The 144,179-nt window shown below is 47.6% G+C and overlaps 2 long non-coding RNA genes and 1 pseudogene across 4 annotated transcripts; 1 reads left to right on the forward strand and 2 right to left on the reverse strand.

Moving 5' to 3' along the window:
* Window positions 1-9,541: 9,541 nt before the first annotated feature.
* LOC141992808 (uncharacterized) lies at window positions 9,542-77,532 on the reverse strand. 3 transcript variants are annotated; one of them, XR_012640655.1, is made up of 6 exons: window positions 77,413-77,532; window positions 70,203-70,371; window positions 27,150-27,422; window positions 16,958-17,033; window positions 14,656-14,769; window positions 9,542-10,130 (listed from the first exon to the last, which is right to left on the reverse strand). It is a non-coding gene; the product is annotated as an uncharacterized LOC141992808 (long non-coding RNA). The 3 variants fall into 3 exon arrangements; XR_012640657.1 differs by lacking the exons at window positions 70,203-70,371; window positions 77,413-77,532 and adding an exon at window positions 27,916-28,053; XR_012640656.1 differs by lacking the exons at window positions 27,150-27,422; window positions 70,203-70,371; window positions 77,413-77,532 and adding an exon at window positions 17,962-18,236.
* A 7,270-nt stretch (window positions 77,533-84,802) lies between these two features.
* Window positions 84,803-114,323, forward strand: LOC141992809 (uncharacterized). Its single transcript, XR_012640658.1, has 3 exons — window positions 84,803-85,159; window positions 112,175-112,210; window positions 113,454-114,323. It is a non-coding gene; the product is annotated as an uncharacterized LOC141992809 (long non-coding RNA).
* LOC141992636 (uncharacterized) lies at window positions 98,392-103,604 on the reverse strand (annotated as a pseudogene).
* Window positions 114,324-144,179: the final 29,856 nt, after the last annotated feature.

Consider the following 144,179-nt stretch of genomic DNA (forward strand, 5'->3'; position numbering starts at 1 on the left):
CCACAACTTGACACACCTCACCACCAGATGTCAGGGTGGAGCTCATCCTGACTCTGCTTACATCAGTATGAGGCAGGAGTCCTGCCCTCTCGCGCGTTCCTGCTTCCTCCTGGTGTCCCACTTCCCCACTTACCTGACGGCTTTGGTCTCCTTCTCCCGGTGAACCTAGTTTAAAGCCCTCCTCACTAGGTTAGCCAGCCTGCTTGCGAAGATGCTCTTCCCTCTCTTTGTTAGGTGGAGCCCGTCTCTGCCTAGCACTCCTCCTTCTTGGAACACAATCCCATGGTCAAAGAATCCAAAGCCTTCTCTCTGACACCACCTGCGTAGCCATTCGTTGACTTCCACGATTCGACGGTCTCTACCCAGGCCTTTTCCTTCCACGGGGAGGATGGACGAGAAGACCACTTGCGCCTCAAACTCCTTTATCCTTCTTCCCAGAGCCACGTAGTCCGCAGTGATCCGCTCAAGGTCATTCTTGGCAGTATCATTGGTGCCCACGTGGAGAAGCAGGAAGGGGTAAAGATCCGAGGGCTTGATGAGTCTCGGCAGTTTCTCCGTCACATTGTGAATCCGAGCTCCTGGCAAGCAGCAGACTTCTCGGTTTTCCCGGTCAGGGCGGAAGATAGATGACTCAGTCCCCCTGAGGAGAGAGTCCCCGACCACCACCACCCGCCTCCTTCTCTTGGGAGCGGTGGTCATGGAACCCCCAACCCTAGGACAGTGCATGTCATGCCTTCCAATCGGCGGAGTCTCCTTCTGTTCCCTTCCCTCAGATGTAGCATCTAGTCCACTCTCCGCATTAGTACCTTTGGAGAGAACATGAAAATGGTTACTTACCTGTATCTGCGTTGCTGGTACATGGATGCTCCCCTTTCTTCTTCTGGAGGTCACATGTTGCCAAATTTCTTCACCGTCCTCCTGTCCCCGCTGCGCAGCCTGTTCTGAATTTTCAGAACATTGTGCCCGTAGAAGCATATCCTGAGGTCTGTCCAGGAAATCTTCAGTTTCTCTTATGCAGTGCAGGGTCGATACCTGTTGCTCCAGACCTTGAACCTTCTCTTCCAATATGGAGACCAGCTTGCACTTTGTACAGACAAAGAGGCTTCTGTCCTCTGGAAGAAAGACAAACATGGCACATCCAGTGCAGGTCACAACAGCTGAACACCCCCCCATCCATATTACCTTCCTTCTACGAGCTCACTCAGGAGTTGTAGTAACTACTCAGAGAAGCCAGCCAGATGTAAGCCTCAGCAGGCTCTCCCCAGGCGAACTCCCAGGCAAACTCCCTCTGTTAGCTGCTCTGCTGTTCGTCACTCAGCTGGTTCGCAGCTGACTGGCTGACTGGCTTTTATACAGTCAGGCACACTCAAGGCTCACCTGGAACAAAGCACTCCCTATTCACACTTTTCAAACCACCATTCAAGCACACTGTCAAACTGTCCCCACAACAGGCACTCAGATACTCACCAACACAGCCTCCTTAATGCAGCCCTTAGCATACCTCCTCTCAGACAGATGTGGAGGGGAGCTGGGCCCTGCCTGGCTGAGTGTGTGGAAAGCTGTGCCCTACCTGGCTGTGGGTGGGGGGAGCTGGGCCTTGTATGGCTGTGTAAGGGGGAGCTATGAACCATCCCACAAGCCACTCCGCTCCACCAGCCATCCCACAAACTGCTCTGCTCCACTCACCATCCCATGAACTGCTCTGCTCCACCAGCCACTCTGCAATATATCTTCAGCCCGTCCCCCACTACTTAACACAGCACTCAGCAATCTTAACTCTTTAGTGATGTCAGCTTGTAGTAGAGGAGCCTCAGTGTTGGTACACAATTGGCTCAAAGTGAATTCAGCTCAGCAGTCTGTAGGTATTCTAATGGGATCAGAATTAGCTGATAGCCACTGAGGCAATTCATACCCCCACCACCTAGTACAAATACCTATCCCCCAGCCTCTCTCAATTCACTGGGTTTTGGAACCCATGTCCCTTGTCTAGTGAGTGCTACTTAGTTGATGGTGAGTCCCTCCATCATAAAACAGTTCCACTGTCCTTGGTTCACATAATCAGGGTAACAACACTTTCTTCTTCCTGCCCCAATAATAGAGAAACTGGGGATCCCACAGCAGCCAAAGTGACCATTTGGGCTGCTGTGGGCTCATGCTAGGTGGGGTGGGTGTGCCTATGCAAACAAGATCAGTCTTTGAAGTTCTTTTCCACAACTTGCCACAATTCACCACCAGGTGTCAGGGTAGAGCTCATCCTGACTCTGTTTCCACTCCCATACCTCAGAGGCCTCTTTTTTGCAGCATGCAGCAGAGAGAAATGCTGGTCTAGTGGTCAGCTAGCCCTGAGAGACCTGCGTTCTACTCCGCCCCTCCCCATGGACTTCCTGTATGACCTCAGGCTGGTGCCTTAGGAACAGAGTTTCAAAAGTTTTTAGGCATCCAAAAATGCAGCTAAGCATCTAGTGGGGTTTACAAAGTACCTAACCTTCTAGGAGCTTTTGAAAATCCCACTAGGTGCCTAAATACCTTTGAAAATATGGCTATTAGTCTTTCTGTGCCTCAGTGTCCCATCTGTATAATGGGGATAACAGCACTGCTCTACCTCACCGAGGAGCTGTGATGTGAGGTGCTCAGATACTACTACAGTGATAGGGCCACATAAGTACCACAGGTAGAGTGGGAACTTCTCTATACCACTGCTATCCCTTCCCTGGGTTTTGGCCTCTTCTTTTCACTTATGCCCCTCATATCTTCCTCTTTTCTGAATGTAACCTTGGCTCAGAGGGCTTGGCTGTATTTCTTCTGAGTCCCCTATGTTCTCTCTTCAAAGCCCCCCGAACCCCCCCGCAGAGGCATTCCTGTTTTACAGGTTCATCTAACGACTTCCAGATCCTTAATTTAATTACCAGCCTTTTCTACTGACTCCCTGCCCCAGGGACACAAGCTGGGAGAAGCACAATCTCTGGAGAACTCACATTCCACACTAATGCGGTGCAGTTAACAGCTCTGCCTGGGAGCACACCTCCCGTATGAAACTGTATGTACCTAACTGACACCCTTGGTATGGGATGAAGCTGGGCCCTGCCTGGCTGAATATGGGGGTGCTGGTCCCAGTCTGGCTGTGTGAGGGGAAACGGCCCTGCCACCCTGTGCTAGTTTCTCTATTTTCATGTTGGTGTGTGTGAGAATGAGCAAGTGCCAAGGACCAGATGGTTGCAGCCTCAGCATTACCACAGTAGAATAGAGCAGTTATCTCCCATCTTGGCATCTCCTGAGTCCCAGTCCACTGAGCATGAGGTGTTAACGGGACCATTACTATGGACTCTGTTAGGAAGTGGCTGGACAGATGAGTTATTGCAAGGGTTGGCCTGTGGCAGGGGCTGGCAATGCAGAATAGTAAAGAGGTCACAGAGAATCAATGAAGTAGGGTTGGCCTATCCTCTGTGTGTGAAGTGTGTAAGTAAGGGGCATGCTGCACTTCGTGTCATAAATTGACTTTGAGACATTAACGCCCAGAAGGGATCATTTTGATCATCCTGGTTGACTGACCACAGAACCAAGGCCAGGGAATGTCTTCCAGGGGTTCCTAACTCCAACTTGAAATACCTCTGGTTATATCAGGTAGGAGCAGGGGTCAGCAATGTGTCTGTAAACGGAAAGGGAAAATTTTGAGGTCTGTGGAATTTTTCAAAAAAATTGAATGGCTGAATGACATAACTGCCTCCCCCAAATGTCTGTCACTAATTACGGCAATTTTGTCGAGTGTGCATCGCGCAACATAGTGGTGCCGACCACTGGGTACGAGGAGGGAGGTTATGTTACTTCTGTATAGTTTACTGACATAGCTTAATTGCTCAAAGAAGGTGCCTGGGACAACGTTAGGGTTCCAGCTGTCCAGGTTTTCCCCAGATAGTGCTTTTTTGAGGTAGATGTCCTAAGAAATCTGTCAGTATGCTCAGTACTCACTGCCAGGTGGCCAGTTTAATGGCCTCAAGATCATTCCAAATGTTCCAGTTTTTTGTATCTCAGACTTGGCAACCTTAGATGGAGTAGCAAAGATACACTGGTGCCCAAAAAATGAGTCATTAATGGTTGCACTAGTACCTATATGTCACACAACTCACCAGTCCCTCTTTTCAGCCCATGATCATTTTTGTGTCTCCATCTTCAAGTCTCTCTTTTCCCAGTATTTCTGAGTATCAAGGTGCCCAGACCTGAACATAATGTACAATCTGGAGCCTCATCATTACTACAAGTCCATTATTCCTGGTTCCTTAATGTGTAGTGTTAATTAAACTCCAGTTTATTGCTGTACTGAAGGTAAAAGTCCCCTAGCGCATGGGCAGTTGGATCCCCTGACCTGGCAAACTGGAACGCACAGCATCTAGGCCTGTGGCACCAGGAATATCCATTCAGCATGCTATTCAAAACACAGATGCACATTCACTTTGCTCAGGTCTCATTTTTAATGTGGTAAACTGATGGTTTCAACTTCATGATTCCTGGGTGTTTTATGAGGCTCTCTGAGATGTCTGGGATATAATATAAGCTCGTGTACACAATACAGTCACACTTCAGTGTGTCAGGAAAATAAATCTAAAGCAGACACAGAATCAAAGAGCCTCTGGCTACCCTACAATGTCCATGGCTACACAAGAGATCAATCAAGGTTATGAAACACCAAATATTTCAAATCAATGAGCTCAGCTAAAAGGTTCCTATTCATTATTTGAACTCAAGTTTAGCCTCATTGCACTGGTGGAACAAAAAGTTGTCAGATAATGAGAAGCACTGGACAGTAGCAGGAGAAGAGAATTATCCACACAGCACAAAGTATTATCTTGAACTCATTGGGAGTGCATCAGGGAATGGGAGTTTGGGAATGACAGAACACAAAAACCTTCTTGAAATAAGGAAAGAGAGCAACAACATAAAGGAAGAAAAAAGGCTATTTACAAGGAAGACTAGGAATATAGGCCACACTTACAGAATGAGGGACTCTATCCTGGGAAGCAGTGACTCTGAAAAAGATTTGGCAGTTGTGGTGGATAATCAGCTGAATACGAGTTCCCAGTGTGACGCTGTGGCCAAAGGAGTTAATGTGATCACAGGATGCGTAAAGAGGTAGCTTGAGTAGGAGTAGAAAGGTTATTTTACTTCTATATTTGGCACTGGTGCAACCACTGCTAGACTTCTGTGTCTAGTTCTGGTGTCCACAGTTCAAGAAGGATGGTGATAAATTGGAGAGGGTTCAAAGAAAAGCAACGAGCATGATTAAAGGATTAGAAAATATGCCTTATAGTGACAGACTCAAAGAGCTCAATCTCCTACACGGAAGGCACACAGCTATGCTCCAGACAGTGGAATGTTGCAGCTACCACTCTCCTTGGTCTTAGGAAGGATATTCTGGGTTGGGAGCCTGGAACATAGGAATTGCCAGACTGGATCAGATCCTGTGTCCATTTAGTCAAGGAGGCTGATCCGTGAGTTATCTGACAGCAGAACTGAAAGGCTACAAAAGAGCATGAGCTGATCTGCTGTACGGATCGGCAGCCATTTTCAGCAGTTTAAGCAGAGGGAAGCTGCTACAGGAGCCTGGGGGTGGGGGAGACCCTGCCTACCTGAACGGACAGCACCCGAGGACTGGGGAGTCCAATAAGGCATTTGATACAGTTCCACATGGGAAATTATTAGTGGAATTGAAGAAGGTGGAGATTAATCCAAGAATTGAAAGATGGGTAAGGAACTGGTTAATGGGGAGACTACAATGGGTCATGCTGAAAGGTGAACTGTCAGGCTAGAGAGAGGTTCTTAGTGGAGTTCCTCAGGAATTGATCTTTGGACCAATCTTATTTAACATTTTCATTAATGTTAATGAAACAAAAAGTGGGAGTGCTAATAAAAATTTGCAGATGAAACAAAGTTGGGAGGTATTGCCAATACAGAGGAGGACCAGAATATTATCTAAGAAGGTTTGGATGACCTTAAAAACTGGAACAATAGAAATGGGATGAAAATTAATAGTGCAAAGTGCAAGGTCATGCATTTAGAGACAAACAATAATAATTTTTGCTATATGCTCAGGATGTATCAGTAAGAAGCAACAGAAGAGGAGAAAGACCTGGATGTATTGATCGATCATAGGATGACTATAAGCCACCAATGTGATGTGGCCGTGAAAAAGGCTAATGCAATCCTAGGATGCATCAGGCAAGGTATTTCCAATAGAGAAAGGGAAATGTTAATACCATTATACAAGGCACTGGTGAGACCTCATCTGGAATATTGTATGCAGTTCTGGTCTCCCATGTTTAAGAAAGATGAGTTCAAACTGGGACAGGTGCAGAGAAGGGCTACTAGAATGATCAGAGGAATGGAAAATCTACCTTATGAGAGGAGACACAAAGAGCTTGGCTTGTTTAGCCTATCCAAACGAAGGCTGAGGGGAGATATGACTGTCCTCTATAAATACATCAGAGGGATAAACACCAGGATGGGAGAGGAGTTATTTAAGTTAAGTGCCGATGTTGGCACAAGAACAAATGGATATAAACTGGCCTCCAACAAGTTTAGGCTTGAAATTAGACAAAGATTTCAAACCATCAGAGGAGTGAAGTTCTGGAACAGCCTTCCAAGGGGAGCAGCGGGGGCAAAATCCTAACTGGTTTCCAGACTGACCTCACTAAGTTTATGGAGGGGTTGGTATGATGAGGTTGCCTACAATGGCATGTGGCCCACCCACCACTGCCATTAGCAAATATCTCCCATGGACAGAGACAGGACACTAGATGGAGAGGGCTCTGAGTTACTACAGACAATTCTTTCCCTGGTGTCTGGCTGGTGGGTCTCGCCCATATGCTCAGGGTCTTACTTATAACCATATTTGGGATCAGGAAGGAATTTTCCCCCAGGTCAGATTGGCAGAGACCCTGTTTTTTGGGGGGGAGGGGGTTGCCTTCCTCTTTATCATGGGGCACTGGTCACTTGCTAGTTTAAGCTAGTGTAAATGGTGGATTCTCTGTAACTTGAAATCTTTAAAACATGATTTGAGTACTCAGCAACTAAGCCAGACATTAGGGGTCTATTACAGGAGTGGGTGGGTGAGGTTTGTGGTCTGTGATGTGCAGGAGGTCAGATTAGCTGATCAAGATGCTCCTTTATGGCCTTAAAGTCCACGAGCCTATGACTCCCCAGGGAAGGATGAGCTAGAGTGAAGGGCATTGCGTTCAGGGCATTTTTTGTTTTCTATATGTTCTGTACTCTCTATATTTCTCATTGCTATTAAGTAAAGAGTAATGGCATTAGAATTCTGTGCAAAGTGTTTGTGCGTTTCATGTGTTACACCTACTGAATCCCAGCAGGTTTACACCTTAAGTGGGATTCTGGGAGGGGTTTTTTAATCTACAGGTGAGTCTGAGGGGTCATACTTATTGCAGGCCTTGGGCACTGTGCATGTGTTGCTACTTTCAGGAAGGGGTGCTAAACAGAGGGTCTACACCTGAGATTGTGCCGAGGGACCCTAAGACATGGGCAGTGTCTGGGCTCTATTCAGACTCTGGAGGCTGAAAGCACCCAGGGATTGAGCAGCTGGATTCTCTCAGAGCAGTGTGGTGTGTGGCCCTGAGGGGATGCTAGGCTGGATTTCCTCGCCTAACACCTCCTACTGCAGCCCAGCCAGCTGGCCGGGTGAGACAGCGAGCATATGCATAGCTTAGTAAGCATATGGATGGGCAAATCATTGAGCCAGCATCCTGAAGAGGTCAACAGGCACATGCATGGGTGAGTATGCACAAATTGCGACACACACAAAGGCCATGTCTACACTACAAAGTTAAGTCGACTTTATGTAAATCAACATCGAGCCTCTGATTTAAGCAAGTTGATCTTCCGTGTCCATGCTATGCTCATTGTGTCAGTGGAGTGCATCCTCACTAGCAGGGCTTGCATCAACACACAGAGCACTGCACTGTGGGTAGCTATCCCACAGTGCATGTAGCCGAGTGGAATTTTGGGTTGGGCTTGCAATGCCTTATAGGACCAAAACATTTGCGTGGGTGATTATGGGAACATGGCATTAGCCTCCCATGATGCACTTACCTCCCTCCCTAAGTCAACAGCAAAAGAAACCTTGTGCCTTTTTGCGCCTTTTTTTGTAAGCCTGGGTTACCCACGCACACACTATAGCACGATAAGCATGAACCCCTCTCAGCTGTACACTGTTGTTATGAGTATTACAAACACCTCATGCCTTATCCTGCAGTATTTATACAGCCGATACAGGAGCTGCTGTGTGGAACAATGTGATGCCACACAAACAGCCCTACAGGAAGTCATAGAGCGGAGCAATTTGCAGTTGCTGGCAACAGTCATGCACCACCTTGACACAGTTGAGTGCCACTTCTGGGCCCGGTAAACAAGCACTGACTGATGGGACCGCATCATTATGCAGCTATGGGATGATGAGCAGTGGCTGCAGAACTTTCAAATGCATAAGGCCACTTTCCAGGAACTGTGTGAAGAGCTTTCCCTCGCCCTGAAGTGCAGCAATATTAAAATGAGAGCTGGTCTGACAGTGGAGAAGCGAGTGGCGATAGCTCTGTGGAAGCTTGCAATGCTAGACTGCTTCCGGTCAGTGGAGAATCAATTCAGAGTGAGTAAATCTACAGTGGATGTGATCTGTTGTGATCCAAGTTTGCTGGGCCATCAACAGACTTTTGCTAAGAAGGGTAGTGACTGTGCAACATGCAGGACATAGTGGATGGTTTTGCCATGATGGGGTTTCCTGACTGCTGCAGGGCTATAGATGGAATGCATACCCCTATCTTGGCACCTGACCACCTTGCCAAAGAGTAACATAAACCAAAAGGAGTACTTCTCAATGATGTTGCAAACACTGGTGGATCACCGGGGCCATTTCACCAATATCAACATGGGAAGGTCAGGAAAGGTCCAGGACGCGCACATCTTTAGGAACTCCAAGCAGGGACTTTCTTTCCAGACTGCAAAATAACCACTGGTGATGCTGAAATGCCAATCATAATCCTGGGAGACCCAGCCTACCTCTAGCTCCCATGGCTCATGAAGCAGTACACAGGCAGCCTGGTCAGCAGAAAAGAGCAGTTCAACCATAGACTGAGCAAGTGCAGAATGGTGGTAGAATGTGCCTTTGGATGTTTAAAAAGTCGCTGGCATTGTTTGCTTACTAGGTTGGACCTCAGTGAAAGCAATATCCCCATTGTTATTGCTGCCTGCTGTGTGCTCCATAATATCTATGAAACAAAGGGAGAAAAGTTTACGGTGGGGTGTGGGGTGATCACCTGGCAGCCAATTTTGAGAAGCCAGACACCAGGGCAATGAGAAGAGCATCTCTGTGAGGCTTTGAAAACCAGTTTCAGCAATGAGCCCAAGTAATGTGACACTTATCCGTGTTGTTCCTTAACAAGCTGTCCCCTTCATTGCATTTTCTCCCCTGCAAACTCCATCCCCCCACACCTGCTGTGTGTCAAATGAATAAAGAGCCTTTTCTTCTCAATCCATTCAGTTTTATTATGCACACAATCACACAGAGACAGCAAAGAATAGTAACATAACTGGGGGCAAAAGGGCTGATAACATTGTGTGGGGAGAAACAAGGACAGCTTGCTTACAGATGCACTGCAATAACAATCAAAGGTGGGCACCTTCTGGTCCTTGTACCCTCCCCTGGTGTTGAGTGCAAGGGATACCAAACTTTCCCCACCCCTGCCCCGCTTCATGGGATGTTTGGGGGAGGAGGATGTGGAACTAGGCAATGATGGCAGAAAGTTCAGCATAGGCTACAGAGGAATTCTAGCATCCAACTGCCTTTCTTGAACCTCAACCAGATGCCTCAACATGTCTGATTGCTCTTTCATAATCGGCAGCATTTCTTCCTGCCTGGCACGCTCTTGTTCCCTGCATGCTCTCCTGTCTTCCCTGTCCATGTCCTGGTTCTCAGACAGTGTATCCTCCATGCTCTGAGCTCTGTCTTGTCACTCTTGGAGGCATGCATTAACTCATTGAACATGTCCTCCCGAGTCTTCTTTTTCTGCCTTCTAATCTGGGAAAGTCTCTGTCCCAATGTGGAGGATGCCCGATGGACAAGGTTTCAGCTGCAAGGAATACAAAGCAGAAGGGTAGCACTGACAGTGCATACATTGTTTCTGGTGCAAGATTAATTCTTTTTATAAAAAAACCCCCATCCCTCAATGCACTTCCCTACAAGCCACAATGTAATCACAGCCGCTGGCTACTGCAAGAGTCAGTTTGCCACTCCAGCCATGATGAGTAAGGCCACGAGGCATGGGCGAGAGGTCTTGTCCTGCAGCTTTTGTGAAGACATCCTTGGGATCACTGGTTGGAACTTCAGAAAAGCCCCCTTTACCATAGAAACCTGGATGGTGCTTGAGGACAGACACCAGTGTAAAGCTTCCCAGATAGCTTGCTTTTTATAAAAGCAGACCTGGTCCTTATGCTGCAGTGCTGTGTGCTGCAATGATGCCAGCACAGTTAATACTGGAGTGGCACGGAAAAGTGTCCTACTGTGGTGGATGAAATAAGGCAGCCCTTCCCAGAAATCTTCTGCAAAGGATTTCAGAGTACCTCCATGAAAGCTTCCTAGAGCTCTTTAGGGAGGATTCCCGGGCCATCCCCATGCATATAAACAGTCTTTTTTGGAGAGCACCCTCTGCATAGCTGGAGTGGCCTCTGATACACACTACACCTACTTTTTTGTTCAGATTAAACATAAAAAATAATAGCACATAACCCTACAGTCTGATTGGAAATATGTATTCACCAGAGATGCCTTCCCCGGCATCATGCTGCACCACTAACTGGTCCTGTAAAGGGATAGGCTCCAGGATTAAAAACAGTTCTTGGCTGTCAGGGAGAATGGATCCTACACTTGCCTGCCTCACATTCTTCTCCTCCTCTTCCTTGCCAACAATGTCCTCCTCGTTGTTGCTGGAGGTCTCCCAGGGCTCCTGGGAGGTATCCATGGAGCATTTTGGGGTAGTGGTGGGATCACCACACAGAATCACATGCAGCTCCTCATAAAAGTGACATGTCTGTGGGGCAGAACCAGAATGATTGTTTGCCTCCCTTGTCTTCTGGTACACTTGCCGAAGCTCCTATTTTCATATGGCACTGCTGTGTGTCCCTGGTGTAGCCCTTCTTCCCCATGCCCCAACAATCTTGGCATAGATGTCAGTGTTTCTTCTTCTCGATCAGAGCTCTGCCTGCACAGACTCTTCTCCCCACACAGCAATAAGATCCACCATCTCCTGTGTACTCCATGCTGGAGCACGTTTGCAGCCTTGAGCTGTGCTGGTGAGCTCTCCATGCTGATCAAACAGGAAATGAAAATTCAAAAGTTCCCAGGGCTTTAACAGGGGAGCAGCTGTTTCCTGTATACCTGACTGACATGCAGTGGAGTTGAAAGTGCTCTCCAGAATGGTTACAGCGGAGCACTGTGGGAAACCTCTTGGAGCCCAATTCATTCAAATTAAACAATGCAGCATCTACACTATCCCCATGTCGACCCGTGGATGTAGAATCAAGTGCTACACCTCTTGTGGAGGTGGAGTACGGAAGTCAACTTTACAGGCCACTTAGGTCAGCGGAAGGGACTCATTAGTGTAGACACATGCATTATTAAATAGACCTAACGTGGCTTATGTTGACCTAACTTTGTAGTGTAGACCAGGGGTAAGACAACTGGACACAGTGCTCAGGTCCACAGCCTGTGTGCAGGGGGTGGCATCTAGAAGTCTGATTGGGTGTTGACTTGCATCGTAAGTACAGCACCATGTGCTATGATTAATATGCCTTGCAGCCTAGACCACATTGGGAGTAATGTCCTGTTTTTGTCAATTTATTTGAAGAAAGATGTTTTTGCACTGGAGAGAGCACAGAGTCAGGCCATGCAGATGATAAAGGAATGAGAGGATTTCCATGTGAGGAGAGATTAACCAAACTGGGATTATTTTGTTCTGAGAGTGGGTGATTAAGAGGCAACATGACTGAAGTATTTAAACTAGCTCAGGGTTATTATCAAATTAAGCTCTGTTGGAGATTGCTGGGCAGCCATTACTTAAAGCAGAGCTGAGGGCTTCTCCCTGGGAGGGCTCTGCATCAGCTTCTCCCAGAGCACAGATCAGGATCCCGATGCTCTGACTGCTGCCAAGGGCACAGCATCATTGCTGGAGAAGGCAAATGTGCCTTGATACACCCGGATTTAGTAAGTAAGATTCTGGATGGGCTGGAGAGATGCAGGCAATGTGACCCTCTTCCATGCCCCTCATGGCTGCTGAAAGCCAGGGGGGAAGGACTGAGTCCATATATGACTGGGACTAGTGCCCCACTGGTGAATGGCATGGCACCAGCCACCCTTAAGTGAGGGGTGATAAGGTCCACGCTGAAGGAGACATCACTTCACATTGAGAACCTTGCCAGTGACTGTCTGCATTAGTCCTGGACTCCCTTGGCTTCCTGAATCCTGGATGTGGGTTCCAGCCTTGGACACAGTGTGTCATTGGTGGTGATCTTCTCTAGCGATAGGCCAGCAGGAGAGTTAAGAACAAGAGTCAGGTGGGCACGAGAGCTAGATAGGTATTCAAAATGCTCAGTTAATAATGTTAATGGATATTATGAGAGATGCTTGGTCAGAACAATGGCCTTCAGTATTAAATTGGGAGGCTAGCCCATATTTATCCACAATTGCAAAAACATGCCCATCTACCTGGAAAATAACATCCCCGATCTGTGGGGACAGTTTTTGCATAATTGTTACTATGATACCATGGGAAGGAAATGCAAATATGGTGGTCCCCTTCAACGCTATGGGATTAACTAGGGAAGGGGGGGAGCGCATTAGGAGCCACTAGGAAATAGGTGGAGGGCGGGGGGGTAGCATGAGGTAAATTGGACTGTCATCACATTAAGCAGTTGTATATCCAGAGGAGGAATATGGATGTGCCCCTCTCCTATGACTATGGAGGAGCAGGACCAATGGCCTATTGCAAAGGGGGGGGGCATTTAGGGGTAATATATATGGGGTATGGTGTATTCTGTGGGGAATGTATGCAATCCTGCAATATAACATTAGGAGGCAAAATCCTTCCAGTATATGACCAAATTATGAACTTCCATACACTGCCACCTGGACTATGGATCAGTGGACTTAATCGTTGTAAACAATCGAACCAGCACCTACTACCCCATGCCTTACCAAGTAGTTGAATTGGTTTGGACAATATCATATTTCACTGTGGATATTCAATGGACACACAATATGGACAAGAGTACACAAAGATTACAGGAGCAACTTGCTGCAAGCGCCAACAGTTGGACACACTTACAATACACACTACAGGATGGTGCTGACAAAATTTTAACCCTATCAAAGGAGGAGAAGCAATGTTTTTGGTGATGGCCAAGATGTTGGACCATACTGCAGTGGTCAGGACTCTCGGTGTTGCTGTTGATTATCATGGCAGCTGGTATATTGTTAAATGTATTTGTGTTATGTTGCATATGACAAGATCAAGGGGGGCACAACCCCCTAGAGAACAGCCACTAATTATAACCTATAAGTAATGTAGTAAGCCTTCCCCCCAATGTACTAGACAACCTGGACCCAACCTGCTTGGGCCCTCTATAATGGGAAGTCTGGAACACTAATTGGAATAGGTGTGGTATGCCTGTACGAGAGAAGGTGCAGGGCACGGTACTACGCAAGGGGCAGTGGGACAGATGGAATATTGACACCTTCCACGTTGGTGCCTGGCCCTTTCAGGAAGCGTGTCACCATATGTCCTATGCTTTTCCAGGGATACCTGGGCAGGAGGATCCCAAAACAAACAAAAAAAAGGGGGTAGAGTGTTAGGATATAGATATGCAGGCCTGCCTGCAAAGGCCTATACTTTAAGAACTTAGGTGTATTTTTATCACTTAGCTAGTTATAGAGGTATAAAACAAAGAATCAAAATCACTGTCTGCCTGTGTAAGGGCCTTCTCTCAGTGTGACAGTCTGAGGCCCTGTACTTAAGCTAAGGCCTTTGGCTAAGCAGTGGAAGCAGCCATAAGTCCTCAAACATTTCAAACCAGTCATATTGAAATAAGGCAATCTGGGTCTGTTAGGAAGGTGATCCGATCTATCACCTCCAGATAAAGGGAAGAGCCTAGAAGATGTAAAAGGAAATTTAGTTTGATAGTTTTCTGTTTGGTAAGAACTCACTTAACAATAGACACAGCTGGGAAACCCTTATGTCTTTAAAGGTGTAGTTGTGAAATCCTCACTTCTGTATTGTTTTGTCATTATAGTTCCCACTGTGCTATTGTTTATTTGCATGGTCTCTGTCTGGTTCTGTGATTGTTCCTGTCTGCTGTATAATTAATTTTGCTGTGTGTAAACTAATTAAGGTGATGGGATATAATTGGTTAGCTAATCATGTTACAATATGTTAGGATTGGTTAGGTAAATTTCAGTAAAATGATTGGTTAAGGTATAGTTAAGAATATTACTATATAAATTAGGGGCAAACAGGAAGTAAATTGGGATTCGAAAATAAGGGAAAAGAACTTGGATTTAAGCTTGCTAGAAGTTCACCCCAATAAACATTGAATTGTTTGCACCTTTGGACTTCGGGTATTGTTGCTCTCTGGAAGACATTGGGGGGAATGCTGTGCTGTCCAGAAAATGATGGGCCAATTTCCTCTGGATACAATTCTCCTGGAACTCCTGCAGTTCTGACAGAGATGACTTTGCTCCATTATTTGCACATAAAATCAAACTCATTTATTTGTTTCTGTTATAATAACATCTTAAACTGCATTAAACTGCATCAAATGGTCTTTGAAATCACCCACATCATGCTCCCCGCATTGTGCTCTCCTGCCCTCCTTCTTCTCCCTCCCCCTGCCACAATATCTCCTGCCCACTGCTCTCCCTCATGCTACAAGTTTGGAGAATATTTCCTCTCCATTTTTAGTGTTTGTTTCCTTTTGCTTTAGTTTCTCCTCCTCAAGCTTCCCCCAAAACTGCCTTCTCTCCCAGACTTCCCCCCACCACCTATTCCCCCCACTGTGCTGCTTTCTCCCCTCTCAATTCTACTATTCAGCTTCTGATTCCACCCTCATCACCATACTATATGAGCGCTTTCCAATGACTGTCACCTGCCCTGTGTCATTCATTCTCTCTCTCCTCCTGTCCCCCAGTGGAGAATTGGGTGGGCAATGACATGATTTATTTTGTTTTTAAAAGTCCATGGTGCTTTGTGTTTATATTGGAAAAGGCCAGTTGGAGAAGTGCACCTGGCACTGAGAGCGGAAGGTGCTGAGGTGTGGGATAGTCTTTAGCTCATGGGGAAGTTCATTCTAATGTCTAGGAATGGCCACCTGGAAAACTTTGTGTCCTGCACAGTTGAGCTTTTGCCTTACAGTGGCCAGCTCTTTGTGCCCAAGGGGCAGAGCTGTCGAGGGGTCCTCATCCTGGAGCTCGAGGCTCTTTTTGATATCCTGGGCACAGGCCATTGAGAGTCCTGAAGATAAGGACTGAGACTCTGACTGTAAGTCACTGTTCTACAGGAAGCCACAGAAGCCAGTGGCCAGGTCTGATGTGCTCGCAGAAATTGGTGTTACTGAGGAGATGGGTTGCAGTGTTCTGTACCAGCTAGAGTTTCCTAAGCACTTATGGTTTCATGTCCCGGTCTACCGCATTGCTGCAGACTAGTTGAGCAGTGATGGAGACAGGGATAACTGAGGCCACATCATTGTCCACCATGAGGCTCCTCACTGGCCAAAAGTGGTAGAGAGTGTTACTTGCAAAAGCTGCTGTGTGCGAGTTCAGCATCAGTGAGGAATCCAGGAGCCTCTGAAGCTACGGACTGAACTGACCAATTGTGGGTGTGAATCTTTGACCAAAGGAGACAGTGCCGATGATGCAAACTCCTCCAAGGGCTTTCCTTTGCCCACCAGCTTCACCTGCAGCCAGCCATTCTTCATCCAGGAGCTGATCGTGTCCAGGCACCAGGCCACCTTGGTGGTGGTGGGGTGTGGTTGTTTGTGGTGAAGGCAGAGCTGTGTGCAATGTTCTCTCTAATTTTTTATATCCATGTGCGGAATGAATGTTATTATGTGCACCAATATGGAGGTAGTGTGTGGCAGGGGTGGGGCTGAGGGGTTCGGAGTGTGGGAAGGGGCTCAGGGCTAGGGCAGATGGTTGGGGGGGGGGTGGTCAGCCAGGATGAGGTTTAGGGTGCAGGAGGAGGCTCAGGGTTGGGGCAGAGGGTTGGGAGTGCAGGGGTGAGGGCTCTGGGGTGGGGCTGGGGATGAGGAGTTTGGAGTGCTGGCAGGCTTCCCCAGGGCTAGGGCCAGATGACTCTCCCCAGCCCTCTCCTTGCTGGCAGCATAGAGTTCCAGGGGAGGGGCCCGCAGCAGCCCTGCACACCCCAATTTGCTCTCCTCCCCAGTCCACGCCCACCCTCTACCTCTCCAGGCCCCAGTGGCTGCGTGGCCCTTTATAGCTTGTTGTGCAACCATGCAGCTTAGAGGGTACTTAGGCTGTGTGTCATCTTCATATTGTTGGCAAGGTGTCCTCCTCTTGTGATGTGCTGGCCTCCTTCCTTCCCACACCCCTTTGTCCCCCCACCCATGCCATTTTCTTTCCCTCCCCTAGCACCATCCCACACTAACACACACCCATACACTCACTACAACACAGCCAGTGCCTCCCAAAAGACACATTCCTTCCCTGCAAAAAGCACCCATCCACCCAGAATGCGCACCCAGCCACACACCCGCTACAGCCTTGCACTGGCCTTTCTGGACTGCCCATACCCAGAGACCACCACATATTCACTGCCCCATTCCCAAACACAGACATCATGCACCCACCACGCCATGCCCACCAGCACACCTATAGCCCCACACATGATACCTCACATCCTCCTCATATACCGCTGGACAGGAAAATATTTCTTCATCCTCATGTGAGACGAGTATGTCATCTTCTCCTTTGAGGATACAGAACAGATACATTTATTGAACATTTCTGCCTTATCTCAGCATTAACAACACTTTTTTAATTGGGCCTATACCATTGCTAGAATTTCTTTTGTTCCTAATATACTTAGTGTCTTTAGCTCTTCGAACCATGGATTTTCCCCTGGTTTCCCTTATCAATTTTCTGCACTTCATGGTGGGGAATAGTATAAATTAGAAGTTATGTTTATATTTTACTGGTCAGGACTGCCCTCTGTTTGCCCAGATTGAATGTCCTGAGGCCATGGTCCTCAGGCAACCACCAGTGTCCAGGGCTGGGCTGGGCTCCTTTGCTGGGAGCTACAAGGACCAGTGGCTCCCTTTGTCTCCAGAGCAGGCCAGTGTTCCCTCTAATTTTTTACATCCAGTGGAATGAATTTGGTTATGTGCACTGTGGCGGGTTTTGTACCTTGTCAACCCCTTCAGTCAGGGAAGCGAGTGGTAACCACGCCTCTCTACGCCTATGTCTGTGTGTCCCCCTTCCCCCAGTAGTCACCACAGTGTGGCCCAATGGCCAGGGTCCGTATACTGCCTCTCCCTGAGTGGGGTAATGCGGCCTAGCGGCCGGAGTCCATGCAATCTGCCCCTAGGGCAGTGCGGCCCAATGGCCAGAGTCCATCTAATTTCTCTTCCCCTAGTGGGATAGCATGGCCTAGTGGCCAGAGTCCATGCTGCCCCCTTTGGAGGCAAAACAGGGGTCAGGTAACTGGGGTCATCACAAGGGGGCGGTGACCCCTGGTAGGGGGGCCTGGATTTACCTGACTCCACCAAGTCCCAACCCAGGGCCCTGCCAGTGGCGGAGCAGTCCACCACGGGGTCAGCGGGGAATCTTACCAAAATAGGCTGACCTCATAATGGTGGGAGGTACCACTCCCTTATTTTCCCTGGGTCACTTCCTACCAGTTCTCCAGCCGCAGTAGTTCATATGGCATCGGGGTCTCCAGGTTCCCCAGCACCAGACACTCCTTGGGGTTCTGATAGCATCAGGCCTCTGGTCCAAGTTTCTGGTTCTTCAGCTCTCATAGGTAAGAGCTGTAGCGGCTCCTGGGCTGGAGCCTCTGCCAAGTGTCCTTCTTCCTCGGCAGCCAGCCCTGACAGAGCAGCTCTGCAGGCTTTTATACCTGACTTCCAGTTGGAGCATGCCCAGCAGACCTCAGGGATAGTGCTTCCTCTGCTAGGATGGAAGGGTTAACCCTCTCGGTACCAGTGTGGGACTGATCCACCCCATCACACACCCTCCCCCTTAAAATGGTGGCCGGAGCTTCCACAGAAGTGCCCTCCTCCTGTCTTCCTCTTCCCCCACCTGGGAGAAAAAGTCTGCATTTCCGTGGGCCTTATCTGGCCTATGCAGCACTTGAAAGGAATTGGGCTGGAGACACATGTAGCATTGCACGATTCGGTCATTTGTCTCTTTCATGTTGTTTATCCAGCAAAGGGGGGCGTGATCAGTCACTAAGAAAATGTGGTTCCCCAATAAGTCGTACTGCAACATGTCGACTGCCCATTTAACTGTGAGGGCCCTCTCTTCTATGGTAGAGTAGTGCGTCTCGTGTGGGAACAGCTTCTGGCTGAGGTACAAAATGGGGTGTTCTCCCCCGCCCCCCATCTCTTGTGACAGTACGGCTCTTTCATAAATATAAAGGGAAGGGTAACCACCTTCCTGTATACAGTGCTATAAAATCCCTCCTGGCCAGAGGCAAAATCCTTTCACCTGTATAGGGTTAAGAAGCTATGGTAACCTTGCTGGCACCTGACCCAAAATGACCAGTGAGGGGACAAGATACTTTCAAATCTGGAGGGGGAAAAAAAGGCTTTGGTCTGTCTGTGTGATACCTTTGCCAGGAACAAATCAAGGATGCAAGCCCTCCAACTCCTGTAAAGTTAGTAAACAATCTAGCTAGAAAATGTGTTAGGTTTTCTTTGTTTAAATGGCTGGTAAATAAGCTGTGCTGGAGGGAATGTGTATCCCCGTTTTTGTGTCTTTTTGTAACTTAAGGTTTTGCCTAGAGGAATTTTCTATGTTTTGAAACTGATTACCCTGTAAAGTATTTACCATCCTGATTTTACAGAGGTGATTCTTTTACCTTTTCTTTAATTAAAATTCTTCTTTTAAGATCCTGATTGATTTTTCATTGTTCTTAAGATCCAAGGGTTTGGGTCCATGTTCACCTATGCAAATTGGTGAGGATTTTTATCAAGCCTTCCCCAGGAAAGAGGGTGTAGGTCTTGGGGGGATATTTTTTGGGGGGGGGGGGGAAGATGTCTCCAAGTGGGCTGTTTCCCTGTTCTTTGTTTAACATGCTTGGTGGTGGCAGCATAGGGTCCAAGGCCAAGGCAAAGTTTGTACCTTGGGGAAGTTTTTAACCTAAGCTGGTAAGAAAAAGCTTAGGGGGGTCTTTCATGCAGGTCCCCACATCTGTACCTTAGAGTTCAGAGTAGGGAAGGAACCTTGACAGCCTCTTGGCTACATTGTGCCTGCAACGGGTTCTCCCTGGCCAGAGTGCCCAGTTTCCAAACCCACTCCCTCAAAACGGAGGATATACTGGACTGAGCCTCTGACCCGGGTCTCCTGCTCCTCCCAGGTGTCTCTCAAGAGGTCTAAGATTCCCCGGGCTTGCCTCCAGTGGAGCAGCTTGAATGGGGAGAACCCGGTGGAAGCTCCTGTATGGCAAAGAGGAGAGCCGGAAGTAACTTTTCCCATTGGCGGGGGGTCGTCCTCCATGAATTTCTGTAACATCTCCTTCAGTGTCCCGTTAAAACGTTCCATCAGCCCATCCATCTGGGGATGGTAGACCAAGGTCTTGAGGGCATGAATGTTCAACAATCGGCAGAGCTCTGCCATCAACCTGGAGGTCACATTAGTCCCCTGATCCATTAATATCTTTTGTGGCAACCTCACATGGGAAAATATCTATAAGAGCTCATTGCGATGACTGGAGCCGTGGCTGTTCGTAATGCTACTGCTTCAGGGTACCGAGTCGCATAGTCGGCCACGACCAGGATATATCTGTGGCCCGAGCTGCTCTTTTCCAGGGGTCCCACCAGGTCGAGGCCAATCCACTTGAAAGGAGTGCCAATCACTGGTAAAGGTACCAGTGGGGCCCTTGGTATCCCCTTTGGACTGGACTTCTGGTATTCCGGACAAGAGGCACAGTAATCCCAGACCTCTTGATGCATGCCGGGCCAGAAGAACCTTTGGGCCACCCTTAGTAGGGTCTTTTCTCTCCCCAAATGTCTGGCCCAGGGGACTGCGTAGGCCAGGTGGAGTAGTCCTCTTTGGAACCTCCGTGGGACCAACAATTGGCATAACTCATCTCTCGTTTCCAGCTCCTGGGCCACTCGATAAAGCAAGTCCTTGTGTATCTCAAAATGGGGGCTTTGGGGCCAGTGTTGTAGAGAGTGGGCCTCTCCGGCCCAGCTTGCTGCTTGCTGCCAGGCTCGGCTAAGGCTGGGGTCCCCTCTGTTCATCCAGAAAATCTCCATCAATATCCAGCCATTCCGGCTCTTCCCCTGTCGGACTGTTGGCCGGGGCTTGACTTTTCTTGGCTACTTCAAAGCCTCTTGATGTCCCCTCCAAAGGGTTCTGGGGCCCAGTTTGTCCTAACAAACCCAGCCTCCTGTGGCGTACTCTCCCGTTCTTCTCGGGCTGTCCGCTCCACCCCCGTATAAGGTTGGCAAAACCCAGCCAGTCGTGCCCCAGAACCACGGGGCCACCCCAACTAAGCCACGCACTTCCTGTTGAGCAGCCTCCAGTCACACCCAGATGGTGGGGTAAAATTTCATGTCCCCACGTATACATTGTAACCGTATTGGTGCCCCGGTGGGGTGGGAGTGCTCTACCAGTCCCCTGCGGATCACAGTCTGGCTGCACCCCGAGTCCACCAATGCCACGGTTGGAGTTCCCTCCACTCGCACCGGGATCACGATCTTCGGTGGCCCATCCTTCCGGGCGTGTTGGTCCACTGCCAGGACCTGCCCATAATTACAGTCCATGTAGGCAAAGAGTCCTGTGGCACCTTATAGACTAACAGACGTATTGGAGCATAAGCTTTTGTGTGTGAATACCCACTTCGTTGGATGCAACACCTACAAAAGCTTATGCTCCAATACGTCTGTTAGTCTATAAGGTGCCACAGGACTCTGCCACTTTTACAGATCCAGAGTAACACGGCTACCCCTCTGATACTTGAGTCCATGTAGGGACACTCTCTCCCGAAGTGTCCCATTTGTCCACACTGGTAACATCGATCCCGGTTCCCTTCCGTGGGTGGGGTGCTTTGTGGTAGGCTCGGTTCCCCTGGTGATTCCTCCTGGCCCTGACACAGGCGTGCCCGAGGGGCCCTGTGTCCTGAGGGTTGTCGGGTACCACGTCCGCCTGGCATGCAACCGGGGGCTTCCCCCTCCTGTCTTAGGCATCGATCCCTCTGGGGGTTAGTCTCCCCCTCCTGAACTCCTTAAGACCTGCCCGCTCCTCCTGCTCAACTGCCATGTAGTCTTCGGCAAGGGACGTAGCCTCTGTAAGAGTCTTTGGCCAATGTCGCTGCACCCACTCCTTCCTCCTGGCAGGCAGGATCTGAAGGAACTGCTCCAACACCACAGCCTCAGCCACTTGGCAGCTGGTGCAGCGCTTCAGCTCTAGCCACCTCCAACAGAGGTCGCAGACCCTCTGGGCTTCTGCCTGTGGTCTGGCCCCCAGCAGATATTTCTTTCATCGGAGCCTCTGCAGGTACGTCTCCGGATTGATGCCTGTCATAAATATAAAGGAAAGGGTAGCCATCTTCCTGTATACAGTGCTATAAAATCCCTCCTGGCCAGAGGCAAAACCCTTTCGGCTGTAAAGGGTTAAGAAGCTAAGGTAACCTAGCTGGCACCTGACCCAAATGACCAATGAGAGGACAAGATACTTTCAAATCTGGAGGGGGTGGGGAACAAAGGGTTTTTCTGTCTGTGTGATGCTTTTGCTGGGAACAGATCAGGAAGGCAGCCTCAGAACTTCTGTTAAATTAGTAAGTAATCTAGCTAGAAATGCGTTAGATTTCCTTTTGTTTAATGGCTGGTAAAATAAGCTGTGCTGAATGGAATGGATATTCCTGGTTTTGTGTCTTTTTGTAACTTAAGGTTTTGCTGAGAGGGATTCTCTATGTTTTGAATTGGATTACCCTGTAAGGTATTTACCATCCTAATTTTACAGAGATGATCCTTTTACCTTTTCTTTAATTAAAATTCTTCTTTTAAGAATCTGATTGATTTTTCATTGTTCTTAAGATCCAAGGGTTTGGGTCTGTGTTCACTTGTACAAATTGGTGAGGATTCTTATCAAGCCTTCCCCAGGAAAGGGGGTGTAGGGCTTGGGGGAATATTTTGGGGGAAGATGTCTCCAAGTGGGCTCTTTCCCTGTTCTTTGTTTAAAACGCTTGGTGGTGGCAGCATACAGTTCAAGGACAAGGCAAAGTTTGTACCTTGGGAAAGTTTTAATCTAAGCTGCTAAGAATAAGCTTAGAGGGTCTTGCATGCAGGTCCCCACATCCGTACCCTACAGTTCAGAGTGGGGAAGGAACCTTGACAATGCCTTTCTGGTCTAGAATGGCAGACTTAACCTTCTCATATTGCAGTGCCTCTTGCGGGTCAAGATTGAGATAAGCGGCCTGAGCGGGCCCCGTTAAGTATGGGACTAGAATAGTGACCCAATGTTCAGGGGGCCACTGAGTAGCAGTAGCTACCTGATCAAAACTCACTAAGAAGGCCTTGGGGTTTGTCCCCAGGCCCCATCTTTGTAAGATGCACTGGTAGTCCCCCAAGGCCATCCTCGGGGTCCCCTCCAGCTGGGGTGTGAGAAGGACTTGATGCCGTCTTCAACAAGGCTGTTGGAAGAGCTGGTCTTGATTTACTTGCTGCTGGGTGGTCAACTCCCGAATCAGCTGTTGCTGTGATTCTTGTTGCTGGGCCAGCTGCAGTTGCTGTTGGGTAGCCAGTAGCTGTAGCAGCTGCAACTGCTGTTGCTGTTGTTGTGCAACTTGTTGCTGCTGGTTTTCCAGCAGCCATTTCAGGAGCTTCTCGGTCTCCATCCTGTAAGTGTGGGTCCTTCTATCAGGCCATGGTCAGTGCCCATATTCTCCACCATGTGTGGCTGTTTTTGTACCTCGTCAACCCCTTGAGTCGGGAGGGCAAGTGGTAACCCCGCCTCTCTATGACTACGTCTGTTTTTACCCTCCCCCCCGGTACTCAGCACAGTGTGGTGCAATGGCCAGGGTCCATATACTGCCTCTCCCCGAGTGGGGTAATGTGGCCTAGTGGCCAGAGTCCATGCAATGTGCCCCTAGGGCAGTGTGGCCCAATGGCCAGAGTCCGTCTACTTTCCCTTCCCCAAGTGGGATAGTGCAGCCTATCAGCTGGAGTCCATGCTATAAGCCCCTAGGGCAGTGCGGCCCAATGAATCATAGAATCGTAGAATATCTGGGGTTGGAAGGGACCTCAGGAGGTCATCTAGTCCAACCCCCTGCTCAAAGCAGGACCAATCCCCAACTAAATCACCCCAGCCAGGGCTTTGTCAAGCCTGACCTTAAAAACCTCTAAGGAAGGAGATTCCACCACCTCCCTAGGTAACGCATTCTAGTGCTTCACCACCCTCCTAGTGAAAAAGCTCTTCCTAATATCCAACCTAAACCTCCCCCACTGCAACTTGAGACCATTACTCCTTGTCCTGTCATCTGGTACCACTGAGAACAGTCTAGAACCATCCTCTTTGGAACCACCTCTGAGGTAGTTGAAAGCAGCTATCAAATCCCCCCTCATTCTTCTCTTCCACAGACTAAACAATCCCAGTTGCCTCAGCCTCTCCTCATAAGTCATGTGTTCCAGACCCCTAATCATTTTTGTTGCCCTTCGCTGGACTCTTTCCAATGTTTCCACATCCTTCTTGTAGTGTGGGGCCCAAAGCTGGACACAGTACTCCAGATGAGGCCTCACCAATGTCGAATAGAGGGGAACGATCACGTCCCTCAATCTGCTGGCAATTCCCCTACTTATACAGCCCAAAATGCCATTAGCCTTCTTGGCAACAAGGGCGCACTGCTGACTCATATCCAGCTTCTTGTCCACTGCAACCCCTAGGTCCTTTTCCGTAGAACTGCTGCCTAGTCACTTGGTCCCTAGTCTGTAGCAGTGCATGGGATTCTTCCTACCTAAGTGCAGGACCCTGCACTTGTCCTTGTTGAACCTCATCAGATTTCTTTTGGCCCAATCCTCTAATTTGTCTAGGGCCCTCTGTATCCTATCCCTACCCTCCAACGTATCTACCTCTCCTCCCCGTTTAGCGTCATCCGCAAACTTGCGGAGACGCTAAATCCACACCATCCTCCAGATCATTAATGAAGATATTGAACAAAACCAGACCCAGGACCGACCCTTGGGGCACTCCGGTTGATACTGGCTGCCAACTAGACATGGAGCCATTGATCACTACCCGTTGAGCCCGACGAACTAGCCAGCTTTCTATCCACCTTATAGTCCATTCATCCAGCCCACACTTCGTTAACTTGCTGACAAGAATACTGTGGGAGACCGTGTCAAAAGCTTTGCTAAAGTCAAGAAACAATACATCCACTGCTTTCCCTTCATCCACAGAATCAGTAATCTCATCATAGAAGGCGATTAGATTAGTCAGGCATGACCTTCCCTTGGTGAATCCATGCTGACTGTTCCTGATCACTTTCCTCTCGTGTAAGTGCTTCAGGATTGATTCCTTGAGGACCTGCTCCATGATTTTTCCGGGGACAGAGGTGAGGCTGACTGGCCTGTAGTTCCCAGGATCCTCCTTCTTCCCTTTTTTAAAGATTGGCACTACATTAGCCTTTTTCCAGTCATCTGGGACTTCCCCCGTTTGCCACGAGTTTTCAAAGATAATGGCCAATGGCTCTGCAATCACATCCGCCAATTCCTTTAGCACTCTCGGATGCAACTTGTCCGGCCCCATGGACTTGTGCACGTCCAGCTTTTCTAAATAGTCCCTAACCACCTCTTTCTCCAGAGGGCTGGCCATCTACTCCCCATGTTGTGATGCCCAGCGCAGCAGTCTGGGAGCTGTCCTTGTTAGTGAAGACAGAGGCAAAAAAAAGCATTGAGCACATTAGCTTTTTCCACATCCTCTGTCACTAGGTTGCCTCCCTCATTCAGTAAGGGGCCCACACTTTCCTTGGCTTTGTTCTTGTTGCCAACGTACCTGAAGAAACCCTTCTTGTTACTCTTGACATTTCTTGCTAGCTGCAGCTCCAGGTGCGATTTGGCCCTCCCGATTTCATTCCTACATGCCTGAGCAATATTTTTATACTCTTCCCTGGTCATATGTCCAACCTTCCACTTCTTGTAAGCTTCTTTTTTATGTTTAAGATCCGCTAGGATTTCACCATTAAGCCAAGCGGGTCGCCTGCCATATTTACTATTCTTTCGACTCATCGGGATGGTTTGTCCCTGTAACCTCAACAGGGATTCCTTGAAATACAGCCAGCTCTCCTGGACTCCTTTCCCCTTCATGTTAGTCCCCCAGGGGATCCTACCCATCCGCTCCCTGAGGGAGTCGAAGTCTGCTTTCCTGAAGTCCAGGGTCCATATCCTGCTGCTTACCTTTCTTCCCTGTGTCAGGATCCTGACCTCGACCATCTCATGGTCACTGCCTCCCAGATTCCCATCCACTTTTGCTTCCCCCACTAATTCTTCCCAGTTTGTGAGCAGCAGGTCAAGAAAAGCTCCCCCCCAGTTGGCTCATCTAGCACTTGCACCAGGAAATTGTCCCCTACGCTTTCCAAAAAACTTCCTGGATTGTCTATGCACTGCTGTATTGCTCTCCCAGCAGATATCAGGAAAATCAGTCACACCCATGAGAACCAGGGCGTGCGATCTAGTAGCTTCTGCGAGTTGCCGAAAGAAAGCCTCATCCACCTCATCCCCCTGGTCTGGTGGTCTATAGCAGACTCCCACCACTACATCACTCTTATTACTCACACTTCTAAACTTAATCCAGAGACACTCAGGTTTTTCTGCAGTTTCGTACCGGAGCTCTGAGCAGTCATACTGCTCCCTTACATACAGTGCTACTCCCCCACCTTTTCTGCCCTGCCTGTCCTTCCTGAACAGTTTATAACCATCCATGACAGTACTCTAGTCATGCGAGTTATCCCACCAAGTCTCTGTTATTCCAATCACGTCATAATTCCCTGACATCACCAGGACCTCCAGTTCTCCCTGCTTGTTGCCAAGGCTTTGTGCATTCGTATATAAGCACTTGAGAGAACCTGCTGATCGCCCCTCATTCTCAGTATGAGGCAGGAGCCCTCCCCTCACAGACGTTCCTGCCTGTGCTTCCTCCCGGTATCCCGTTTTCCCACTTACCTCAGGGCTTTGGTCTCCTTCCCCCGGTGAACCTAGTTTAAAGCCCTCCTTACTAGGTTAGCCAGCCTGCTCGCAAAGATGCTCTTCCCTCTCTTCGTAAGATGGAGCCCGTCTCTGCCCAGCACTCCTCCTTCATGGTACACCATCCCATGGTCAAAGAATCCAAAGCCTTCTCTCCGACACCACCTGCATAGCCATTCGTTGACTTCCACGATTCGACGGTCCCTGCCCTGGCCTTTTCCTTCCACGGGGAGGATGGACGAGAACACCACTTGCGCCTCAAACGCCTTTATCCTTCTTCCCAGAGCCATGTAGTCCGCAGTGATCTGCTCAAGGTCATTCTTGGCAGTATCATTGGTGCCCACGTGGAGAAGCAGGAAGGGGTAGCGATCCGAGGGCTTGATGAGTCTCGGCAGTCTCTCTGTCACATCGCGAATCTTAGCCCCTGGCAAGCAGCAGACTTCTCGGTTTTCCCGGTCAGGGCAGCAGATAGATGAGTCAATCCCCCGGAGGAGAGAGTCCCCGACCACCACCACCCGCCTCCTTCTCTTGGGAGTGGAAGTCGTGGAACCCCCAACCTCAGGACATCGCATCTCATGCCTTCCAACCAGCAGAGTCTCCTTCTGCTTTCTCCCCCCAGACGTATCGTCTGGTCCACTCTCCGCAATGGTACCTGTGGAGAGAACATGAAAGCGGTTAGTTACCTGTGTCTGTGTTGCTGGAACCCGGACATTCCCCCTTCTTCTTCTGGAGGTCACATGTTGCCAAGTTTCTTCACTGGCCTCTTGGCTCCGCTGTGCAACCTGCTCTAAATCTTTAGAGCTTTGAGCCCGTAGAAGCATATCCTGACTTTTGTCCAGAAAATCCTCAGATTCTCGTATGCAATGCAGGGTCGTTATCTGTTGCTCCAGACCTTCAATCTTCTCTTCCAATATGGAGACCAGCTTGCACTTTGTACAGACAAAGTCGCTTCTGTCCTGTGGAAGAAAGACAAACATGGCACATCCAGTGCAGGTCACAACAGCTGAACCCCCCGCTTCCATATCACTTTCCTACTATGAGCTTCCTCAGAGAAGTTGACAAGATGTAAGCCTCACTGGGCTCACTCCAGGCAAACTCCCAGGCAAACTCCTGCTGTGTGCTGCTCTGCTGTCCCCCGCTGCTCAGCTGGTTCTCTGCCGCTCAGCTGGTTCACGAAGCTCTGGCTATTTTTAAACAGCCAGGCTTCCCTGAAACAAACAGACAGCCCCAAGGCCCACCCCCTGCAGGCTACCAGCCAATCAGGCACTCGCTCAGGCTCTCACACTGCCCTCCCAGCAAACACACACACACTCGGATACTTACTCAGCAAACAAGCACTCGGATACTCACCAATCCCAGGCAAACTCCTGCTGTGTCCCCCACTGGGTCAGCAGGTAATCTTACCAAAACAGGCTGACCTCATAATGGTGGGAGGTACCACTCCCTTACCTTCCCTGGGTCACTTCCTACCAGTTCTCTGGCAGCAGCAGTCCATATTGCACCAGGGTCTTCAGGTTCCCCAGCACCAGACACTCCCTGGGGTTCCAATAGCTGTAAGCCTCTCATCCAAGTTTCTGGCTCTTCAGCTCTCATAGGTAAGGGCTGTAGTCGCTCCTGGGCTGGAGCCTTTGTCAAGCATCCTTCCTCCTCCACAGCTAGCCCTGCGTGAGCAGCTCTGCAGGCTTTTATACCTGACTTCCAGTTGGAGCATGCCCAGCAGAGCCTCAGGGGCGGGGCTTCCTCTGCTAGGATGGAAGGGTTAAGCCTCTCAGTACCAGTGCAGGGCTGATCTGCCCCGTCACATGCATCACTGTGGACGTGATGTGTGACACATCACCTTCATATTAGTGCACATAACAAAATACTTGTGGTAGGGGTTGGGCTGAGGGTTTTGGACTGTGGGAGAGGGCTCAGGGCTGGGACAGAGGGTTCAGGTGTTGGGGGATGAGGGCTCTGGCTGGAGGTGTGGGCTCTGGGGTGGGGATGCAGATGAGGGGTTCATGAGGGGGCTCAGGGCTGGGGTAGAGTATTGGGGTGTGGAGGATGAGGGCTCTGGCTGGGGGTGCGGGCTTTGGGGTGGGGCCAGGGATAAGGGGGTTGAGGTGCAGGAGGGGGCTCAGGGCTGGGACAGAGTGTTGGGGCACAGGGGTGTGTGGGCTGTAGGGTGGGGTTGGGGATGAGGGGTTTGGGGTGCAGGTTGCCCCAGGGCTGTGATGGGGAGAGAGGACTCCCCCCAGCCCTCTCTCGCCCCAGCAGCTTGGGGCTGGGGCAGAGGTGCCTCTTCCCGGCCGCAGCAGCTCCGGTGGGGCTGAGCTTCGCTGAGGGAGGGGCTCCTCTCTCCCAGTCATGGCAAGTCCAGGGTAGGTCTGGCTGGGGCTGGCAGGGAGGGCTGCCTCTCCCCGCCGCGGTAGGTCTGTGCTTTGGCTGGCGGGGGGGGGCGCCTCTCCCTGCTGCAGCCCTTAACCCCTGCACAGGGCTTAATAGGCATCTGCGCTGCTGCGTGGCCATGCAGCTTAGCAGGAACTTTGCTGCAGGCAGAGGGCTTGGCTGTGCTGCTGAATTTTCCCTGCAGTGCTTATTGCAGATCTCTACTGGCCCTGGAGGCTGTTGTGTGGCCTCAAGGCCACTCCCAGCAGGGTCAGGTTAGCTTGGCCTTCAGCAGTCTGGCCCCTTCTGTTCAGGGGTATTCACAGGGAAGGTTATCTCTGCTTAGACGGATAGCATGGGATTCCACCTTCCTGGTCAGTGTACATGGCGGCTCAGACACTGATATGTGTGGGGCCGCAGTGCTGTCACAGTGCTGTGGGGCTGGAGTTTGTGGGGCTGTCGCTGCTGGGGGGCTGTGGTGTGTGGGGCTGGTACTGTGCTGAGAACACTGCTCTCCTTGACTCCTTTCCATGTTGCCAAGCGCTCTCTGTCCTAGCAAACTTTCCCTAACTGTGAGGTCAGCTGTGAAAAGTGAGTGTTATCATAACCTAGAACAGGTGGTGATGAGAAAAGTTCTGAAAGTGAGACAGATAGAGAGACACGACAGACAGACTGAATTAGACCAAACAAAACGGCCTCCTGAAATAATGCAAGGACTGTGCTAGGATCATGCTGGGTGAACAAGCAAAGTGTGGAACCAGAAATCAGTGAACCAAAATTGGTGTGTTGGAAACTAGGCCTAATTCGTTAACAAAATAATGAGGGGACACAATGTGCCAGCCACCATTACCTTGGCAAGTCTCTCCCTTAGGTGAGAAAAGCTGGCTACTGGAGCAAGCTTCACTACCATATCAGTGTTTTCCCCAGGAATTGAAATTAGGAGGGTGTTCAAATTTACAGGGGGGAGGGGGAGGGCTGATGAGGGGTGAGACCATGAGGGCAAAGGTGGGCTGTATGGCACCACAGTAAAAACTGAAAAATGTTTTATGACCATTTTATTAGATTTAACTCATGTTTTAAAATCATCACACATTAAAGTTGACTACACAAGCCTTCTATGAAGCGCTACATCTATATCCCTCTTGGTTTCTTGTAATTTTGCACAACTCTGTTAATGAACTTCTCAAATACAGGGCATTTATCTTTGGTGGCTTCTCATGTGTCCTGTACATTCAGTCCTTCATAATATACTCATGATCAGGCAAAAGGCGACTTCTCAGAATACAAAATTCTATTCAATGAGGAAAAAGAATACTCAACTGTTGCTGCTGTGACTGGGAGTAGCAAGAGATGAATCTTTCATCCCAGGAAACATAGCACAAAAATTGTGTCGAACCACTAGTGATGATAAAGAAGACGTTGAAGTCAAATCTTCATTCGTTCACCGTATGACATTTCACTCTGTGTTCAAATTCTCTAGTCTGTCCTGATCACATGGCAGCCCCATTGCTGGTAGTGCCTCACTCCACTCAATGATCAATGTTTTATAAGACAGGCATCTGTAAAAGCTACGTAGAGGTTGAGTAGAATCCAGAAGTCACTACTGTAGATTTGTAAGAATCAAGTCTGTGTACTTTTTCAGATGGCTTAACATTTCTTCTCCTCTTCACTTAAGGATTCAGTGTAAGTGACTTCATTAGTCAACTTTTGGACCGGAGTCTTTGCTTCTTCCAGTATGTTTTCAGTGGATATCTCTCTAATTGATCCAAGTGTAGCTTCTATTGCTGGACAATTATCTACTACTGTTGTAGCAGATGCCAGGATGCATAGTTTAATGACCCAAGTGGTTTTATCAGTAGACTTACAAGAGGGAGAATGGCAACCGTCTTCTTTGAACAAAAAAACTTCAGAAACAGACTTCAAAGAGAAACAGCAGAACTAAAATTCATTTGCAAATTCAACACCATTAATTTGGGCTTGAATAGGGACTGGGAGTGGCTGGCTCATTACAAAAGCAGCTTTGCCTCTCCTGGAATTGACACCTCCTCATGTATTATTGGGAGTGGACTACATGCACCCTGGTCAAACTGGCCCTGTCAACACTGGTTCTCCACTTGTGAGGTAACTCCCTTCTCTTCACGTGTCAGTATATTTATGTCTGCATCTGTAATTTCCACTCCATGCATCTGAAGAAGTGGGGTTTTTACCCACGAAAGCTTATGCTCAAATAAATCTGTTAGTCTTTAAGGTGCCACCAGACTCCTTGTTGTTTTTGTGGGTACAGACTAACACGGCTACCTCCTGATAATAGTCTTCTTTGAACTTAGTAGCAAAAGTAGTTCACCAGCCTCACTAAGATCTGTCCCATCTTGGTAGATATTTTCCAAAGCCAGTAATAACAGTTGCAGTAATTTTAAGACAACAGCCAAGGATCGCTCATGAGAAAGCCAGCACGTTTTCCCAGGTTGGACTTCAGTCCCAGAGTATCTTCTGTTTTTCCCCAGACATTCAGTCCTTTTAGACTCTTGCTGAAAAAAAGAGTATAATGAAGACATTAAATTTAAGTTTTATTAATGCCTTGTGACGATTCTGCAGCTTACACTAGTGCTAGCTGGAGTAGATGGTCTCTGCAGTGTGTATAAGAGAGATTAGTATTACACTTTTCTCTGAGCAAAGCTTGTACTCCATTATGTCTTCCAGAGAATATTGCAGCTCCATCAATTGCACAAGCAGCCATCTATTCAATTTACAAGCATTTAACTCTTCTGAGATGTGGGTTATCACAGATGTCACCAATTTGTCTTCTATAACATGAACATCTAGAAATGCATCTACTGGCCTACCACTGACATGAAGATAACAGCAATGACCTAACACTTGATGCTCATTTGCATAAGTGCATTCATCAGCCATGTATGCACATTTTTGAATGTGGTGAGAAAGTTCTTCACTTTTTTAACTGCTGAGTCTTTCACTGTTGCACTGCATGCTTCTAGCCAGTCAGCTGAGTTCCTTTCAGAAAGATAGTGAGCTTTTGCTGGTCTTTTTCAGAGCCAATGTCCAGCTTCAGGATTAACAAATGAGAATGGACACTCTCTCTCCCTTTTTCCTTTTGTCTAATAAGAGCCAGAAGACTGCATATTTCGCAACACTGCTGTGAGCCTGTGACCAGAGAGACAGCTCAAAGCAATGCCCTAAATAGCCCCATGCTGGTCCAAGTTTGGAGGTATCGGAGGGGCTGTTTGCACAACTCCCCTGGGGCTGAGATTGGCATCTCCCACTAGAGACAACCCTTGTGCCAGTGACCATGTCACCTCCCCATTACACAGGGGGTCTTGGCCAGAACATGTGCAGCTGTCCACAGCCTGAGCGCCTCAGGAAGCCCATGACCTGAGGCAGGTCTGTGGGAGAGGGCAGCAGAACCTACCTGTCTCCTGCTTCCCCATGGATGGTGGCACAGGCAGTCGCTGAGCCCCCAGCACTCTCCCCCCTGCCCATCACACCTGCACTGGGCACAGGCAGAGCTTGACGAGCTGCCGTCCCGCACACTGCACATGCTCAGTGAAGCAGCTCAGCTCCCTGGCACCTGTGACATGAGGGCACTGGCTCGGAGGGGCACATTCTCAGCCAGGCAATGGCTGAATACATTAATGCCATTAGCTGTGCATAGCCCCCTCCCCCGCAGCCTACAATGACTCTAACAGGGCAGGCAGCAGCCAGGGTCAGGCTAGCAGCTCCTAATGGATGTGCTCGGGAACCCTCTTAATGAAGGCCACTGATAACTCGCCATTAGAGTCCCTCTGTGACTTACCACACTGTCACTGAAGTGCACGCAAGGAGCCAGCCAGACCTGAGTTTTGGCCTGTGTGTGCACTCTGGGGCACAAGCGAACAGGCTGCCGGGGTGGGCAGAGAAGCTGGCACAAGCCTGTCAGCTGAGCCATAGGAGCTGTGGGGAGCTCTGCTAACAGACATAATGCAAACTTGTCTGCACCTCAGCAGGCCTGAGCTGACAGATGGGGCGGGATGCTGACAGACAGACAGCATGAGGGTGGGCTCTGCTGACAGATGGACAGAGAGGATGAGTGTCCTGATGATGGACAGACAGCATAGGGACACGGTGCTGACAGACAGACAGAGATGGCAGGGTTTGCTTACAGACAGTGTGGGGATGGGGTGCTGACACATGGACAAAGGGGCCTGGGTGCTGACAGGAGATGGTGTGGGGGTGGGGTATGCTGACAGATGGGGCAGGGTATGCTGACAAACAGATGACGTGGGGGCAGGACGTGCTGACAGATAGACGGGGGGCGGGGTGTGCTGACGGACAGACAGAGAGGGTGGAGTGTGCTGATGTAACACTGACAGACCCCGGTTGTCGGCCGGGATTGAACCTGGGACCTCTGGAACTTAGTGCATGAGCCTCTACTGCATGAGCTAAAAGCCCTATTGCTCTTAGCTAAGGCTGTAGAGCAGACTCATTAATCTCTCTCTCTAAGTGGTCTCGGTGCCACTAGATGGGACAGAACACCACACCCAGGAGGTGTGTGGGTTACACTGACAGCCGGACAGAGGGGCGGGATGTACTGACAGATGTACAGTGGGGGCGGGGTGTGCTGATGGACGGACAGAGGGGGTGGGGTCTGAGAAACAGATGCATGGGGGGTGCTGACAGGCAGTGTGGGAGCAGGTGCTGATGACACTGCGGAGGGGACGCAGAGAAGCGTGGTTGGTCTAGGACCCTCCCGAGGGGTCTGCACCAGTGATGCAGAAGTAGCCCTAGTGGCTGTGAGACCTGAGCCAGGGCTGGGCTCCAGGTCAGCCTGCCATAGCCTGCTAGACCAGGCTCCTGGGCTGCAGGGCCCATGGCCTGCTCTTAGCCCTGTGCCTGCCGGAGCCGGTGGGTAAAGAAGCAGGCATGTGAGCAGGCAGGCAGACTGCGCCCCCCTGTGCATCTCAATCCTATCCACCGCACTTCGGCCCCACACCAGCCTGGGGCCAGCTCCCCAAGCACACGCTCAGCTGCAGCCTGCCATCGCCTGGGCAAGAAAATCCCTGGCTCCATCCTGGGGAGTGGAGAATCCCGCCCTTCGGGAGCTGCCATCTCTGGGTTCTGGGGGCCCCTCCTCACCAGTTTGCCCACTGTGCCTGCTGACAGGTGCCACAGTGGCCACCAAACTCCCTCCCCTAGATATTCGAGACTGAACCTTTTGGGAATTCATTGACTTCAAATGTCTCCAAGTGTGTTTCCCATACCACTGCAAAGAGCAAAGTAGCCCTGATGCCCTGAAACCCTGCCCACCTCCCTGTCCCCATGCCTGCCTCCCTGACCCTGCCCACTCCCTGCCTACCTGCCATCCTGGCCCCTGCTCCACTGGTATTTTATTTGCTAGTACTCTGCATTTGTGATCCTACAGAGTGAGCTGATCTTCCCCCATTGACCTCCACTGAGATTTTGCATTCTGCCCACGTCACACCTAGCCTGTGCTGAGGTCACTGCTGTCTGGCCCAGTTCCCCTATAGCTCAGTGTCATTTGGACCATTCTGTTCCTAGACAAATAAATAATCTTTCCCTCCATTCTCCTGGCAGGGTGTCCCAACAGGGTGAGGAGAAGGGTGTCTGGGAGGCCGGGGGGCCCATTCACACAGCACAGCCCGGCTGATGGCCAGTGCCATGGAGGGCAATTTTGTGCATCTCTTGAGATGGCGATGGTGAGCCACACTAAGAGCAGAGTGCACGTGTCTACTGCTGACGTCCATGCCACGGGGAGCCGTCCTCACAGACACAGGGCAGCAGGGATGACCTTGAAGACCCAGGAGATAAGGAATGGGGTGTGGAGCTGGCGTAGGCAGCCCTGAGCCCCAGCTATCCCAGGCTGCCACATAGCAGAGCAGCCTGGTCACTGGCACTGGGGGCTTCCAGCACAGAGCAGGCGCAGAGGTGTGGGGCTGAAAGCCAACTCTAAGGCAATGAAGTCCCCTCTCTTATAGTGAGAGTAACTGCGCAGCCAAAAGGGACAAAGCCTTTAATATAGGTGCTTCCCACCTCATCCACTGAGCCACACTGCCCGTCAGAAATAATGAGCCAGATCTATATGCTTGGCGATGCTGTCTGCCAAGTGGGGCTCCCCCACACTCCCACCTTTACAAAGTGCTGAGAACCACAGACCAATGAGTATTATATAAACACAAAGCCTCATTTAACAGACACATTGTACCCAGGAGGCCTGATTCGCAGTGTCCTGCCACAGTCTTTTCCCCCAGCCAGAAAGAGAGCCTAGGGGGACAGAAACAGAGCCCAGTGCTCACCGCTGTCCGGCAAACAGCATCACATCACGGAATTACCTTATTTCTCACATACGAACATGCTAGAGGCTGCAAGCAGGGAGTGGGCTCTGGGGGACCTTGTGAGGTTAGCTGAGCAGGGCTCCACACTCTCAGACCTTTCAATTTGACGCTCATTAAAGAACCGGGAAATTTCCTTGCAAAAACCTTGGTTAAAAGAGATAAGTGTGCTGGGGTTTTTCAGTGGAGTCCTGCAAACACCCAGACACTCACGTCCCTCTTTCCTGCTAGACACTCTGCAAGGAGGGGTCACTGTCCTGGAGACCTGTTGCCATACACCATCCCCACCCTGGCGCACATGCCAGCAGGACAGGCGGAAGGAGGGGATTTGCAATGCCAGAGCTGTGGGTGGGGAGAGCCCAGGGCTTAGATAACAGGGGGCCGTGGATCAGGATTGATGGGCACTGGCAAAGCTGTGTGTGTGGGCAGCCTAGGGCTGGGCTAGCAGGGGGCTGCAGATTGGGCTTGAGGGGCAGCAGCAGAGGTGGTGTGAATGTCTTTGTCTGGAGCTGAGCAAAGTTTGTTTCTCCTGGAAGGAGAATGTGTCTCTAACCCAGTCGCGGCAGTAGCCCAGCTTTCCTCTAATGAACTAGAAAATAGTTTCCCTTTAATATTGATTATCCAGGAGTTCAGCTGACAGGGATGTGATTTACATAGAGATGAACCAGCTCTGCACAGCCTCCCTCAGCAGCATGGTGGTGCTGATAGCCCACGTCATACACCTGGGGTGGGCACCATCTGGGACACTACACTCCAGACCGCCCCAGCCACCCTGTGGCTGCTCCATGACCCATGGGACTGCCCCCAGCCACCCCATGGCCACTCCATGACCCATGGGGCTGCCCCCAGCCACCCCATGGCACCTCCACAACCCACAGAACTGCCCCCAGCAACCCCATGGCCGCTCCAGGCACAACTGTAACATATATGTTGTAATAATAATAACTAATAATCACAGCCTGAATTAGGTCCAGTTGGTGAGGCACATGGGCCCGTCTGTCTATCCATCAGTTCGCTGGTGTGTGACACCCAGTTGGAGCAGGTTGGAGGATGTCAGGGTTTCCCAGAGAGCTGTCACCACTGCTGCAGGGTCCCTTCATACCTAAGAATGAACCACACAATCCCGCTCCTCATGGGGGTTGCAGACATGGCACTTTCTCTGCAGATGAATGTCCTAGCCCAGCTGTCAGTTATCTGTCCAAGGTCTTCAATCAGCCCCTTCATGACAGTGTCTGCGCACCTCCTGATTCCACAGCGCGTACCCTTATGCAGCCCAGGAGCAGCGGGCAGTGTATAAGCCCCAGAACAAATGCTGTCCTGTCCCCATTTACAGAGAGGAACTGATCCACAGAGAGCCAGAGCTATGGGCACCTAATCCCCCATTTAAGCAGCTACACTTAATATTTCAGCCCCACTGACATGCACAACCCCCTCTCAGCTTAACCCTGTGGGCACATAAATTCCCTAGGGCCCAGATCAACATAAGAAAATAAGAACAGCCATGCTGGGTCAGACCAAAGCTCCATCTAGCCCAGTGGCCAATGCCATGTGTCCCAGAGGGAATGAACAGAACAGATAACCTTCAAGTGATCCATCCCCTCTCACACATTCCCTGCTCCTGGCAAACAGAGGCTAGGACACCATCCCTGCCCATCCTGGCTAATGGCCATTGATGGACCTATCCTCCATGAACTTCTCTAGTTCTTTTTTGAATCCTGTTATAGTCTTGGCCTTCACAACATCCTCTGGCAAGGAATTCCACAGGTTGACCATGTGTTGTGTGAAGAAATACTTCCTTTTGTTTGTTTTAAACCTCCTGCCTATTAATTTCATTTGCTGATCTCTAGTTCTTGTCTTATTTACTTTCTCCACACCAGTCATGATTTTATAGACCTGTATCTTATTCCCCCTTAGTCGTCTCTTCTCCAGGCTGAAAAGTCCCACTCATATTAATCTCTCCTCATATGGAAGCTGTTTCATACCCCTAATCATTTTTGTTGCCCTTTTTTAAGCTTTTCCAATTCCAATGTATCTTTTTTGAGGTGGGGCAACCACATCTGCACGCAGTATTCAAGATGTGGTCGTACCATGGATTTATATAGAGGCAATATAATATTTTCTGTCTTGTTATCTATCCCTTTCCTAATGATTCCAAACATTCTGTTCACTTTTTTGACTGCCACTGCACATTGAGTGGATGTTTTTAGAGAGCTATCCACAATGACTCCAAAATCTCTTTCTTGAGAGATAACAACTAATTTAGACCCCATCATTCTATATGTCTAGTTGGGATTATGTTTTCCAATGTGCATTACTTTGCATTTATAAGCATTAAATTTCATCTGCCATTTTGTTGCGAGGTCACCTAGTTATGTGAGATCATAGAATCACAGAAAATTAGGGTTGGAAGAGACCTCAGGAGGTCATCAAGTCCAACCCCCTGATCAAAGCAGGACCAACCCCAACTAAATCATCCCAGCCAGGACTTTGTCAAACAGGGCCTTAAAAACCTCTAAGCATGGAGATTCCATCACCTCCCTAGGTAATCCATTCCAGTGCTTCACCACCCTCCTAGTGAAATAGTTTTTCCTAATATCCAACCTAGACCCTCCCACACTGCAATTTGAGACCAACTTCAGCTGCTCCTTGTTCTGTCATTTCCCACAACTGAGAATAGCCGAGCTCCATCCTCTTTGGAACCTCCCTTCATGTAGTTGAAGGCTGCTATCAAATCCCCCCTCACTCTTCTCTTCTGCAGACTACATAAGCCCAGTTCCCTCAGCCTCTCTTCTTAAGTCATGTGCCCTAGCCTCCTAATCATTTTTGTTGCCCTCCGCTGGACTGTCTCCAATTTGTCCACATCCCTTCTGTAGTGGAGGGACCAAAACTGGACACAATACTCCAGATGTAGCCTCACCAGTGCCAAATAGAGGGGAATAATCACTTCCCTCGATCTGCTGGAAATTCTCCTACTAATGCAGCCCAATATGCCGTTAGCCTTCTTGGCAACAAGGACACACTGCTGACTCATATCCCACTTCTTATCCACCGTAATCCCCAGGTCCTTTTCTGCAGAACTGCTGCTTAGCCAGTCGGTCCCCAGCCTATAGCGGTGCATGGGATTCTTTCATCCTAAGTGCAGGACTCTGCATTTCTCCTTGTTGAACCTCATCAGATTTCTTTTGGCCCAATCCTCCAATTTGCCTAGGTCACTCTGGACTCTATCCCTACCCTCCAGTTTATCTACCTCTCCCCAAGGTTAGTGTCATCCACAAACTTGCTGAGGGTGCAATCCATCCCATCATCCATATAATTAATGAAGATGCTGAACAAAACCGGCCCCAGGACTGATCCCTGGGGCACTCCGCTTGATACCGGCTGCCAACTAGACATTGAGCCATTGATCGCTACCCGTTGAGCCCAACGATCTAGCCAGCTTTCTATCCACCTTATAGTTCAATCATCCAATCCATACTTTTTTAACTTGCTGGCAAGAATACTGTGGAAGACCATATCAAAAGCTTTGCTAAAGTCAAGGAATAACAAGCTTCAGGGCTGGTTGCCTCCAGGGGTCAGGAAGATTTTTTTCCTTCCCGATGCATTATTGCGATTTGTTTTGTTTGTTTTCCCATCTTCCGAAGACACACCAAAGATCTGCCACAGCTGGAGACAGGTCACCGACTTGGATGGACCAGTGAGCAGAGGTAGGCAGAGAATCCTCTCTCTAGCTGTGTGGCTGGTGGGTCTTACTCATATGCCCGGGATCTAAGTCAGAGGTGGGCAACCTGCAGCCCGGGGGCCATCAGGGTAATCCACAAGATAGTTTGTTTACGTTGGCCGTCCACAGTTCCCAGTGGCTGCGGTTTGCCGTTCCCGGCCATGGGAGCTGTGGGAAGCAGTGGCTAGCATGTCCCTGCAGCCTGCGCCGCTTCCCGCAGCTCCCATTGGCTGGGAACAGCAAACCGCAGCCGCTGGGAACTGTGGGTGGCTGTGCCTGCAGACAGTATAAACAAACTGTCTCACGGCCCACCAGCGGATTACCCTGATGGACCGCAGGTTGCCCACCACTGGTTTAAGTGATCAACAGATTTGGGGTCAGGAAGAAGTTTCTCCCAGTCAGATTGGCAGGAATCTTGGGCATTTTTTGTCATCCTCTGTAGCATGGGGTGTAGTTGATCTGTTCATCATCTCAACATGTTTTCACTTAATCAGTTCTCTGCCTGTGGTTTACAACAGTTTAATCTTCTGAGGACTGAAATGCTTTGGTTTAACTGAACTCACTGGGCTACATGGGGGGTATCTGAGTGCAACGCTACAGCCCGTGATGTGCAGGAGGTCAGACTACATGACCTAATGGTCTCTCTGGCCTTCAACTCCATGAAAGTGTGAAAGCATTAGAACCATGACATGGATAATTGGTAACTAACATGACTTTCCCAATATGCACTTAATCCTTGCTGTCACGTCAACCTTGCTGCAGCTACGAGGAAGAGTCTTAAAGAGGCTAACAGAAGAGCACCTGGTTTTGATTTTTTTTAAAGTAGCCTGTAGAACTTGAATTTAGAGTTTGAGCTTTGATAGCTGTAAATGTCTGTTCAGAGGATAGTTTGTGTGGGTGTGGGGCCTGTACAAGAAGGATGGCAAAGTATTTCTTGCATGTGTTCTGTAAGTGTTTTTGTACTCTTTGTATTATATGCACATATTTAATGTTGGCTGGTGTTAACTTTTTATGCTTTAGCTGGTGAGGTTTTTTTCAGGTCAAAACAAAGGTTGTTTATGGCATGATCCATGTGAAGTTTATGGGATAGCCTCTGTCATGTTGATAGGAATACACAGGAGGAAAACCTTAAATTATAATAACCACATTTTTTACTTAGTAGGATATTTTCCCCAATTAGTAACTGTTTTTATTTAGTTGTGAATGTTACTTTATCTAGCAAACTTAACTGTAAATTAGCAATGTTTTTTCAGCTGAGAATTTCTCACTATCTTAAAGGCCTTTTTTAGTAACCATGGTCATGCTTCATTATTATTGGTTGTTTGCACTGCAGTAGTGTTGTTAATATGCTGGACTCCACTATAGCATATTATGGAGTATATTTCTTAAGCAATGTTTCTCTCTATTTTGTTTTCTAGGCAGCTGCTGACTGTATTCCTTTGTTCCTGGTCACTCATTCTTGCTTTATAGTATAATAAAAAATACAAACATCCTGGCAATATTGTCCAAGAAAAGTGTATGCAGTTACATATACATGTTTGTAAAAAGAAAAAAGAAAAGGAGTACTTGTGGCACCTTAGAGACTAACCAGTTTATTTGAGCATGAGCTTTCGTGAGCTACAGCTCACTTCATCGGATGCATAGCATATCGTGGAAACTGCAGAAGACATTATATACACACAGAGACCATGAAACAAAACTTCCTCCCACCCCACTGTCCTGCTGCTAACAGCTTATCTAAAGTGATCATCAAGGAAGGCCATTTCCAGCACAAATCCAGGTTTTCTCACCCTTCCCCCCCCCCCCCCCCACACACACATACAAACTCACTCTCCTGCTGGTAATAGCCCATCCCTCTTTGAAACCTCTCTTTATAATGCGCATGATAATCAAGGTGGGTCATTTCCAGCACTAATCCAGGTTTTCTCACCACCCCCCCCACACACACACACACCCCCCTCCAAAAACCACACACACAAACTCACTCTCCTGCTGGCAATAGCTCATCTTACAATGTGCACAGCAATAATCCAAGTTTAACCAGAACGTCTTGGGGGGGGGGGGGGGGGTTGTAGGAAAAAAACAAGGGGAGATAGGCTACCTTGCATAATGACTTAGCCACTCCCAGTCTCTATTCAAGCCCAAATTAATAGTATCCAATTTGCAAATGAATTCCAATTCAGCAGTTTCTCGCTGGAGTCTGGATTTGAAGTTTTTTTGCTTTAAGATAGCGACCCTCATGTCTGTGATTGCGTGACCAGAGAGATTGAAGTGTTCTCCGACTGGTTTATGAATGTTATAATTCTTAACATCTGATTTGTGTCCATTTATTCTTTTACGTAGAGACTGTCCAGTTTGACCAATGTACATGGCAGAGGGGCATTGCTGGCACATGATGGCATATATCACATTGGTGGATGTGCAGGTGAACGAGCCTCTGATAGTGTGGCTGATGTTGTTAGGCCCTGTGATGGTGTTCCCTGAATAGATATGTGGGCACAGTTAGCAACGGGCTTTGTTGCAAGGATAGGTTCCTGGGTTAGTGGTTCTGTTGTGTGGTATGTGGTTGTTGGTGAGTATTCGCTTCAGGTTGGGGGGCTGTCTGTAGGCAAGGACTGGCCTTTCTCCCAAGATTTGTGAGAGTGTTGGGTCATCCTTCAGGATAGGTTGTAGATCCTTAATAATGCGTTGGAGGGGTTTTAGTTGGGGGCTGAAGGTGACGGCTAGTGGCGTTCTGTTATTTTCTTTGTTAGGCCTGTCCTGTAGTAGGTGACTTCTGGGAACTCTTCTGGCTCTATCAATCTGTTTCTTCACTTCCGCAGGTGGGTATTGTAGTTGTAAGAATGCTTGATAGAGATCTTGTAGGTGTTTGTCTCTGTCTGAGGGGTTGGAGCAAATGCGGTTGTATCGCAGAGCTTGGCTGTAGACGATGGATCGTGTGGTGTGGTCAGGGTGAAAGCTGGAGGCATGTAGGTAGGAATAGCGGTCAGTAGGTTTCCGGTATAGGGTGGTGTTGATGTGACCATCGTTTATTAGCACTGTAGTGTCCAGGAAGTGGATCTCATGTGTGGACTGGACCAGGCTGAGGTTGATGGTTGGATGGAAATTGTTGAAATCATGGTGGAATTCCTCAAGGGCTTCTTTTCCATGGGTCCAGATGATGAAGATGTCATCAATATAGCGCAAGTAAAGTAGGGGCGTTAGGGGACGAGAGCTGAGGAAGCGTTGTTCTAAATCAGCCATAAAAATGTTGGCATACTGTGGGGCCATGCGGGTACCCATAGCAGTGCCGCTGATCTGAAGGTATACATTGTCCCCAAATGTAAAATAGTTATGGGTAAGGACAAAGTCACAAAGTTCAGCCACCAGGTTAGCCGTGACATTATCGGGGATAGTGTTCTTGATGGCTTGTAGTCCATCTTTGTGTGGAATGTTGGTGTAGAGGGCTTCTACATCCATAGTGGCCAGGATGGTGTTATCAGGAAGATCACCAATGGATTGTAGTTTCCTCAGGAAGTCAGTGGTGTCTCGAAGGTAGCTGGGAGTGCTGGTAGCGTAGGGCATGAGGAGTGAGTCTACATAGCCGGACAATCCTGCTGTCAGGGTGCCAATGCCTGAGATGATGGGGCGTCCAGGATTTCCAGGTTTATGGATCTTGGGTAGTAGATAGAATATCCCAGGTCGGGGTTCCAGGGGTGTGTCTGTGCGGATTTGATCTTGCGCTTTTTCAGGAAGTTTCTTGAGCAAATGCTGTAGATGCTTTTGGTAACTCTCAGTGGGATCAGAGGGTAATGGCTTGTAGAAAGTGGTGTTGGAGAGCTGCCGAGCAGCCTCTTGTTCATATTCCGACCTATTCATGATGACAACAGCACCTCCTTTGTCAGCCTTTTTGATTATGATGTCAGAGTTGTTTCTGAGGCTGTGGATGGCATTGTGTTCTGCACAGCTGAGGTTATGGGGCAAGTGATGCTGCTTTTCCACAATTTCAGCCCGTGCACGTCGGTGGAAGCACTCTATGTAGAAGTCCAGTCTGCTGTTTCGACCTTCAGGAGGAGTCCACCTAGAATCCTTCTTTTTGTAATGTTGGTAGGCAGGCCTCTGTGGATCATTATGTTGTTCAGAGGTATCTTGGAAATATTCCTTGAGTCGGAGACGTCGAAAATAGGATTCCCCCCCAAGACGTTCTGGTTAAACTTGGATTATTGCTGTGCACATTGTAAGATGAGCTATTGCCAGCAGGAGAGTGAGTTTGTGTGTGTGGTTTTTGGAGGGGGGTGTGTGGGGGGGGGTGGTGAGAAAACCTGGATTAGTGCTGGAAATGACCCACCTTGATTATCATGAGCATTATAAAGAGAGGTTTCAAAGAGTGATGGGCTATTACCAGCAGGAGAGTGAGTTTGTATGTGTGTCTGTGTGTGTGGGGGGGGGGGGGGAAGGGTGAGAAAACCTGGATTTGTGCTGGAAATGGCCTTCCTTGATGATCACTTTAGATAAGCTGTTAGCAGCAGGACAGTGGGGTGGGAGGAAGTTTTGTTTCATGGTCTCTGTGTGTATATAATGTCTTCTGCAGTTTCCACGATATGCTATGCATCCGATGAAGTGAGCTGTAGCTCACGAAAGCTCATGCTCAAATAAACTGGTTAGTCTCTAAGGTGCCACAAGTACTCCTTTTCTTTTTTCTTTTTACGAATACAGACTAACACGGCTGTTACTCTGAAACCTGTCATATACATGTTTGTGCATGCTGCCTGAATGCATACAGACACTGCCATGTCCTTGTGCCCAAATGGTGCATCTCAGCTTTCTAGGAGCCCCTATACTGCCAAGCTCCTAAAGGCTGCAGCAGTTGTAATTTAAGACTAGATTCTCCACAGAGACCAAGAACCTCAAAGAAGCTGCTTGCTGCTCCATGACCCTGGAACTGGTTCTACACCAGCCCTGCCACAGATTAGAGCAGGCTCAAGCCTTGGCTGACTGTGAGCTGCAATGATCTGTCTGTCCTCTGGAGTCCACCTGAGCACAGCTCACTTTGGCTATGCACACTCCCCTTGTCCAGCCATCAGACACGCCCTGCATAGGGGGTTGGACACAGAGTGGGCGGTGCAGGAGCCGGTTAGAGTAGTTCTACGACAGCAGGTGACTCTTCCTGGCTGGTGGGATCACTACATGAGGAGAACCGGCTGCTGTCCTGTTGTTCTGTGTGGCCCTTGGCTTTGGGGAACTCCTAAGCTTGACAGCCGAGGGTTCCATAGGAGTGTTTTGGAGGGGTAGGGATCCAAACCCCAAGGCAGAGCTGAAGGGGACAGCTGGCCCCTGTTTCTGTACTGTGCCAAAACAAACCTCAGCTCTGAATCCCCTTGCGCATGGGGTTGAAATACAGAGCTGGGTCCAAAGTGCTGCATATTTAGACTTGTGGAAGAAAAGTGGGATTCCTTTTGTATAACATTCTATTGTGTTATTGTGGCTAGACCAATCATCTCCCTAGAGCAAACAGCAGGTCACTAGGAAGCTGATTTTCACCTCCATTGTAACTCTAATAAAAAATCTTTTTAATTCAAAATGTTGATGTTAACTCTCAGCTGAAGGAGAGTTTTTGCTGGAATTTAGATGGAAATGGAACAAACACTTTTCCAGATAAAGAGAGTTGGAAATGAACCTTGTGTTGAATCTTTGTGAAACCCTCTATCATTCATTAATCTCACGCCGTGTTGAAAACAGAGGCAAACTCTGGCCTCAGGGTTGATTTGGTAAGTAGCTCCCGTCACTGACTTGTGAACAGCCTAGTTTTCATGCACCCTGTGACCCAAGAGACAGGCCCGGGCAGGTCTACACTACTTCCTAAGTTGAGGTAACTTACGTTACTAGAGTGCTCTCCCGTCAGCATAGGGCAATTTCACCAGACATGCTACCGTTGCAGCCACATTGGCGCAACTGTGCCAATAGTGCTTCTAGTGTAGACCTGTCCTTAGAAATAGCATTGTTCAAAACCTCTACATGAGTTCCTGACACTTAAACTACAGAAGAACACCCTCAAACCATCCCCCTATGCCAATGAACCACAATATTGCCTTTCCCAGAGCACTGGGGGACATAACCTGCTGGAATGAGACCCTGTGATCTCACCTCTCCACTGGAACAACTAGCCTGGAATGTGAACCCAGTGTCCCTGCTCTCACATCTGCCCTGGCGAGTGAACCTTCCCCCACCTTACTTCTTCAACACCTTTCCTCTTTTTCTCCTTTTGTGGCCAAGAGTCTGCTTTAGCCAGGCAGGTCAAACCCCTGGTTGCCATGCTGCTGGAAATAAGGGCACAGCTCAAAACAGCACCTTAGTCCAACATTTCTAAGCCTTTACCATGTCACAGAGCTGCCAAGAAAAGCATGTGCTGGGTTTATCATCTTCCAGCAACTACCCTGCATGTAGCAGTGAGAGGGAAGCAGCATTTTTTTCCCCTTTCCCACCCTACTCTTGTTTCCTGCGTGAACCTCTGCCTGCCTCATCTCATGGAAGCTACAATTCTAACAAATCTGCAGCTGCCACTACGGGCTCTGCCCCAAGGGCTCTTCACACCAGCTGCGGGACTGCGGAGGAAAGGACTGTCCCTTTAAAAGATTATTTACGTTAAAATGGGGGAAATTATTCAACTGAAGTTTTAATTAACTTTACACTTCACATGCTGTTTTCCTCCCTTCTCTTTAGATCTGTATCGAGCTAGCTCAAACCCTGTTAGGGTGCTTATTTGCAATGGACATGAGCCAGCTCTAATTTAGGCAAACATGGTGCCACAATTAATTGTTTAATGTCAAACCAGGATTCTAAAACACCTTAACCCCTTCAAAACCAAAATCCCTTCTCTGCCCTCAGCCGGCTCTGGACTGATAAATGCCCGGTATCATTGGCACAGCTATACTTCAGTGTTACAGAGCAACCACTGCTTAAATGCTGCTTTGGGCTAGACATTTCCCATCACCCATGTGAGCCTGGCAGTGTGAAACAATGAGCACAGGAAGGAGCTGAGTGGAAAGCACAGAGGCCAGAGCTCAGTTTTAGGCAAATTCCTGACTTTATGCAACTTGACTTCTGTGCTGAAGGAATCAAAACCAACACTCTCCTCCTGGAAAACTTCTCCACAGCTTTCTGGGCTTCAGTGAATATTGGATAACAGACATCAAAGGAAACAGAGGAAAATGCTGAGATGGACCAACAAGGAAAACTGTCTCCCCAGGCCTGTATCCAGACATCTCCATCAGCTGCATTGAGCTGACAGTGGAGGGGGAACAACCCTGGAACAGCTTGAGTCATATCCCCTCCCAGCAGTCCTCCCCCTTCTGGAAAGCAGGGCCCTCCCAGAAAGAAGCAGCACTTCCGCTGTTCCTCCACTCCTGCCTCTGCCTCTCCCTGCCCGGGGACCTCCCTGGCTTAGCTGCTCCATATACAGGGGGCCCAGCCACCCCATGTGACCAAGCAACCTGGGGGCATGTGACGCTGCATACCCTCCCCACATGTGGCCTCTGCTCTTTGCCCCTGAGGATCCAGCCCAAGGCCAGCGCCCCCCTCGGCTGCCTGAGAAAACAGCATGCCTCACATTCAAAGCACATGGCCTGCCCACCTAGCATGTATGGTTGCAGGGCCTCTGCCTTCCTTCCTCTCCAGCTCTGACCCTATGTGTCTCACTCCTCTGTTCTAATGCCCTCTAGCTGCTGTCTGCTCACCTGTCCCTCCCTCCCATCACACCAAAATCCTCTCCGGAGATTCCAGGTGCTTTTCCCTCCTGTAGGCAGGGGAGGGAGACTTGACTCCCCCCACCACTACACAGGAGCTGACATGCTGCAACTCCCTGCCCTGCCAGGTCTCACACTGTTCCTCCCCCTGCAGCGCTGCAGGATGGCCCCTTGCTCTGGGACACTCAGGCAGGGAGCCCTGGTGAGTTGTCTGGTAAGAGCATTAGAGAGTGAGGCCCAGCCAGGCAGGCTGCAGGAGAGAGAAGCAGTCATACCCCTTATTAACCCTGTGATTTTGTGCTGTCTATAAAGTACATGTATAGTGACATACTTAGTAACCCAATTAATACTCCACTACTGAGATTTTCATGTAACTGATCCCAGACTGTACACGCTTGTTGCAGTGTTGTAAATGCCTTAGCACTGGCCTATTGACCTGTATGGCCATGGCCTGTCCCTGCACACAGCTCCACCCCCTCAAGCCCTCCTCAGGAGTGCCCCCTCCCTCAAGTCACATGCCACCACCCTCTTCCCACACGGCACCTGGCAGCTTCCCCAGGCTGCTCCGCATTTCCTCGAATCCCCCTGGACGTCATTAGCCACTGCTGTGTACATGGTGCGATGAGAAAGCAGCCATGGTATCAAAGGGAAATAAAGGTTGAAAGGAATGAGGCTGCGATGCCTTTCATAGATTCATAGATTCATAGATATCAAGGTCAGAAGGGAAGATTATGATCATCTAGTTTGACCTCCATTATCTTTGAAAACTCGTGGCGAACGGGGGAAGTCCCGGATGACTGGAAAAAGGCTAATGTAGTGCCAATCTTTAAAAAAGGGAAGAAGGAGGATCCTGGGAACTACAGGCCGGTCAGCCTCACCTCAGTCCCTGGAAAAATCATGGAGCAGGTCCTCAAAGAATCAATCCTGAAGCACTTACATGAGAGGAAAGTGATCAGGAACAGTCAGCATGGATTCACCAAGGGAAGGTCATGCCTGACTAATCTAATCGCCTTTTATGATGAGATTACTGGTTCTGTGGATGAAGGGAAAGCAGTGGATGTATTGTTTCTTGACTTTAGCAAAGCTTTTGACACGGTCTCCCACAGTATTCTTGTCAGCAAGTTAAGGAAGTATGGGCTAGATGAATGCACTATAAGGTGGGTAGAAAGCTGGCTAGATTGTCGGGCTCAACGGGTAGTGATAAATGGCTCCATGTCTAGTTGGCAGCCGGTGTCAAGTGGAGTGCCCCAGGGGTCGGTCCTGGGGCCGGTTTTGTTCAATATCTTCATAAATGATCTGGAGGATGGTGTGGATTGCACTCTCAGCAAATTTGCAGATGATACTAAACTGGGAGGAGTGGTAGATACGCTGGAGGGGAGGGATAGGATACAGAAGGACCTAGACAAATTGGAGGATTGGGCCAAAAGAAATCTGATGAGGTTCAATAAGGATAAGTGCAGGGTCCTGCACTTAGGATGGAAGAATCCAATGCACCGCTACAGACTAGGGACCGAATGGCTAGGCAGCAGTTCTGCGGAAAAGGACCTAGGGGTGACAGTGGACGAGAAGCTGGATATGAGTCAACAGTGTGCCCTTGTTGCCAAGAAGGCCAATGGCATTTTGGGATGTATAAGTAGGGGCATAGCGAGCAGATCGAGGGATGTGATCGTTCCCCTCTATTCGACACTGGTGAGGCCTCATCTGGAGTACTGTGTCCAGTTTTGGGCCCCACACTACAAGAAGGATGTGGATAAATTGGAGAGAGTCCAGCGAAGGGCAACAAAAATGATTAGGGGTCTAGAGCACATGACTTATGAAGAGAGGCTGAGGGAGCTGGGATTGTTTAGTCTGCAGAAGAGAAGAATGAGGGGGGATTTGATAGCTGCTTTCAACTACCTGAAAGGGGGTTCCAAAGAGGATGGCTCTAGACTGTTCTCAATGGTAGCAGATGACAGAACGAGGAGTAATGGTCTCAAGTTGCAATGGGGGAGGTTTAGATTGGATATTAGGAAAAACTTTTTCACTAAGAGGGTGGTGAAACACTGGAATGCGTTACCTAGGGAGGTGGTAGAATCTCCTTCCTTAGAGGTTTTTAAGGTCAGGCTTGACAAAGCCCTGGCTGGGATGATTTAACTGGGAATTGGTCCTGCTTCGAGCAGGGGGTTGGACTAGATGACCTTCTGGGGTCCCTTCCAACCCTGATATTCTATGATTCTATGATTCTATGATTCTCCTGCACAACGCAGGCCACCGAATCTCACCCACCCACTCCTGCGATAAACCTCTCACCTATGTCTGAGCTATTGAAGTCCTCAAATCATGGTTTAAAGACTTCAAGGAGAAGAGAATCCTCCAGCAAGTGACCCATGCCCCATGCTGCAGAGGAAGGCAAAAAACCTCCAGGGTCTCTTCCAATCTGCCCTGGAGGAAAATTTCTTCCCGACCCCAAATGTGGCGATCAGCTGAACCCTGAGCATGTGGGCAAGATTCACCAGCCAGATACCCAGGAAAGAATTCTCTGTAGTAACTCAGATCCCACCCCATCCCTGGAAAGGTTTCACATTAATGATGTGGAGGGTGTGGGGTCAGCTGGAGGAACTGAAATAGCTTGACTGCCTCATGGCTGGAGGGCCACTGGGAGCCACATGCTGCTCCCCAGTCTGTTGCCTCGCGCTACCACCTCGGCCATGCTGGAGAACTCAGGAAACAATCCTTGGCTGCACAAAGCTGAGTGCCAGCTGAGGGCTCGAGGCCCCTGCAAACCCTCACGCACCTGCTCAACCCTAAAGTGAAGCCACCCAAAGCAGCACCCAGGGCATGAGGGCTGGAGGCTGACTGGATGTTCCAGCCCTCTGGAGGATGGGTGCCACCTGGATGTGCCAGGATATGGGGGCTGGGTATTGCCTGGTAGGGTTGCGAACTTTCTAATTGCACAAAACCGAACACCCTTGCCCTGCCCCCTTCCCCAAGGCCTCTCTCCTGCCCTGCTCCTTCTCCAAGGCCCCACCCCCACTCACTCCAGCCCCCCCATGACATTGCACCCCATAATGCTTTATAGAAATATGCTTATGAGTGTAAATATGACATAACTGGAATATGTTTTATGCTAGATATGCCATGTAACATATCTTTGCAAAGGCTATGATCTACTAAATATATTCATCCTATTTATATGCATGTATCATTTTTATATCTGAAGTTATGAGTGCTGGCTCTATGCTTGTATTTAAAGTGTTTGCTGTTGGAAGCACATAAGGCAGATTTGATCAACATAGTGTGAAGGGGTTATTCAAGTAATTGGGAGTACTTAACTAGCGATGGACTTTGGGAGATGCCAATCCACATCTGAGCTTTCCTGGAAATGTTCAAACTAACATGTAGACAATAGTGTTGGCCTGCAAAAAGCTGAATCATTCATAGATATGTGACTTGCCCAGGTGGCTACAGACTCCATCTTGTTGCTGTGATCTTGCATAGGAGAACAAAGGGGTTTCCGCCCACAAGAGAAAGAATATAAAAGGCCCTGGAAACCCCTCCATTTTGTCTTCAGCTGACTCAAAAGATAGCCTCTCCACCACAAAGAGATGCCTGAAAGAAACTGGAACAAAGGACAGTAACTACAGGGGTGTGAGTGATTGCTGGACCCAAATGAAGAAGGAGTCTAGTCTGTGAAAGAAGCTTATTGGAACATCTCTGAGGGTGAGATTTACCTGTATTTAGTTTCCTACTGTATTAGGCTTAGACTTGAGTGTTTTTGTTTTATTTTGCTTGGTAATTTACTTTGTTCTATCTGTTATTACTTGGCACCACTTAAATCCTACTTTTTATACTTCATAAAATCACTTTTTGCTTATTAATTAACCCAGAGTAAGTATTAATAACTTGGAGAGCAAACATCTGTGCATATCTCTCTATCAGTCTTTTAGAGGGTGGACAATTTATGAGTTTACCCTGTATAAGCTTTATACAGAGAAAAACTAATTTATTGGGGGTTTGGATCCCATTGAGAACTCAATGCTAGAGACAGGAGCACTTCTTAAGCTGTTTTCAGTTAAGTCTGCAGCTTTTGGGGGACTTGGTTCACACCTGGGTCTGTGTTGCAGCAAGCTAGCATGTCTGGCTCAACAAGACAGGGTACTGAAGTCCCAAGCTGCCAGGAAAAATGGCCTCAGAGATCGTCTCAGCACATCAGCTGGCAGTCCCTGTTAGAGAGCTTATTCCTTCACTCTCCCAGTTCCCTCGTCCTTCTCGCATGAACAGAGAGCAACAATACCCGAAGTCCAAAGGTGCAAACAATTCAATGTTTATTGGGGTGAACTTCCAGCAAGCTCTTTTCCCTTATTTTCGAATCCCAACTTACTTCCTGTTTGCCCCTAATTTATATAGTAATATTCTTAGCTATACCTTAACCAATCATTCTACTGAAATTTACCTAACCAATCCTAACATATTGTAATATGATTAGCTAACCAGTTACATCCCACCACCTTAATTAGTTTACACCCAGCAAAATTAATTATACAGCAGACAGAAACAATCACAGAACCAGACAGAGACCATGCAAATAAGCGATAGCAAAGTGGGAACTATATTGACAAAACAATACAGAAGTGAGGATTTCACAACTACATCTATAAAGACATAAGGGTTTCCCAGCTGTGTCTATTGATAAGTGAGTTCTTACCAAACAGAAAACTATCAACCTAAATTTCCCTTTCTCTGGAGGTGATAAGATCAGATCACCTTCCTAACAGCCCCATATTGACTAGTTTGGAATGTGAGGATGTTGTTAGGATATAGATATTCAGGCCTGTCTGCAAAGGCCTGTACTTTAAGAATTTAGGTGTATTCTTATCACTTGGCTAGTTATAGAGGTATAAAAGAGAGAATCAAAATCACTGTCTGCCGGTGTAAGGGCCTTCTCTTACTGTGACAGTCTGAGGCCCTGTTCTTAGGCTAAGGCCTTTGGCTAAGCAGCAGAGGCAGCCATAAGCTGGGAAGCGAACGGTCACATCCTCACATTCCAAACTAGTCACATTGAAATCAGGTGCTATTGGGCTGTTAGGAATACAATCCTGTCCTGATAATGCCTATCGCCTCCAGAGAAAGGGAAGTGCCCAGAAAATGTAAAAGGAAACTTGGTTTGATAGCATCCTGTCTGGCAAGAACTCACTTATCAATAGCTGGGATGTGAAATCCTCACTTCTGTATTGTCTTGTCATTATAGTTCCCACTTTGCTATTGTTTGTCTGTATAATCTGTCTGGTTCTGTGATTGTTCCTGTCTGCTGTATAATTAATTTTGCTGGGTGTAAACTAATTAAGGTGGTGGGATACAATTGGTTACATAATCATGTTACAATAGGTTAGGATTGGTTAGTTAAATTTCAGGAAAATGATTGTTAAGGTATAGCAAAGCAGAACTCAAATTTTACTATATAGCCTGCAGTCAATCAGGGAGTGGGTGGGTGGGTGTGTGTGTGTGTGGGGGGGAAATGGGAACAGGGAATGGGGGTAAGGAAATTGGAATCATGTTTTGCTAAGGGCAGGAATGGGAACAAGGACACAGGTGTAAGGCTCTGTGGTGTCAGAGCTGGGAAGGAGGACACTAAGGAAGGAAACTGGAATCATGCTTGCTGGAAGTTCACCCCAATAAACATCGAATTTTTTGCACCTTTGGACTTCGGGTATTGTTGCTCTCTGTTCATGCGAGAAGGACCAGGGAAAGAAGCGGGTGAAGGAATAAGCCCCCTAACAGATGTGACCGTTCGCTTCCCAGCTTATGGCTGCCTCTGCTGCTTAGCGAAAGGCCTTAGCCTAAGAACAGGGCCTCAGACTGTCACAGTAAGAGAAGGCCCTTACACAGATTCTTTCTTGTATACCTCTATTACTAGCTAAATGATAAACATATACCTACATTTTTAAAGTATAGGCCTTTACAGGCAGGCCTGAATATCTATATCCTAACAGTCCCCAGGAGGTCTCTGTGACCCAACCCATCACACCTCCCTCTGTCACTCACTCTCCCACACCCTCACTCACTTTCACTGGGCTGGGGCAGGGGATTGGGGTGTGGGAGGGGATGAGGGCTCTGGCTGGGGGTGCAGGCTCTGGGGTGGTGCCAGGGATGAGGGGCTTGGGGTGAAGGAGGGGGCTCCAGGCTGAAGCCAAGGGGTTTGGAGTGAGAGAGCAGGCTCAGGACTGGGGCAAGGGGTTAGGGTATGGGAGGGGGTGCTGGATGTGGGCTCTGGGAGGGGGCTCAAGGCTGGGGCAGAGGGTTGGGGTGTGGGATCTGGGAGGGAGTGAGGGTTCAGTAGGGGGTTCCAACCTGGGGCCAGGGGTTGGGGTGCAGGTTCCAGGCAGGAGGCGCTAACCTTAGGTGGCTCCCAGTCAGTGGTGCAGTGGGGCTAAGGAAGGCTACCTGACTGCCCTGTCTCCGCACGGCTCCTGGAAGTGGCTGGCATGTTCAGTTCCTAGGCGCAGGGAAGGCCAGGCAGCTCCGTGCCCACAGGCGCAGCCCCCGCAGCTCCCATTGGCTGTGGTTCCTGGCCAATGGGAATTGTGGAGCTGGCGCTTGGGGCAAGGGCAACGCGCGGAGCCCTCGTGGCTGTCGCACGCCTAGGAGCCAAGCATGCTGGCTGCTTCTGGGAGCTGAGCAGAGCCAGGGCCGGCAGGAAGCCTGCCTTAGCCCTGCTGTGCCACTGACCAGACTTTTAATGGCCTGGTCAGCGGTACTGACAGGGAACCACCAGAGTCCCTTTTCCACTGGGCGTTCCGGTCGAAAATCAGACACCTGGCAATACTATTGCAACCGAGGCTGCTGAGGGAATTCGCTGATGTGATTGCAGAGCCATTGGCCATTATCTTTGAAAACTGGTGGCGATTGGGGGAAGTCCCAGACAATTGGAAAAAGGCAAATATAGTGTCCATCTTTTTAAAAGGGAAGAAGGAGAACCCGAGGAACTACAGCCGCACCTCATTCCCTGGAAAATCATGGAGCAGGTCCTCAAGGAATCCATTTTGAAGCACTTGGAGGAGAGGAAGGTGATCAGGAACAGTCAACATGGCTTCACCAAGGGCAAGTCATACCCGAGCAACCTGGTTGCCTTCTATGATAACTGGCTCTATGGATATGGGGAAAGTGATGAATGGGATATATCTTGACTTTAGCAAAGCTTTTGATATGGTCTCCCACAGTATTCTTGCCAGCAAGTTAAAGAAGTATGGATTGGATGAATGGACCATAAGGTGCATAGAAAGCTGGCTAGATTGTCGGGCTCAATGGGTAGTTGGCAGCCATTATCAAGCAGAGTGCCCCAGGGGTCAGTCTTGGGGCCAGTTTTGTTCAACCTCTTTATCAATGATCTGGATGATGGGATGAATTGCACCCTTAGCAAGTTCGCAGATGACACTAAGCTGCGGGGAGAGGTAGATACCCTGGAGGGTAGGGATAGGGTCCAGAGTGATCTAGACAAATTGGAGGATTGGGCCAAAAGAAATCTGATGAGATTCAACAAGGACAAGTGCGGAGTCCTGCACTTAGGAGAGAAGAATCCCATGCACCGCTATAGGCTGGGGACTGGCTGGCTAAGCAGCAGTTCTTCAGAAAAGAACTTGGGGATTACAGTGGACGAGAAGCTGGATATGAGTCAGCAGTGTGCCCTTGTTGCCAAGAAGGCTAACAGCATATTGGGCTGCATTAGTAGGAGCATTGCCAACAGATCAAGGGAAGTGATTATTCCCCTCTGTTCGGCACTCATGAGGCCACATCTGGACTATTGCGTCCAGTTTTGGGCCCCCTGTAATGATGCAGCCTCTGGCGGGACACTACTGAGAGTATCAATTCAGGACAAATTGCTTAGAGCAGGGCAGTCACAACCCAAGGCTGGTGTTCCTTTACTACTAAGGCACACCAAACCAGCCAAACAGAGAGGACTTCGGTTTTACCCTACTGGCTAACCAGAAGTCATACTAGCAATTCCCTCAGACACTCCAGTTTCCCAGTATCACCACCAGCACCACTCCTTATGGGGATGAATGGTTATGAAAACCAGTATCCCAGTAAAAGAAAAAAGGTTCCCCCAATCCCAAAGGACCAAGCCCCAGACCTAGGTCAATATACAAGTCAGATCTTGCCCACAAATCACGTTGTTGCCAATCCTTTAGAATCTAAAGGTTTATTAATAAAAAGAAAGAAATATAGATGAGAGTTAAAATTGGTCAAAGTAATCAATTACATACAGCAACGGCAAAGTTCTTGGTTCAGGCTTGTAGCAGTGATGGAATAAACTGCAGACTCAAATCAAGTCTCTGGAGTACATCCACAGATTTGGATGGGTCATTCAGTCCTTTGTTCAGAGCTTCAGTGTAGCAAAGTTCCTCCAGAAGTAAGAAGCAGGATTGAAGACAAAATGGAAAAGAGGCAGCTGCCTTTTATAGTCTCTTGCCATGTGGCCTGTGCTTCCTTTGTTCCAAACACAAGCTGCCCAGCACATGGCTTGAAAGCCTTAGAGTTCTTAGATATCCTACATTCCTTGCTGAGTCATAAGGTGTATCTGCCTTCTCTCAATGGGTCAGTTGTATAGCTGATGGTCCTTAATGGGCCATCAAGCAGGCTAGGCAGTGCTGATGCCAAACTATCTAGGGTGTCACCCGGAAACATAGCACAGGTTTGAAATACAGACAGTATAGAGCCAATTTTTATAACTGTAAATACAAAAATGATACCTTCATACAGATAACATAATCATAACCTTTTCATAGACACCTTACTTGACCTCCCTTGTACAAGATTTGGTGCCACTATAGGACCTTGGTTGCAACAATGATCTATACAGTACCAGTTCATGTCAATAATGTCACCCTCCCCTCCCCCCAACTACAGAAAGGATATGGACAAATTGGAGACAATCCAGTGGAGGGCAACGAAAATGATCAGGAGGCTGGGGCACATGATTTATGAGGAGAAGCTGAGGGAACTGGGCTTGTTTAGTCTGCAGAAGAGAAGAATAAGGGGGATTTGATAGTAGCCTTTAACTACCTGAAGGGGGGTTCCAAAGAGGAAGGAGCTAGGCTCTTCTCTGTGGTGGCAGATGACAAAACAAGGTGCAATGGTCTCAACTTGCAGTATGGGAGGTCTAGGTTGGATATTAGGAAACACTATTTCACTAGGAGGGTGGTGAAGCACTGGAATGGTTTATCTAGGAGGTGGGAGAATCTCCATCCTTAGAGGTTTTTGAGGCCTGGCTTGACAAAGCCCTGGCTGGGATGATTTAGTTGGTGTTGGTCCTGCTTTGAGCAGGGGTTGCACTAAATGACCTCCTGCGGTCTCTTCCAACCCTAATCTTCTATGATTCTATGATCTCACAAAACTAGGTGATCTGTCAACAAAATGGCAGATGATTCTATTCTATTGCCTGGATGTGCTGGGGCTTTGGGTCTAGATATTGCCGGGCTGTGCTGGGCTGTGATATGCTGCAGCATGAGGGCTGGGGCCTGCCTGCTCTATGGCTCAGTGGCTCTGACTATGCCACTCCAAACTCTCTTTGAGACTATATATTGCAATGCATGTTAATGTGGAATTTGCTGAGCTCTGTGCCCTCCACATCATTGTCCAGAGGACCTGTTACAAACAGAACACAAGCAGTCCCAGTCCCTGAGACAATCCTGTTATGTTCAGAGAACCTGACAGTGGCATTCAGCTTGGAGAATGCAAGTTCATGGTTCTGGGGTAAATAGTCTAAATTTCCAAAACTCCATGGGAGGCAGAAACCTGGGGGCAGGAATGTGAGTTGTGGGCCTTGGTGTGGGAAGGCTGTAAATGCTTAGCACAACCCTGCTGCGTGCACAGCAATGTTTCCAGTTTCCAATGATGGTGGGATAGTAGCAAATCATAGAACCAGAGGGCTAGCAGGGACCACAAGGGCCTCGTCTAATCCTGTGGTTCTCAAAGTCGGTCCGCCACCTGTTCAGGGAAAGCCCCTGGCGGGCCGGGCTAGCTTGTTTACCTGCCGCGTCAGCAGGTTAGGCTGGTCGCAGCTCCCACTGGCCACGGTTCGCTGCTTCAGGCCAACGGGGGCTGTGGGAAGGGCGGCCAGCACATCCCTTGGCCCACGCTGCTTCCCGCAGCCCCCATTGGCCTGGAGTGGTGAACCGCAGCCAGTGGAAGCCGCGATCAGCCGAACCTGCGGACGCGGCATGTAAACAAACTGGCCTGGCCCGCCAGGGGCTTTCCCTGAACAAGCAGTGGACCAGCTTTGAGAACCACTGGTCTAATCCTCTGCCAAGATGCAGGATTTGTTGTGTTTAACCATCCAGGATGGATGGCAATCCAGCCTCCTTTTGAAAACCTCCAGTGAAGGAATTTCCACGACCTCCCTAGGCAGTCTGTTCCATTGTCCTGCTGTTCTTACAGCTAGGAATTTTGTCCTGTTTAATCTAAATCTGCTATGCTGTAGTTTGAAAACTTTGTCTCTTGTCGTGCCCTCTGTGGTAAGAGACAGCAACTTTTCTCCATCTCTTTTAGGTCAACCTTTCAAGTATTTAAACACTGCTATCATATCCCCCCTTAATCTCTTTTCCAAATTAAACATAACTAGTTCCTTCAACCTTTGCTCATATGGCTTGCATTCCATCCCCTTCATTATCTTTGTTGCTCACCTCTGGATCCTTCCCAGTTTCTCCACATCCTTTCTATACACTGGTGACCAACATTGGTCACAGTACTCAGCTGAGGCCTACCCAGTGCCAAATACAATGGTACTATCACCTCCCCTGACTTGCATGCTATGCCTCTGTTAATGCAACCTAAAATTGCATTTGCTTTTTTTTTTTTTTTGCAAAAGCATTGCATTGCTGACCATGTTGAGGTTGTGATCCACCACAACTCTCAGACCCTTCTCAGCAGTGTTGCTGCCAAGCCTGTTACCCCCCATTCTGTATTTTGTGCATTTTGTTTTTCTTCCCTAAATGTAGCATCTTCCATTTGTCTTTGTTGAATTTCATTTTGTCTGGTTTCAGAGTGGTAGCCATTAGTCTGTATCACCAAAAAGAACGAGGAGTACTTGTGGCACTTTAAAGACTAACACATTTATTTGAGCATAAGCTTTCTTGGGCTAAAATCCACTTCATCAGATGCGTAGGAAGATAGATAGATAGACACACAAAGAACATGAAAAGATGGGTGTTGCCATACACACTATAACGAGAGTGATCAATTAAGGTGAGTTATTATCAGCAGGAGAAAGAAACCTTTTGTTGTGATAATCAGGATGGCCCATTTCCAACAGTTGACAAGAAGGTGTGAGTAACAGTAGGGGTGGGGGAAATAAGCATGGGGAAATAGTTTTACTTTGTGTAATGACCCATCCACACCCAGTCTTTATTCAAGCCTAATTTAATGGTATCCAGTTTGCAAATTAATTCCAATTCAGCAGTCTCTTCTTGGAGTCTGTTTTTGAAGGTTTTTTGTTGTAATATTGTGACTTTTAGGTCTGAAATCGAGAGACCAGGGAGATTGAAGTGTTCTCCAACTGGTTTTTGAATGTCATAATTCTTGACATCTGATTTGTGTCCATTTATTCTTTTACGTACAGACTGTCCGGTTTGGCCAAGGTGCATGGCAGAGGGGCATTGCTGGCACATGATGGCTTATCACATTGGTAGATGTGTAGGTGAACGAGCTGCTGATAGTGTGGCTGATGTGATTAGGTCCTATGATGGTGTCCCCTGAATAGATATGTGGACAGAGTTGGTAACGGGCTTTGTTGCAAGGATAGGTTCCTGGGTTAGTGTTTTTGCTGTGTGGTGTGTGGTTGCTGGTGAGTATTTGCTTCAGGTTGGGGGGCTGTCTGTAGGCAAGGACTGGCCTGTCTCCCAAGATCTGTGAGAGTGAGGGATCATCCTTCAGGATAGGTTGTAGATCCTTGATGATGCGCTGGAGAGGTTTTAGTTGGGGGCTGAAGGTGACGGCTAGTGGCATTCTGTTACTTTCTTTGTTGGGCCTGTCCTGTAGCAGGTGACTTCTGAGTACTCTTCTGGCTCTGTCAATCTGTTTCTTCACTTCAGCAGGTGGGTATTGTAGTTGTAAGAACGCTTGATAGAGATCTTGTAAGTGTTTGTCTCTGAAGGGTTGGAGCAATGGCAGTTGTATCTTAGGGCTTGGCTGTAGACAATGGATCGTGTGGTGTGGTCTGGATGAAAGCTGGAGGCATGTAGGTAAGTATAGAGGTCAGTAGGTTTCTGGTATAGGGTGGTGTTTATGTGGCCATCGCTTATTAGCACTGTAGTGTCCAGGAAGTGGATCTCTTGTGTGGGTTGGTTTAGGCTGAGGTTGATGGTGTGATGGAAATTGTTGAAATCATGGTGGAATTCCTCAAGGGCTTCTTTTCCATGGGTCCAGATAATGAAGATGTCATCAATGTAGCACAAGTAGAGTAGGGGCATTAGGGGACGATATCTGAGGAAGCGTTGTTCTAAGTCAGCCATAAAAACGTTGGCATACTGTGGGGCCATGCGGGTACCCATAGCAGTGCCACTGACTTGAAGGTATACATTGTCCCCAAATGTGAAATAGTTATGCGTGAGAACAAAGTCACAAAGTTCAGCCACCAGGTTTGCCGTGACATTATCGGGGATACTGTTCCTAATGGCTTGTAGTCCATCTTTGTGTGGAATGTTGGTGTAGAGGGCTTCTACATCCATAGTGGCCAGGATGGTGTTTTCTGGAAGATCACCAATGGATTATAGTTTCCTCATGAAGTCAGTGGTGTCTCGAAGACAGCTAGGAGTGCTGGTAGCGTAGGGCCTGAGGAGGAAGTCTATATAGCCAGACAATCCTGCTGTCAGGGTGCCAATGCTTGAGATGATGGGGCGTCCAGGATTTCCAGGTTCATGGATCTTGGGTAGCAGATAGAATACCCCTGGTCGGGGTTCTAAGGGTGTGTCTGTGCAGATTTGTTCTTGTGCTTTTTCAGGGAATTTCTTGAGCAGATGTAGTTTCTTTTGGTAACCCTCAGTGGGATCAGAGGGTAATGGCCTGTAGAATGTGGTGATGGAGAGCTGCCTAGCAGCCTCTTGTTCATATTCCGACCTATTCATGATGACGACAGCACCTCCTATGTCAGCCTTTTTTATTATGATGTCAGAGCTGTTCCTGAGACCTCTCCAGCGCATCATCAAGGATCTACAACCTATCCTGAAGGATGATCCCTCATTCTCACAGATCTTGGGAGACAGGCCAGTCCTTGCCTACAGACAGCCCCCCAACCTGAAGCAAATACTCACCAGCAACCACACACCACACAGCAAAAACACTAACCCAGGAATCTATCCTTGCAACAAAGCCCATTACCAACTCTGTCCACATATCTATTCAGGAGACTCCATCATAGGACCTAATCACATCAGCCACACTATCAGCAGCTCGTTCACCTACACATCTACCAATGTGATATATGCCATCATGTGCCAGCAATGTCCTTCTGCCATGTACATTGGCCAAACCAGACAGTCTCTACATAAAAGAATAAATGGACACAAATCAGATGTCAAGAATTATAATATTCAAAAACCAGTCAGAGAACACTTCAATCTCCCTGGTCTCTCGATTACAGACCTAAAAGTCACAATATTACAACAAAAAACCTTCAAAAACAGACTCCAAGAAGAGACTGCTGAATTGGAATTAATTTGCAAACTGGATACCATTAAATTAGGCTTGAATAAAGACTGGGTGTGGATGGGTCATTACACAAAGTAAAACTATTTCCCCATGCTTATTTCCCCCACCCCTACTGTTACTCACACCTTCTTGTCAGCTGTTGGAAATGGGCCATCCTGATTATCACAACAAAAGGTTTCTTTCTCCTGCTGATAATAACTCACCTTAATTGATCACTCTCGTTATAATGTGTATGGCAACACCCATTTTTTCATGTTCGTTGTGTGTATACACACACATATATATTCTTACTGTATTTTCTACTGCATGCATCAGATGAAGTGGGTTCTAGCCCACAAAAGCTTATGCTCAGATACATGTGTTAGTCTCTAAAGTGCCACAAGTACTCCTCATTCATTTTATTGTCTATAGCCCAGTTCTCCAATTTATCAAGATCCTTCTGAATTTTAGCTCTATCCTTCAAAGTATTCACAAACCCCCACTCAGCTTTGTGTCGTCTTCAAATTTGGTCATTATGCTCTCTATTCCTACATCTAGGTCATTAATAAAGATGTTAAAAACACTGGGCCAGAACAGATCCCTGTGGAACCCCACTTGAGACTTCCCTCCAATCTGATGTCATTCCATTAATAGCTATTCATTGTTTGCCATTGTTTAACCAATTCTGTATCCACTTAATGGTAGCTCTGCGAAACCTTCATTTCTCCAGCTTACTTATCAGAATGTCACATGGGACTGTGTCAAGAGCCTTGCTGAAATCTGGGTACATTATGTCCACACACTTCGCCCTATCCACCAAACCAGTTACCCTGTCAAAGAAGGAAGTCAAGCTGGTTTGGCAGAATTTGTTCTTGGTAAATCCATGCTGGCTGCTAGCGATAACCCTTCATCCTCTAGGATTTTGCAAACTGAATGTTTTATACATTGCTCTAGTAGCTCCCCAGGTATCGAGGTCAGGCTGACTGATCTATAGTTCCCCAGCTTCTCCTTTTCCTCCTTTTTAAAGATGGGCACTATGGGACTTGGGCACTTCTATGGACTATGGGCACTTCTGGGACCTCCCCTGTCATCCATGAGGTTGCAATTATTATTGTCAGTGGCTCCTAGATTTCTTCAGCTAATTTCTTCAGTACCCTGAGTTGAATAGCATCAAGCCCCGCTGACTTGAATTCATTCAGATTGGTCAGAAAATCTGATTTCTTCTTTACTTTATCCTGATCTGCATCCCTTCCCCTTTATTGTCTGTGGTAACTTGGCTAGTTGTCAGTCATGTTTTTTTTGTGAGAAGACTGAAGCAAAATAGACTCTTAGCAGCTCTGCCTTCCTATCATCTTCCGTTCCCAGCTCACCTTCTCTACTGAGCAGCGGACCCATGCTGTCCTTGATCTTTCTTTTTTATCCCAAATAAATGAATGGGATTTGGAGCTCCCCATGCAGGGGCCTCCCAGAGCCCCAAGAGGTATAAAGACAGGGTGTGTATGTGGCGGGGGCTTGTGAAGCTGCTGGTAGAAGGGAGAGGAGTGCCGAGACAGGGGTATGCTGGGGAGCAGAGAATTTCCTAGGGATGTGATATCAGGGAGAAGGGCTCATGTGTGGGGAGGCAGAGGAGTGCAGGGATGCTGGTGGTGGATGAGAGGGAGGGCACTCCTGGGAATGTGTCGCAGGAGGTTCCCAGGAGTTGGGCAGGAGGTCCCAGAGGCTCGGCATGGGGCAGTGTGGTGTTAGTGCAACAAGGCTCCAGGCAGAACATTTACACTTTGCTTCCATATTTACTGTACTTGCAAAAGCTGCATTTTCATTATTCATCCCCCTTTAGGGGAACTATCTCTTTATCATAAAAACGTCAAAAGGAATACATACATACATACTCTGAACAAGAAGGTGCTGCTAATGTGCAATGGGAGACAATGATTTATGGCCCAGGAGAGCCAGCGGCTGCTATGCTAAAACTTCCTTCCTCATTAAGGGGACTGCCATTTCCTGGAGGGGCTGCAGGGCTGCCCTCACCAACCCCATGCTGCAACCAGACCAGGGCAGAGCCTCAGCCAGCTGCTGAGATACCACACTGGTGATGATAGATGGATAGACAGACATGTATGGGGATAGATAGATGGATGTGTGTGGGGATGGACGGACAGACAGACAGATGGATGTGTATGGGGATAGATAGATTCTCCAATGCTCTCATGATACTTTGCCACCTCTAGCTCCATGCTCTTCATCTCATGCAGCATCACCAAACCTTTTGTGCCCTTTGCCCACTTGTGCCTCTGTGCCATCTGCCATCTTCACTCCTCGTTCCTGGGACACTCTCTCCCTGGATAAAGTGCCCAAGCCTCCCTGTCCTCTTCCTTCCAGCCCATCCTAACCTCCCCTGTGTGATGGGTGACCACCCCACACAAGGCCTGAGGAGTTAAGCCAGAGAGGCAGGCCAATTAACTGCCCAGGCTGCCTGTGGAGGAGGAGCCAGGGAGCAGGATTAATAAAATGAGGCTCAGCTGGCTGGGAACAGGAGGCTCCTGTGTAAAGCCCAGGAGCTGAGACCAGCTGGGGGCCACAGGGAAGCAGTCTGCAGTCACTCCCCAGAAGGAGGGAGTTTGGCCTGGCAAACCCAGAGTCAGAAAGTAAGGACAGGCTCAGGGAAAAGCAGCAAGGGCTGAGGTACAGACCTTGACTGCTGACCAGAGAATCCCTAGGCTGGAACCTGGGGAAGTGGCACAGACCAGGCAGTGGGGAGCAGCCTGCCTCGGACAGTTTGCCCTGAAAGACTTGGATATCCCAGAAGGGGAGGACCCTAATGACCTGGCTGGAGAGCTAAGTCACAAAGAGGAAGCTGCAGCACCTGGAGTGAGAGGGGTTGCAGGGTGAGAGAGGATGATGGGTGCAGAGACTACCAGAGGAAGATGCAGCACCTGGAAGGAGCTAAGCCCCAGAGTGACCAGGAGGAGGTGCCCTATTGGAGAGTGTATCCTGTCTCATGGCTCCTTCAGCCCAGTAATGCCATGCTCTCCCCATGCTAGAAGATCACTCTTAGTATCAAACCAAAGCAGGCTGGGTTTTGTAACGTATTTTTCTTAGACACAGAGTTGTTCCCACGCGCCCACGGGAGCTGATGTCCAGCCCCACTGCCATTCACTGTTCACTCCCTGTGGCACTTTGGAAAATCCCACCCAGGTGTTTTTGCATTCACCTATAGCTGTTTCCTAACAAATATTTGCCTGTCAGTTAAATGTAAAACCCCACTAGCACCATGTGCTGCCTTTCACCCCCGCGGCCTCTGCCCAGCGACCTCCTATGGTTGCTATCACTTAGCTGGGATTGTCAGCATCTCAGGACAGGGATCTCAGCTTCTGATGTGTTTGGGAAGCAGCTTGCCAATCTAAATCATATGGCACCAGCAGAAGTGGAGCTGTAGACAAGGTGGCCGACTTTTTCCATTATAACCCACTGCTTTCAGTTGCTGATAACTTTGACAAACTACAGTTGTTCAGGATCAAATGTTCTCTTCTGAAATTTTATTTGGAAAATTAAGTGAGCATGGTTCAGCTATTCATCTCCTAGAATTAGACTAGTGAGAAACAGGGGTCTTTGCCAATGTTAAATTATTTTCTCACTGTTTTTTTGAATAATTCTAGCAACTCATGGATTTGGAGCAGGAAAATGAAATTTGGCAGCAGGATGGTTTGGGGGCTGAGACGTGCCTTGCACTGTCCCTGTGAAAATACTCCAAGACTTGGATAGGTAACAATGCTCGGACAACCACTGCTCATGCAGTACATAACTTAGAGGTTGCATGGGCTAGAGGAACAATGCTGGGAATCAGAAAGCTCTCACTGCTACCCCTGACTCAGTGGCTTAGCCAATCCTATAGATGCAGAAATCACAGGGTGAGTTATGAGGAAGATCATTGGCCTGTGGCATGCAGGAAGTTAGTGGGCTGATATGTGCCAGGGGTTAGTGGTCAGGCTCTGCTGAATGATTGCCCAGGCCACTGACCTCGAGAATGTCACAGGTCAGCGACCTCCTGCATAGCCCACGCCTCTGACTCCTTCATAAGTCATTGATCTTGGCTATGGTGGTCAGTGGCCCGGGGCTGCACAGAGGGTCAGACTAGATGTTCATAATGGGTCCTTCTGGCTGTAACATTGACTAAACTTTCCCTACTCATGCTCCTTAATTTTAAATTCCAAGATGCGCCCACTGAGCCAGCTGCTTGCTCCTGCCATTGAAATACCTTGTGACCCAGGGGAATGAGCCAGGACATCACGAGTTGCTCATCCACTGACTGGCCTGAGCCATTCTGTTCAACTCACAGCCCGTCTGAGTGGGCAAGGGCCCATCCATGGCCCCCAGCAGCAAGCAAGAACCACATCTGCCTCTTATAGGACTTGGAGCGGTCTTGGCAGTGCTGGGAATAGGGCCTGGCAGCCCCAAGTTACATCCACTTAGCTCCCTGCCTCCGACAGTGCCTGCTCTACAGCGAGCATCTCAAACCCTGAGAACAGGTCTGGACCCACTGTGGGCACCTCCCGCAGCTCCTGAGGAGTGCAAGTGGAATCAGTGCTGCACTCAGGATTGCTAGTGGTGCGGTGGGTAGCATCGCAGCTGCACTGGTATTTCCTTCAGCATGGCAGGCCCAGCATGGTTTGTCTGCCTGCATTTCTTGGAGAGCCCACCCCACAGTCAGCACTAGCCTCTGATTAGGTCTGGGCAGTGCCCAGCCCAGTGTGATACCCCTGTAAGACAAACCCATGATTAATCATCATTATTATTTGTGAAAGCCATGGCCATTTAGGCTGTTCCTCCCTCACCTGGCCTCCTGCTGCAGGGCTCTGTGTGCAGGTGCCAACATCTGTCGAAGTTCTGAAAGGGGCAATTGTCCAGCCAATCTGGGCGCTGGGGCAGGCAGTTTTCCAGATAGCAGGCATCCTGTGGAGTGCGTGGCCCTGCTACCAACCATGGGAAGTTAGTTGGTATTGGTCTCCCTGCTGCCCAGACATGGGTGCTAAGGCACAGAGAGGATGTTGAGCCCGGTTCAAACATGGGTGCATAAGTCAGGTAGCTAAATCCATAGCGAGGCACCTGACTGTCAGAGGTGCTGAGCACTCATAGCCTTTACTGAAGTCAATGGGAGCTGCTGGCACTTTGCATTGAATCAGGGAAGGGGTCTGAGTCAGGCTGGGATTAGTCCCGTATCTAGTCAAGTGGACTATGCAGCCTCTCATTCTCTGGAACTGGTACTGCTTGTGGCCAGAGTCAGGCAGCTCTTCAGAAGAGCAGCTGGCTCAGCCTCAGCCATCTAGGGCAGCCTGAGCTGCCTAAAGAACAGCCTGGTTGCCACAGCCCCTACAGCTTCAGTAGGTGTCGTGGCCCCCAACGCCCAGCCCCTGAGCTGTGAAGGAACAGAAATCCCAGAGAGGGTTCTTCCAGCCTGGTGTAGCCTTGGTGTAGCCGTGTGGGTCCCAAAGTGGGGGAGTAGTTCTGTTTACACAGGGGGCTGTGTTGGGTTTATACTTCTGGGGTATGGGAGGGCACAGATGCACATGAGCTTTTTTCATAGATTCATAGATACTAAGGTCAGAAGGGACCATTATGATCATCTAGTCTGACCTCCTGCACAGTGCAGGCCACAGAATTTCACCCACCACTCCTGCGAAAAACCTCTCACCTACGTCTGAGCTATTGAAGTCCTCAAATCGTGGTTTAAAGACTTCAAGGAGCAGAGAATCCTCCAGCAAGTGACCCATGCTACAGAGGAAGGCGAAAAACCTCCAGGGCCTCTTCCAATCTGCCCTGGAGGAAAATTCCTTCCCGACCCCAAATATGGCGATCAGCTAAACCCTGAGCATATGGGCAAGATTCACCAGCCAGATACTACAGAAAATTCTTTCCTGAGTAACTCAGATCCCACCCCATCTAATATCCCATCACAGGCCATTGGGCCTATTTACCATGAATATTTAATTACCAAAACCATGTTATCTCATCATACCATCTCCTCCATAAACTTATCGAGTTTAATCTTAAAGCCAGATAGATCTTTTGCCCCCACTGCTTCCCTTGGAAGGCTATTCCAAAACTTCACTCCTCTGATGGTTAGAAACCTTCGTCTAATTTCAAGTCTAAACTTCCTGGTGGCCAGTTTATATCCATTTGTTCTTGTGTCCACATTGGTACTGAGCTTAAATAATTCCTCTCCCTCTCTGGTATTTATCCCTCTGATATATTTTTATAGAGAGCAATCATATCTCCCCTCAACCTTCTTTTAGTTAGGCTAAACAAGCCAAGCTCCTTGAGTCTCCTTTCATAAGACAAGTTTTCCATTTCTCGGATCATCCTAGTAGCCCTTCTCTGTACCTGTTCCAGTTTGAATTCATCCTTCTTAAACATGGAAGACCAGAACTGCACACAGTAGTCCAGGTGAGGTCTCACCAGTGCCTTGTATAACGGTACTAAAACCTCCTTATCCCTACCGGAAACACCTCTCCTGATGCATCCCAAGACCGCATTAGCTTTTTTCATTAGCTTTAATATCACATTAGCATTAGCTAATGTGATATTAGCTCCATATCACATTGGCGGCTCATAGTCATCCTATGATCAACCAATACTCCAAGGTCCTTCTCCTCCTCCGTTACTTCTAATTGATGCGTCCCCAGCTTATAACTAAAATTCTTGTTATTAATGCCTAAATGCATGACCTTACACTTCTCACTATTAAATTTCATCCTATTACTATTACTCCAGTTTACAAGGTCATCCAGATCCTCCTGTAGGATATCCCTGTCCTTCTCTAAATTGGCAATACCTCCCAGCTTTGTATCATCCGCAAACTTTATTAGCACACTCCCACTTTTTGTGCCGAGGTCAGTAATAAAAAGATTAAATAAGATTGGTCCCAAAACCGATCCTTGAGGAACTCCACTGGTAACCTCCCTCCAGCCTGACAGTTCACCTTTCAGTAGGACCCGTTGTAGTCTCCCCCTTAACCAATTCTTTATCCACCTTTCAATTTTCCTATTGATCCCCATCTTATCCAATTTAACTAATAATTCCCCATGTGGCACGGTATCAAATCTAGGTAAATTAGATCCACTGCGTTTCCTTTGTCTAAAAAACCTGTTACTTTCTCAAAGAAGGAGATCAGGCTGGTTTGGCATGATCTACCTTTTGTAAAACCATGTTGTATTTTGTCCCATTTACCATTGACTTCAATGTCCTTAACTACCTTCTCCTTCAAAATTTTTTCCAAGACCTTGCATATTACAGATGTCAAACTAACAGGCCTATAGTTACCCGCATCACTTTTTTCCCCTTTCTTAAAAATAGGAACTATGTTAGCAATTCTCCAATCATACAGTACAACCCCTGAGTTTACAGATTCATTAAAAATTCTTGCTAATGGGCTTGCAATTTCATGTGCCAATTCCTTTAATATTCTTGGATGAAGATTATCTGGGCCCCCCGATTTAGTCCCATTAAGCTGTTTGAGTTTCGCTTCTACCTCAGATATGGTAATATCTACCTCCATATCCTCATTCCCATTTGTCATGCTACCATTATCCCTAGATCCTCTTTAGCCTTATTAAAAACTGAGGCAAAGTATTTGTTTAGATATTGGGCCATGCCTAGATTATCCTTGACCTCCACTCCATCCTCAGTGTTTAGCGGTCCCACTTCTTCTTTCTTTGTTTTCTTCTTATTTATATGGCTATAGAACTTTTTACTGTTGGTTTTAATTCCCTTTGCAAGGTCCAACTCTACTATCCCTACATGTTCTCACCTCAATAAGGTAGCTTTCCTTGCTGATCCCTCCCTTCTTCCACTCCCTGTATACTTTCTGCTTTTTCTTAATCACCTCTCTGAGATGCTTGCTCTTCCAGCTTGGTCTGCAACTCCTGCCTATAAATTTTTTTCCCCTTTCTTGGGATGCAGGCTTCCAATAGCTTCTGCAGCTTTGATTTAAAATAATCCCAGGCCTCCTCTACCTTTTAGATCCATAAATTCTTCAGTCCAATCCACTTCCCTAACTAATTTCCTTAATTTTTGAAAGTTAGCCCTTTTGAAATCAAAAACCCTAGTTGCAGATTTATTTTTGTTAATCCTTCCATTCAGTTTGAACTGAATTAGCTCATGATCACTTGAGCTAAGATTATCCCCTACAACCATTTCTTCTATGAGGTCCTCACTACTCACCAAAACCAAATCTAAAATGGCATCCCCTCTAGTCGGTTCAGCAACTACTTGATGAAGGAATCCATCAGCTATCGCATCTAGGAAAATCTGAGTCCTATTATTATTACTAGCACTCGTCCTCCAGTCTATATCTGGGAAGTTAAAGTCTCCCATGATCACACAGTTTCCATTAGTATTTACTTTATTAAAAACATTAAAAAGGGCTCTATCCATATCCAAATTAGATCCCGCTGGTCTATAGCACACCCCAAGCACTATCCCAGGGGAGGCTCTAATAGTTTTTTTTCCCCCAATGTAATTTTTGCCCAGACAGACTCTGTCTTATCCATTCCATCGCTTCTTATTTCTTTACATTCTACCTCATCGTTGATATACAATGCTACTCCACCACCTTTACCTTTATTTCGGTCTTTCCTAAACAGCACATACCCTTCAATACCTGTAGTCCAGTCATGACTACTATTCCACCATGTTTCTGTTATCCCTATAATATCTGGTTTCACTTCCTGGACCAGTAGCTCTAGTTCCTCCATTTTGTTACCTAGGCTCCTCGCATTGGTGTACAAACATCTTAATTTTTGCTGTTTGTGTATATATGTTTGTGTATGTACAGGCATATGCATGGATGCTTAGCGTGCCATTCAGCAGACACATTTCCAAGTCAGTGCCTGTGCTTGCAAGTGTGTGGAGGTGTGTACACACTTGTGTATGTGGGGGTGAGAAAAGTGTCATTAATGGGTGCCATTGGGTAGCTGTGCTGGGATGCTGCAGTGCATTGGCAGAGGACTTCCCACCCGCAGGCCGGTTTGGCTGCTGAATAGGAATCTCCTGTCCGAGTGGGTGCCTGCAGAGTTAATGCTGAGCCCACATGTTTATGATAAAACAGTTGATTTATCAGAACTGTCACCCACTAATTGCTGTGGGGATTGGAGCCAGCTCCCTCCTCGCAGCACTGCAGTGCTAATGCCAGGCTCCTAATTCAGATTTTCTATGCAGCTCCATGCCAAGACAACACAAGGATAGATGGGAGCAGGCACAAGTTACAGAGCAGCACCACAGGGCTTCAGAAGCCAACTGCAGCCCCTCACCCACTGCCTGGAAGGGGAAAGCCCCTTGGATGGGGGAGGAGGGTATAGGGGAAAAGACTCCTATGGAGTTGGAGGGGAGCAGGACTAGGCAGGGGAGGGGTGCAGGGGGAAGGCTCCCATGGGTGGGGGGGTACAGGGCACAGGAAATGTTGACTAGGGAGGAGAGTGCTGTGACTAGCTGGGTTCTGATCCCTCTCCCAGAGTGGCTCCCTGAGCCATCCTAGGCCCGTGAGCTGACTCAGATGCTGGGTGGGAAGAGACTGCGAGTAGTGTTGGGATGAAGGAGGGACGTGTGAAGCTGACCTCAGGCGACTCCGATGCAGGCTCCTGTGGCCCCCGCCACAGGCTTGAGATGGGCCCTTCCCCACCAAGATGCTGCCTGGCCAATGGACATATCCCACATCCTTGGAGAGCTGCACAGCCCCCACGTAGGGTGAGGCCTCTCCAAAGGCATGTTATGATTGGGCTTTCGGGGTGACACCATGGCTGTGCATCTACTGCCCACAGGGCACTATAGGGACCAGTCACCGGGGTGTTACCATGGAGATCAGTTACTGAGGCTTTACCATGGAGATCTATCACTGGAGTGTTCAATGGGTTTAGAAAAGGCAAATTTTCTTACCTTTACACCATTTTACAATGGGCCTGGCTATGGTCCAGGTGCTCGCCGCTCTGCATGGAGTGCCATTTCTCTTTGATGTGCCAGGGAACAGACTCACATTCCTGGATATGCTGGGCCATGACACTGCAGTGCAGCAGGGAGCCTCTCTCTTGGTGGGTCTGTACAGCACCTAGCATGATAAGGCCAGATCCCAGCTGATAAGAATGAGCAATGGATTAATGGACATGACGGAGCTGCACAGGAACAATCAGGCAGCAGGCTACTGGGGCAGACTCTGGGGAAAGCAGAAACTTTCATTTCAGCACATTTCTCCAGCTCGGGGTACCATTATGCCAAAGAAGACTAGCATATGGCAGAAGAGTCTGATGGCTGCCTCTCTGGGCTGGTCTTAGTGGGTCTGTGGCTGGCAGCAGGGGCCCACCCAGTTCACACTGCCTAGGACCATTACTCTGTCAGGAATGGTGGTGTTTCAGGGATGCCAGTGCACTGCAGGGCCAATAGAAAGCCTGGGATGGCCTGGTCTGGTCCTTGCCTGTCCAGAAGAGCTGCTCTTCCCCCAACCTCACTTTCTTTGCTGAGCCCATATGATGATGCTGCCCCCTATCCCTCAGCCCCTTCTGTCTCCCTTTCTCCTGGTTTCTGAGCCTTCTCATTTGCTTGCCAGCTGTTTGATCCCATTGCCAACTCAGGATCTCCCTCCCACTCCTAGCCTGTGCTCAGGTCCCAGACCTACCTTGCACAGGAGTAGAGGTTACCTCAGTGTCCTCACAAAACTCCAACCCAGATAGCCCTACTCACATGGTGTCACAGGTCTGGTCAGCCTCCTGCTGCTGGCTGCTGTGAAGGGACCCAAACCTGGGATCCCAGGGGCTTCACGCCTCCCAGAGCCTGCATGGGACCCAAGCATTGTCCCTTTGTTAAGGCCCCTGGGCACACCCTCAGGGCACAGGCATCTGTGACATTCTGGGGACTCAGTAAGGGGTATGTGCCTTGTAACTCTGTGCAGCTGTCGTTCAATTCCCTGACATCAGTAGCCAACCTACAAGCACAAGCTCTGGCTCTCACCAGCCTAATTACTCCTTGCAGGGTGACCCCAACAGCCCTCCCAGTCCTGGGTCTCCCCCAATCTATCCCCCTTGAGTTCTTAACTATCAGACCTTTGACCATTCCCCTCTGGATTGTCACCCCCCAAGGCGTGAAACCAGCCCCCCAGATACCAATTTAGTGCAGTGCGCACACTTCACACCATTTGCACAACAGGGGTGGGTTTGGGATGGAAATAAACAAAAAGTTTATTTAATAGAACAAGTGCAGATTCAGAGTGAATGCAAACATAGATAAATTACCCAGCAAATGAATGTAAAGACACAACATCAGGCTTTTCACTTTCATAACAGATCAAATCCCTGTCCTAATACATTATTTTTTGACTTAAAACAGTTTCTCAGTGTAGCCCTGAGCTCTAGTGGGGACCCAGTGTTCATGAACAGCCTTCCACCTCCAGACAATCCTTCAAGTACTGGGTAAAAGACTCCAGTCCCAAATCTGCTTTTAAAAGGCCTTTTCCTTTCTTTTCCCTCTGTCCCTGGTGGCTCATGATTTTTTAGAGTGGAGAAATTCCTTCTTCACTTGAGAACCAGGATGTTCTATTCAGCTGCAGATGTCTCAGGCCTGGTCTACACTATGAGTTTATGTCGGATTTAGCAATGTTAAATCCTAATTAACCCTGCACCCATCCACACAATGAAGTCATTTTTTTTTACATAAAGGGCTCTTAAAACCGATTTCTGTACTCCTCCCCAATGAGGGCATTAGCGCTGAAATCGACATTGCCGTTTCGAATTAGGGGTAGTGTGGATGCAATTCGAAGGTATTGGCCTCTGGGAGCTATCCCACAGTGCATAATTGTGACTGCTCTGGACAGCACTCTGAACTCGGATGCACTGGCCAGCTGTACAGGAAAAGCCCCGGGAACTTTTGAATCTCATTTCCTGTTTGGCCAGGCGAGCTCATCAGCACAGGTGACCATTCAGTCCCAGAATTGAAAAAGAGCTCCAGCATGGACCGAACAGGAGGTACTGGATCTGATCGCTGTATGTGGAGAGGAATCCATGCTATCAGAACTATGTTCCAAAAGACAAAATGCCAAAACATTTCAAAAAATCTCAGAGGCCATGAGGGACAGAGGCTACATCAGGGACGCAACTCAGTGCCATGTGAAACTTAAGGAACTCAGACAAGCTTACCAGAAAACCAAAGAATCAAATGGCCACTCTGAGACAGAGCCCCAGACATGCCGCTTCTACGCTGAGCTGCATGCAATTCTAGGGGGGGCCGCCACCACTACCACACCCCTGTCTATGGACTCCTATGATGGGGTACTCTCCGTCATGCCTCATGATTTTGCAGATGGGGAAGATGAGGAGGAGGAGGACGAGCTTGGGGAGAGCACACAGCACACCATTCTCCCCGACAGCCAGGATCTTTTTATCACCTTGACTGAAATACCCTCCCAACCCAACAAAGCCGGAGAAGGGACCTCTGGTGAGTGTACCTTTAAAATACAGTACATGTTATAAAATCTAGGGTTTTAAATGATTAAGTAGCCCTGAGGACTTGGGATGCATTCATGGCCAGTACTGCTACTGGAAAAGTCTGTTAACGTGTCTGGGGATGGAGCAGAAATCCTCCAGGGACATCTCCATGAAGCTCTCCTGGAGGTACTCTAAAAGCCTTTGCAGAAGGTTTCTGGGGAGAGCAGCCTTATTCTGTCCTCCATGGTAGGACACTTTACCACACCATGCTAGTAGCAAGTAATCTGGTATCATTGCATGACAAAGCCTGGCAGCGTATGGTCCCAGTGTTTGCTGGCATGCAAGCAACAATCCATTCTTTAGCTCTCTATGTTATCCTCAGGAGAGTGATATCGTTCATGGTCACCTGGTTGAAATAGGGGAATTTAATTAAGGGGACATTCAGAGGTGCCCATTCCTACTGGGCTGTTTGCCTGTGGCTGAAAAGAAATCCTCCCTGCAGTTAGCCACGCAGTGGGCGGGGATGGGTGGGTGGGCGGCATTGGCGCTGAACTCTTCACATTTGGCTAGCAAGGATCTTCCCTGATACCAGCCAGGCGGTGTGGGGAGGGGTAAAGCGATCATCCCAGAGAATTGGATGGGGGGAGGGAGTTAGTTTGGTTTCTTCTACCGCACGTTAACAGGAAAACCGGAGCACTAAATGGCCAACTCAACGGGCTTTGCTTGGTATGGGAAAGGAGGGCGCTGCTGTTATGAAGGTTGCAGAAGCCGAAAAACTATGGCTTACCATGGCCACCTGCAAGCCGAATTCTGTTGCCTGTGTGTGATCTCTAACACCAAAGCCGCAGGCACTCAATATAAGATGCAAAATGCGACCTTGTACCAAAATCACATGTGCTACGTAATGTGAATAGTGTTGTTCACCATGAAAGAGTATAGCCATTGTTCTGTAAAATGTATCTTTTTAAATACTTCACTCCCTTTTTTTCCTCCAGCAGCTGCAAATGTTTCAAGCCTCCCTCTTCCGTCCCAAAGGCTATCTCAGATAAGGCAGCGAAAAAAACGCACGCGCAATGACATGTTCTCTGAGCTCATGCAGTTGTCTGGCACTGACAGAGCTGTGTGGAGGGACACAATAGCAGAGTACAGGACAGTGGCCAATGAACATGAGGAGAGGTGGTGGCAGGAAGATCAGAGGAGACATGAGGCAACGCTGGGGCTACTGCAGGATCAAACGGACATGCTCCAGCATCTGGTGGAGGTTCATGAATGGCAGCAGGATCACAGACTGCCGCTGCAGTCCCTGCTTAACCGCCCTCCCTCCTCCCCAAGTTCCATAGCCTCCTCACCCAGATGCCGAAGAACACGGTGGGGGGAGGCTCCGGGCACCCAACCACTCCACCCCAGTGGACAGCCCAAGCAACAGAAAGCTGTCATTCAAGAAGTTTTAAAGTGGCCTTTTCCTTCCCTCCCACCCTCCTCCCACACCCCACCCAGGCTACCTTGTGAGTTATCTCCCTATTTTTATAATCAATTAATAAAGAATACATGTTTTTTAAACCATAGTGACTTTATTTCCTTTGCAAGCAAGCTGTGATCGAAGGGGGGAGGGCGGGTGGCTTACAGAGAATTTAGAGGCAACCAAGGGGGCAGGTTTTCATCAAGGAGAAACAAACAGAAGTGTCAGTACCCTGGCCAGTCATGAAACTGGTTTTCAAACCTTCTCTGATGCGCAGCGCTTCCTACTGTGTTTTTCTAACTGCCCTGGTGTCCGGCTGCACGTATTCAGTGGCCAGGAGATTTGCATCAACCTCCCACCCCACCATAAACATCTTCCCCTTACTCTCACAGAGATTGTGGAGCACACAGCAAGCAGCAATAACAATGAGAATATTGGTTTTGCTGAGGTCTGAGCGAGTCAGTAAACTGCACCAGCGACCCTTTAAACGTCCAAATGCACACTCTACCACCATTCTGCACTTGCTCAGCCTATAGTTGAACAGCTCCTTACTACTGTCCAGGATGCCTGTGTATGGCTTCATGAGCCATGGCATTAAGGGGTAGGCTGGGTCCCCAAGGATAACTATAGGCATTTCAACATCCCCAACAGTTATTTTCTAGTCTGGGAAGTAAATCCCTTCCTGAAGCCATTTAAATAGACCAGAGTTCCTGAAGACGCGCGCGTCATGAACCTTTCCCGGCCATCCCATGTTGATGTTGGTGAAATGTCTCTTGAGATCCACCAGTGCTTGCAGCACCATTGAAAAGTACCCCTTGCGGTTTATGTACTGGCTGCTCTGGTGGTCCAGTCCCAAGATAGGGATATGCGTTCCATCTATAGCCACACCACAGTTAGAGAATCCCATTGCAGCAAAGCCATTTAGTATGACCTGCACATTTCCCAGAGTCACTACCTTTGATAGCAGCAGCTCAATGATTGTGTTGGCTACTTGCATCACAGCAACCCCCACAGTAGATTTGCCCACTACAAATTGATTCCCGACTGACCGGTAGCTGTCTGGCATTGCAAGCTTCGACAGGGCTATTGCCACTCGCTTGTGAACTGTGAGGGCTGCTCTCATCTTGGTATTCTTGCGCTTCAGGGCAGGGGAAAGAAAGTCACAAAGTTCCATGAAAGTGCCCATATGCATGTGAAAGTTTCAGAGCCACTGGGAATCATCCCAGATCTGCAACATTATGCAGTCCCACCATTCTGTGCTTGTTTCCCAGGCCCAGAATTGGCATTCCATGGCATGAGCCTGCCCCATTAACACCATGATGTCCAAATTGCGGGGGGAACGCGGTTTTAGAGAAAAGTATGTTCATGTCCTCATCACCACGCTTCCGTCGCCTTCTCACCTGGGTTTTCAGGTGCTGGTTCTGCATAAACTGCACGATAATGCGCGAGGTGTTTACAATGGTCATAACTGTTGTGGTGAGCTGAATGGGCTCCATGCTTGCTGTGTTATGGCGTCTGCTCCTGCTCGGGCAATGCAGGGAAAAGGGCATGAAACTATTGTTTGCCATTGCTCTGACAGAGGGAGGGGCAACCAAAAACATGGCTTACAGGGTTGGCTTACAGGGAATTAAAATCAACAAAAGGTTTTGTGAGAAACAGAATGGCCCCCTCAAGGATAGAACTCAAAACCTCAAGGATAGAACTCAAAACTGGGTTTAGCAGGCTGTTGATTTCACGGAGGGAGGGAGGAGAAAATGAATACAAAACAAATCTGGTCTATTTCTTGTTTTGATCCACTTCATCTATCTTTATACATCTTGCTGGCAGCGGACTGTGCAGTACGACCGCTAGCCATCATCATTTCCGGGGTGCTCGGCAGAAGACGGTGCTTTTGTCGTCTCCTGGCAGCTCATTAAAAGATGGTGCAGTAGGACTGCCGGCAGGACTGAATCGCCATGAGATGAAACTTAAAAGGATAATGACCTGGCTGAGTCACTCCCATGTTTACCCAGGCACCCCTGACCTCATCGAGGTCTGTTAAAAGCACCCTAGACTACGTCGATGACGGCTACCAGTCATACTGCACTGTCTGCTGCCAAAAGGCAATAAGCTGTTGCTGTGTAGCAATGCAGTACCACGTCTGCCAGCACCCAGGAGACATACGGTGATGGTTAGCTGAGCGGGCTCCATGCTTGCCGTGGTATAGCGTCTGCACGGGTAACCCAGGAAAAAAGGCGTGAAATGATTGTCTGCTGTTGCTTTCACTGAGGGAGGGAGGGAAGGGGGGCCTGACGATATATACCCAGAACCACCCGCGACAATGTTTTAGCCCCATCAGGCATTGGGATCTCAACCCAGAATTCAAAAGGGCAGCAGAGACTGCAGGAACTGTGGGATAGCTACCCACAGTGCAACGCTCCAGAAGTCGACGGCTGCCTCAGTACTGTGGACGCACTCTGCCAACTACATGCACTTAGAGCATTTGTGTGGACACACACACAATCGACTGTATAAAAACGCTTTCTACAAAACCGACTTCTATAAATTCAGCCTAATTTCGTAGTGTAGACAAGATCTCAGTGTCTTTCCATTAACTGTAATGGTCCATCATTGTCTTTTCCTGGGCTGGGCAAGTGACAGTTATTTGTGTAAACAACTGGCTTGGGAGATGTCCCTGCCAGCCTGCCTGCTGGCCACCCTGCTGTGAGGTGTAGCACCGCTTATGAGCACAGATTTCTCTATACACATACATCCATAACTACAGTCTTCATAGAGATCTCATAATGACTGTCGAGTTCAGAACATTACAAGCTTTCATAAAATGCCTTACTTGATATATTTTTATACTACAATGACATTGTATGCAATCAATTGATTTACTGCTTATTTGGGGGGTTTCAACTTTCAGTTCTCCCCTGGGATTCTGGACACTGACTGTCACATCTTCTGCCTAGAGCCCTTTCCTGAGAGCTGGAGCCCACGAAGGCCCCTGCCCAGCCCCTGGAACAGCCCTTGGACCCCAATGTAGCTTAAACACGCTCTCTCCTAGAACCCCCCCTCCATGGTATGAGGCCTCTGGGTTACAGGTTAACTCTCTCAGGAGGCATGGTATACACACAGACACTTTCCCCAGAGTCTTTTACTCAGCAAAGCACAGAGAGTACAGACCACATAGAACACAATAAACTTCCTACCTGCGATGCCCCCCACAACTCACCCTTCCTGGGGAGACCAGGGGACCTGTAAGCACAGGCAGCTAGGCAGGGCCCCTGCCTCATGAGGCTGCTACATGCTGGGTTTCTTCTCCCTCTTCTTGAGCTGGAGAAAAATGGTCCTCAGAGGAAAGCTGCTCCTGCCCTTTTATAATCTTTAGCTCCCCCTCTCCCCCGCCCCGTTCCGAGCTCCTAGGTGATCCCAGACCACTGCCAGGTGACTTTGTTGCCAAGGCAACCTCCCCCTGAGTTCAGACTTGAAAACTGTGTTTGCCTAGGCAGCAGCCATTTCTTTGTCATTTGACTGGCTAATGGTCAGAATTTAACACGCTTTGCCAACACCCCTCCGGCATTCTAGCTCAAGATGGAGGTCAGTAAAGAGTAGATGGTAAAGTCCAGCCTTATCATCAAAATGGAGTTTTCACTCTGCCAGAAATGTACAGAGATCCCAATCACACACAGAATTCAACACGGGTACCATTATACAGGGACTCCCCCTGCACCTTCCACTGGACACAAGATTCTTCTTCAGTACCTGGCCTAGATGGTTGGGCCATGTTGCTCTTCACCTAAACAGCTGACACATCCTGCACAAGAGGTGGCTGCACCGCATTGGTGGGTGTGGTTGGAACAGTTGTCATTCTGAACTGCTATTCTCATCTGCTGTTCTCAGAAACATTCCCTATGTGCTGAAACACCCCTGCTCACTCTGAGCCCCAGGAGGTCAGTACCTGGGTGTAGCTCACAGGCTGTGCACTGATCTGGAGTTGGGTGAACATGAAAGGAGCCCCTTGGTCCCTGGAACAGAACCATCTGACACTCGGTTCTCAGATAACCCCTAATGCCTGACATTAAACTTCATATTTGTCTATGGCTGCATGTCAGCAAGGAGCAGAGAATCAGCCAGTGCAAACAGCTTTCCCATTGATCCATGATAACAGTGCAGACTCCCACTTCTGAGCATGGGAACTGAGCACATGGAGAGGTGGATCCAGTGGCCATGGTAGCCAAAGGAAACACTCCCATTCACTGCACTGGAAGCAGGATCCAGCCTAGGGGGCACCAGTTAATGACCTCAGCCGGCAGGGACAGGGGCCAGAGAAATATAAATATTGATGGGTATGTAAATATAAATGGGTATTTAGTATTAGAACTCAGAAATGTGGGCCTGGAAGGCTCTCGAGAGGTCATCAAGCCCAGCCCCCAGCACTGAGGCGGTCTGGGTTTTCTCGGTCCTATCCCTGACAGGGGTTTGTCCAACCTGTTTGTAAAATCCTCAGGTGACGAGGATTCCACAACCTCTCTTAGAGCCTGTTCCAGAGCTTAACTCCCCTGAGACTTAGAAAGTTTTCCCTAGTATAGAACCGAAATCTCCCTTGCTGCAGATTACCATACTCTTTGATCATACAATTGATCACCATGCTCTTTAGAACAGCCCTGAAAAATATTTGATGACTGTCATCTGGTCCTCCTTCAGTCTTCTTTTCTACAGACTAAACATGCCCAGTGTTTCTAACCTTTCCTCATAGGAAACATACCAACCTGGCTAACCTCTGTCACATGAGGTTCATTCTTTCTCATCCTCATCCCAGGGAGGGGATGAGCAGTGTAGCTTTTGTTGTGACAGGGTTTGGTCTTTGCTCTTGTCACGTGTGTATGTTGCTTTGTGTTTGTTTCTGAGCAGGTAAAGCTGAAGAAGTGCACCCTGCCTTGGAGTGGAAGGTTGTGATGGTCCTGATTTCCTGTGGGAGTTTGTCCCACATGCTGGGACGGGCCCTTGAGGATGCACTGTCTCCTACACAGATGAGCTTTCCCCTGATGGTAGAAAGGTCCATTGTGAAATACAACAACCACATTTACAAGTTCGAGCTGGGGGTTGGTCTGCTATTCTTCATCATGCCATCAACTAAAACATTCTGCTTTTGCTAGAAATCCTGCTGTCCTAAGAACTGATTGGCCTACCCAAACACCTATACGCTGGTGAGCTCTGTGATTCATTTGCAATACATTTCCCTAAAAATGGCTCATGTCAAAGTTGTGCCCTCCCAGCTCCCAGAGCTAAGAATAAATACCCTGCTTTGCTATGGAATACAGAAACAGTTCCTAAAATAGCCTCTTGATAAGATATATTCTTAGAGCAAACCATGGCAACTGATCTTACAAAGCCCCCAGAATACCCTGTATTTCAGGACAGAAGAATGCCCAAAAGAGCAGTGCTGGGGAGTCAGGGGGCAGTGGCAGGAGTCAGTGGCAAGGAGTCAGGAGAAGCAGCAGAAAGTCAAGGAAAGTGGTGAGGAGTCAGGGGGCAGCGGTCGGGTGTCAAGGGGAGTGGCGGGAGTCAGGGGACAGTGGCGACTAGTCAGGAGGAAGTGGCGGGGTGTCAGGGGGAGCAGTAGGACTTAGAGGAAGCAGCAGGAATCAGTGGCAGTGGCAAGAGTCAGGGGGCAGTGCGGGAATGTCAGGATGCAGTGGGGAGGTGAGAAGGGGAGTGGCAGGGTGTTGGAGGCAGTGGCGGATTATCAGGGGGCAATGGCAGGGTACCAGGGGTGGCAGAAGTCAGGAGGCAGTGGTGACCAGTTAGGGGCAGTGGCGGGGTGTCAGGGGGAGCAGTAGGAGTCAGGGGGCAGTGACAAGCAGCCAGGGGCAGTGGCAACCAGTTAGGGGCAGTGGTGGAGTGTCAAGGGGCTTGATGAGCAGTCAGGGGGAGCGGCAGGACTCAGGGGGCAGTGATGAGCAGTCAGAGGGAGCAGCGGGAGTCAGGGGGCACTGGTGAGGAGTTATGGGGCAGTGACAAGAGTCAGGGGGCAGTGATGAGCAGTCAGGGGGAGCAGCGGGCGTCAGGGGGAGTGGTGGGAGTCAGGGGGCACTGGTGAGGAGTTATGGGGCAGTGAGGAGCAGTCGGGGGCAGTGAGGAGCAGTCAGGAGGAGCAGCGGGCGTCAGGAGGCACTGGTGAGGAGTTATGGGGCAGTGACAAGAGTCAGGGGGCAGTGAGGAGCAGTCAGGGGGAGCAGCAGGCGTCAGGGGGAGCGGCGGGATTCAGGGGGCACTGGTGAGGAGTTATGGGGCAGTCACAAGAGTCAGGGGGCGGTGAGGAGCAGTCAGGGGGGAGCAGCGGGCGTCAGGGGGAGTGGTGGGCGTCAGGGGGCACTGGTGAGGAGTTATGGGGCAGTGACAAGAGTCAGGGGGCAGTGTGGGGGTGTCAGGATGCAGTAGGGAGGTGTGAGGGGGAGTGGTGGGATGTTAGAGGCAGTGTCAGGAAGTCAGGAGGCAGTGGCAGATTATCAGGGGGGCAGTGGTGGGGTGTCAGCGCAAGCAGTGGGAGTCAGCAGCAGTCAGTCAGAGGGTAGTGGGGGGCTGTCAAGTTTCCTTCCCCACTCTGAACGCTAGAGTACAGATGTGGGGACCTGCATGAAAACCTCCTAAGCTTACTTTTACCAGCTTAGGTTAAAACTTCCCCAAGGTACAAACTATTTTACCTTTTGCCCTTGGACTTTCGCTCCCACCACCAAACGTCTAATACCGGTTACTGGGAAAGAGTTCTTTTGGAAACGTCTTTCCGCCCAAAATCCTCCCAAATCTTAACCCCCCTTTCCTGGGGAAGGTTTGATAAAAATCCTCACCACCTTGCATAGGTGACCACAGACCCAAACCCTTGAATCTTAAGAACAATGAAAAAGCATTCAGTTTCTTAAAAGAAGAATTTTAATAGAAGAAAAAATAAAAAGAATCACCTCTGTGAAATCAGGATGGTAAATACCTTACAGGGTAATCAGATTCAAAAGATAGAGAATCCCTCTAGGCAAAACCTTAAGTTACAAAAAGACACAAAAACAGGAATATCCATTCCATTCAGCACATCTTATTTTCTCAGCCATTTGAAGAAAACAGAATCTAACGCATATCTAGCTAGATTACTTACTAAGTTCTAAGACTCCATTCCTGTTCTGTCCCCGGCAAAAGCATCACACAGACAGACACAGACCCTTTGTTTCTCCCCCCCTCCAGCTTTGAAAGTATCTTGTCTCCTCATTGGTCATTGTGGTCAGGTGCCAGTGAGGTTATCCTAGCTTCTTAACCCTTTACAGGTGAAAGGGTTTTTCCTCTGGCCAGGAGGGATTTTAAAGGTGTTTACCCTTCCCTTTATATTTATGACAGGGGCTGTGAGGGGGAGTAGCAGGAGTGAGAGGGCAATGGCCTCCCCAACAAGTGCTGTCATCCTAGGCCAGTTTCCTGCTGAGTGATCTCAGCACCAAGCCACTGTTATTGTCACACCAGAGGTTTTGGCCCTGCTTTTACCATTTTTGCCTGTGTGTTTGATTTTTCCTACTTCTCATCTGGTGTGGTCTCTGCCCCATTCTCCCTGTGTCCCTGTCATCCCTGTAAACCATCCCGTTTACTCTGTGCTTTCTCCTGCCTTTTCTGAGTCTCTCTCTGCCCCTTTGGTTTTCTTATTCTCGTTCCCCGGATCAGACTTGCCAGAGAGGCCCAGCGGAGTGGCTGTCATTCTTCTGTGCCCCGTCTCAGAGGGACAACCAGGACTGCACACCATATGTAGATGGGGTGATCCACTGATCAGTACAATGGCGTTGCAGGATTTTCTGCATTCTGACATTTTGCTTGATGTTGTGACTGCAGCTACCTGTTGAGCAGAAGTCTCCTGGAGCTGGCTGGTAACACCGAGGCCCTTTCCTGCATTGACACACTTTGTTTAGATCCCTGTCAGGTGCTTGGGGAGTTCAGATGATTCCCTCCAGTGTGCGGTACTTTGCATTTGTCAGCCTGGAACTTTTTTGGCCTCATGCAACCCAGTCACCCAGCTTGGCTAGGTCCCTCAGAAGCTCTTCACACTCTGACTACATGAAATGATTATAATGAAGCTCATTTTTTGTCCATGTTCTTATTTTTCCTGATGCTGGATTGTGTCTCTTTGGCAAAGCCCTGAGCTGAGCTGTGCAGAGCCCCATTTCCCAGGAGCAGCTGCAGAGATGTTCTGTGAGCCATGTGGTGCTACAGCCGGGGAAGACCCAGGGCTGACTGTGTCCCCTGGGAAACGTTAGGGAGCTGTCCCTGTGCTCCGTTCTGCCTGGCCAGTGTTGGGGGCTGGGGCACCTGAAAACTGGCTAGGCAGAATGTAGCCTGTCATGATCAAGGGCCAGATTCTGCCACTCCAAGGCTAGGGTCAGTAGCTCATTCATCCCTGAAGCCCTGAGGTGAGGTGCAAGAAAAGGTGCTACCCCAGGCACAGCACCAGGATGGTCCCAGATAAATAGCAACACCTGACATTCACACAGCCTCTTCTAGCCTCTGGGACAAACATCCAGCAGGCCTGCTGTGCCCCACCCCAATCACACGCAAGGCTCACCCCCGACCACCACTGGGTGGAAGGAGGCAGCTATTCACTGCAACACTACATGGTCCAGGGAGAGAAGAATAGAAACAGAGCATCCTCTGGCAAGCTCAGAGGGACGTCCCCTGGGCAGCACCTGATGAGCTCAGATGGTGGGCACGTTGCCATCCCAGTGCACCCCCGCTTGGGGCACAGCCAGGCTATCCAGACACCATGAACTGTGGTTCACAAGTAAATCACCTCCAGTCTTTAAACCACACTTCCCATCTCTGAGGGTCTGAGATATTTAACTTATGCAGCTTCCCCCAGAGAAGGGCTCTTCCAGCCCTCCTCCTTGGGGCTGGGGCATTTCAGAATTGGCCACCCTGCCCCAGAGCTTGGGGCTGGGGATTGCCTCTCAAGCTGCTCCCTCCTTTGCACAGATGGTGCCCCTTGTTGGGTTGTGCTTGTTACCTCAGGCCAGCCCCTTCCCAGCTGCCTCTTCTCACCTTCGTCCATTTTCTCCCTGGACTGGGAGAGCCCGGCAGGCATCCCCCTTTCATGCCAGCGTCTCCTGCTCTGAGGAAAGAGGCACAATAGATTCAGTCCGCTCTGTCCCAGCACTGGTTCTGGCTGGAGAGATGGCAGCCTCGCCTGCCTTCTCTGCAGGGTGCCCAGTCCCCGGCCCTTATACGAGTTGTGATGAATGCTATATTGTATTGTGCACTCAGTGGCACCACATGCAACACACCTTATGTAAAGGAACCTCAGCCATACCCAGCACAGGCACAGCCTTAGAGGAGCTAAAGATCTGGGCTGCACCTCACTCAGGGGGAAGCGCTGTAGCTAGGCCATCTCTGGTACAGAAACATGATGGGCAGAGTGGCACAGGTTTCCTCCAAACCCACAGACTGTTCCCCTTGGCCACTTCCACTCTCCCCATATCTGCCTTTGTCATTTTCCTAGGCTCTCGGGTACCTAACCTTAAATGGGCCATGCTACAGGACAGGGGTAGGATGACTCCTAAGCCCTTGTACCCTTAAGGGGACAGGCACCCCTATTGCAGCTGGATTTGCTAGATACCAGGCACAAGCTGCTATTTGCACTGACAGCCCTCTCATCACCTCTCGTTGTCAACACCACAATAAGTCCTGCTACCACCAAGTTGCCATGTGCCAAGTAGTGGTGCAGACCTAAATGATTACAGAAAATTTGCAACCCAATGTTTCAAGCTTAAAGCTCTCTTCATTTTTCTCTAATGCTCCCTACTATGTGTGCCATAGGGCAGTGGGCAACATGCAGGTGATCTAGAGTGCTTCACTGAAAGACCCCCAAGGGATATTTGAAATTTCATGGCTACAACATGAGAACCATTATCTTAAATGATCTTTTCAGGAAAACCATGAGTGGCAACTAGCATTGTCAATTAATCACAGTTAACTCATGTGATTAATTAAAAAAATTAATCACAATTAAAAAATTATTATTTTTATTACAAATATTTGCACTGTAAAAATGATAAATGAAATAAACAGTATTTTTCAATTCACCTCATACAAGTACTGTAGTTCACTCTCTTTATCGTGAAAGTGCAACTTACAAATGTAGAATTTTTTTTTACATAACTGACCTCAAAACCAAAACAATGTAATACTTCAGAGCCTAAAAGTCCACTCAGTCCTACTTCTTGTTCAGCCAATCGCTAAGAGAAACAAGTTTGTTTACATTTACAGGAGATAATGCTGCCCACTTCTTATTTACAATGCCACCTGAAAGTGAGAACAGGCATTCGCATGGCACTTTTGTAGCTGGCATTGCAAGGTATTTACATGCCAGATATGCTAAACATTTGTATGCCCCTTCATGCTTCAGACACCATTCCAGAGGACATGCAACCATGCTGATGATGCTTATTAAAAATTATGTGATAATTACTTGTGACTGAACTCCTTGAGGGAGAATTGTATGTCTCCTGCTCTGTTTTACCCGCATTCCACCATATATTCATGTTATAGCAGTTTTGGATGATGACCCAGCACATATTCATTTTAAGAACACTTTCACTGCAGATCTGACAAAATGCAAAGAAGGTACCAATGTGAGATTTCTAAAGATAGCTACAGCACTAGAACCAAGGTTTAAGAATCTGAAGTGCCTTCCAAAATCTGAGAGAGACAAGATGTGGAGCATGCTTTCAAAAATCCTAAAAGATCAACACTATGATGTGGAAACTACAGAACCCGAACCACCAAAAAAGAAAATCAACCTTCTGCAGGTGGTATCTGACTCAGATGATGAAAATGAACATGCATCAATCTGCACTACTTTGGATCTTTATCAAGCAGAACCCATCATCAGCATGGAAGCATGTCCTCTGGAATGGTGGTTGAAGCATGAAGGGACATATGAATCTGTAGTGCATCAGGTATGTAAATATCTTGCGACACCAGCTACAACAGTGCCATGCAAACACCTGCTCTCACATTCAGGTGACATTGTAAACAAGAAGAGGGCAGCATTATCTCTGCAAATGTAAACAAACTTATTTGTCTGAGTAACTGGCTGAACAAGTAGGACTGTGGGGAGGGATAGCTCAGTGGTTTGAGCATTAGCCTGTGTCATAAATATAAAGGAAAGGGTAAACCCCTTTAAACTCCCTCCTGGCCAGAGGAAAAATCCTCTCACCTGTAGAGGGTTAAGAAGCTAAAGGTAACCTCGCTGGCACCTGACCAAAATGACCAATGAGGAGACAAGATACTTTCAAAACCTGGGAGGAGGGAGAAAAACAAAGGGTCTGTGTCTGTCTGCGTGATGCTTTTGCCGGAGACAGAACAGGAATGGCGCCTTAGAACTTAGTAAGTAATCTAGCTAGGTATGTGTTAGATTATGATTTCTTTAAATGGCTGAGAAAATAGCTGTGCTGAATAGAATGAATATTCCTGTCTGTGTGTCTTTTTTGTAACTTAAGGTTTTGCCTAGAGGTATTCTCTATGTTTTGAATCTAATTACCCTGTAAGGTATTCACCCTCCTGATTTTACAGAGGTGATTCTTTTTTACTTCTGTTAAAAGTCTTCTTGTAAGGAAACTGAATGCTTTTTCATTGTTCTCAGATCCAAGGGTTTGGGTCTGTGGTCACCTATGCAAATTGGTGAGGATTTTTACCAAACCTTCCCGAGGAAGTGGGGTGCAAGGGTTGGGAGGATTTTGGAGGGAAAGACGTGTCCAAACTACGTTTTCTCAGGAACCCAGATTAAGTTTGGTGGTGGCAGTGGAAGTCCAAGGGCAAAGGGTAAAAAATAGTTTGTACCTTGGGGAAGTTTTAACCTAAGCTGGTAAAAGTAAGCTTAGGAGGTTTTCATGCAGGTCCCCACATCTGTACCCTAGAGTTCAGAGTGGGGAAGGAACCTTGACAGCCTGCCAAACCCAGGGTTGTGAGTTCAATCCTTGTAGCGGGTCATTTAGGGATCTGGGGCAAAAATTGGGGATTGGTCCTGCTTTGAGCAGGGGGTTGGACTAGATGACCTCCTGAGGTCCCTTCCAACCCTGATATTCTATGATTCTATGACTGAGTGGACTTGTAGGCTTTACATTATTTTGTTTTACATTATTTTGTTTTTTAATGCATTTTTTGTACATAATTCTATGTTTGTAAGTTCAACTTTCATGATAAAGAGATTTCACTACAGTATTAGGTACAGTATTAGGTGAATTGAAAAATACTATTTCTTTTGTTTTTTACAGTGCAAATATTTGTAATCAAAAATAAATATAAAGCGAGCACTGTATATTTTGTATTCTGTGTTGTAATTGAAATCAATATGAAAATGTAGAAAACACCCAAAAATATTTAAATAAATAACATTCTATTATTGTTTAACAGTGTAATCATGCAATTAATCACAATTAATTTTTTTAATCGCTTGACAGCCCTAGTGACAACATATCCTGCACTGCCTAGCTAACCCAAGCAGCAGGCATGTTCATGTTCTCTCCAACAATAAACCTCAGCCATAAGCAAAGTACATTTGCTTTTTCAGAACAGTCTTTGGAAGGATTTAGTGGCTCATTTCTATAGGTGACATGGAGCAGTTTCTGGCATGTTTTGGTAGACTCTCCAAAACAGAGGTCTCTATCCTGGTCTAAACCTGGCCATCAAAAACAACCTTTAGTGAAACTCTGCATTTTCAAGATGCCTTAGTGGTGGCTGTTCGTATAATTCCTCCTGTGTCCTAGGTCTTTGGTATCACTACCCTCATATTCCAGAATGTGCAAACATTCTCCACTGATCAGCTCATTTTTTGAGAAGGGTGAGAGCAGTGTCTGTGAATGGACCATTGGTGGATGGTAGATTGCATCACTTTACCCAAAATAGAGTTGTTTGTGTCGTTTCTAGGCCTCTGTCTTTGGCTTTAATGGGAAGGGCTCTAGCAAAGAGTCTGTACGCAGCTGATTTTACTTCCCTCCACTTTCAGCAATATAAATAAACATGCCTATGTGCAAATAAAAGCAGCAGGTAGCAGATGCTGGAATCCAATTGAAACAGTAACAAATGTCATTTCTGAGTGACAATGCATTACTCATTAATGCTTCAGGGAGACTTCACTAAGGCACATCTTCCCCAGCGTTCAGACCTCCAGTGCCTGGCTTGGGAAGGATGCTTCTGGAAACTCACTGTGTATATGAGCACACATGTGAGTGCAAGTGAGCACACATGAAAGAATGTGTGGGTAAGGGAATACATGGGGATAAGTCCTTGTGTACACGAGTGAGGGTTTGCTGAGAGATCTGTACCAGTATAGCTATGCCAGCAAACCTCCCTAGTGGAGGTTCATAGGGAGGGTATATTGGCAAAAGAGTACTTTGGGCACTATAGATTATACCAGTTAGGGTTGGAAGAGACCTCAGGAGGTCATCTAGTCCAATTCCCTGCTCAAAGCAGGACCAACACCAGCTAAATCATCCCAGCCAGGGCTTTGTCAAGTCGTGCCTTAAAAACCTTTAAGGATGGAGATTCCACCACCTCCCTAGGTAACCCATTCCAGTGCTTCACCACCCTCCTAGTGAAATAGTGTTTCCTAATATCCAACCTAGACCTCCCCCACTGCAACTTGAGACCGTTGCTTCTTGTTCTGTCATCTGCCACCACTTAGAACAGCCTAGCTCCATCCTCTTTGGAACCCCCCTTCAGGTAATTGAAGGCTGCTATCAAATCCCCCCTCACACTTCTCTTCTGCAGACTAAATAACCCCAGTTCCCTCAGCCTCTCCTTGTAAGTCAAGTGCCCCAGCCCCCTAATCATTTTCGTTGCCCTCCGCTGGACTCTCTCCAATTTGTCCACATCCCTTCTGTAGTGGGGGGACGACAACTGGATGCAATACCCCAGGTGTGGTCTCACCAGTGCTGAACAGAGGAGAATAATCACCTCCCTCGATCTTCTGGCAATGCTCCTACTAATACAGCCCAATATGCCATTGGCCTTCTTGGCAACAAGGGCACACTGCTGACTCATATCCAGCTAATCACCAGGTCCTTTTCTGCAGAACTGCTGCTTAGCCAGTCGGTCCCCAGCCTGTAACAGTGCATGGGATTCTTCCATCCTAAGTGCAGGACTCTGCACTTGTCCTTGTTGAACCTCATCAGATTTCTTTTGGCCCAGTCCTCTAATTTGTCTAGGTCACTCTGGACCCTATCCCTACCCTCCAGCGTATCTACCTCTCCTCACAGCATAGTGTCTTCTATGAACTTGCTGAGGGTGCAATTAATCCCATCATCCAGATCATTAATAATGCATTACTCATTAACGCTTCAGGAAGACTTCACTAAGGCACATCTTCCCCAGCTTGAACAAAACAAGTTATATTGCCAAAAACACCTTGCTGCCAGTATGACTGTGTCTACACTAGGGCTTTGGCCAGCACAACTATGCCTGCCATTGGGAAGGGGGGATTTTGCACACTCTTAGGGTATGTCTACACTGCAAAGTTGTTGACAAAACTTTTGTCTTTCACGAGTACTTTAAAAAGTCCCCCCGTGAAAGACAAAGTTTTGCCGATGCAAGTGGCAGTGTGAACACGGCTTTGTCGGCAGGAGCGCTCTCCTGCCGACAAAGCAAACACTACTCAAGGGGCTGGAAGTAATTTGTCGGCAAAAGTGCTGACAAAGTACCGACAAAAAGCGTTTACACATGCTGACTTTTAGTGACAAGGCTGTGTTGACACAGCCTTGTCGCTAAAAACTGCGTGGTGTAGACAAACCCTTAACAGGATTTGCTATTTTGGCAAAATTTTGAAGGTGTCCCAGGCCTAGGGCCTGGCCTACACCAAAGAAAATAGGTATCTTCACCTTGGAGGTTGGAATATTTAGTGCCTACAATACTTGCAAAACACCTTGTTTCTACACATGCAAATGCTCTGAGCCTTACACAGGAGCTGCCAAAACCACTGCTATTGCACTACTTCCAAGCCTGTCCAGATAACCCCTCTTCTCAGAATAATAGCAATATCAGGTTGGCAGGGACCTCAAGAGGTCATCAAGTCCATCCCCCTGCGCTGAGACAGGACCGAGGAAACCTAGACCATTCCAAAAGGGTTTGTCCAACCTGTTCTTAAAAACCTCCTGTGATGGGGATTCCACAGCCTCCCTTGAAAGCCTGTTCCAGAGCTTCACTCCCCTGAGAGTTAGAAAGTTTTCCCCAGTATCAAACCTAAATCTCCCTTGCTGCAGATTAAGTCTATTGCTTCTTGGCCTACCTTCAGTGGACATGGAGAACAGTTGACTCCGTCCTCTTTATAACGGTACATAATATATATGGACTGCCCAGTTTTTTTAACCTTTCCTCAGAGGTCAGGTTTTCTAAGCCTTTTATCATTTTTGTTACTCTCATCTGGACTCTCTCCAGTTTGCCCACATCTTTCCTAAAGAGTAGTCCCCAGTATTGGACACAGTACTCCAGCTGAGACCTCTCCAGTGCCAAGTAGAATGGAACAGTTACTTTCCTTGTCTTACCTTTCGCCTGTTAATACACCCCAGAATTATATTTTTTTTGCAACTGCTCCACATTGTTGGCTCATATTCATATTCATGCTATACCATGATATCACCCCTCCTTTTTAGCTTATTTTTACCCCGAGACTTTCAACTGATCTGACTCTCTCCTCCTTCTGGACCTCAGAACAAGTGTATATATTCTTGATGTATAATGCAATGCCTCCTCCCTTTTTATCCTGCTTGTCCTTCCTGAACAGCTATCCACTCTATCCCAATACTCCAGTCATGAGAATTATCCCACTGTGATGCCAATTAAGTTACAATTTAGCTTATGTACTAATACTCCCAGTTCTTCCTGTTTATTCTCCTTACTCCTTACATTTGGGTACAAACATCGGAGATGTTGAGCAGATTACCCCACTGGTTTCCCCGTTGTTGCTCCTATGACTCTACAGTAATTTACATGCCCCCCTCCCCTAAGTTAAGGTTGTCTTTTTTTCTACTTACCTGTGGTCTTTTGTCACCTGTCCCCTTTGAACCTAGTTTAAAGCCCCCCTCACTAGGCTGGTGAGTCAGTGCATGAAGATGCTCTTCCCCTTCTTGGTCAGGTGGACCCCATCTCTTCCCAGCATCCTAGAACAGCATCCCATGGCCAAGAAGTCCAAAACCCTCCCATCAGCAACCAAACACTCATCTCCAGGATGCATGTATCCCTGCCTGGACTCTTAACTTCAACCAGGTATGCATGCACTGATGCACCACTCACTGCTGCAATGCCCATGTGAAAGGGCACCACACAGGGGACAGCTGCTCTTACCAGGACAGGTGTCTTTTGTCTTCTTTGCTTTTTGCATCTTTTGGTCACACTTGTACCAAATGACTGGAGGATAGCTAATGTAATGCCAATTTTTTAAAAGGGTTCCAGAAGCAATCCCAGCAATTACAGGCCGGTAAGCCTGACTTCAGTTCTGGGAAAACTGGTTGAATTTTGAAGAACAAAATTAGAATCTATAGTAAAGAGCAACAAACAGAGATGAACATAATTGGGGAAGAGTCAACATGTTTTTTGTAAAGGGAAATCATGCCTCACCAATCTACTAGAATTATTTGAGGAGGTCAAGAAGCATGTGGAGAAGGGGGAATCCAGTGGATATAGTGTACTTAGATTTTCAGAAAGTCTTTGACAAGGTCCCTCACCAAAGGCTCTTAAACAAAGTGAGCTGTCATGGGATAAGAGAGAAGGTCCTCTTATGGATTGGTAACTGGTTAAAAGTTAGGAAACAAAGGGTAGGAATAAATGGTCAGTTTTCAGAATGGAGAGCAGTATATAGTGGTGTCCCCCAGGGGTTTGTACCAGGCCCAGTCCTATTCAACATATTCATAAGTGATCTGGAAAAAGGGGCAAAATTTGCAGATGATACAAAGCTACTCAAGATAGCTAAGTCCCAAGCAGACTGTGAAGAGCTACTTAAAGATCTCTCAAAACTGGCTGACTGGGCAACAAAATGGCTGATGAAATTCAATGCTGATAATTGCAAAGTAATGCACATTGGAAAACATAATCACAACTATACATATAAAATGATGGGGTCTAAATGAGCTGTTGCCACTCAAGAAAGAGATCTTGGAGTCATTGTGGATAGCTCTCTGAAAACATCCACTCAATGTGCAGCATCATTCAAAAAAGCAAACATAATGTTGGGAATCATTAACACAGAGATAGATAATAAGACAGAAAATATCATATTGCCTCTATATAAATCCACGGTACACCCGCATCTTGAATACTGCATGCAGATGTGGTCACCCCATCTCAAAAAAGATATATTAGAATTGGAAAAGGTTCAGAAAAGGGCAACGAAAATTATAAGGGTATGGAACAGCTGCCATATGAGGAGAGATTTTAAAAACTGGGACTTTTCAGCTTGGAAAAGAGACGACTAAGGGGGAATATGATACAGGTCTATAAAATCATGACTGATGTGGAGAAACTAGAGAAGGAAGTGTTATTTACTTCTCATAACACAAGAACTAGGGGTCACCAAATGAAATTTCATAGGCAGCAGGTTTAAAACAAACAAAAGGAAGTATTTTTTCATACAACGCACAGTCAACCTGTGGAACTCCTTGCCAGAGGATGTTGTGAAGGCCAAGACTATAACAGGGTTCAAAAAAGAACTAGAGAAGTTCATGGAGGATAGGTCCATCAATGGCTAGTAACCAGGATGGGCAGGGATGATGTCCTAGCCTCTGTTTGCCAGAAGCTGGGAATGAGTGACAGGGATTGGATCACTTGAAGATTATCTGTTCTGTTCATTCCCTCTGGGGCACCTGGAATTGGCCACTGTCGAAAGACAGGATACTGGGCTAGATGAACCCATGGTCTGACCCAGTATGGTCGTTCTTATGTTCTTATGTTTATATTAAGGTTCCTTTTATAAATAAATGGGTTAATAAGTGATTAATAAATGTTTTTAAAATAGTTAATCAATTGTTTTAGATTGCTTACTACCATGGCTTAAAACACCTTTCACTGAAAACTTGTAAGCATATATAACAGAAGCTACGAATGTCTGTAATGCGCTTATAACACCTATTCATGCTTTCTAACTGGAGCCTTCATCTGAAATGGGCAAACCCATTATTTCGTTTTTGTAAATAAATAACCATTTGTAAAGGTTTGGTAAGGTCTAGCTGTCTGAGGCACATCTGTGCCCTCCAGCACTGGGGTGTGTTCAAAGTCGTCAGTGGATTTACGCTTACCTGCTGTGAGGCAGGGCCGGGATGTTATTTCCATTGTACAGATGAGAATTGAGGCCCAGAGGAACTGTGGCTGTCTTCACTGATGAAACAGGCCTGTTTGTACTGTGGGACAATGAATATGCATTTGCTATCCTGCTATAAAATCCTAGTGGAGACAAGCCTCCCAAGTTGTACCATGAGGCAGACTAGGCAAGAGTCTAGAGCAGTAAACGCTGCAAGTGCCTTGTCTCCACTAGGATTTTACAGCCAGGCAAATAGGGAGTTTTCATTAGCTCACTGTAAAAACCCACCTTTTGTGTCAGCGGTGGAGCCATCTTGTCTCCCAAGCCCTAGGCTAGCGCTCCAGGCACAGGACCGTTCTCCTCAGAGAGGAAGAGAAGCTAGTCGACTTAATGATGGCTGGAAAATGGCATCCATATTCCTTAGTAGCTTAGACATCACTGAGAAAAGCATCAGCTCTCTAAAGTGTGGCATCGTGCTGTGGATTTGGCCTGGCTGTTAAAAGAATTTACCAAAGACAGAAGTCATTGCAGATTATATTTTCTATCAGTGTTTTATTTTCTGCATTAGCTTCAGTGGTGAAGAATCTTGTCTGTTTGTTAAATAATAGCGATTTCATAAACATCTGACTATCCCTGCCCTGCATGAACCAATATAAAACTATCTAATCTCTCAATTAGCATTTTTAAAGCCCTTATCACCATGGACTCAAAGCACCATGAATCAAAGTAAGTGGATTATAAACCAGACAGGCCGCCTGGGGGGAGCCAGGAAAAGCTTCTGTTTTGAGTTTCGTGATGCAATGTGATTTCATTGGGCCCTACAAAGGGACATGCTAGACAGTTCACAAACTGTCCAGAAGGAGCCATGTTAATATATTTTAATTTCAAGAAGTACTCGGTTTACTCAAACTGTTCAGAGCACCTCCAAATTGTCAGTGAGCGAACCCCCAAAACGTAAAAGTGTGAGGTGTTACAAGGGGTCTGAAAATCAGCTTTCTAGTGGACTCCTGGCTGCTGCCTTAACCATGGTGTGGTCATTGACACTCTACTTGAAACCATGCTCACCTGGAGGAAAAAAAGTGTGGTCCTGACCCTGCAGTGAGACAGACATAGGTCTCTAGCTCTTGAATTAAAGAAAGAGATCTGTGAGCTTTCCCCAGAAATGCAAAGATCCTCATAGTGGCTGCCCCAAAGAGTTTACCATCTGAGGCTTTGTCTCCATGGGAAAATTGACCAGAATAGCTATTCTGGAATGGGTCTCTGTGTGGATACTTTTCCAGAATAAAAGTAACTACTCAGAGTATTATAGGGAATAAAGTGACTTTTATTCTGGATTAGAGTGTCTATACAGGGAGCTATTCGGGATTGTTTATTCTGCAGTAGCTATCTTGGTCAACTGCCTCTCTCTCTCTCTCCATCTCTCTCTCTCACACATACCTGTAGCAATTTTCTGTTGCTATGTGGAGTCATTTACACTAATGCACCATGGGCATAAAACTGTACAACACCAGAATGGCAGCATTGTGCAGCCACTGTGCATTGGTGTGATAAATACATTCCTGTGGGAAATTCTAATGCACCCCCATCGCTATGCAGTATCTTCCCCTCATTAAGTATTCAGCCAATTAGTCCAGTTCTGCGTTCTTAGATTATTGCACAGCATCTCCACATCAGTCACACTGGCTATTTGGCTTCAGTGTCCAAAGCAAGTAGCAGAGAACGTGGTTACTAATAGCTGAGTTGCAGGTCTGCTCAGGAGTGACCACAGACCAATGTCAGAGACATTGCCATAGGGCAGCCTTGGGGAAAGTGAGGACTGGAAAAGGGCAAGAATAGGCAGATTCAGTTTGTAGGTAACACTAAGTGCGGAGGTATCACAAACAAATTGTCAAGGGATTTGGAGGGAGGGGCTGAGTAGGGAGCCAGGCAGGAGAGCTAGGAACGTAGATCCAGCTAGGAACATGCTAATTAATACAGCTGGAGAAATTAATCTGAAAAAACAATTCTCTGGGGAGGACTGGAAAAGGAGTTTTACCAGCGACTGGACTGTCTTCGTGTCGTTCATGTGATTCTTGTTTGCAATGTATGGGGAATAACCCTGTGTCAAGGACTCACAGGTCATGCCCACTCTTGGCCCATACGGTCCCTGGCGGGGAGCCCCCTTCATTGTTACAGCCCTTCTCAGGGTCCACTCTCTCTTGGGGGTTAAGCCCCTCCACCTCCTGGAACTGCACCTCTCTGAGCCTTAGCACACCTGTCTCTTGACTTCAGGGAGTCCACTCTCTCTGGATCCCCGGGGCCTCCACTCCCAGAAGGAATAATGCAACCGTGTTCTCTAGACTGGAGAGACTCTCAGCCAGGGTAAAACAGGAGGATTTATTGAGCATCTGAACACAGCATAGGAAACTCACAGGGCCCTCAGGCCTGGCCTCCCCCAGCACAGCACATCTAAGTCTCTCCTGCATCCAGGTGGGCTCTGCCTGCTCTCTCTCTCCAGTCCGGAGCCCCCATGCTTTTCCAGCTGGGCATCTGATATCACCAACCCCAAGTCCCACCTCTATCCATTGTCTTCTATCCAGGTAAATAGGGTCGCCTAGGCCTCCTCTCCTCTCATCTGTCGTCATCATAGAATCATAGAATATCAGGGTTGGAAGGGACCTCAGGAGGCCATCTAGTCCAACCCCCTGCTCAAAGCAGCACCAATCCCCAATCAAATCATCCCAGCCAGGGCTTTGTCAAGCCTGACCTTAAAAACTTCTAAGGAAGGAGATTCTACCACCTCCCTAGGTAACGCATTCCAATGTTTCACCACCCTTCTAGTGAAAACGTTTTTCCTAATATCCAACCTAAACCTCCCCCACTGCAACTTGAGACCATTACTCCTTGTCCTGTCCTCTTCTACCACTGAGAATAGTCTAGAACCATCCTCTCTGGAACCACCTCTCAGGTAGTTGAAAGCAGCTATCAAATCCCCCCTCATTCTTCTCTTCTGCAGACTAAACAATCCCAGTTCCCTCAGCCTCTCCTCATAAGTCATGTGTTCCAGACCCCTAATCATTTTTGTTGCCCTTCGCTGGACTCTCTCCAATTTATCCACATCCTTCTTGTAGTGTGGGGCCCAAAACTGGACACAGTACTCCAGATGAGGCCTCACCAATGTTGAATAGAGGGGAACGATCACGTCCCTTGATCTGCTCGCTATGCCCCTACTTCTACATCCCAAAATGCCACTGGCCTTCTTGGCAACAAGGGCACACTGCTGACTCATATCCAGCTTTTCGTCCACTGTAACCCCTAGGTCCTTTTCCGCAGAACTGCTGCCTAGCCATTCGGTCCCTAGTCTGTAGCTGTGCATTGGGTTCTTCCGTCCTAAGTGCAGGACTCTACACTTATCCTTATTGAACCTCATCAGATTTCTTTTGGCCAAATCCTCCAATTTGTCTAGGTCCCTCTGTATCCTATCCCTGCCCTCCAGCGTATCTACCACTCCTCCCAGTTTAGTATCATCCGCAAATTTGCTGAGAGTGCAATCCACACCATCCTCCAGATCATTTATGAAGATATTGAACAAAACCGGCCCCAGGACTGACCCCTGGGGCACTCCACTTGACACTGGCTGCCAACTAGACATGGAGCCATTGATCACTACCCGTTGAGCCCGACAATCTAGCCAACCTTCTACCCACCTTATAGTGCATTCATCCAGCCCATACTTCTTTAACTTGCTGACAAGAATACTGTGGGAGACCGTGTCAAAAGCTTTGCTAAAGTCAAGAAACAATACATCCACTGCTTTCCCTTCATCCACAGAACCAGTAATCTCATCATAGAAGGCGATTAGATTAGTCAGGCATGACCTACCCTTGGTGAATCCATGCTGACTGTTCCTGATCACTTTCCTTTCCTCTAAGTGCTTCAGGATTGATTCCTTGAGGACCTGCTCCATGATTTTTCCGGGGACTGAGGTGAGGCTGACGGGCCTGTAGTTCCCAGGATCCTCCTTCTTCCCTTTTTTAAAGATGGGCACTACATTAGCCTTTTTCCAGTCATCTGGGACTTCCCCCGTTCGCCACGAGTTTTCAGAGATAATGGCCAATGGCTCTGCAATCACATCCGCCAATTCCTTTAGCACTCTCGCATGCAACTCGTCCGGCCCCATGGACTTGTGCACGTCCAGCTTTTCTAAATAGTCCCGAACCACCTCTTTCTCCACAGAGGGCTGGCCATCTACTCCCCATGTTGTGATGCCCAGCGCAGCAGTCTGGGAGCTGTCCTTGTTAGTGAAGACAGAGGCAAAAAAAGCATTGAGCACAATAGCTTTTTCCACATCCTCTGTCACTAGGTTGCCTCCCTCATTCAGTAAGGGGCCCACACTTTCCTTGGCTTTCTTCTTGTTGCCAACATACCTGAAGAAACCCTTCTTGTTACTCTTGACATCTCTTGCTAGCTGCAGCTCCAGGTGCAATTTGGCCCTCCTGATTTCATTCCTACATGCCCGAGCAATATTTTTATACTCTTCCCTGGTCATATGTCCAAACTTCCACTTCTTGTAAGCTTCTTTTTTATGTTTAAGATCCGCTAGGATTTCACCGTTAAGCCAAGCTGGTCGCCTGCCATATTTACTACCTTTTCGACTCATCGGGATGGTTTGTCCCTGTAACCTCAACAGGGATTCCTTGAAATACAGCCAGCTCTCCTGGACTCCTTTCCCCTTCATATTAGTCCCCCAGGGGATCCTACCCATCCACTCCCTGAGGGAGTCGAAGTCTGCTTTCCTGAAGTCCAGGGTCCGTATCCTGCTGCTTACCTTTCTTCCCTGTGTCAGGATCCTGAACTCAACCAACTCATGGTCACTGCCTCCCAGATTTCCGTCCACTTTCCACCTCTGTCCGCCTCTGGCTGGAATTGGCTGGTCAGGTCACCGGGGTCCTCTATTCACAGCCCATTGTCCTCCCACTGGCCAGAACCAGGTGTGACTCCTAAGCTGGGCCTCCTGGTCACCAGGTCACCAGTTGCTGGGGTATCCATTTTCCAGGCCATTGGCTACGGTCCCAAGTTCCGTCGCTGGTCCTCTGTCACAACAAACTCCCTCTCCCATCACCTTGTTAAACCAGTAACACCCTGGGAAACTGAGTCCCACCCCCTCTGCGTGCAAACCATTGAAAAAACAAAGAAAAAACCAAGAGAACTCCCCACTTCGTTACACCCGGTCCTACAGCGGCCAGACATTCACCTTCTCTATAGTAAACGCCACCCTTCATCTCCAATCCTGTCCTTGCAGGATTAACTGCAAACCCCGCTACCTCCACACACACCCTGCCCCTATGCTGGAGCTGTGAGGGGAGCCGTATAGGGCCACGCACACTCATCCCACTCTGTTCCTGCCCTGAGGAAAGTCTGCTGGCTATTTGTGTGCTGCCAATAATATCATCCATGCAGACAAGTACACCTCAGAGGCTGGCAGTGCCAGGCAAGGGGCTCCAACTGCCCTCTCGAGCCCTAGAGAGCTCTGGGGACTGAGTTCAGTCAGGATTTCACCTTCATCAAAGTTGTACATTTGCTCGGTGAGGATGAAAACAACCACAGTTTAAAACAACTATGCTGTTCCCATATGGCCGGCTCAGTATCCCAGATCAGCCCTCTGGTGCACCACAACCTCTCATGCCTGCTGGACTTTGCAGTCCCAGGCCCAGTGCCTGGTACTGGTTACAGCACCAGCAACTGACTGGGCAGTCTGTTCTTCTGTTAATAAAGTGCCAGCACCAGTCCCAAGAGACTTCATGCAGTGAAGCCATATGGAAGGGTTGAGGCTCAGAATTTTGGTTCCAGTATTGCACCCATCCTGGCACCCTCAAGGGACAGTACAAACCACCTTCTTACTGGAAAAACTAGGGTTCTCTTGTCCTACCAGGGCAGAGCCTAGTCAATGAGAGAAGAACATCAGTCACTGCAGAAGGGGTCTGTGCCCCAAAAAACACTTAGTGACATCTGGCAAGGGGGTAACAAGAATGGCCTCAATAATGCCATCCTTTCGTGTACCGGAACACAACCTGATATGTTCATTCCGGTGCACCAAAGGATCTCACTTGTGGTCTTCAATGAAACCAGGGTCACACTGGTCATTAATATCATTGGGAAATGCATGGGTATGTCTACACTACAAAATTAGGTCGAATTTATAGAAGTCGATTTTTTTAGGAAGCAATTTTATACAGTCAGTTGTGTGTGTCCCCACTAAGTACATTAAGTCAGTGGAGTGAGTCCACAGTACCGTGGCTAGTGTTGACTTTTGGAGCATTGCACTGTGAGTAGCTATCTCACAGTTCCCGCAGTCTCCGCCGCCTAATGGACTTCTGGGTTAAGCTCCCAATGCCTGATGGGGCAAAACATTGTCGCGGGTGGTTTTGGGTACATGTCATCAGTCACCCCTCCCTCCATGAAAGCAACATCAGACAATCGTTTCGTGCCTTTTTTCTGTGCGGACGCCATACTGCTTTCAGCAGACAGTGCAGTAGGACTGCTAACTGTTGTCATCGAACCACCACTTCAGCTACAACTCTGCTCTCCTGCTCTTGTCTCGATAGCGAATTTCTCCATGTTGTCTGTCATGGGCTCCTGGGTACATGTGTTCTTCCGTGGGAAATGTGCGCAGTGCTAACCATAGAATATCAGGGTTGGAAGGGACCTCAGGAGGTCATTTAGTCCAACCCCCTGCTCAAAGCAGAACCGATCCCCGACTAAATTATCCCAGCCAGGGCTTTTGTCAAGCCTCACCTTAAAAACTTCTAGGGAAGGAGATTCCACCACCTCCCTAGGTAACGCATTCCAGTGTTTCACCACCCTCACAGTGAAAAAGTTTTTCCTAATATCCAACCTAAATCTCCCGCACTGCAACTTGAGACCATTACTCCTTGTCCTGTCATCTGCTACCACTGAGAACAGTCTAGAGCCATCCTCTTTGGAACCCCCTTTCAGGTAGTTGAAAGCAGCTATCAAATCCCCCCTCATTCTTCTCTTCTGAAAACTAAACATCCCCAGTTCCCTCAGCCTCTCCTCATAAGTCACGTGTTCCAGTCCCCTAATCATTTTTGTTGCCCTTCGCTGGACTCTTTCCAATTTTTCCACATCCTTCTTGTAGTGTGGGGCCCAAAACTGGACACAGTACTTCAGATGAGGCCTCACCAATGTCGAATAGAGGGGAACGATCACGTCCCTCGATCTGCTGGCAATGCCCCTACTTATACATCCCAAAATGCCATTGGCCTTCTTGGCAACAAGGGCACACTGTTGACTCATATCCAACTTCTCGTCCACTGTAACCCCTAGGTCCTTTTCTGCAGAACTGCTGCCGAGCCATTCGGTCCCTAGTTTGCAGCGGTGCATTGGATTCTTCCGTCCTAAGTGCAGGACTCTGCACTTGTCCTCGTTGAACCTCATCAGATTTCTTTTGGCCCAACCCTCCAATTTGTCTAGGTCCCTCTGTAGCCTATCCCTACCCTCCAGCGTATCTACCACTCCTCCCAGTTTAGTGTCATCTGCAAACTTGCTGAGTGTGCAATCCACACCATCCTCCAGATCATTTATGAAGATATTGAACAAAACCGGCCCCAGGACCAACCCCTGGGGCACTCCACTTGATACCGGCTGCCAACTAGACATGGAGCCATTGATCACTACCTGTTGAGCCCGACAATCTAGCCAGCTTTCTATCCACCTTATAGTCCATTCATCCAGCCCATACTTCTTTAACTTGCTGGCAAGAATACTGTGGGAGACCGTGTCAAAAGCTTTGCTAAAGTCAAGGAACAACACGTCCACTGCTTTCCCTTCATCCACAGAGCCAATTATCTCATCATAGAAGGCAATTAGATTAGTCAGGCATGACTTGCTGTTGGTGAATCCATGCTGACTGTTCCTGATCACTTTCCTCTCCTCTAAGTGCTGCAGAATTGATTCCTTGAGGACCTGCTCCATGATTTTTCCAGGGACTGAGGTGAGGCTCACTGGCCTGTAGTTCCCAGGATCCTCCTTCTTCCCTTTTTTAAAGATGGGCACTACATTAGCCTTTTTCCAGTCATCTGGGACCTCCCCTGATCGCCATGAGTTTTCAAAAATAATGGCCAATGGCTCTGCAATCACATCCGCCAACTCCTTTAGCACTCTCTGATGCAACGCATCGCATTGCGTAAGGGCACTTTCATGGAACTTTGTGATTTGCTTTCCCCTGCCCTGAAGTGCAAGAATACCAAGATGAGAGCAGCCCTTACAGTTCACAAGCGAGCAGCAATAGCCCTCTGGAAGCTTGCAATACCAAACAGCTAACAGTCAGTCGGGAATCAATTTGGAGTGGGCAAATCTACTGTAGGGGTTGCTGTGCTGCAAGTAGCCAACGAAATCACTGAGCTGCTATCAAGGGTAGTGACTCTGGGAAATGTGCAGGTCATAGTGGATGGCTTTGCTGCAATGGGATTCCCTAACTGTGGTGGGGCCATAGACAGAACGCATATCCCTATCTTGGGACCGGACCACCAGGGCAGCCAGTATATAAACCGCAAGGGGTACATTTCAATGATGCTGCCAGCACTGGTGGATCTCAAGAGACGTTTCACCGACATCAACGTGGGATGGCCGGGAAAGGTGCATGACGCTCACATCTTCAGGAACTCTGGCCTGTTTGAACAGCTGCAGGAAGGGACTTACTTTCCAGACCAGAAAATAACAGTTGGGGATGTTGAAATGCCTATAGTTATCCTTGGGGACCCAGCCTACCCCTTAATGCCATGGCTCATGAAGCCATACACAGGCAGCCTGGACAGTAGTCAGAAGCTGTTCAACTATAGGCTGAGCAAGTGCAGAATGGTGGTAGAATGTGCATTTGGATGTTTAAAAGCATGCTGGCACAGGTTACTGACTCGGTTAGACCTCAGCAAAACTAATATTCCCACTGTTATTACTGCTTGCTGTGCGCTCCACAATATCTGTGAGAGTAAGGGGGAGACATTTATGGCGGGATGGGAGGTTGAGGCAAATAGCCTGGCCGCTGATTACATGCAGCCAGACACCAGGGCGGTTAGAAGAGCACAGCAGGGCGCGCTGCACATCAGAGAAGCTTTGAAAACCAGTTTCATGACTGGCCAGGCTATGGTGTGACAGTTCTGTTTGTTTCTTCTTGATGAAAACCCGTCCTCTTGGTTCACTCTACTTCCCTGGAAGCCAACCAACTTCCCTCCTTCGATCACCGCTTGCAGAGGCAATAAAGTCATTGTTGTTTCAAATTCTTGCATTCTTTATTAATTCATCACACAAATGGGGGGATAACTGCCAAGGTAGACCAGGAGGGAAGCACTGGGTGGGGTGGATGAGGGGAGGAGGGAATGGTAATGCCACACTGCACTTCAAAACTCATTGAATGCCAGTCTTCTGTTGCTTGGAATGGAGTGGTTGGGTGCCTAGAGCCCCCCCCCACGTTCTTGGGCGTCTGGGTGAGGAGGGTATGGAACTTGGGGAGGAGGGCGGTTGGTTACACAGGGGCTGCAGTGGCGGCCCGTGCTCCTGCTGTCTTTCCTGCTGCTCAGCCATACACCGGAGCTTATCAGTTTGATCCTCCAGTAGCCTCAGCATTGCATCCTGCCTCCTCTCATCATGCTGCTGCCACTTTTCCTCTTGATCCCGTCACCTCTCCTCTCGCGCGTCCCTCCTGTCCTCGTGTTCATTTTGTGCTTTCCTGGACTCTGACATCGCTTGCCTCCACGCATTCTGCTGAGCTCTTTCAGTGCGGGAGGACTGCATGAGCTCAGAGAACATTTCATCGCGAGTGTGTTTTTTTTCGCCTTCTTATCTGCACTAGCCTCTGGGATGAAGATGATAGGGGGAGCATTGAAACATTTGCAGCTGCTGGAGGAAAAAAGGGAGAGTAGTATTTTAAAAGACACATTTTAGAGAACAATGGGTAGACTCTTTCACGGTGAACCAAGCTGTTAACATTACATAGCACATGTGCTTTCGGTACAAGGTCACCCCCCCCCCACACACACACACACACAGCCCCAATTCTCTGTGATGATCTCTTCACCCCTCCACCCACCGCGTGGCTAACAGCGGGGATGATTTCTTTTCAGCCACAGCCCAGCAGGAACAGCCACCTCTGAATGTCCGCTGAATAAAATTCCCCTATTTCAACCAGGTGACCAAGAACGATATCACTCTCCTGAGGATAACACAGAGAGACAAAGAATGGATGTTGCTTGAATGCCCGCAAACACCGGGACCATACACTGCCATGCTTTGTTATACAATGATTCCAGACTATGTGCTACTGGCCTGTCCTGGTAAAGTGTCCTACCATGGAGGATGGAATAAGGCTGCCCTCCCCAGAAACCTTTTGCAAAGGCTTTGGGAGTACCTCCAGGAGAGCTTCATGGAGATGTCCCTGGAGGATTTCTGCTCCATCCACAGACACGTTAACAGACTTTTCCAGTATCTGTACTGGCTGCAAATGCATCCCAAGTCTTCAGGACAAATTAATCATTAAACATGTTTGCTTTTAAACCATATATTATATTTACAAAGGTACATTCACCAGAGGTGCCTTCTCTGCCTTCAAGGTTCGGGAGCCCGACTTGGGAGGGTTGGGAGGGTATTGGCTCCAGGGTGATAAACAGTTCCTGGCGGTTGGGGAGAACAGTTTCATCCTCATCCTCCTCCTCCTCCTCCTCATCTTCCTCATCCCCAAAATCCTCATCCCTGTTGTGTGAGACTCCCTTCTTGCAGGAATCCACGTACAGGGGTGGGGTAGTGGTAGGGGCACCACCTAGGATTGCATGCAGCTCATCATAGAAGTGGCATGTCTGGGGGTCTGACCCGGAGTGGCCGTTTGCCTCTTTGGATTTTTGGTAGGCTTGCCTGAGCTCCTTAAGTTTCATGCGGCACTGCTGTGGGTCCCTGTTGTAGCCTCTGTCCTTCGTGCCCTTGGAGATTTTTTCAAATATTTTGGCATTTCGTCTTTTGGAACAGAGTTCTGATAGCATGGATTCATCTCCCCATACAGCAATCAGATCCAGTACCTCCCATTCGGTCCATGCAGGAGCTGTTTTGCGATCTGCATACTTCAATCTCATTGGTTGAACTGAGTCAGCAAATGAAAGTGCAGGTCAGGACTGGGAAGCTTTGACAGAGTGGGGGGTTGGGGACAGAAAGAGTGGGGGCTGCTTCAGATCAGGAGCTGAATAGCAGCAAGGGTGAAGATTTGCCCTGCTGATCCTTCCACACTATGCCTGGCCAAATCATTTACCTTTGTCCAATCAAAACTGTTTGACTTCATCTAGACAGTGTCCTTTATCATATTTGTTGCTCTTCTCTGGACTTTCTCCAATCTCTCCACATCTTTTCTGAAATGTGGCACCCAGAACTGAACACAAAACTCCAGTTGTGGCCTAATCAGCGTAGAGTAGAGCAGAAGAATTACTTCTTGTGTCTTGCTTACAACATTCCTGCTAATACATCCCAGAATTATGTTTGATTTATTTGCAACAGTGTTATACTGTTAACACATATTTAACTTTGTGATCCAGTATGATACACAGATTCCTTTCTGGAGTACTCCTTCTTGGGCAGACATCCCCTTCCCCCCATTTTATACGTGTTCAAAAGATTGTTCCCTCCTAAATGGAGTACTTTCCATTTGTCCTTATTTGACCTATTTAGTTCAGATCATTAGGATTTTACTCCGATCCTCCAAAACATTTGCAACCTGTCCCAGTTTGGTATCATTTGCAAACTTTATAAGTGTACTCTCTATGCCATTATCTAAATCACTGATGAATATATTGAATAGAATGAGACCCACAACTGATCCACTTGATATAGATTCATAGATATTTAGGTCAGAAGGGACCGTTATGATCATCTAGTCTGACCTCCTGCACAACGCAGGCCACAGAATTTCACCCTCCACTCCTACAAAAAAAAACCTCACACCTATATCTGTGCTATTGAAGTCCTCAAATCATAGTTTAAAGACTTCAAGGAGCAGAGAATCCTCCAGCAAGTGACCCGTGCCCCATGCTACAGAGGAAGGCGAAAAACCTCCAGGGCCTCTTCCAATCTGCCCTGGAGGAAAATTCCTTCCCGACCCCAAATATGGCGATCAGCTAAACCCTGAGCATATGGGCAAGATTCATCAGCCAGATACTACAGAAAATTCTTTCCTGGATAACTCGGATCTCACCCCATCTAATAGCCCATCACAGGCCATTGGGCCTATTTACCATGAATATTTAATTACCAAAACCATGTTATCCCATCATACCATCTCCTCCATAAACTTATCGAGTTTAATCTTAAAGCCAGATAGATCTTTTGCTCCCACTGCTTCCCTTGGAAGGCTATTCCAAAACTTCACTCCTTTCATGCCTTTCCAACTTGACTGTGAACAACTGATATCTACTCTCTGGGAACAGTTTCCAAACCAATGCACCCACCTTATAGTAGCTCCATCTATGTTGTATTTCCCTAGTTTGTTTATGAGAAGGTCATGCTAGACAGTATCAAAAACCTTACTAAAGTCAAGATGTACCACATCTACTGCTTGCCCCCATCCACAAGACTTCTTAACCTGTCAAAGCTATTAGGTTGGTTTCATTTGATTTTGTTCTTGACAAATCCATGCTGACTCTTACTTATCACTTTATTATCTTTTAGGTATTTCCAAATTGATTGCTTAATTATTTGCTCCATTATCTTTCCAGGTGCTGAAGTTAAGCAGACTGGTCTGTAATTCTCTGGGTTGTCCTTATTTTCCTTTTTAAGATTGGCACTATATTTGCCCTTTTCCAGTCCTCTGGAATCTCTCCCATCTTTCATGACTTTTCTAATATAATCACTAATGGCTCAGATATCTTCTCAGTCAGCTCCGTGAGTATTCTAGGGTGTATTTCATCAGGCCGTGGTGATTTTAAGACATCTAACTTGCCTGAGTAATTTTTAACTTGTTCTTTCCCTATCTTAGCCTCTGATCCTATCTAATTTTCACTGTCATTCACTAGGTTAGATATCCAATTACTACTGACCTTTTTGGTGAAAACTGAAACAAAAAAGGCATTTAGCACTTCTGCATTTTCCACATTTGCTAATATTGTTCTCCCCCCCCCTTCATTGAGTAATGGGCCTACCCTGTCCTTGGTCTAGCTCTTGCTTCTCATCTATTTGTAAGATGTTTTCTTGTTACCCTTTATGTCTCTAGCTAATTTAATCTCATTTTGGGTTTTAGCCTAATTTTGTACCTACTTACTTGTGTTATTTGTTTAAAGTCATCCTTTGTAATTTGACCTAAGTTCCACTTTTTGTAGGACTCTTTTCTGAGTTTCAGATGATTGAAGGTCTCCTGGTTAAGCCAGGGGGTCTCTTGCCATACTTTCTATCTTTCCTAGTCAGTGGGATAGTTTGCTCTTGTGCCCTTAATAATGTCTCTGAAAAACTGCCAACTCTCTTGAACTGTTTTTCCCCTTAGAGTTGCTTCCCATGGAATCTTACCTACCAACTTCCTGAGTTTGCTAAAGTCTGCCTCCTTGAAGTCCATTATCTTTATTGTGCTGTTTTCCCTCCTACTATTTCTTAGATTCATGAACTCTACCATTTCATGAGCACTTTCACCTAAGCTGCCTTCCACTTTCAAATTCTCAACCAGTTCCCCCCGTTTGTCAAAATCATACTTAGAACAGCCTCTCCCCTAATAGCTTTCTCCACCTTCTGAAATAAAAAAAATGTCTCCAATACAGTCCAAGAACTTGTTGGATAATCTGTGCCCTGCTGCATTATTTTCCCAACAGATGTCTGGGTAGTTGAAGTCCCCCGTCACCACCAAGTCCTGTGCTTTGGATGATTTTGTTAGTTGTTTATAAAAAGCCTCATTCAGCTCTTGTTCCTGGTTAGGTGGTCTGTGGTAGACCCCTGACACTTGGTGTTATTGGGCTCCCCATTTGCCCAGCTTTTAGGATCCCAGATTGTTCTCTCAGCTTAATTAAGATGTCCCGCAGTCCTGAGTGCTTCATGCTACTGGAACACCTGGGGTTCAGAAACAGGTGTTCTGCTAGCAGGATCCAGGCAGTTATCGCCTTAAGCTCACATCTAATTTCTGTAACTGTCTCCCAGCACACCACCATTCAAATGCCTGCAGAAAGGGGGTAAATTTCTTAATTTAAGAATCATTAGTGAGAGAAATTGCATCTCTCAGTTGTCTCACATCCTTACTAAAATTGTCTTTAAGAACTGGATATTTTTTATTCAAGTTGACCAGGCCTTGTTCTCATAAATTTGGCAGCAATAACTGTGGACAATTTGGGTCAATTGTCTGGATTTTTTTCTCTTTGTTTATCTTTACAAACCTTTATAATATTTCTGGTACCACTGCCCTTTTGATTAAGCCCATCTTATAGGCATCTGATGGGGTATACAAACACCACACTGGTCAACAAGGGGATCAGGAGCTTCCCTGGGCTCAGCCAGCCCCACCCTGCCACACCTGCAAGAGCTGTACAGAATGGAGGAGGAGTTAAAAGAATGCAGAGTAGCTCACCTAGGGGCAAGCCAGGGAAGAGAGCAGATCAGCAACTCACAGCTCCTGAGGAAAGGGCTGAGACAGGGATGCCAGAACTGGAGAGGACCAGGAGGCTATATCCCCATCACTTTTTAAAGTGGAAAGGCTATGCCCTCTCACTTTTATCCTGTCTTAAGGGCGAGTGATGGGGGTAGGGGGTGGAGAGGAGCGAGTGGTGGGTGGGGCTTGGAGGCAGAGGTGGAGTGGGGCATTGGAGGGGTGGGCCCTTGGGGGAAGAAGCAGAGTAGGGGTGGGGACTCAGGGGAAGGGGCAGAGCAGAGGGAGGGCCATGGTTTGGGCGCTGGAAGCCCCACCACTTCTAGGGAGCTTCCAGTGCTCTTAGGCTGAGGGAAGGCAGGCAGGATCTCTCCCATCCACAGCCCTAAGGGAAGCAAGGATCTGCTTCTGTTAGAACCTGAGAAGGAGGCATTTCCCTCTCTAATACCCTAACCCAGTTTGTTTGTGTTGATTCCCCATGTTTGGTTTATGGACTGGCCCTGAATGGGAGAGAGACTGGGAACTGACCTGGTGGGAGGGCCAAGACACAAGAGGAGGCAGTCGCCACTCCAAGAGGGAGAAAGTGACCAGGCCATGCCCAGCTGTGAAGAGGTGCCAGGCAGCGAGCTTATGCCCTCCACACTCTCCTGTTAAAGACTGCAAACTGTGGACAATTGCAGGGTGGTAGGAAGTAGCCTGGGGAGGGCAGCCTTAAGGCACTCCTGGGTGTCAGACCCCTTTGTCATCCTCACAGGGCCCTGGGCTGGATCCCAGTGGAGCGAGAGGGCCTGGACTCCCCTGCAAATACCCCCTCTGCAGGTCAAAGGGCCTATGTCCCTAACCACTAGGCAACGCTCCCCAGGAGCAATGACCATCATAAGTTGGTGTGGAACATGGGCATGTTTCCCACCCCTGGAGAGAGGGGAGGACTGACAGACCCAGATGGTCAGACAACCCCAGACTAGAAGATATGGCCTTGGTAGGTCAAAAAAGATGGACCTAGAGCATCTGCTTAAGTGGGTGATGGAAAACCAGCAGCAGCAGCAGGCAGCTCAGTCCAGCAGCAGCAACAACTCCTGCAGTAAACGGCTGTCCAGCAGCAACAGATGGTCTGGGACTCAGGGGCACAACAGCAGAAGCAACAATTGGTCCAAGAGGTTGTGGCCTTGATTCAGCCATAGGTTCCCCCAGGGCTTCTCCTCCTGGGGCTTTAAGCCTGTGCCTAGGGCCCTGCCCCATCCATGAAATTGAAAGGTGGGACCTGAGGATGACCCAGAAGAGGAATACCCCCAGGGTGCCCAGCCCAGTGTGGATGTGCAGAGATTGAGGGACCTGTGCTGGCAGTGCATGTAGCCAGAGATATGGATGGGAGCCACGGTGGCTGAGCTCATTCTGGTGGACCAATTTGCTCACTTACTCCTGACTGGGGGTGGGGACTGGATGCTTCAGCATCAGCCAGAATCCCTAGTTGATGTGGTCCAACTAATAGAGAATTATTTAGCAGTAGAGGCAGCCCTAATTGCCTCACCTGAGCAGCTGCCAGAAGCCATGGAGGCCCCTTGACTCAAGAGGGAACCCAACACAGGGAACCAGTGAGCAGACAGGGTGGTTCCCGAAGCACCAGCCTCTAAGGGGCCCAGCTGGCCTCCAAGCTTGGGACTGGGACCCAGTAGGAAACCCCAGCCTTTCCAACCCTAGCCTGGACAAAGGCTTTTGGGACCCCTGTGGACTCCCCCACCAGAAGGCCAGGAAATGGGCCCAGACCCCAGATGTCAGGGCCCTGGCCAGCAGCCCCTCGGCTAACCACAGAGGTATGCTTTTCATGTCGGTGCCCGGGTTAGCAGTATCATGAATGCCCCTATATGGAGTGTGGGTATGGACAAGTGCGGATGGCGGAAAGCCATGCCTGTAAGCATACTCCAGTGAAATTAATGGTACCTGTGCTGATAAATGGAACTGCGGTAACATGCCTAGTGGATTCTGGGTATGGGTAGACCTAATCTGGGATGACTTGGTCCTGAAATCACACCTGAAATCCCCAGGGAGGCTATATTCCTGCAATGTATTCATGGAGACATTTAACCCTATCCCAGTTAATATGTGCAGTTGACCGTAGGGGAGAACACAAAGTCCCTTGAAGGGCCTTGGCCTCAACACTAGCCTACCACATTATCTTGGGTCAGGCTTGAGAGCATTTCTCTGAGGTATTGAGGGGGTAAATCAATGCCAGAGACACCAGAGGAAATAGCAGAGAAAACCTGGGAGATGGGACCCCATGGCCTAAGATGGTGGCAGGTATAGGTAAGAAGCTGGATGCTGGAATCAGGGGATTTGGCCAAAAGGAAGCTCCGCTGGAAGGGCCTCCTAACAATGTGGAAATATTGATCCCCTACCGGATGGGGAGATACTGACCACAGAGATGGACTTTGTAAAGGACCAGAGGGAAGACAAAATCTTAAGTCAGGCGTGTGACCAATTGCTGGTGTGTAACGGGGAAGTGACAGACCCTCAATGAGTGGTACACTACCCCCAGTTTGAGCTCCAGGGGGAGCAACTGTACCATCTGCAGAAAGACTGATGACAGGGGAAGTTTGGTAGGAACTCCTCATCCCCTGGTATCACCAGTGTGAAGTCATGTGCCTAGCACATGGTATCCCCTCTGCAGATCACCTCGGACAAGAGAAGAATCTGGCCCAGATTTTAGGTGGCTTCTTTTTGGCCTGGAGTACACCAGGAAGTTAAAAATTTCTCCTTCTCCTGCCCCAAATGCTAACTAGTAGGATCAAGAGGGAGGACTAAAGCCCCTCTGGTCCCCCTCCCCGTTGTCGACAAATCTATATTAGTAACAGTCGATTATGCTATCTGCTATCCTGAGACAATCCGACGGCACACCACCAATGCAAAGACTATTGCTGCGGAACTGCTGAAAGTCTTTGCTTGAGAAGGGTTACCTAAGGAAATCCTCATAGATCAAGGTACTAACTTTGTCTCAGCTGCTAAAGGAGGTCTGTGATCTTCTAAACATAAAGACCTTACACACATTGGTCTATCAACCACAGAAAGATGGTCTAGTTGAATGATTCAACCAGACCCAGAAGTGGATGTTAAAAAGTTTATGCCTCAGGACCTCCAACACTGAGATCAGTTGATTTCCCCCATTCTCCCATTTTATGCTATTCATGGGGCACCTCAATCATCTGCTGGGTTCTTCCCATTTTAACTCTTGTATGGGAGATGACGCTGGAGAATTCTCAACTTGGTCTGAGACATGTGGGAAGGGCAGGCTCCTAGGACAGAAAATATCATACAAAATGTGCTGAAGCTAGAGGAGAGGCTTGAGACCCTTTGCCAAAAAAAAAAATCCTCAATATTCAAAGCACCCAGGAGTGAGCCTACAACAATGGGGTGCATGTGTACTTATTTAAGCCTGGTGATTGAGTACTCCTCCTGTTCCCAAGTTACTTGCCAACTGGAAAGCACTCTATGAAGTGGTATGCTAAATCAGGCCAGTTAACTTTGAAATTAGGCAGACCAACAAGGACAGATCTAAAGTTGTGGAAGGAATGAAAAGGCTTATTTATTTCCCCTTATCCCTATGACCCAGAACTGGGGACCCAAGTGCTCACCTCATTGCCCTGAGACTCTATACAGATGGAGGGAACACCTTCGCCTGGAACAAAGGGCGAAGCATCATAAAAGCCTTCTACTTGGTGTTCTCCTCCTAGCCAGGGCAGACCCATTTCATGCACCACCATATCCAAATGAAACCTGGGTGGCTAGTCAAGGAGAACCTCCAGCCACCCCCCAAAAAAAATGTGAGAGGCCACGAAGCAAGAAGTCCAGGCGATGTTAGAGCTCAGGGGTCATTGAAGACTCTCACAGTGAATGGTGAAGCCCAGTCATATAGTCCCAAAGGATGAGGGGGAAGGGATAGCTCAGTGGTTTGAACATTGGCCTACTAAACCCAGAGTTGTGAGTTCAATCCCTGAGGGGGCCGTTTAGGGATCTGGGGCAAAAAATGGGGATTGGTCCTGCTTTGAGCAGGGGGTTGGACTAGATAACCTCCTGAGGTCCCTTCCAACCCTGATATTCTATGAAAGCCAGATGGCACTCTCCTGTTTCACACAGACTTCAGAAAGATCAGTGCAATCTCCAGATTGGATGTCTACCCCTGTCAAGGTTCCTCTCCCACTTTGAACTCTAGGGTACAGAGGTAGGGACCTGCATGAAAACCTCCTAAGCTTACTTTCACCAGCTTAGGTTAAAACTTCCCCAAGGTACAAATTAATTTTATCCTTTGTCCCTGGATCTCCACTGCCACCACCAAACTCTAACTGGGTTTACTGGGAAATGTAGTTTGGACACATCTTTCCCCGCAAAATCCTCCCAACCCTTGCACCCCACTTCCTGGGGAAGGTTTGGTAAAAATCCTCACCAATTTCATTGGTGACCACAGACCCAAACCCTTGGATCTGAGAACAATGAAAAAGCATTCAGTTTTCTTACAAGAAGACTTTTAATAGAAGTGAAGAAATCCCCTCTGTAAAATCAGGATGGCAGATACCTTACAGGATAATTAGATTCAAAACACAGAGAATCCCTCTAGGCAAAACCTTAAGTTACAAAAAAGACACACAGACAGGAATAGTCATTCTATTCAGCACAGTTCCTTTCTCAGCCATTTAAAGAAATCATAATCTAACACATACCGAGCTAGATTACTTACTAAAAGTTCTAAGACTCCATTCCTGTTCTATCCCCGGCAAAAGCAGCATACAGACAGACACAGACCCTTTGTTTCTCTCCCTCCTCCCAGCTTTTGAAAGTATCTTGTCTCCTCATTGGTCATTTTGGTCAGGTGCCAGCGAGGTTACCTTTAGCTTCTTAACCCTTTACAGGTGAGAGGATTTTTTCCTCTGGCCAGGAGGGATTTTAAAGGGGTTTACCCTTCCCTTTATATTTATGACATGTGTCCTCTGCCAGTTGGCATTGAGGGCTCCCTGCATCACAGGGTCACATTAGCCATTTTGGCCATGGTATTACATGGGGCGCTCATGTTCAGCTGATTATCCACCATGACCCTCAATTCTTTTTCAGAGAGTCACTGCTTCTCAAGATAGAATGCTCCATCCTGTAAGTATGGTTTACATTCTTTGTTCCTAAATGTAAACATTTATATTTAGCCAGCTTAAAACACACATTATTTGCTTGCTTGTGCCCAGTTTTTCAAGCGATCTAGATCACTTTGAATCAGGGACCTGTCCTGTTCATGATATACGACTCCCTCAATTTGAGTCATCTGAAAACTTTATCAGTGATGATTTTATGGTTTTTTTTACAGAGCATTGATAAATGTATTTGTATAAAGTAGGGCCAGGAACCAAACCCTGAGGGACCCCACTGGAAGCTGACCCAATCAATGATGTTTCCCCATTAAAAGTAGCATTTTGAGACCTATTAGTTAGCCAGCTTTTAATCCATTTAATGGTTGTGTATGTTAATTTTATCATTCTAGTTTTTTAATTACAGTGTTGTAATGGTCCAGCAAGCTCCACAAACAGCTTTTTTAAAACTCTTGTATGTGAGTTATCTGAACCTGCTGATTTTTAAATGTCTAACTTTAGTAGTAGTTTAACATCCTCCAGAGATAGTAGGGGAATGGAAAGAGTGTTATCACCATAGGATGAGACTTCATTTCTCTTTTCCCCAAATACAGAAAAGAATTTATTCAACACTTCTGTCTTTTCTGCAGTATTATTGATAAGTCTACCATTTCCACATAGTAATGGACCAATACCATTGTCAGGAGTCCTTTTGTTCTTAATATATTTTTAAAAACTCCTTCCTACTGTCCTTAACTCTGCTGGCCATAAATTTCTCCTTCTGTCCCTTGGTTTCCCTTATCAATTTTCTACAATTTTTTAATCAGCACAGTCTTATTCCTCAATTGTGGCTTTTGGGACATCAAGTAAAGTGTTCTTAAATTATTCCCAATTATCATGTACATTTTTCTGATAAAATTCATTCTCCCAGCTGATCTGGCTCCTAATTGTTTTCAGCTTTGTGAAATTGGCCCAATTAAAGCACCAAATATGTGCATTATAGGTCTGGACATTATTCTCTATTTCCCTCAAAATTTCAAGTTAAACCTCAGGAAAGGGGCCTGATAAAGCTGGCGTATCATTTTGGTTAACCCCTTTCTCACCTCCCTCCCAAGACTTTCTCTTCTCTTCTTCAATAGCCATTTGCTGTCTCACAGAGGATCCCAAGAGGTGGGATGTCAATGTCACAAAAGGGATCCCTCATTTCATATACATGGGGAAGGGGCTCTGAAGGGCTCACAAAGTTGCTCAGTCTGATTTATTGACTTTTTCAGGCACTTTCCAGACCTGGCTCAAGAAACCTGACAGCATCAGCCTCCAGAGGATTCAGCTTTACACTGCTCAGAGACATATTAGATATGAAAAGGAATCATTCAGTGCTAAGGAATATAAGTGTCCTGGTCAGGGCCAACCACATGATCAGGAGAAGCCCCAATATTTTCTTGTTGACATGTGTTGGAATGCAAAAAGGCACAAGTCATGGATCCCATCTTCTTTACTGCACTCCTTCAGTGACCATTTAAAGTCAAGTCCCACTGGAAATTACCTCTCTGAGGAGTCTCAAATCTCTGTCTCAATACAGCACATTCAGCCACTAGAAAGTCTTTGTGAAGTGTATATTTATTGTAATTCTTTAACACATACTTCCTCTCATTGCTTTCTTCTGGCATTGAAGCATCTAGAAGACCAAAGGCAGGACTACAGAAGGCTGTTAAAAATTCATCACAAATTAATGTCAGGGCAAGGTTTGTGAAGTAATAAAGACCATTGAAATCAGCATGCACACATGCATGCTCAAAGCACTAACATTCATAGAGAGAACTACACTGCTAAACTAAGCCCAAGAGACTTGATTAACAGGAAATTTTCAGAATGCCAATTAGGGACAAGTTTACCGAACAAATTGTTTGTACTTGTACCCTAGAATCATCATGAATTTTAATTCTGCATTGATTTATGAGGCTGAAGCAATAATTAAAGTTGTATGAATGTTACCCATTCAGAAGGCTCTCTTACTGCTGTGCTGTAACACAGGAGAAGACATCTGGGGGAGGAGGTGGATAGGTTCAGTTTTGAAGTGGGTCCACCTTTGTTGCCAGTCTAAGAGGAAATAAGAAAGCAAAAAAGTTCTTTCCCACTAAAAGACACACAATAGCATGCAGTTCTATATGTGACTCCCCTGACCTGACTGTGCAGTAACTGATGTCCACTTTAATGTATATAATGTAGCAAAAAATTAAAAGCATGTGTGGCTGTTCCATGCAACTATTAACTTGTTGTTTCCTGTCTGTTTTGCTGTTCAGTTATGGGCAAAAGCTACCTTAACATAAGGATTTGGTCAGGATTAATTTATTAAAGTTGCTGTAGTATTTCCAGTCAGCTGCACCAGAGTGCTCTGAAACTAAACCCCCCTACCATGGCACTGTAGTCTGGGTAGCTATCTATTCCAGGTCTAAACTACAGACTTCTGCTAGCTACTTGTCAGTCAGGGGTATGAGGAGGTGTGATCTCTGATGGGCATAGTTGTATTGGCAAAAGCCCCTATTGTGTAGATATAGCTATGCCAGAAAAGTTGTATTTTTACCAGTATAACTTGTTTCATTCATGGGTGGTAGTTTTGCTATACTGCTACAAAGTGCAGCTTTGCCAGTATACCACATCCACACTAGGAGCTCTTTGCCAGTATAGTATACTGATACTCTTATACCAGCAAAGCACTCCTAGTATTGACATGGCCTCCTTTAATTTAATAATGTATATGTATCTCTGTGAGGTTGGTCTTGCTGGCTGAAAGGTAACTGGGGCTCTGTATATACTAGAAAGGGCTTGCCAGTACAGCCATATCACTATAGTCATTCTGGGGAGGTACAAAGGCTAAATTGGGCCTATCTAACAGCATGAAGCAAATACGAAATTTAGATTAGACCATATGCTTTTGTTGTTTTAACTTTCTCTCTGCTTGTTATATTCCTGTGGATATATAAATACTTTGTTTTGAACAAGCTGTTTTCTGTCACTGCACTGTCAATCTGGTCACTGTCCTGGAGATAAGTCTATAGCAGGGGCAAAGGTAATAGGGGTGGGAAACAGAGTGCTGTAGCCTGATGGTCCAATTTAAAGATGCAGTGAATTGTGGGATTCACTCTGAGAGAAGTGCAAGTTTAGGCCTGTCACTTGAAAGAGATACCCATGGAGAGACTGAAAGAGAGGTCACATGTACAGCTAACCCTGAACTGTAACAACAGGACCTTGTGAATACTAAATAATTATATCAGATGGTTTTGTCAAGAATCCATAGGCCAAAAAAGTTATCCAGCCAAATGGTTCAGGAATAGTTATAAATGTGTACATTGTACAAAGCAGTATCAGTTTGCAAATAAGTTATTAACCTAAAAAAAGGCTCAATTCCTGAGCAATATTCTTCATTCTAAATAGCTTGGCCAGATATCCAAAAAAATTCATTTAGGAAAAAAAGATATTTCATATAAAAATGAAACTTTCCTTTTGAAAATCTGTTTGTATATTGCTTTTATTATTTTACATTATTTCAAGACATGTGAGTAGCAGTAGGATATATGCCATATCATGTACTAGTACCAGTTACATGTCATAAATATGAAAAAAAAAGAATTTTTTCTGAAACTAAATTTTCAAAACAAATATATTTCAGGGGAAATTTTAAAAATATTTATTTTCATGCCAATTCAGAGAGAACAAATTTTGAAATGTCAATTTCCCACAAAATGGAAATTCTGAGTTTTGACCAGCACCAGGTCTGAAGAAACTGGCTTTGATTTGACTGAGTGCTTAGTAACCCCAGTGATTGCATCTTAGAAACACATGAGGGATATCTGATACCGATCACTATAACTAATGGCATAGTATTAGGATAGTTGAACAGGGGCACACAAATCATATACTGTACTTTTTTTTTTCCTAAACTGATATGCTTCTAAGCTGATATGCTCACTGCCTGGGAATAGGGTACCTGAAGCAGAGCAGTGCTGGGGAAGGGCAAGAGGAGCTCCAGTCTGGCAACTCCCCAGGCTAAGGCCTTGTGCATGGCCTAAAGAGGTACTGGGGCTGCAGAGGTGTAGCCCAGGGATAGGCAGAGGCAGCTGGTCCAACCCCCTTGCTGATGAGTGACCATTACCGACTGCAGTTTGCCCCAGTGAGAGGGGACTAGATGACGACTGGCAGTGGCCACTGAGGCAAGGTGGGCCTAGAGAGCTGGGGGTTCCCCTGGGAGGGGACACCCAGAATGTGGGGGTACTGCTGGGGCAGAACCCCAAGGTAAAGGGCACCGGGGTCCAGGAGGGACACTGGGGCCTGAGGCAGGGAAGACACTGGCCACTAGGAGGCGCTCTGAGTGCTGGACAAGCTAATTCCCAAACGACCAGCAGGAGGCGCCGCACCAGTAAGTCATTGCTCCGCTACATGAAGACATCCAAGGCTGAGGATGCTATCCAGCTACAGAGAACTGCTGTTACACCACGGGGGGGAAGAGGATATGGCTCTGTCACAGGGAGGACACTGGCTGCTGGTTACTTCTGGCTGCTGGCAGTGCTCCACCCCTACTCCCAACCACCCATCATGACCTAACTTCATTCCATACAACCTGCCTCAGAAAAATCCTCTGTATCTTTTGGCCCAGAATAATCTCAAACCAAGGTTTATTGACACAGTGCAGCCAGAGGATCTGAGCACCATCATTGCCAGGAGGCGTTGGATATGGATCGGTCATGTGCTTCAGCTGGAAACTGATTCCATCACCAAAGTAGCAATAAGATGGACACCTGAAGGCAAGTGAAAATGAGGCTGCCCGAAAACAACATGTCGAAGAGCTGTGGAAGCCTAGCTGAAAATTTTGGGGCACAGCTGGGGAACCACTGAAAGACTTGCCAGAAACAGACAAGAGTGGAGGAGCTTCGTCACTGCCCTAAACGCCAGAGGCATAATAAGAACAGGGTGACGACAAGGAAAAGGGAGAAAAATTGTTGTTCTTAACCTCTGAGGATAGGATGAGAGGCAATGGGCTTAAACTGCAACAAGGGAGGTTTAGGTTGGACATTAGGAAAAACTTCCTAACTGTTAGGAAAAAGAAAAGGAGTACTTGTGGCACCTTAGAGACTAACAAATTTATTTGAGCATCTGATGAAGTGAGCTGTAGCTCACGAAAGCTTATGCTCAGATAAATTTGTTAGTCTAAGGTGCCACAAGTACCCCTTTTCTTTTTGCAAATACAGACTAACATGGCTGCTACTCTGAAACCTAACTGTTAGGGTGATTAAGCACTGAAATAAATTGCTTCGGGAGGTTGTGGAATCTCCATCATTGGAGATTTTTAAGAGCAGGTTAGACAAACACTTATGAGGGATGGTCTAGATAATACTTAGTCCTGCCATGAGTGCAGGGGAGTGGACTAGATGACCTCCAAGTCCCTTCCTGTCCTATGATTCTTCAAGACAAGAGATGATGGCTAGAAACAGATAGATGGTAGAGTACAAGGAAGCAGTGAGGCAATACTGGTCATCTCGATAGACAGTGGTCTCAGCAGCCTGTTTCCAAGTTTTTTCTAGCTGTCACAGTAAGGAGAGTTTTAAAGGACGGATTTGAAGGAGTACAGTAGGTGGCTTTGCAGCTATTTACAGGGAGTTCCTCCCATTTGTGAGGGTGACATGTGAGAAAGCATAAAAATGCTTGTTTGGAAGTTAAAGTGGGTGATGAAGGCTGGCATCACTAGCTGACAGCAGGCATTAACTTCATGATAGTCTATGAGAGATGATAGATAGAGTGCAGATTGGCTGTGAAGAACCTTGAAAATAAAGACAAGTTTGACAGAGAAAGGAGCAAGAGGAGGGATGTAAAGAGAGGGTCAAAAAGATGAAGTAGGAAAATGATCTTGGCAGCAGCTTTCTGAATGGATCTGTGTGTGGCAAGACTGCACTATCAAGACCAAAGAAGCAAATGGAATTTTCTTGCTGTACCGCCTGGAGAGGAACCCAAACCACAAGATACAGCGTGACAGGACCAAGGAACCTCTAGTGGAAGTCATGCTGTCTGCAATTCTGGGAAATCAACTCCAAGCTATCAGAGAGAAGGATCAAAACTCAGTGGCAACATATCTAGATCCCTGATCCAAAAGCAGCATGGCTTCCTTCCTCTCAGGGAACAGGGAGGCGCAGGCAGGCATACCCCTCTTGAAAACCAGTCTGAGTGACATGGTGGCTGAAGTTATTGCGTGGACACTCCAAGACATCGTCAGCAGTGTCCTTACCACCAGGAGGCAATGCTGCAGCAGATGCTGCAGCAGGAGGGGAGTACCGCATGGGTGCTGAGGGAGAGAGCAATAGGTCCTTCTGGAAGACTCCAGAGGACTTTGAAAAGGACAGTATTGCCTCTTCTACTAGGGTGACCAAGTGTTCGGTTTTCCACCAGGACACCTGGTTGAAATGGGACTCTGGCGGCTCCGGTCAGCACTGCTGACTGGGCCGTTAAAAGTTTGGTTGGCGGTGCTGCAGTGCTAAGGCAGGCTAGTCCTTACCTGTCCTGGCACCGCGCTGCATCCCGGAAGCAGCCAGCAGATCTGGCTCCTAGGTGGGGAACCACGGGGCTCTGCACGCTGCCCCCACCCCAAGCACTGACTGTTCACTGGGTGCTGACTGGAGCCGCCAGGTTCCCTTTTTCGACTGGGTGTTCCGGTCGAAAACCAGACACCTGGTCACCCTAGTCCCTGCTGCTACTCCACAGCTCTGAACCATGCTTCATCTGCCCCGAGAGATCCCTTTGCTGCTCCACCGAGCAAATCACGTCAGTAGCTCTGTCTCTTGCAGAGCCCAGGGGCAGCCTTGCCTGGCCCCAATCCTCAGAGAGGGACCAAGTAAGGTCTTCGGGGCAGCACCTAAAGAATGGGGGGCCAAGTGGCTGGGGAGTCAATCTAATGTTGCAGCAGGTGGTGGGATGGGTTCCTTGCTGCACCCCAGCACCCACCATTCCTTCTGTAGGCTTCCTGCTTCCATTATACTCAGTCTCTCACACCTTCAGGAAGGTCGACACAGCCAGGAGTAGGTTCAGAAGAGCATTTTCTCACTCTGATTCCCAGGCAGGTGCAGCTCCCCTCCCTGACTCTGGAGAGCTACCTACCATGTACCACCCCTGTATTAAAAACTAGAAAATTAAAAACATCATTAGATGACAATCTGGGATGCATCAGGGCACACCCACCCAAAATCTTACCAGTACATCACTGGACATAGGCAATACCAGGAGAGATGAGCTGGAGTGCTGATGAGAAGTGAAATGGGAAAGTAACCGAAATACTTCTTGGGTGGATTATATCTTCTAAGGGACAACCCATCCTAAATGCTCAATTACTGAAGGAAAATCTACAGTCATTCCTATATTTGCTTTCTACAACCACCCCTCTGTATAACTTTTCATGAGTTATGTACCCAAGTATTTGGATTCTAATATCTAAACTGTATAGTTAAATTTATCTAAATTTGGGTTATTGCAGATTATGTACTGTATGTATCTTATGAATTTTTAAACAAACTTTGTATTTGTGGATAATCTAAGCACCATACCCAGATGTACAGACCCTCGTTTATCAACCTGTGTATCATAAATTTTTAAAATTAGCTTTTAATAAAACTGTTAAATTGAATGCGGGGGTAATGAAATGTTATCCTTTTTGTATCAGTAAAGAGTAGAAGGACTGTATTTAGCTTGTCCTGATTGAGGAGGTCACCCTCAGTGCTTAATTTTTGTCAAGTGTGAGCCCCAGCACATCTAAGCTTGGTAGTTCATAGCCCTGGGGCCTCTGGGCTTGCCACATCAGCTGTGAAAGTAAAAAACTTGCGTGAGCCCCGGCACTTCTTTCATTACAAATTAAGCACTGAACTGCACTCACTTAGCAAGGGGTTTGGATGGCAGAGCCCACTGGGGGGAGAGAGAGAGAAGGCAGGGAGACAGGTGTTTTGCTTGGTAATGTGGGCTCTGCCTAAGAGTCACAGGCACTATTTGACCTGCTCCTCCCCCCTGTTTAAAGATAGAGCTGATTAGGCTTCACTGAGCATTTTTTGTTTTGTTAAGTGACCACTAGAGGGGAAATCCCTGATAATCACATCTAGGTGCTTAGACCTGCTGTGGGACAGTGTTTCTGTGGAAGACCCTGCCCAGCCTGCACTAGGAGTGAGGCTCCCTCAGTGAGAGATGAAATCACGGACAGCTCGGTGGAACCTCAAGAGACTGACTCACAGAGGTCACAGTGGCAAGTGGCAGCAGAAGGTGACAGTACAGGGCCATCAGATGGAGTGAACAGTGGCATTGCAAACAGTGAACAGAGTAAGCGGCTAGAGCGAGTGGCAAGCAGCTGGAGGAACGAGCAAGGTGCCTTCTCCCTCCCCCATCTGCTCCAGGTTGGGAATGAACTTATGCGAAAGTACCTCTGAACTCTGGGTCTCCATTGACCAAGGACAACTATGAGTGGGGTCCGGTGGAGGGAGAAGGAAGGGGTATGTTAAAGCAACATTTGTTTGTTGGACTATGTTTTAGTGACTTTGCTCCAGAATGCCAGATTTGTGACTGGAAAACTTATATAAATATACATTTCCTAGTAGGCCAAAATTTTTAAATGCATTCTTTGCCAACATTGTTCTCTCACATTATCACTATCTCAGGAAGTGGTTATTTTGGGGAGTGTAAAGTGGCTAGCTGGGGCTCAACCCTCTCTGGGGCGGTGGGGAGCCATACCAGCTTACGACACGCAGATAATGTTTGGGGGAATTAGTCCGGGAGTCTCCCTCAGTGGCCCTTGCAGCAACTGAAACAAGCACCGTAAGCCCGGGCCCTAGGGCAGGGCAGGGCAACTAAGTCAGGTGCTCAGGCCCTCTGGCAGGGGCTGAGCAGTAGCAAAAAGTATATAGAAATAGGCCCAGGCCCTGCGTCAGGGCGAGGCAACCAAGTCAGTAGCTCCGGCCCTCAGGCAGGGGCTGAGCAAACAGTTCAATGTTAGCAGGCCCAGGCCTCTAAAGGACCTGGAAGAGCGGGAGACTGCCACCCACGGTTGGGTGGCAGGGTGGACGCAGGCCCTCCCACTCCACTGTGTCCCAGTCCGGGGCCCTAGCAGCAGCAGAAGACCCGCTGCTGTGTCAGTGGGGCCCCTGGCCGCGACACACTGGCATAGGCTCTGGTAGTGCCTCAGCCAGACTACAGTGGGCTGCCCCCAGGCTACTTCCTGATTCCCCCTCTTGGGGTACCTGGGTCCAGGTGGTGTCCTCCGGGGCATCCAGCACCATGGGTTCTTCAGGGTAGCGGGCAAGCGGCAGGCCCGGCAACTCCTCCGGGTAGCGGCTGCAGGGCAGGTCCGGCAACTCCTCTGGGTAGTGGCCGCAGGGCAGGTCCGGCAACTCCTCCGGGTAGCGGCCGCAGGGCAGGTCCGGCCAGTCCTGGTGTGCACCTTGGGCCACTGGGGCTTCCCAGTCGCAGGCCAGGCTGGAGGCATCTGGCCTTCCTGCCGGCTGGGCCCCCAGTCAGCTCTGAGGGTGAGCTTTTATACTTCCGGTTCGCCGCCTGACCCTCTGAGGGGTGGGCTCAGAGCTCCCTACCTCCACCCACTCCGGCACCCAGATGGGCTCGTCCCTCTCCGGGGTGGCGGGAAGCCACACCGCCTGACTACAGGGAGTTTCTGTACGAAACATTTTTATCATCTTTTTGCATAAGAACATAAGAACGGCCATACTGGGTCAGACCAATCGTCCATCTAGCCCAGTGTCCCGTCTTCTGTCAGTGGCTAATGCCAGCTGCTTCAAAGGGAATGAACAGAACAGGGCAATTATTGAGTGATCCATCCCCTGTAATCCACTCCCAGCTTCTGGCAAACACTCAGAGCATGGTGTTACATCGTAGCCCCTCCTGCTAATACCATTGATGGACCTATTTTCCATGAACTTATTTAGTTCTTTTTTTAAGCCTGTTATAATTTTGGCCTTCACAACATCCCCTGGCAAAAGTTCCACAGGTTGACTATGTGTTGTGTGAAGAAGTACTTCCTTTTGGTTGTTTTAAACCTGCTGTCTATTAATTTCATTGAGTGACCCCCTAGTTCTTGTGTTATGTGAAGGAGTAAATAACACTTCCTTTATGCACTTTTTCCACATCAGTCAAGATTTTATAGACCTCTATCGTAACCCCTCTTAGTTGTCTCTTTTCCAAGCTGAAAAGTCCCAGTCTTATTAATCTTTCCTCATATGGAAGCTGTTCCATACCCCTAATAATTTTAGTTGCCTTTTTCAGTACCTTTTCCAACTCCGATGTATCTTTTTTGAGATGGGGTGACCAGAACTGCACCCAGTATTCAAGATGTGGGCATATTGTGGATTTATATAGTAAAGGTGGAGGAGCTTGGTTTGCCAGACCAATCAGCAAAGCCAATGCTGACAACCTACATGAAAAGGCTGGAAAACACCAAGCCTCTGGACTGCATCAACATGTAGAAAGTCTTATAAATCAGTCACTTTTAGAAGTGCTTAATGAGGCTGTTAAGAATTCTGGAGACACAACACAGTTTATACGAACAAACATGGCTGTCACATCATACTTTCTATTTAAACAAGAGATACCACACACTACAAACTGGAAGCCAATGTTAAGCGCATTGTCACTTGTTAATCCTGAAGTTGGACACTGGTTCCAACCAAATGCTCACTATCTTTCTGCAAAACACTCAGGTGACTGGTTAGAAGCATGCAATGCAATAGTGAAAGACTCAGCAGTTGAAAAAGAGATGAACTCTCTCACTGCATTCAGAAAATGTGCATACATGACCGATGAATGCACCAATGCAAATGGGCATCAAGTATTAAATCATTGCGTACATTATTTTGATGTCAGTGGTAGGCCAGTAGATGCCTTTCTAGATGTTCAGGTTAAAGAAGACACATTGCCTGCATCTGTGACAACCTACATTTTAGAAGAGTTAAATGCTTGTAAATTGAACCCCAAACAGATGGCTACTTGTGTATTTGATGGAGTTGCAAACTTCTCTGGAAGACATAGTGGAGTACAAGCTTTGTTCAGAGAAAAGTGTAACGCTAATCTCTCCTATACTCACTGCAGAGGCCATCTACTCCAACTAGCACAAGTGCGAGCTGCAGAATCTTCAAAAGACATTTAAAAAACCATAAATTTAATGTCTTCATTATACTCTTTTTTTTTCAGCAAGCGTCCAAAAGGACTGAATGTCTTGGAAAAAAATAGAAAAGACACTGGGACTGAAGTTCAAATGAGTCCAACCTGGGAAAACCCACTGGCTTTCTCATGAGTGATCCTTGGCTGTTGTCTTAAAATTACTGCAACTGTTATCATAGAATCATAGAATATCAGGGTTGGAAGGGACCTCAGGAGGTCATCTAGTCCAACCCCTTGCTCAAAGCAGGACTAATCCCCCATAGTTGCTCCAGATCCCTAAATGGCCCCCTCAAGGATTGAACTAACAAACCCTGGGTTTAGCAGGCCAATACTCAAACCACTGAGCTATCCCTCCCCCCAACTGGCTATTACTGGCTTTGGAAAGTATCTACCAAGATGGGATGGATCTAAGTAGTGAGGCTAGTGGACTACTTTTGCTACTACGTTCAGAGAAGATTAGTGCCATTCTCTCTTTTAAAAAAGAAAAGGAGTACTTGTGGCACCTTAGAGACTAACAAATTTATTTGAGCATAAGCTTTCGTGAGCTACACGTGTAGCTCACGAAAGCTTATGCTCAAATAAATTTGTTAGTCTCTAGGGTGCCACAAGTACTCCTTTTCTTTTTGTGGATACAGACTAACACGGCTGCTACTCTGAAACCTATCATTCTCTCTCTTGTAAGTCTACTGTTGAAACCACTTGGGTCATTAAACAATGCCATCCAGGCATCTGCTACAATAGTAGTAGATCTTTGTCCTGCAATAGAAGCTACACTTGGATCAATCAGAGAGATATACATTGAAAACATACTGGAAGAAGCAGACTTCAGTTCAGAAGTTGACTAATTAAGGCACTTTTATTGACTCCTTAAGTGAAGAGGACAATAAGTGTTTGTTAAGTCAGCTGAAAAAGTACACAGACTTGAATCTAACAAATCTACAACATCGACTTCTGGATTCTACTCAACCTCTACATAGCTTTTACAGATGGTTGTCATATAAAACACCGGATAGTTGAGTGGAGTGAGGAACTACCAGCAATGCGGCTGCAAGTGATCAGGACAGAATAGAAAATTTGAACACAGAGTGGAATATCATATGATGAACGAATAAAGATTTGACTTAAACTTCTTCTTTATCATCACTAGTGGTTCGACCCAATTTTTTGTGCTATGTTTCCTGGGATGAAAGATGTAGGAATTCATCTCTTGCTACTCCCAGTCACAACAGCTATAGTTGAGTATTCTTTTCCCTCATTGAATAGAATTTTGTGTTCTGAAAGGAGTCACCTTCTGCCTGATCATTAGCATATAATGAAGGACTGGAAGTATGGACCCATGAGAAGCCACCAAAGATGAATGTACTGCATTTGAGAAGTTCATTAACAGAGTTGTGCAAAATTACAAGAAACCAAGAAGGATGTAGATGTAGTGCTTCATAATAGGCTTGAGTAGCCAACTTTAATTTGTGTGATGATTTTAAAACATGAGTTAAATCTAATAAAATGGTCATAAAACATTTTTCAGTTTTTACTATTGTGCCATACAGCCCACCTTTGCCCTCATGGTCTCACCCCTCGTCAGCCGACACCCTTCCTGTATATTTGAACACCCCCCTAGTTTCAATTCCTGGTGAAAACACTACATCCAAAACTATCATCTGCCATTGCTTCAGCCCAAGTAGCTTGTGCTAAAACCCTGTCCCTTTTGGGATGATCAGTCAGGAACTGATTAGGAGGGAAGGGGGTTTTGTTTCTGGAAGGCTCTTGGACTATGGATGGGAGAGAGTTGGTTTACCCTGCTTTAGAATGCAGGTTTGCCCCTTTCAGAGCATGCCCCTGTTCTGCGGCATGGTGGGACTGGATCAGAGAAGAAAGTGCCCTGCCTCCCCCTCTCTTCAGAACTGGAAGTCTGCAACTTAGAAACAGCAGAAAGCCTGAAGCCCTAAATACCTCCAAGCAGCTCCACTGCTGACATGTCCAGATGTCTGAATCCTCCATCCCAGCTCATGGCTGCTTTTCTCAGCTGGGCTCACTCAGGTCAAATGGGAACAGCTCATCCCTCCTGCCTGCCTCTCCAGGTGACAGGGAATTGGAGGCTGTGCTAAGGATCTGTACTTGTTCTGCCTCTGGCCTGGCAGAATGACAGAAAACAGTGATGGCAGCTGTCTGTGGCTCATTTTCACACCCAGGGGCCCAGCATTGCAACAGTTGGAGCCATATGGGAGCTACTGCTTTTGTTTTCCTAGAAACCGTTGTTTATTGTCCTGGTCTTTGAATCAGGAGCACAAACAGCTTGGGACTCCCCATCCCTTCGGTCCCCAGCCCTAATCTGTGCTGAGCCATCCTTTTACTAGGACTGAGAATTGTTCAGGCCCCAGTGATGCCATGCAGAAGAGAGTAGGTGTCCTTTGATAATGGCTGCCCTCTTTCAATTATACAATGGCCATCTGCATGGCAGCAGAGGCGCAGATGGAGCTTTGTGGAAGGGATGCTAGCCAAGAACTACGTGACAAGGGAGCCTACCACATGGACAGAAAGCCAGAAGAATCTTTCCACCTCTGAGGTGTCCAGATGCTGGACACTTTTGCTTCCATCTACCCTCTATCTGAATGTGACTTTGTCTTTATTCCAAACAAGAGGCGAGGGGGTCCTTAATCAAAGGCCTTGAAAAGGGGCACAGTGTAGCACACAGCTAAGAGCCAGGTTTAAAAGCCTCCCATGAGCTACCATGTCACCTTCTCAGGGTGCCCCTCTGCAGTGCCTGAGCAGCAGTGACACTGCAGGCCAAGTCAAGAGTAGCTGCTGCTGTTGTCCTCTTTCTGCCAAGCACATGGCAGTGACGGCTGAGTCACAGTGCTCCCCCTCTACTCTAGCTGTGTGGAAGAAGCCAGGAGATGCCAGAGAAGCCTCTTTTATTCATGCCATAATTAATCCCTTTGGAATACAATTAATGAGCTCCCTGCTGCTGATATGAAGCCTTCATCAGTACAGCAAACACCTGTGCCAGCCAGGCCAGCACTTTGAGAATGGAAAATAAATATTTCAGCTTTTCCAAGGGGGGCGCCATCCTTCCACACCATTTGTAATTCAGCTTTAAAAGATTACCCTGCTGGTGAGAATTAAATGGGTTTGTTAAGAATCAGAAACAATTGTTCTCTCCTGGCCTCACTTGTCAACCTAAGAGCAGTTGCGATTCTCTCTGTGCAGTCCGAGGGTGGGGGCACAGGAAGGCTTTGGGAAGCTGAGATGAAAATGAGAGATGGAAGGTTGGTTCCAACAATTGAGGAGCTGCCGTAATATGGTTGTGCTGTGCCAGGGGTCTCTGACTTGTCTGAAAATGACTCCTGGTGATTTTGGGTTGTGCGCTGGGATTAGTTTTATTACTGTGAGATGTGTGTGGTATGTGGATGATGTGTGTCCGTGTACCTGTGTGTTCCTATATGCTGTGATTGCGTGGCTTTGTGCTGTTTTCTGGCTGGTTTGTTGATCCATAGAGTCATACATTTTAAGACCAAAAGGGAACAGTGTGATCATCTAGTCTGACCCCCTGTATAAACAGGCCAGAGACTTCCCCCAAATCATTCCTGTTTGAACTAGACAGATCTTTTAGAAAAAATGTCCAATCATGATTTACCAATTTCCAGCGTGCCTTAGTGTGTATTTCTCCTAGGTGTATATTATTTTGGGAGGTGCAGTGTGAGTCTTGATTGACCTTGTTTGGTGCACGTGTTAGCATGTTTCTGTATGTGGTAGGTAGAACCCTGCGCAGATACAAAATTTGTATCCGATTAGTGATCCACAAAAACGGTTTAATAGAATCTCAGGGTTGGAAGGGACCTAAGGAGGTCATCTAGTCCAACCCTCTGCTCAAAGCAGGACCAATCCCCAATTTTTGCCCCAGATCCCTAAATGGCCCCCTCAAGGATTGAACTCACAACCCTGGGTTTAAGCGTTGCTCAAACCACTGAAATATCTGCAGATGTGCATAGCCACAGCTATAAACCAGATATCCATAGATTTGCAGGGCTCTAGTGGTCGGGTGTCTGCTCTGGGGCATGCTGTGTAGTTTTGTCATTAGCACCTTAATGAGGATTTACTTAGTCCTTTCTAACTGCTCCAGTAAGTGTGAAGTGGAAGTGCAAGGGGTGGGGGGAAAGGTGGAGGCTAACAGGCAGCCAGCAGCTGAAGGTGAACACTGCTGGGTTGCTGCTTTCCAGGAGCCGCAGCTCACAGCAGGGTCAGTGCCTCTACAAACAGATAGCAGAACAGTTAGCAAACACAGACTGGGGAGGTGTTCAGTAGTGGGACTGGCCAGGTGGCCAGGCTACAGAGTCCACGGCAAACTGTCAGCCAAGCTCCCCCATACACAGCTCTCACTTACTGAAAAGTGCAAACAAAACAAAACTACAGGGTGGCAAATCTCCCCAGCCAGCAAGGTGCCCCAGAATGACCATCCCCCCAGCCAGCAACATGTCCCCAAGGCCTCATCCCCCTCAGCCAGAAATATACCCCAGAAGCAACATTCCCCCACAGCCAGCACCAAGGCCTCCCCCCAGGTAGCAGTGAATCCCATCGACCCTAGCCAGCAATATACCCTGGAGGGAACATCCCCCCCCAGCCAGCAACAGGCCCATGAGGTCCCATCCCCCCCAGCCAGCAGTGTGCCCCCAAGACCCCATCCCCCTCATCCAGCAGCATACCTCCAGGTCCCATTAGCGTTGCCAACCCTCCAGGATTGTCCTGGAGTTTCCAGGGAATTAAAGATTAATTTTTAATTAATGATTATGTCATGTGATGAAACCTCAAAGAATACATCCAACCAAAATTGCCAACCCTAGGCCCCATCCCCCTCAGCCAGCAACGTGCCCCTGAGGCCCCATCCCCGCCAGCCAGCAACATGTTCCCAAGGCCTCATCCCCCTCAGCCAGCAATGTGCCCATGAGGCCCGTGCCCCAGCCAGCACTGTGCCTCTGAGGCCCCATCCCTCTCAGCCAGCAGCGTGTCCCTGAGGCTTCAACCCCCCAGCAAGCAACATGCCTCAAAGGCCCCATTCCCAGCAGCGTGCCCCCAAGGGACAGTCCCTTGCAGATAGCAGCATGTCCCTGGAAGCCCAGTCCCCAGCCCCCTGAGTGAAAATACAGTGGGGAGTTAACACAGTTGGGGTGCAGGCTCCCCTTGCTGGTAGGCAGTTGCAAACTCCCACCCCTGGCCTTGGTGTCCAGACATCTGCTACAGTCCCTGGGATTCACCCTGGGGCCACTGCAGTGTTGCTATCAGCCACAAACACTCAGCACTGTCAGCAAATGTGCACCCAGTGCCTGCCCCTCTTCCCCTGCTCTTGAGCACTGGCTGATGCAGAAGCACATGCCAGCTGTGACAATCCCATCTCAAAATGCCAATCCCACCCTCCAATCAGATGACAGCTGGCAGCCAAGGTGGGATTTCCTGCGAACTCTAGCCAACCAGGGCTTGATGTGGGGGTGGAGAGGCTAGCTTCTCACCTTTGCTCATTCCCCAATCAATCATGGCTGTAAGCAGGGCCAGACTTCAGCCCTTGCAAGCCTGGGTCCTCTCCAGGGATGCTGCCTCTGCAGGGAGACAATAGAGCTGCATGGAGTTGGGGTGGCCCTTTGCTATGGATCCCAAGGACCCCTAGGACAACAGATGCCTGTTTGCTGCAGCAGGGTACAATCAGGGCCACTTAGTGACAACCAGGAGCTTCATGGCTTATTGGAGTCTTTACATGGAGGAACACAAAACTGTGGGCCTTTTGCTTACATGTCCTGCTCACAGCTCCTGCTGGATGCCCCGGCAGATGTGTTCACAACCCAACAGGCAGCTACGTAATGACAGTGCACAATGCTCCTCCCCTGTGGGCAGCTGGCTTTCTTCAATGTCCAGTCTGATAGCACAACCTACAAAACTAGTTAGTGCAGCCCCTCTGGAGCCTCCTGGGGACCACTTTGCTGAGCGGCTCACGGCAGGGAGCTGGAGGGGGTATGTGTAGGGGGAGTGCGGGCACCCTGCCTTTGCTCCGCACTGCCCTGATTCCACCCCTTTCCCCAAGGTCCAGCCCCCACCTCTTCTCCACCTCCTCCCTCGAGCGCACTGCAGGCCCACTCCTCCCCAGCTGTTTGGCGGCTGGGGAAGCGCTGGGAGGGAGAAGGGCAGGAACGCGGCACGCTTGCGGGAAGAGGCGGGGGAGGGGGAGCTTGGCTGTCAGTGGGTGCGGATGGAGTCTGCCCTGCAGCAGGAGTCCCAGGAGCCAGCAGGACCAAGCTTCTGCCCCCACAGGCGAGAGCGGTGGGTGGAGAAGAGTGGTCCGGGGACCCTTTGGAGGCTGGGCACGGCACCATGGTGCCAGTGATGCCATGGTAAACCCGGTACTGCTGACAGCACACAGCTCCCCCTGGCCAGCCACTTGTGTAACCCACACACTTTCTGGGTGTGGTGTTCTGTCCCCTCTAGTGGTACCAAGACCACTTAGAGAGAGATTAATTAATCTGCTCTACAGCAGAGCTAAAAGCCATATGGTCCAGAGGTCCCAGAAGGTGAGTGGGTTACATACTTCCCCTAGCTGAGGAAGCACTTCCCGAGCTTTAGAGACTTCCCAGTTGAAATCCTGGACGAGCCCCCACTTGTAACACCGACAGACCCCAGTCTTTGGCGGGCAGGATCGAACCTGGACCTCTGAAGCTTAGTGCATGAGTGTCTACTGCAGTGGTGGGCAACCTGCGGCCCATGGGCTGCATGTGGCCCATTAGGGTAATCTGCTGGCAGGCCATGAGACAGTTTGTTTATATTGACCGTCGGCAGGAATGGCTGCCCGCAGCTCCCAGTGGCCGCGGTTCACCATTCCTAGCCAATGGGAGCTGCGGTTGCCCACCACCGCTCTATTGCATGAACGAAAAGCCATATGGCTGTTAGCTAAGGCTCTAGAGCAGACTCATTAATCTCTTTCTCTCTAGTGGTCTCGGTGCCTCTAGATGGGACAGAACACCACACCCAGGAGGTGTGTGGGTTACATTTGCATTCATGTCTGTCTTCTCCCTGGTGGGAAAAGAGAAAGCAGGGGGTTGGACTAGATGACCTCCTGAGGTCCCTTCCAACCCTGAGATTCTATGATTCTATGAAAGCAGTTGCCAGTGACAACTGCCTTCTCTGAGGGAGGGTGAAGCTGCTAAGGCTGCTGCCTCCTTGTGCCTCCCAGTGGGAAGGCTGGGTGCTTCATTTTGGCTGAATGACATGAAGAGGAACAAAGGGGTTAAGTTTTAAACGTTGCCCATGAAAGGCCTTATGAATGGCCACTGTACAACCCAGTACATTTCCACTGGCACTGCAGCAGGCTTCTGCCAAATCCAGCTGACACTTCCAGGACATGCTTGCCCAATTGGGTGCTGACAATGGAACAAAGTCCATCAGGGTCATGGCCAACGCGCTATGGGACAGTGGGACAATTTTAAGAGCTGTGCTTGGCTAAGAGCTGGTGGCTAGGCCAGGTTTGCATTTCATCACTTAGTAGGTAAATGGAAATGGTATTGTTTGATTATTTCTGAGCTGTACGTCCCCCAGATGTGCTAGGTGTTGCCCATTTGTGCTGTACCCCAGCAGGTCAAGTCACCAATTACTTTGGATTTTACATTTCAATCTCAACCTTGCACTGAGGAAGTTTTTTGTACTTTACTAATTTTTTCAAGAAAAAGAGAGGTAGAAGGAGACAGCCTCAGATTGCTCAGAATGTGCTAAGCCCCATGTGGGCCTAGGGAGTGGGTCACTGATGTCTCTGTACAACTAGTATGTGTAGACTTCGAGGAATGTGACTGAGCAGAGGCCTTGATGCAGTAGAACTTGCAAGAACAGACCAGTGCCTATAGGAAACCAGCTGACAGCAGCTTTAGGACCTGCTCCTTAGCAAACTGTGCCCCAGCCAAAGAGAAGGCGCTAAGGCATGGTCTTCTTCCTCACAAAGAGCCGCAGCCCTTTGATTCTAGAAATCCAGCTGGGGCAGCAATTCTTAAAGTAGAATTCAAGTCTCCTCCTCCTCCCCAGCCAGGTAGCATACAGCTCCTTCTAATCAGTTGCTTGCATACCCAGTCATCTTTGTCAAATAAATCGCTGTTTAGGGCTTTGTACTGCAGAATGCATTTCGGTTGCTGGTGCCTAGGAGTCTGAACAAGAGGGAATGTTTGCTAAATCTGCCCAGCATCTCCCCAGGGCCCCTACAAGTGCTAACAATCTCCCCTGCCAGTAGCATGGCAGGTGCCTAGCAGGTATGATGAACTCTCTCCCAGACACTTTCACCATTTCTTTGGCATTTCCTAGGCTCTTCAGATCTGAATGCCTGCTGGCTGAGGTGGGGTGTGTCAAGTGGCATCTTGGATGGCTCCTGCAAATCTGTGAGCCGGGGGATCCAAAAGGCCAGAAGGGGGAGTCAGGCTCAGCCCCGCCCAATAATGTTTTCACCAGCCACCTATGTGTGACCATGGTGTATTGGAACAATGCTGGCTTTACTCCAGCCCTCCTCAGCCAATTCTTTTAATATTCTTGGATGCAAGTTATCTGGTCCTACACATTTTTAAAAAAATTTACATTTAGCAGTTGCTGTTTAACATCCTGTGTAGATACCTTTGGAATCAAACGTATTTGATTATCACTATCAGCTGTAAATTTATCATCAAGTTTCTTCTCAAACACAGAAAAGAAATATTTCTTGAACATGTCTGCCTTTTCTGCATCATTATAGACAATTTTAGCATCCTTATCTAGACCTATATCATTACTAGGATTTCTTTTGTTCATGATATATTTTTAAAAAATCCTTCTTATTTTCCTTAGTCTACTGGTCATAGATTTTTCAACAATACCCTTAGCTTCCCTTATAAATTGCCTGCATTTCATAACTTCTAATGTATAGTTATTGCTATCAACTGCCCCTTTTTATCATTTGTTATATATTATTTTTATTTGTATTTATTTATTTGCTGCTGCTGCTTTTACTTGCCTTTTAGTCAGGATGTTTTTTTAAATAAAATGGCCTTTTAGTGATCATCATAAATGTGCATCAAAGAAGAATGCAAATGAAATAAGTTAGTGTTCTTGTGTGTTCTGAAAGGTGCCTCTCTGTAAATCAGCCCAGGCAACACGAAGCCAAACCTGTGGATTGTTTATGGTCCTTGCATTGGTGCTTATGCCAATGACTACTGGATGAATTATTATATTCTAGAAAGGATCATTCACTCTTGGTACAGAGGTAGCATGCTAATGCAGCAGTGCCCCTAGCCAGCTTGAGCCATTCTACTCATAAGATGAAATCTTGGTCTTATTAAAATAAAGGGTGAAATTCCATTGACTTTAGTGGAACCAGGATTTCACCCATAATGATTTCCAGAACTCTGACTATGTATGAAGCAGAAAGGCAGAGCTACAGCAAAGGCAGGATTCAAGAAGAGAGAACTGTCGCAACATATTTCCAGAACTTGCTGTATTTACTAATTTATAAGACTAATTATCTGCTCTCCCACCTGCGCCAAGGAGACTTGAATTGCACAGTGGACTGGCCAGTAAAACAAGTACCTCCCTACCTGGCGCACACTCCTCAACACAGCACCGTGGTCTGTTGTGTACAGAGTCTGTTGTGTAAGGAATGGGCATGCAGTTGAGAGCTGTTGGTTGTAATATATTATTTCATCCTGCACATTTGTTCCTACATTATGTGAGTTGGGGTGCCTGGATGAGCCACACTGAGAATGCCACACAGGGGAGACCGGAAGAAATAGGGCAGACAATCCCCCAAACTGGCCATTTATTCTATAATTAGATTCACCAAGCCAGTAACAAAAGAACGTCTGTAGCACCACACTGGTCAAAAAGAAGCCAAACAGTTGCTTGTAGACAGTCCAGCCCTTGGCTCCCATCTAGGCAAACAGGTCTAATATAGGTTACTGAAAACCCTGTTCACCACACTTAAAGTTCTACCAATGCCAAAAGGATCAGACACTTACCCTCAGGTCAATATATAATTCAGATTTTACCCAAATATCATGCTGTCAGCTCATCCTTAGTAAACTAACTAAAAATTTATTAATAAAAGAAAAGAAGAGAGTTGTTGAATGGTTGAGGAATCATATACATATAAGTGATTTTCAGCGTTCATATATCAGGATCATAGCAGTGATGTTATATGTGCTGGCTTCTAAAACTGTCTCTGGAATTATCCCAAAAGGTTAGAATTCCAATGCAGCTTAGATATAAAGTCTGATAGAGCCTTTCCATGTATTTTCCAGGGTATTCCAAATAACTATTTGGAAGATCTCAGTTCCACAGATTAAAATTTCTCTGTTGAAAGTTCAGCAGTCTAGAGATGAAAGGATTAGGGCCAAGGTTTCACTTTTATAGCTCTCTAGCAGGCTGACAAACCTCCTCACAGAAATTGTCACAGCAGGGCTTTCCTCAAAGGAAGAATAGGCAATGCAGATAGCATGTGGATCTTTGCGTTGAAGTTAATCTTCTATTTCCTATACATACACAGGTAATCTAGTTACACTATAAAACAACAGCAAGTCATTCATTATAACAGAGATAGTTAAGATGAAGAAAATGTAGATAATTACTCCTGGTGGAATTCTGTGCCACTGCGCAATGCAGAATTTGCACAGAATTAATGTTCTATGCAGAACTCCCTTTTTCCCTGCAGAACTGGTGCTGCAGAGCTGTGGACCACTATTAGGGGCTGCAGGACATGGCAGAGCCTAGCTCGCAAATACAGGACACTGCCAGGAAGAGGGTGAGGGGTGTGGTTAGATGTTTGGCTGAGTGTGTGTGTTCTTTCAGCTTGCTGTCCCAGCTCTGCACAGACAGCTGGCACAGCAGATCGCTACAAAAAAGTTATATATTGCCCCCCTGATGTATCTGAGTGCCACCCTTTGACATATCTGGGGGCCACCCATTACCTTGTACATGTTGGTTTGATCAAAACATCTCTATCCATCATGCTGTCTTCCTGATCTTATCTTTAAGATGGGTCAGTGTGTTCCTGTTATCTTTGGGGAATATGCTGGTACCAGGGTGTCCTGGTACCATTCTTCTGGAGTGTGTTTGCGTGTGTGTTCTTGTGCCTAGCAGTGCTTAGGAATGTGTGTTTCTGCAATATCAGCCCTGTTCTTGCCAGATTCTGTGAGCAGGCCCTGCCTTTTGCTCACAACTTAACTTTCCTTTATAGCAGCAAAGCTTTGACCACTACTTTAGTTTAGGCATCAGGCCTTATACCAGGCCTCTAATCCAAGGGTTTATGTTTAAGGCTGTCTTCCTACTAGAAGGGTGAGAGGGTGCTGGGCAGCTGCAGTTCCCGTCATGCCCTGAAGGAAGGAAGCTGTGTGCAGGAAATTCCGTACCAACCCAGGACCCAGCCTCAGGCTGTTTCTCTCTCTAGATCCCTGGGCTTTGGGGGAGAGGGGTGTAGGTGTCTGTGCTGGGGTGGGCGGCATGGCTGGGCTCTGGAGGGAGAGGATGTGGGTGTCTGGCCCTGCAGCTGGGCTTTGGCAGGGGGTGGGTTGTCTGGGTCAGGGTGCCACCCCATGGGTGGGCTCTGGTGGGGAGGTGCAGAGAAACAGGATCTTCCAGGCAGGCAGATACTTTTAAGTTACCCTGTATAAGGAAGAGTCCTCGAATCATGGCTGCAGTGAAACAGTTGAAAATTGTACAGAAAGTCTGCTCAGTAATCACTTTCCCTACAGATTTCAGCACACTTCAGATATGTGCAGGGTGAATACTGCTGTAGCTATTCTCGTGGACACAAAAGATACTGTATGAAGGGGTGAGCTGAAGCAGACAAGAGATGTACTAGACCAGCAATCATTAACCCATTCATTTGTAATAATAGAAGTCAAGACTAGATGCTCAGTGTATTTATCTGTGTTTACCTATATCCTGTTAGAAGTTTAACAAACAGATTAGCTTGTAGATGCTAATTCCCTTTCATATCTTAATTGCCTTTTATTATGTATGCAACTGTAGTCAGTTAACCTTATCAAAGATGTGAGACACTGCAGGAAACTAATAATATTTACTCCTGGGGGAATTCTGCACCAAAAAACTAAAAATTCAGTGCACAATATGTTAACATTCTGCGTATTTTATTTGTCAAAACACAATATATAATCACACCAGTTCCAATTATTTTGGTAATTTATTTCAAATACATGTTAACAACTATGTCTATAACAATATAGACAATAACTCTACTCCTGGGGAAATCTCTATTAAAGAAACCCCTATGACAACCCAGTACAGGCATGTGAGCTATCTGAGCACAAGGAAGCATCTGAAAACTCTGTTTGAAGCAAAAGAAATAGCCTCTCTTTTTGCTTCTCAGACACCGAGAAATTGGCTTACTGGATTTTCTTCAAATTAACAGCAAAAATACTTCTGGACTGAGAACAGGCTTAAAAAATTTCAGTCCTAACAATATTTCTTTAAAATAAAATTATTGTCTGACAACAAGATTTTAGAATGGAGTGTCATTAACATAACAGGGTCATAAATCTGCAGATCCAGGTGGAATCCACCTGCAAGTTTGAAAAGACCAAGCACAGGAAATAGAACTTCAGGAAATAATCAGTAACATATCCTGGGCTGCCAGGAGGGCTCCTGACTGACTAGGAAATGGCAAACAAGGTAGCCATCTTTCGGCAGGAAAAAACAGGAAACTACCACCCAATTAGTCTGGCATCCATTCTAGGCAAAATATATGGGCATATAATAAAGCAGTCAATATGGGTATGTTTGGGAGAACAGTGCATAACATCTGACATCATGGGTGTTTTAAAAATAACTGAGCCAGAAGGTATCATCAGTCTGAATCATAGAATATCAGAGTTGGAAGGGACATCTGGAGATCATCTAGTCCAACCCCCTGCCCAGAGCAGGACCAATTCCCAACTAAATCATCCCAGCCAGGGCTTTGTCAAGCCTGACCTTAAAAACTTATAAGGAAGGGGATTCCACCACCTCCCTAGGCAACGCATTCCAGTGTTTCACCACCCTCCTAGTGAAAAAGGTTTTCCTAATATCCAACCTAAATCTCCCCCACTGCAACTTGAGACCATTACTCCTTGTCCTGTCATCTGCTATCACTGAGAATAGTCTAGATCCATCCTCTTTGGATCCACCTTTCAGGTAGTTAAAAGCAGCTCTCAAATCCCCCCTCATTCTTCTCTTCCATAGACTAAACAATCCCAGTTCCCTCAGCCTCTCCTCATAAGTCATGTGTTCCAGACCCCTAATCATTTTTGTTGCCCTTCGCTGGACGTTTTCCAATTTTTCCACATCCTTCTTGTGGTGTGGGGCCCAAAACTGGACACAGTACTCCAGACGAGGCCTCACCAGTGTCAAATCGAGGGGAATGATCACGTCCCTCGATCTGCTGGCCATGCCCCTACTTATACATCACAAAATGCCATTGGCCTTCTTGGCAACAAGGGCACACTGTTGACTCATATCCAGCTTCTCGTCCACTGTCACCCCTAGGTCCTTCTTTGCAGAACTGCTGCCTAGCCATTCGGTCCCTAGTCTGTAGCGGTGCATTGGATTCTTCTGTCCTAAGTGCAGGACTCTGCACTTGTCCTTGTTGAACCTCATCAGATTTCTTTTGGCCCAATCCTCCAATTTGTCTAGGTCCCTCTGTATCCTATCCCTACCCTCCAGCATATCTACCTCTCCTCCCAGTTTAGTGTCATCTGAAAACTTGCTGAGGGTGCAATCCACACCATCCTCTAGATCATTAATGAAGATATTGAACAAAACCGGCCCTAGGACCGACCCTTGGGGCACTCCGCTAGATACCGGCTGCCAACTAGACATGGAGCTATTGATCACTACCCGTTGAGCCCGACAATCTAGCCAACTTTCTACCCACCTTGTAGTGCATCCATCCAGCCCATGAGATATAGGTATCTGCTTATTGAGATATAGGTAGCAGGTCTCAGGGATGCAGTGGGAAGAGTATCTGCAAGATTGCCAGCACCAAGAGCTCTAAAACCATTGGAAACCCCCACCCCCCACAAAAAAAGCACAAGATTGGCTTTAAAATTATGAGATTTTAACTGACAAACCATCAAAAACTGTCCATGTTTTTGATCAGTCCCTGCTATTTGCATTGCTAGGACGACACCACACTGGGGTTTTATCACAAGTCACACTCTTGGGGTGTTTTCCTTGAAGGCCAGCTGCTGGAATCATGGGATTATATGAGAAAAAAATCCACACACATGCAGCCAAACATCTAACCACAAGAATCTTTCCTCAATTTTTATCAAAGCATGTTTCTAGCCCTCTTGGTTGCAGGAAAAACCCTGAAAATGTGACCTCAACAGCTCCAAACCAGAAGGCAAAGAGACCCAACATTGATTAGTTCTAATTATTCTGGGACTCGGACCCAGGATATTTGAACATTTGGGGCTGCTAACACTGAACACAGTTGGGGACTGTAACAGGTTGTGCTCACCACCGTGGCACCTCCTGCCAGTCGCTCTGGGAAGTAGCACAGTTCCAGCTGTGGAGTGCCTTCTGCAGGTGGTGCCCCACCCATTGCCTGCTATGCTGTGCTGTCTGGGACCCACATTGCTCCCTGGCTTGCAGTATCCTCTTCTGGACACAGCACTCTGGCTCTGCCCCTGTTCTACTCTCCCTCCTTCTGAGGGTATCAGTAGTTCTCAGTCTGTACCTGCCTTTGTGTCCACCCACCCTAAAGTCTAATCCCTTGCCTCAGGGACAAGGCACAGTCCATCAGCCACACCCAGGGACCTTCTAGCAGCAGCCTCCCACTGCATACCCAGGGCCACTTACCCTTGGCCCTTCCACCTTCTTGGCCCTTTTCATCAGGGGCCACCTCCTGGCAGGTAACAGGCCCAGAGCTCTCTCTTTGCTCCCCTGAGCCTGCCCAGCACTGGTCTAGCATAGGCACTCTGTCTACAGGGCACCAGTCCTTCTCCTTTGCTTGTCAGAAAGAAACTACTGTCTGCTCTGCTTTGCAGCCTTTATATAGGGCCCAGCCTGGCCCTGATTGGCTGCCTTTCTGCTCTTCTCTGATTGGCCGGGTTCTGCACAGGTTCCTTCCAGCCTGCTTTAATCCCTCCTCTGCCAAAGTGAGGCAACTACCCCACTACAGGGACTCTTGCCCCTTCATCGCTAGGGGGACTTCACTTTCTGGTTCCTGGGGCTGAGGACTGTGATCCTGTCACTCTGTCCCCCTGTTATCAGACATCGCAAGGGCTCCTGACCTTGTGGGGCTCCACACCTGGCGACACACTGTGACTGGCCCAGGGCTTGTGCTCAGGGGATGTGGGCTGTCTGTGAGGTCCCACTGGGCATCTCAGGGCAGGTCATGGCCACACCCCTAGGAGCAGGCCACTTGACATGGGGAATGATGTAGCTGCTCAGAGCACCAGGCCGCTTGGGGTGGGACCATGTCTCCTTGAACTCCACCCTCCCCACACTTCCTGCGGTGGCTGCAACTCCACAATGCACCTGCCTGCTGCTAGTACGGATACTACACAGCCTGTCCTCTGGCTGGAAAGTGGAAGGTGCTTCCTCTCCTCCCAGATGCACATGCACACACCCATCCCTGACCCAAGTGCCAAACAGCACACACCCACCCATCCTGACACAACTGCCAAACAGCACACACACACACCCATCCCTGACACAACTGCCAAATAGCACACACACACCTATTCCTGACTCAAGTGCAAAAAAGTGCACACGCACACACAAACACCAACCCTGACAATGGCCAAACACCACACCCAGTCAACCCTAACACAATTGTCAAACAGTGCACACATGCACACAAACACACACCATCTATGATACGACTGCCAGACAGCACACATGCACATCCCCCCAACCCTGACACAACTGCCAGACAGCACTCACATGCACATGCACACACACACACACCATCCCTGGCACAACTGCCAAAAAACACACACGCACACACACCTTAACCCTGACACAACTGCCAAAATGCACATGCACACACATGTGCACGCACACAGATACTTGCACCACCACAAACAGCTCACATGCACACACACAGACACACAAAATCCCTAGCCACCCCATCTTCATATCTAAATTGTAACTATGCATCACCCCAAATCTATTCCACCTATTAACCACACACAGCAATCGCAAGTAACAGACACAGCCCACCCCAAACCACTTTATTGTCCAGCCATACAAACACACTCACTACCACACTGCCACACACCCTTCTTAACACAATGCTTCATGGCGTCTGGTTCATGATAGATGCTCTGAAGTGTTGATGTTGTTCGTCCCATGATGCTGCTGGTGAAGTGCTGTGGATTGGTCCAGTTTCGTTGTCCTGGCAAAGGTCAGTCTCTCCCAGTTCAGGCTGCCAACAGGACTGCATTGTAGGGCTGATCTTCAGCTCCCCAAATACAAATGCTCTTGTTCTCCAGCTCTCAGCAGGTACGAGAATGTTTCCTCCCCTACCCATTTCAAGGCAACTGAGAAAGTCACCGTTGAGAAGAGGATGCTTAAAAATACTTGTGAAGTGGATATAAATAAAGACTTAGGCACAAAGGAACTCTGGGAGCAGATGCAGCAGCAGCATCCTCCCTCTCCCCCAGGATGCGAGTTCCCCAGCCTGTGTAGAGCTCTTTCACAAGGGCTCCCCACCTCTTCCACATGCCCAACCCAGATGCTCACAACATATGTGGAGCAACCGTTTGTACTGGCCCTCTGGCTGTGGTGAATATCACCCTAAGTGAGGCAGGGCTCTGCAATGAATGAGCAGGGTCCTGGGGATCTGAGCTTGACTTTGGGCCACACCTATTTGTGATTACTAGGGTGTCAATATGGAATCCATCAGCATGTTCAGCAGGCTCTATGTGCTCTGTGCATAGTGCATGTGCAGTGAAGAGAGAAGTGTCTGGAGAAGTGTCTGCCTCACTCTGGGTCAAACTGTGCCTGCAATTACAAAAGGGTTCATTCCGAGTCATCGCACTGATGTGGGTGGTATTGACCTGAGCTGATCTCTCTGTGAGTGAAAGCAGAGGCCTGGCCGCACTCATGCCATGACTGAGGCAATGCTGCACCTAATGAACAATGAGCATGACAAGATCTGATTGGTTCAGATGCTGCTTTGGAATTATTTGATTTATTTCCATTTATTATAAAATCATTACAATTCATTCATTTAATTTATATGGAGAAAATAGGGTTATGTTATCATTTTGGCAAATGGACAGAAACTGTGCTTTCACTGCCTGCCTTCTTTAATACATTATTATAGGCATGTCATATACACACTCCTAGAGCTAAGGTTGCACAAGAATTTCCATTCTAAAGAGTCATTTTCAGAAGCTCATAACTTTGTCATATTTCACCTTTCACGCTGAAAACTTGCACCTTTGCCGTTATGCACCTTTTTTAACTGCTTGGGAAATGGTTTACACCTGAAATTTGGCAGAGGCAGAGTCCCTAGGTGGTAAATTTGCCTTGTGGTGGTCCAGTGAAAGGCCATTTGGATTTGATTGAGTTATAAGGGTACTCTGTACTGTACTTTGGAAATGTGCTTTGAACATGTGCCCTGTTTTGTTACGTTGGCACTAGGCATGAGTGCAGAAGACAGTGGAATGTCATAGCACGGCTGTCATCCTGCAAATACTGAGGCACATATGGAACTTTACTCATGGGAATGAAATTATGCAAGTGCTTACATTTTTGCAGGATTGGAGCTTGCAGACATGTCTGAAATATGATCTGTGATGGAAGCTGCTTCATTCCATACAATATTTGAAGGTGAGCATGAAATGAAACAGGGGTCCTATGGCAAAATTGGCCAGGACAAAGTGTGCGCCTGCTTTCTAGCAAATAATTTCATGGTATGGGATTTCTTTGTTTTATATTTTTTCCTTTAAAAAAAACAGAGGAAGTTCTTTATGGAAAACTGTTAAAGGAGCATTAAGTTGCAAAGTGAAGTACTCACAAACCTGTAGATGCCAAAGACCCTTGGGCCCATAACTCTGTCACCTCATGTGTGCATGATGATTCCGTCTTTAATGAAATCACATACTATATTTTTTTGTGGTATGGCAATGTAGGATGGCAGTTGAATACATCTCCCTCAAGCTCCCATTCAGCTCCTGTTGGAGGGGCACCCCTGTACATGGTGTGGTATTTGGACTCAGTGCAATACACAGACACCTGGGAATGTGCATCTACTGCGCAATGATTCCCGCCTTTCGGGTGTGACTAGCCAATGAGTATTTCCTAGAGTCCAATGCCAGAAGGGAGTACAGTGATTATCTAGTCTGCTCTCCTGTAATAGCAAAGGCCAGAGACCTGCCGCAAAATTATTCCTAGAGCAGAACTTTGACAAAAACAGTCAATCTCGATTGAAAAATTGTTAGTCATGGAGAATCAACCACACTCCTTGGTAAACTGGTCCACTGGTTAATTACTGTCACCGTTAAAAATTTACACCTTATTTCTAGTCTGAATTTGTCTAGCTTCCACTTCTCCACGACTTGACTGATGATGTAATTCTTGTGATCCTGTATCCTTGCTGGAGCTTGTGATGGGTGGAATTCTCTAAGAACTGGTCCAAGCCAGCTCTGGTTTAAGGATCATCCCAGCTCCCTGGCTCCTGCAGTTTAATTAATATCTCCTAATGAAGCTGCTGTTATATTCCTAATTCTCTGAACTCTTACTGCCAGCACAGCACCCTGTAGCCCCAGGCAGACATCTCCAGGCTAGGCCAAAAATATAGATTCTCTCTCTCTCTCTCTCTCACCACGCCCCACCTTTTCTCTCCCACTATTCCTCCTTATTCCTCTGAGCCCGTCTTTGCATCCCACCCCATACAATCTGCCCTCCACACCCCTGCCTACTTTTCTCTGCCCTTTCCCTTGTTCTCCTTTTCTTACCTCTCCTCCCCCTCACCTCACTACCCCTCTCTGCAGTTGTCAGCTTTTCTAATGTCAATGTAAGTTTATTAAACAAAAAAGCCTTGCTGAGGTGATGAAGTGTCATTCTGATGGGCAGCTGAGACCTTTCAGCGAGGAACAAACACAGGAGAAGAAACACTATTAGCAGGATTTGTGCTTTTTATGAGCTCCTGCCATCTCTGCAGTCATTTGTGTTCAGCTCCTGCACCTGCCTTCGCTCACAGAATTTCACACACATCATGCCAAAGAACAGTGGCTGTAGCCATAATTTCTAAGACCAAAATTATTGATCAACCTTTGTTCTCCATGATAAAGAACAAAGCTCCTGGGTGCATGTGGATGGATGTGGTAAGCACTGACCCTTGGATACAAAGCAGGAGGGTTTGGAAAGGGCAAAGAAGGGAGCCAATACTCAGGGATTTGGGCATTCAAGCCCTGATGGAGATGAAATGAGTTCAGAGGCCTCCGCTTGGTTCATATTCCTGCAGCACTAAGGCTACTCCCAGCAGCTCGGAGAAAGGTGCAGGGAATCCCCTACTGGACAGTTATGAAATAGGCTAGGCAGTTGCTGGATAGTTTATGCACAAAGACTCAATGTGTGAGAATCTAAAGTAGCTATCAGAGTAGCAGCTGTGTTAGTCTGTATCCTCCATGAACTTATCTAATTCTCTTTTGAGCCCAGTTATACTTTTGACCTTCACAATCACCCCTGGCAACAAGTTACACAAGTTGACTGTGCATTGTGTGAAGAAGTACATCCTTATGTTTGTTTTAAATCTGCTGTCTATCAGTTTCATTCAGTGATGCCCAGTAGTTGTGTTATGTGAAGGGGTGAATAAGGCATTCTTATTCACTTTCTCCACACTATTCATGATTTTAAAGACATCTATCATATCCTGTACCTTAGTCATTTCTTTTCTAAACTGAACAATCCCAGTCCTTTTAATCTCTCCTGATATGGAAGCTGTTCCATACCCCTAATAATTTTTGTTGCCTATCTCCATACTTTCTCCAATTCTAATGTATCTTTTTTGATATGGCATGACCAGAACTGCATGCAGTATTAAACGTGTGGGTGTACCATAGATACATATAATGACATTATATTTTTGGTCTTATTATCTATCCCTTTCCTAATGGTTCCTAACATTCTGTTAGATTTTTTGATTGTTGCACCCATGAGCAGATGTTTTCAGAGAACTATCCATAATGACCCTAAGATCTCTTTCTTGAGTGGTAACTGCTATTGTATCCAATTGTTTTCCAATATGGATTACTTCGCATTTATCAGCATTGTCTTTCATCTGCCATTTTGTTGCCTAGTCACCCAGTTTTGTGAGATCACTTTGTAATGCTTTGCAGTCAATTTCGGACTTAAGTATCTTGAGTAATATTGTATTGTCTAAAGAAAAGGAGTACTTGTGGCACCTTAGAGACTAACCAATTTATTTGAGCATAAGCTTTCGTGAGCTACAGCTCACTTCATCGGATGCATACTGTGGAAAGTTTAGAAGATCTTATTATATACACACAAAGCATGAAAAAATACCTCCTCCAACCCCACTCTCCTGCTGGTAATAGCTTATCTAAAGTGATCACTCTCCTTACAATGTGTATGATAATCAAGTTGGGCCATTTCCAGCACAAATCCAGGTTTTCTCACCCCCCCCACACACACACAAACTCACTCTGCTGCTGGTAATAGCTTATGTAAAGTGACCACTCTCCTTACAATGTGTATGATAATCAAGGTGGGCCATTTCCAACACAAATCCAGGTTTTCTCACCCCCCCCACACACACACACACACAAACTCACTCTCCTGCTGGTAATAGC

Source organism: Natator depressus, chromosome 8, assembly GCF_965152275.1.
Source record: "Natator depressus isolate rNatDep1 chromosome 8, rNatDep2.hap1, whole genome shotgun sequence".
Taxonomy (NCBI): domain Eukaryota; kingdom Metazoa; phylum Chordata; order Testudines; family Cheloniidae; genus Natator; species Natator depressus.